Source organism: Haliotis cracherodii, unplaced genomic scaffold, assembly GCF_022045235.1.
Source record: "Haliotis cracherodii isolate W230 unplaced genomic scaffold, xgHalCrac1.p SCAF_22, whole genome shotgun sequence".
Taxonomy (NCBI): domain Eukaryota; kingdom Metazoa; phylum Mollusca; class Gastropoda; order Lepetellida; family Haliotidae; genus Haliotis; species Haliotis cracherodii.
In genome coordinates, this window is record NW_027266278.1 from 9,591,687 (window position 1) to 9,735,865 (window position 144,179).

Below are 144,179 nucleotides of genomic sequence, written 5' to 3' on the forward strand. Positions count from 1 at the left end.
TGTTAGTATTGACCGACAGCCGGCTTACTACCTAAACGCCCCTATTGTTGGAATGGACTGATCCGTATAGTGATTACACATGGAGGTGTTGGTATTGTTTGTAAGACTATAAATGAAGTGTAATGTGGATTATATTACAAGACGATGTTGTAGTTCATATAACAGTAATATGCTGTCTGACTAGCATTTATTAGTTTAACGACAGAAAATATTTACAAGGCCCCTTAGTTTCCATGACCCCTTGAGCTGACCCCATTGTTAGGTGTACAGCACGTAGGCGCTTGTAATCTCGATGTTGCTAACAGATAGTATAAGAATATATACTCCAACAAATTCATCATATTAAACAATTCTTTAGCCAAATAATGCTTTTAAGACAACCTCAAATCGTCACAATGAAAAAAGGCGGAAATTGTTATAAAACATCCTTGTGTATATATTTGCAAAAAATATTGCAATACGTCCCAAATGATGTGAGCAACCCATTTGCTAATCTCAGTCTTCTCATCACATTATAAAGTCATATGCGAGGAGATTTACTTTAATGATTATGTATAGCTGTCGTAACGGGCCAGTATCTAAATTCCCAGCTAGTGCAGATATTTATAGGCCAAAGCATGCTGAACAATAATACTCCGACCCTGCATAATGTTATACCAAACGCTACACTACTCTCATATAGTTCCATACTATCACCAACACTCCCCAAACATGCGATATATTTAGCTGGAAGAGTCTTGTGGACAGTTGCAGAATCGCACGTTAAGTATCCTACATTGGTGTGTTTCTCCAATATGGCGGACAGGGTTTACTGATGTGACGAACGAATGGGAAGCGCACTGCAGTCAATGATGTTTGGGAGAATCGCTTCTCAGTTTACGCTGTAATAGATACAATGTCTTATCGTTTATTAGAGTCATCGAAGTAGTCAAGAAAAGTATATGATATATTTATGAAAGCGCTGCAGCCTTGCTGAATTCTTTTATACACAGTGACATTCTTTTGATGATATCTAAACAGTAGAGGTGTGCTAGCTATATCGGGGACGTATTTGGTAATTATGCATGCATACTGTAGCATAAGGTCATTACAGTGTGTTAACAGTCACAGTATTCACAAATAGACAGCGAATAAAACGATTTCGAGGGAATATACATCAGGTCTTGTATAGATTCGTGTTTAAAGCATTGAAGGAACAGAGAGGTCTTAAATCGGTGCAGACAATTCGGTCAATAATTTCTCCCGACTGGGCCGCGGCCATGCGAGGAACAGCTAAAAGCAAGCTACAGTCTGGGTTTTGAAATGTTCAGCATGACAAATGTGTTGTTCTACTAAAACACATCTGAAATCATTCAACTGTCCTTAAATAAACTTTGTTCTCAAGTTCATCTTCTCTCGTTAGCGGCGCCATTGCGACAACACGTTCTTGCATGTACGCCAGTCGCCTCGCAGCACGCGGCACGTGCTCTCGTGGTGTTAGATATTAATACATACAGACACGTTTAAGTCCGTATGGGTGAAATGGAGAATTATACCTTAACCTTTCCTATGGAACTGGTGATTAAATGCATTACGTAATCTGTAGTCAATGACGCAAACCGAAGTCAATTTGGTCTTGACATCCAGCCGTATGAATTAATGTTTTCATGCAATCATCAACTTTGTATCAGCGTCCAATGATTGATATACTTTACATACCATGTCAGTGTTTAGAGGTGAGATATATATCATTAGGGAAGCGACATATGGCAGATAATTCTGACGATGCACCATTAGCATATATTTTATACGTATTATATACATCCATACGTTTAAACCTATATACCTGTCTTATTGACCACAGATATATATGACTATCTGTTTAATTCCATTCAAATTTACAACCTTCCGAAAATGAAACGAAATCCAGATTTATTATGATAATCAATAAATCCATCTACGAATAAATATGACGTCACAGGTATATCACATCTCTTAAATCCGCATTCTCTGCGACCTTTTCTCTTGTGTTTATCCTTGAGCATAAACACTCTTTTTATTTCCAGGGAACAATGAAAGCCATAAGCCAACTATGCAATATTTGCATCATTTTGAAAATCCATTACATGTGCAAGATGTTTTTGTCAGAAACGATTTTCAAGGTGTTCAGTTGCCTCGTCCACTATGTCGCTTCACGTAGGCTAGTTTTAGAAAATATCCACTCAATACCATGCAGTTAGCCAAGCTATCCTCAAACATCACGTAATATTTTGTGATTTCTCCTCACCCATTCGTGCAGTGTCAGAAAGCGTGACGGGTCACGTGTCTTAGAGACACGCATGGATGACGTCAGAGAGAGAGAGAGAGTACAAGTTTGATCAGTGCAATGCCTTTGGCACTCTCGTGTCGGCAGTTGATCAATATTATAGGTACATTATTGTAACAAATGAGAACAATCTTTATTTATATGCAGCAGATATACAAAAGGGTAATTCGTTGTTCTAAAAGATAATTCAAAAGTCTAAATCGTAGTAGGAGTGAGTTAATATTTAACGTCACATCGGCAATATTTCAGCCATATATCGTGACGAGTTTAATCGTAGATCTCATTGTCTCTTATAATGCCAAACTACAACAAATTACCCAAAAATGCATGGATAATTTTTTACATTGTCAATACTTAATTGGGTTGTATATATATGCACTACCTTTGTTGTTTAACGCCGGAGTCAATAATTAAGTCCGGGTCAGACAAACATGTGGTTGATATTATGAACAACGATCTACGCCGATAATACCCAATTAAGGAAGTCACCGAGCCTAACCACCCGATACACTGTGTCGCCGCGTAAGACAAGTATATAGGTCGCTGGGAACCTGTTCATAACCCAGATACCCCACGGGCGTTTGTTTACCTGCTGGGGTATAAATTATATACCTGTAATTAAGGAATGTGTGTTCTAGGAATTTAGAAATAATTTCATAACGATAATAAAACAATGTTTTGTTTGTTGCTCAACGCCGCACTCAACAATATCTCAGCTGCATGACAGCGGTCTGTAAATAATCGAGTCTGGACCAGACAATCCAGTGATTGATATATGAGCATCGATCTACTCAATTGAGATAGGATGACATGCATGTATCAACCAAGTCAGCGAGCCCAACCACCCGATCCCGTTAGTCGCCTAATGTAATGTAATGTAATGTAATGTAATGTAATAGTGAGGAGCAGCCATAATAAACTGAGTAACTATAGGTAACCGAGTGGTTGATAGCACGAGCAACAACCCATGCCGTCTAGGTACAATGACGCACTATCACCAAGGCCGCTGAGTGAGTATGGAATCTGCACCGGATTGACAACGGATTCCTGTTGCAAAAGTTTTTTTTGAGATATGTACCGCTGGAAATTAGTTAAAAGCCAGTTATATATTCTCATATGAAATAAATATTTTAAACACACTATATTAAGTTTATGACCAAATACGTGAAACTCCGCATACCAATTGGTCTTCAGCAACCCTTGCTTGTCGTAAAAGGTGACTATATGCTTGTCGCAATAGTCGACTAACGGGATCGGGTGGTCAGACTCGCTGACTTTGTTGATGCATGTCATCGTATCCCAGTTACGTGGATCGATGGCCATGATCAGTGGATTGTCTGGTCCAGACTGGTTATTTACAGACCGTTGTCATATAGCTGGAATATTGCGGAGTGCAGCGTTAAACAACAAGCAAACAAACAAACGATGAAATACATACAGACAGAGACCAACCTCCATTATCTTATGGCATGTTTTGTTACTGTTCCATTGTAATAGTTATTGGTCCCAATTGCGTGGATCGATGCTCATGATGTCAATCACATGATTGTCTGGTCCAGACTCGATTGCTAAGTGCGGCGTTAAACAACAAACAAACACCTTCTATTTCCTAGTTTGCATCAAGGGGAACAGTTGACCCAGTCGTCTAAGGCGCAAGTTGCTGTGCAGAAGTGCCAGAAACCTATAGTCATGGGTTCGAATCCCAGATTCGCCCGAATATATCTCTATGTTTGTCAGCACCATACCCGTGCTCCTGGGTTTCACCGAAGTGGTAAACGTCTGAGACCTGCATCAATTCGGACTTTCCTCCCACATTAAGCTGACACAACGCGATATAACTGTAATACACTCTCACTCATACACACAAACAATAGTTTCAAGTCGATATAACTATACTAAAATCTTCAATCAATGACCCATATTATAATGTGATTTATTGTTTGATAATCTATTTAAAATTTGATAATCTCAATAAGGTCACGAATGTGAAATAAGCCTGCTTTGTCAAAGAATATGTAAACTAATTGTATTTATCTTGTTGATGGTATGAACATAGGTTTCTTCTCTTACAAAAAAACTTGAAAAAGAAGTGTTTCAACGAAGTGGTAAACGTCTAAGACCTGCATCACTTCGGGCTTTCCTCCAACATCAAGTTAACACACCGTGATATAACTGTAATCATGACGCTACCCCTACCAAACTTATCCACCTCCTGTACTCAGTTTCCGGCGTAACGTTCTCCCCGACGTCTGTAGACCCGTGCTCTTCCATCCCCACGACGAAGGAGAAATCCAGACATCTCTCCATCGCAGTTGAGGCCATACTCTGTGTTGACGATGTTGTCGACTCAATATGACGCGTCGAACAGGACACCTTGCTCTTAGACCTGCTGCTAGACGGTTTCGTACGGTCTGGTCAGATACTGGGTATTTAGGATGCGGTTGAGGTGGCTGTGGTCGTCCTTTCACGTAGGTGGCGCAGTGGGATGTAGCCATCTTGGGCGGATGTGGCTACGCTTGGTCGTCCTGACTATGGCCGATCACGTGGTTAGCCATGCTATTGAAACCAATTCCATAGCCCTGTAATGGTGCTGTCTGCTACATTGAAATCCCTGTCTACAGCTGATCGGGATTCCCTGCCTGCAAGCGGCATATGACGTTGTTTCCTTGCACTTCCGTTAATCTTGGCATGTTGTTGAACTGTCACTGTTCGATTGACGCAGATGCCAGGCAATCAAAATCCTGCACTTTAATACCGTTCATAGTGCTGCTGCACATGCAGTACGTGCAGCCCCATGGCCCTTTTCGTAATGCACTGGGTGCATTGTTTTCCGAATCGTGCGTGTTTCCCGACTAATGGTTTGCATGTCCTTGTTGTGAATCCGGGGAATTTGTCACCGACACTATAACACATTAAACCTCTTCATTTTGTCCTACTTGGTCCGCTAAGTTATTCCCATTCATCTGGGGCGCCGCGTTCGTTGGGCAGAGTTGAGTCCCTTTGACGTGCAAGGAGCCGTTTTATTTGGGAGTTGCGTTGTAACGTTCATGGTTGTTATGTTATAAAGAGTGAAGAGTGGAAATAACGGGCTGCATTATCTTTGGAAGACCTAATTATCTTTAACTCGTTTAGAGTGTTCTCACACACGATCCTCATCCAACATATCGGCAGTGAACACCTCACACACGATTCCTCATCCAACATATCGGCAGTGAACACCTCACACACGATCCTCATCCAACAAATCGGCAGTGAACATCCCACACACGATCCTCATCCAACATATCGGCAGTGAACATCCCACACACGATCCTCATCCAACATATCGGCAGTGAACACCTCACACACGATCCTCATCCGACATATCGGCAGTGAACACCTCACAGACTATCCTCATCCGACATATCGGCAGTGAACACCCCACACACGATCCTCATCCGACATATCGGCAGTGAACACCCCACACACGATCCTCATCCGACATATCGACAGTGAACACCTCACACACGATCCTCATCCAACATATCGGCAGTTAACACCTCACACACGATCCTCATCCGACATATCGACAGTGATCACCTCACACACGATCCTCATCCGACATATCGGCAGTGAACAACTCACACACACGGACCCGTGAAGATCTGGGGTAGAATAGGTCTTCAGCAACCCATTCTTGCCGTAAAAGGCAACTATGCTTGTCGTAAGAGGCAACTAACGGGATCGGGTGGTCAGGCTCGCTGACATGGTTGAAGCATGTCATCGTATCCCAATCACTGGATTGTCTGGTCCAGACTCGATTATTTAAAGACCGGCATCATATAGCTATAATAACCAACCAAACAACCAACCTCACACACATGCACGACCCTCGTCCAACACACCGTCAGTGAACACTTCACGCACACGACTGCAGTTGCCCACGTATGGAGCACGCCAAATGTTCCAGTTAAATCAGCTTTCGCTGGAATTGCCATGAATACCTTCCACTTTACACTGAGTGAGTATAGTTTTACGCCGCTTTTAGCAATATTCAAGCAATATCACGGCGGGGGGACCCTAGAAATGGGCTTCACACATTGTACCCATGTCGGGAATCGACCCGGGGTCTTCGGCGTGACGAGCCAACGCTTTAACCACTAGGCTACCCGACCGCCCCTCGACTTTACAGCGAAGTTTATTATGCAAACCTTGTGAAATACACTCAACCGCAAAGGAAACGCAAGATCTATAAAGATACGTATATTTTCAAATACTTGTGAACAAAATACCGAACAGGCGAGAATATAAAGTTTTTACACAGATCATGAACACAGTGTTGACAATGTTAATTGGCATTTTCAATTCAGGGCAACGCCACGTACCCCGAAATTTGTAGGTTGAAAGTCAGTTTCCCGTATTCCCCTCCACGAACGTTAATGATGACGAAACATTTTCTGTGCATCGAGAGCTCTAGGCAGTTCAACGGACAAATACTAGTAAATGATCCTCAGCAATTATGTCCGACAAGCCAAACATCATTGAACTACGTTCAGGAATAAATTTGTCACATTACAAAGTATTTCGCTCCTTAGTCAGATTTAAAATCAGACAAATCAGTTTATTAGCTCTACTTAATTTAAAAGGATAGAAAATGACTACATTATATGTATGTTTACGTTAACTTGTGGCGTGTTCCATGAGACAACATAACTTGACAATTCCGAAATTATCTCTCTTTGCGAACGAAGATTAGTGTCACTTTTAAATTTTGAAAAGAATTATGGATCTAGATGGATAAAAAATAATTTCATCATCTAAATACTTATAGCTTGATATTGCTTGGTTAATTCGTGAAATATATTGGATACATAAATAAAATCTTGCTTGTGGGTGCGCTGCTTCCTGAACAATTTTTGTTTTGAGTGTTTCCACGTATAATGTTGGTGTTTACACTAATAAAAATTTGACTTTTGACATAAACACAAACATATACAGTATACATCACTTAATATCAGACTTGAACACGCATGTTAAATGCTGAACGCATATGCTGTTCGATCAAAGGTCTCGTCATTGTCATTAAGAATAACGTCCCTTACTTTCGTCCTTGACTTTGTACGCGATGTGTTTATATCATAAAGTTCTGCGCGGTCACGAGAGGACCATTTGAAGGGAAAATAGTGAAGTATCTTTTGGCACATTATTTCCATTCTAATAGCGAAAGTGTGGTAACACTATACTTATTGATTATAACATTTTTTGGCTTTGAAAAATGCTATTGAATGACACACGAATGCTTTTTGTGCTCGGTTAGTCATGGCATCTTTTATCATAAGAACAACACGTCTGCATGTAGGACATATGTAGGATTGTACAGAATTTCACTCAAATATGTGCGTGTTAAACAATGTGACCTGACAATGTGATCATGAATTCCCTGTGACTTATATATATGTTGTTGTTATTGTCAGCAGCTGGGAAATCACAGTGACGTCATTGGGAAACACCCCGCTTTTTCAATCTCTAACACAAATGAGTTCTCTGTCAGAGTTACGATAGGTATCGTAGCTCTGAACGATCTGCGACAGGTTAACGATAGTTTCGAAAATCTATCTTATCTTAACCTTAAGATATCTTATCTTTGAACGTAAGTTGTTAAGATTTATCTTAGCTAAGATCGTTTCGAAACTCTATAGGCCCTGCATGGGCTCTAGGCAGTTGAGACCGCCTCCGTGGTCTAGTGGTAGAGTGTCCGCCCGGAGAGCGGAAGGTCCGGAGTTCGATCCCCGACCGCGTCATACCAAAAGACGTTCAAAGATGGTACTTGTTGTTATATTGTCTGGAGCTCGGCATTAAGAGGCTAAAACAAGGACTGGTCGGCTCGGAATCAGTATACTGTGTCTGAGTGGGGTATTCATGTTAAACTGCGGCATGGTATCTCAGTGAGCTAGCATTATAAATCGGTATCAGTCCGGACTAGTACAAGCAGCCACATACACACACGTGCATGCACGTCGCTATATAAGTGCAATAATTTTGGACGCGATTTCACCTCACCTCTAGGCAGTTGATGTTTGGTTATTTATTTGTTGTTAAACGCCGCGCTCAGCAATATTCCAACTATATGACGGCGGTCTGTAAATAAGCGAGTCTGGACCAGACAGTCCAGTGACTGACATCATGAGCATCGATCTACGCTATTGGGATCGATGAAGGCAGTTGATGAAGGCCATGGGGATCTCGGCCCATATGTGTAAAAAACTGCACTCAATTCCGCAGCGGTTGTCGGCCTTGGTTGGAGATCATTGTGACGTCTTTTGATCTCGACAAGCAACATTCGTCACCACTCGCCCCTTTCCGTAACCTGCACTATTCGGCTTGTCCCGGAATAACACGAGTTTGTCACGAATGGACAAGCAAGTTTGCTATCGGACTCAAATCCCGACTGAGGGCAGGCTAAGGGATGGTGATGATGTTATGCTGCAGTGGGATGTCTATAGTGGCTCTAGCTCTGTGGGAACGAGCGTTGTCATGTTGGAATGTACAGCGTTGGTGATGGGCGAAAGGGGGAAAGACGTAAGGTCTGAGGACGTGGTCACTGTTGCGCTGTTGCGCTGTGACACCATTACCCCTGCGTGGACCAATACTTTGGAAGACCACATGTCAAATTCGTTGGTTCAGCCCAATATCGCCACACACCATGATGTTTGGTACTCCCCATGTGTGTGGGTTTCCTTCCAGGACACAAGCGTCTGCAAATTGTCCAACACGTCTGCGCTGCATTCACCCGCCGAAGTCACACAACAACTTTCATCAGAAAAGATGGCGTTCCTCTGTTGCTGATGACAGAGTTGCGTCCCCTGGACATGCCAGAACCCTAAGACTGTGGGTTCGAATCCCGGTTCGCCCCGATAATGTTTCTAGGTTTGTCAGCACCATACCCGTACTCGTGGGTTTCATCGAAGTGGTAAACGTCTGAGACCTGCATCACTTCGGGCTTTCCTCCCACATTAAGCTGCCACGCCGGGATATAACAGGAAACCTACACACACACCCACTCTGGCTGAACCCAACACGCATCGATGGTCACAAATCGCTCAACAAAATTAGCTGGATCTGTTTCAAATCAAAACAACGTAAGTTATGCCAAGAGAGCATGAACATTTTACGTTGCTGATCAGCAGTAGGAAGTTATTGAAACCAGCGTGATGAAACCTTTGTCATGTCCAATCTTCCGCTAAACAAAGATCCGAGGACATCCCATTACGGGTCACGACAGGACAACTTTTCACGCGACCAGTCAGAGCGCAGCTTACCTGATCATGTAAATGATTATCGGAATGTGTTTTCTAATCATGCAACCTCGAAAAATTTAAAAATGAGGTATTTCGAACAACAGTTACGGGCTTTTTGACTAAGTCCATACAGTCTAGGCCATTCCAGAAGATTGTTTTGTTCAGTTTTCAAATTTTTAATCGAGAATTTGTCAAAATATGTTTCGAAGTGTAGTCGGCAGTTTAAAACTAGTGCCGTAAGACACAAGTAAGCTGTCTTCTGATTGGCAAAGGACGACTTTTTGTCAGTGATTCCATTGGTCGGTCAAAGTTCGCGAAAGGACAATCTGCCGTGACCCGCAAAGAGATGTCCTAAGATCTTTGTTCAGCGGCAGCGAGAACTAAGATTTTTTTTCTTTCTGAGATTGTGTCATGCCAACTTCGTTTCTCAGAATGTTCTCAGTTCTCTCGTGAGAGATGCTTACTGAGAGATGCTGAATCGACGAGGATCCATAATCATTATTATCATATCATGCATTTTAGCAACATTTGGCTGTGTGGTGGTTGTTGAAGGTCTTCCCGATCTTAGATCATCTTCGGGGCTCTCTCTTCCCATCTAGAAACTCCACTGGGGACCGCCTCCGTGGTCTAATGGTAGAGCGTCCGCCCGGAGAGCGGAAGGTCCGGGGTTCGATCCGAGGCCGCGTCATACCAAAAGACGTTAAAAGATGGTACTTGTTGTTACCCTGCCTGCACTAGGTATTAAGGGGATACAACAAGGACTGGTCGGCTCGGAGTCAGTATACTGAACAGTAGGGTTTTCATGTTTAACTGCGGCATGGTATCTCAGTGAAACCCAATTTCACCTCACCTCCAGTACCCACGTCTTTACAGTGGCAAAGGAATGAGCATCATCCCATGAAGCTCACATTATGGTTGCATGGATTTTCATCAACAGAGGTGAGGTGAGGGGAAATGGGGTTTAACGTCGCGTCCAAGATTATGGCACTTGTATAGCGACGTGCATGCACGCGTATGTGTGTATGTGGCTGCTTGTACTAGTCCGGACTGATGCCGATTTATAGTGCTAGCACACTGAGATACCATGCCGCAGTTTAACACGAATGCCCGACTCAGACACAGTATACTGACTCCGAGCCGACCAGTCCTTGTTTTAGCCCCTTAATGCCGAGCGCCAGACAGGGTAACAACAAGTACCATTTTTAAACGTCTTTTGGTATGACGCGGCTGGGGATCGAAACCCGGACCTTCAGCTCTCCGGGCGGACGCTCTACCATTAGACCACGGAGGCGGTTTCATCAACAGAGAATACCTAGTCACTTTGATGCTGCCTGGTGGTGTATTTGGTACCAATGCAGCCTGTAAACATTGAGTAGTTGAGGGCGAACCACCCATTACTTCGTAGTTAGGCTCATTGTCCATTCACTCTCACACTCCACGTAGCGTTGACATTCACATCACCCACAATGTTGTTTCACACTCCACACAGCTCATCTCCACACAGCGTTGACACTCACAATCCACACAGCGTTGGCACTTACTCCACGCAGCGTTGACACTGACGCTCCACACAGCGTTGGTTCTTACTCAACACAGTGTTGGTTCTCACGCTCCACACAGCGTTGAAGCTCAGTATCCATACAGTGTTGACGCTCACTCTCCATACAGTGTTGACGCTCACTCTCCACACAGTGTTGGTTCTCACTCTCCACACAGCGTTGACGCTCATTCTCTACGCACCGTTAACGCTCACACTCTACACAGCGTTAACGCTCATTCTCCACACAGCGTTCAGGCTCACACTCCACACAGGGTTAACGCTCATTCTCCAAACAGTGTTGGTTCTCACTCTCCACACAGCTTTGACGCTTGTACTCTACGCAGCGTTAACGCTCACACTCCACACAGCGTTAACGCTCATTCTCCACACAGCGTTCACGCTCACACCCCACACAGGGCTTACGCTCATTCTCCACACAGCGTTCACGCTCACACTCCACACAGTGTTAACGCTCACACTCCACACAGCGTTCACGCTCACGCTCCACACAGTGTTGACATTCACACTCCAGGTTCTATAATCAAACATGTATTTCCAAAGAAGGCGAAATTCGAAGGGCGGTCCAGTCGTTTTCTAATGTTCCGTAATTCATCGAAAAGAGTTGCACCCCTTACACGTACTTGGGTACGCTGGTCGTCGGTTTGAATACCAAGGTTTAAAACCCGGTCGTCTTACGCGGGTGGCCCAGTCGTCTAAGGCGCCGCGATTCGTTGTGCAGAGTTGCGTCCCTTGGACACGCCAGAAACCTATGATTGTGGGTTCGAATCCCGGTTCGCCCCGATTAAGGTTCTAGGTTTGTCAGCACCATACCCGTGCTCGTGGGTTTCACCGAAGTGGTAAACGTCTGAGTCTGCATCACTTCGGTCTTTCTTCCAACATTAATTTAAAACGCCGCGATATAACTTGAATCACTTGCTTTTACCCATGAGGTTTATGACATCTGTAACAAAATGTGATGAAATTGACATTGTATGTATATTTTACAGGCGCTTCAAACACTCATAATCACCTTGCATTGATATAACAGAATACATTCGTTCAGTGAATGTACCATATGCCGTTATCTAAAAAATAAGGGAAACGTCTTTCGGGCATCTGTGCGTCACTTGATAATCCCGAGCGTCAGTAATTTTATTAGCTTATAAAATAAAATAGTTTTTAAATTTCACGCGTCATTTGAAGGGGACACTTCCTTAGTACTGGCGCGGTAATGACGAGTTAAAGTTGTGCCAATGTGGTATTCAAAGTGGATAAAAAATTTCTTCATCCTCGATCAATTCGTTTTCAATGAAATCAGATAAAAAAAACCCACAGAAAGTTACCAACTGTAAGATCTCATCACAATTGAGAAAAAAACCATGCCACAACAAACTCATAATCAGCCTCGAGTTTATATTTACAACAACGCAGTCACAACAACGCAGGCAGCTATTTCAACGACTTATTTAATGTGGGTTTATTAAGTAATTCTTGATCTAAAACGTTATCCAAATGATACTTAAATTAAGACATTACAGACTTTAAGTATATTTCAGCATGCCATTTGAATAACTTGTATCTAACACAAAGCCAATTTCCCCCCGAATCATTAAACATTTAATCAAAGGACCTACGTGATGTTATCTATGGTAACTAATAACTGTTGCTATGATATGTTAAGGCTGAATTTTCACGCAGTGGTTGCAGTGCTTCAGCGAATAGGTCAAAGGGAGACAACTCGGTCCGACCCTCAGCACAATGGGCATTCGTGACCAACTCGTGTTATTCCGGGACAAGCCGAATTGAGACTTTTGTCCCATTCGTGACCAACTCGTGTAATTCCGGGACAAGCCGAATAGCGAGTCTTCTTGTAGGTTACGGAAAGGGGCGAGTGGTGACGAATGGCCTCATTCGTGACCAACTCGTGTAATTCCGGGACAAGCCGAATAGGGACTAGCCATTCTAGACTTGAGTTAGACTCCCATTTCAATTCTATTCTCTTGGGTCAGGGAGAGACCAGTGAAGCAGGGGACCGAGTCGGTAGTGGGGCAGCACTGTGAGGGGAGCGAGCGGTCTCTAGTCTGCTGGCTTTAGTTAGTTTGCTGAATGTTAAAGATAACTTAGGTCAAGTAGAATTTCAGGCTTGGAGGTGTCCTCGTATGTTGTCACTATTTCAGTTGTATCCCTGACACATTCCATTGTGCTCGTCCAAGCTCATTAAACTCAGTTCACGTGAAGATCTGGGGAATGCGGTGGCCCATAAGAGACATGGAGTCTGTTTTTCAACATTTTGATATTTCACTTATTTTTATCACTACCTTTTGCAAATTAACATAATTTGTCATACAAAAATGTGATAAATCATGTATAAAAACAAACGAAAACATGGAAAATGTAACTAAAATGAAAATACCGAAAACTATTTCCACCGTGGTGAAAACTATTTCCACCGCGGCGGAAATAGTTTTCTGTATTTTCAATTTAGTTTTTGACATTTTCGCTTTTGTTTTTGACATTTTTGTTTTTGTTTTTGACATTTTCATTTTAGTTTTTGACATTTTCGCTTCACTTTTCAGCGATTCAGTATCTTCTTTATACATGGTTTATCACATGTTTGTATGACAAATCGTGTTAATTTGCAAAAGGTTACGATAACAGTAAGTAAAATATCAAAATATTGAAAAACAGACTCCATGTCCCTTATGGGCCACCGTAGGAGTAGAATAGGTCTTCAGCAACCCATGCTTGCCGCAAAAGGCGACTATGCTTGTCGTAAAAAGCGACTAACGGGATCGTGTGGTCAGGCTCGCTGACTTGGTTGATGCATGTCATCGTATCCAAATTGCGTGGATCGATACTCATGATATCATTCACTGGTGTCTGGTCCATTCACTGGATTGTCTGGTCCAGACTCGATTATTTACAGACTGGTATATAGCTGGTATATTGCTCATGCAGCGATAAACAACCAAACCAACAAACCCAGATTCTCGCCTCTGATAGACAAAGTCCTAGTTATACATAAATGACGAATATCCCATAAATCTGCAGCCATACAAAGAAACTTGTTCGATGTCACGTGTCTTTCTAACATTACAACGGCGGGTTTTGATTTGTTTATTTGTTGTTGTTTTCTTTGTTGGGGAGAAGGGGTGTGCGTGATATTATGACTCGTGATCGTTTCTCAACTGATGACTAAGCTGTTTGTTTCAGGTGTATCACATAGGTGTCAGTCTGATTGGTCGACTGAGACACGTGACAGCTATGTTCATGATGTCCATGTTGGGGTTCGATCATTATTTATTGTAGAGCAGGATGCGGGGCACGATGGCAGGTGTGCGATACAGGGATGACATTCTGGATGTGTACGTGAGTCCGTAGGCTGGTGCAATCGGACCGGACCTCATCCTCACCTGCCAGGGCCGTCGATGCCTACTTAGACCGTTTTCGACATGTCGTGACCCCAGACCTCATCCTCACCGTGCCAGGGCCGTCGATGCCTACTTAGACCGTTTTCGACATGTCGTGACCCCAGACCTCATCCTCACCGTGCCAGGGCCGTCGATGCCTACTTAGACCGTTTTCGACATGTCGTGACCCTAGACCTCATCCTCACCGTGCCAGGACGGTCGATGCCTACTTAGACCATTTTCGACATGTCGTGACCCCAGACCTCATCCTCACCGTGCCAGGGCCGTCGATGCCTACTTAGACCATTTTCGACATGTCGTGACCCCAGACCTCATCCTCACCGCGCCAGGACGGTCGATGCCTACTTAGACCGTTTTCGACATGTCGTGACCCCAGACCTCATCCTCACCGTGCCAGGACGGTCGATGCCTACTTAGACCGTTTTCGACATGTCGTGACACCAGACCTCATCCTCACCGTGCCAGGACGGTCGATGCCTACTTAGACCATTTTCGACATGTCGTGACCCCAAACCTCATCCTCACCGTGCAAGGGCCGTCGATGCCTACTTATATTAGACCGTTTTCGACATGTCGTGACGCCAGACCTCATCCCTATCGAACACACTGTGTGGCAAAGTGGACTTTTGTTCATGAAACAATACTGTCTTTTTCAACAGATGCACACAATTTGACGTATTACTTAGCATACTTTGAGTTAAGAAATAAAGTTTTCTCTAACCCCATGTGTCGTGTAAAAATATACAGTTTTTCCCTGAACTATTGAAGTTAAAGCATCGAGTACGCTTGCGGTGCTTTACGTTACAGTAAACTACGGTTATAGCGAAGACACTTATAACGAACTGACGGATATAACGAACTAACTTTTTAGTCCCGACTATTTGCTGTAGTTATGCTGTATATATGCTTATAACGAACTACGGTTATAACGAACTAAAAATAGTAGTCCCTTTGAGTTCGTTTTAACCGTAGTTAACTACATAATAGTTTAAGGCAAAACTATACTGTATTACACAAGCGTCATCGTACTTTAACTATAATAGTTCAGGGCAAAACTACACATTATTACACTACACATGGGGGTAGACACCACCTTTTACTTTTTGAAGATGCCGAATTTAAGATTAACCTTATGTTTTATTGGAGATGGGGTTAAAATCAAGAATGCCCGCCTCGGACAACTTTGTGGCTGCCGTTGCACAGACACTGTGGTTTGAATATGTTTTGGAACATAGGGCGCCTTTGGTATTTAAACGAAGCAGCTTAGAAAGGTATATAACAAAAGATGGTGTCATTACCCCAGAGCAACGATAATATCGCCTGTGCAGCAACGTATATCAATTTTTTAATTTAAAAAAAAAAATGTTTTTTCCCACTCGCCACCGCATTGCATGAAAACAAATGTCGCAAAGAGTGCCCAGGCTATAATAAGTTTATAACACTTGGGTTGCGCACCGCTCAACACTTAAAAAACCCTAACAAGTCAGTAAAATATAATCAACTTCAAAATGACGTCACCATTCAAAACAACGACATGGCTTGGCTTGAACCACGTCGACCCAACTTCTGCATCGAATAAATGAGTTTGATTTCCGCACTGGTCTTTCTCACCCGAGGTTGTCTCCCTTGGAGTACCAACGCACATTACAGGAAACGCGCGAGCTGTTGACAAACAAAACGAGCATTTTTCGATCCTACATGATTTCACATAGATACATAGATGTGGGAAAGTGACTAACATTATATTTAGTGTTGTAATGAATGTAACAGGTTGTTAAAAGTGAATTCAATGTTGAATAAAGGCCCACAATTTGAATAAACGACATATATACACAGTTACGAAACAAATTCACGTCCAATGTTCAAAAGGAAACAAGATGATGAGCTAGATCACGGAAAAGAATATTTGACAAAATATTTTCTTTTTACAAACAAAGAAACATCATGGTGCAATACCAGCCTGAGATCGATCAGCAATATATTTTTGCAACATTCAGCGATTTATTCTAAATATAGTAACTGACGGTAAACAGTGCATAAAACCTGTCTTTGTTCGTGTCATGAAGACGAGGCTGTGGTTGAATGTATATAAGTAACATTGACAGCGTTTGGGTTCAGTCTGAGCGAGAACGCCAGTTTGTCGACATCTCAACATAGAACTAAGTTTGCAACGTCTCAACAACGACGATGGCCGAGTCTGCGCTTTCATTCGACAGGTAGAAACGTGTTTGACTTAAGTTTGACACTTCCCAATGTACAGTGTTGTGTTTACATGAAAACATGTATGGCCATGTATTCCTAATAGTATTAATGTAGTCGAGCGAGGGAGCGTTCATTCATGCATTGGATAAAGGTGTCAAGATAGAATTATGTTTATTGATTGGCAATAAAGAGATTGGTTCCGTCGTGTTAATGATTCGATTACTTAGCAATATTCCAACTATATAACGGCGGTCTGGACCAGACAATCCAGTGATCGATATCATATTGCTGAGGACCAATTTCAACCCGGAAGCTCCACGGGACTCAATTATCCAGTCGTATTGAGACGACAGCAGGAAACATGGGTACTCATTCGTAAAATATAACATAGTCCCTGAGATTTTTATGAAATAAATGTCAAATTAAAAAAAAAAAAAAATTTCCCCAAAATATTCATTAATTCTTGAAATGAATTGTAAGGTTAAAATTATTGTATTTCAATAAAAATTATATCTGTTGATAGCGACAGTAAAGGAGTTATTTTATAACATTTTACTCATTTCTGATCGACGGAATAACCACCGGCCCCACCATCCCTCACTGATTTTCATTTTTTGGCTTCATAATTATATTTTTTGGAGTCGGCTAATTCGTACATCAAGATTTTAAAAAGTCTGGCCTAAGGCATAATTAGATAACGTTTGAGGTATATTCCATAGGTGACCTAATTTAGGTTGCATAGCAAAATATAAATGTTTCCCGGGAAAACGTATCTCCCAAGTGAAATAAGGTGGTAAGGATAGTTTGCAACTAGGCAGACATTGAACTCTGAACTTTGATACAAACGCACATGTTGCATATAAACAAATATTTTTTAATATGCTTTTGGATTTAAAGTGACGCGAGTCCCAAGAAACATTTACTTTTTAGCTTTGTGTAATTTTGAAATACATCTGTTTGATTTCAGCGAAGCGACGAAAAAGGAACTGGCAACCAAAGGCTACGCTGTCGTTCCTGACGTTTTGACTGGAAAGGAATGCGATGAGCTAATTGGACGATACAAATTATGGCTTGGGACATTTCAAGATGGAGACTTCCCAAACAGACGAAAATCAATTTTACACCAATACCGGATTGGACACTTTGGTGCCACGTGGTCTGCGAGGTTGAAGGTCAAACCTGTGTTCGCCTCGATCTGGGATACGGAGAAGCTCCTAACAAGTTTTGATGGGGTTGCTATATCAAAGCCCCCCGAGGAAACAAACGGAGACTTTGATGCGGGCTCGTCTTGGCTTCATTGCGACCAGAAGCCGTCTAGAAAAGGTCTCCATTGCTACCAGGGGGCGCTGTATCTGGAAGAAGTGACAGATATGGACCACTGCCTAAGAGTCCTGTCACACTCGCACCGATACCACGAGGAGTTTTTCAGACATTTTGCCAGCGCTCGGAAAAAGAGCTTGAAGTCCGAGTTTTACAAGCTCACGAAAGCTCAAACTGAGTGGTATCACAAACGGAAGTGCGAAGCTGTCAAAATTTCAGTCCCAAAAGGCGGAATTGTGCTTTGGGACTCAAGAACTATCCACGATAGCGTCCCACCAGTTCATGGGCGTCCAAATGACGACAGGTGGCGCTGGGTGGTGTTCGTGTGCATGACGCCAGCTCAGTGGGCAACCGATGAAGACAAACAAAAACGTGCATGTGCCTATAATAACCTTCAGATGACCAACCACTGGCCGTCTCAGGACACAATGTTGTTTAAGAACAGGCAGAAGAAGCATAATGGAGACCCAATGAATTGTGTTGACGCCATGCCACAAGATGGCGCTACCTTCACTGCTCGCCGATTGGCTGCTGTTGAGGAGTACGATTTTGAAGATGGCCAATCAAATGGCCCCGGCTGGGAGCCCGTATGGGACCACCAGATGACCTGATGGGATATTTCATTGATCGTGGACTTGTTTGAACAAGGAGCCTATACCATATGCATTGGAATTTGAGGCATCGTCTTTATTTGATTGGACTAACCAGTTATTGTTTGTTCATAAAATTTTGAGTCAGCAGTAACAGTGGTGTTGTAAATGATCCTATATTAAAACAGATCATTCATACATATTTGTATTGAGACGAAAGGCTCGGTCGGCTATGTTGTCTGACTTGTATCAACTATAGACATATAAAATGTTATATGACATGTCATGACAGATTAACTATATACATATGAAGTGTTATATATAACTTGTCACGACAGATCAATTGTAGACATATGTTATATGACATGTCATGACAGATTAACTATAGATACATGTCATTTGACTTGCCATGGCAGATTAACTGTAGACATATGTTATATGACAGACCATGACAGATCAACTGTAGACATATGTTATATGACAGACCATGACAGATCAACTGTAGACATATGTTATATGACAGACCATGACAGACTAACTGTAGACATATGTTATATGACTTGTCATGGCAGATTAAATGTAGACATATGTTATATAACTTGCCATGACATATTAATTGTAGACATATGTTACATAACTTGTCATGACAGATTAACTATAGACACATGTTACATGATGTGTCATGACAGATTAACTGTAGACATATGTTATATGACATGCCATGAGAGATTAACGACAGATATATAAAATGTTATATGACGTGTTCACCCGATGTTTCGAGAGGCGTTACTCATTTACCGGGCCTCGAAATATCGAGTGATACACTCGTAATTCAACAATCACGTGTTGTATGTTCCCGTATTTAACGCCAACAGTATATAATGGTTATCTTGCTCTTATTTTATATACACACCGCTTCACATATACAAACTGATGTATTTGGTTTATTTGTTGTACTCTTCCTAAATAAAGAGTATCCTATGAATGTGTTGATCCTTCTTAATCCAATGACCTGCAGATTTCGGGTTCAGTACCGGAAGCTGGTCGTATCAGCTGAGTAACGAGGACGGTCACAATGTCTACCCCTCTCACAACCTCCTTACTGAGGCGGGGGCGGGTACCAGTCTGATAACCTCCCTATTGAGACAGGGGTGTGTACCCCCTGACAACCTCCTTACTGAGGCGGGGGCGGGTACCCCTCACACATCCTCATTACTGAGGCGGGGGTGGGTACCAGTCTGATAACCTCCCCATTGAGACAGGGGTGATTACCCCTTTCACAACCTCCCTCCTGAGGCGGGGGTGGGTACCCCTCTCATAACCCCCTTACTGAGGCGGGGGTGGGTACCAGTCTGATAACCTCCCCATTGAGACAGGGGTGATTACCCCTTTCACAACCTCCCTCCTGAGGCGGGGGTGGGTACCCCTCTCACAACCTCCTTACTGAGGCGGGGTGGATACTCCTCTCACAACAAGCATAGTCGCCTTTTAGGGAAAGCATGGGCCGCTGAAGACCTATTCTACCCCGGATCTTCACGGGCCTATTAAATGTGTGCTCTGGTGTCTCTAAAGGAGACCACTTGCCCCCGTCTGTAAAGGAGACCACTTGCCCCCGTTTGTAAAGGAGACCACTTGCCCCCCGTCTGTAAAGGAGACCACTTGCCCGCCCCCCCCCCCCCCCGTCTGCTGTAAATGAGACCACTTGCCCCCGTCTGTAAAGGAGACCACTTTCCCCGTCTGTGAAGGAGACCACTTGCCCCCGTCTGTAAAGGAGACCACTTGCCCCCTTCACCAATCCGTGTCACGTTGTATACGATTGAGTGAGTCTGTTGTAGCCAAATGTAGCAATGTGACTCGATTCATGCACACCGCCGGCGTTAAAAAAACCCCACTACGTATGTTTACTACATTATCGATATTTGATAAACAACTGACATTGTAACCGAGAAAGGAAGCCACGTGTTGTGTCACGCTATGGAATGTCAATATGTCTGACACACATACATACATCCACTACGAGCCGGTGCAGGGTTGCGAGTGTTCAAATATTTGTTTACGCGTGTGTTGCGTTCGAGTGACACGTTCACCTGTTCCTGTTTTCATACGAACGATGATACCTTTGCCATACTGGAACAAGGGCTATGGGTCACAGAGACAGACGCTTGAGATGAGTCGAGATGTTTCTCTGAGCATAATAAAGATGACGAGATAACCTATCTGACCTCAGCCAACATGACCCGGGAAGATCCGGGTTAGAATAGGTCTTCAGCAACCAATGCTTGTCGTAAAAAGCGACAATGCTTGTCGTATGAGGCGACTAACGGGATGGGCTGGTCAGGATACTTGACTTGGTTGATGCATGTCATTGTATCCCAGCTGCGTAGATCGATGCTCATGATGTCAATCACTGGATTGTCTGGTCCTGACTAGTTTCTTTACAGACCGCCGTCATAGAGCTGGAACATTGCTGAGTGCGGCGTAAAACAACAAACAAAACAAACAACAGTTAATTCAGACTCGAGTTGTGTAGTATGAATTAACGTGATTGGACGTTTGTTTGATACACTCCTATATAAGGGGGCACGAGTGCCCAGTCGTCTAAGGCGCCGCGATTCGCTGTGCAGAGTTGCGTCCCTTCGGCACGCCAGGAACCTATGATTGTGGTTTCGAATCCGGGTTCGATTATGTTTCTAGGTTTGTCAGCACCATACCCGTGCTCATCGGTTTCACCGAAGTGGTAAACGTCTGAGACCTGCATCACTTCGGGCTTTCCTCCCACATTATAACTGGAATACTGTTAAAAGCGGCGTTAAACCCAACTCATCCACTTACTCACTCATTCCCCGTGTGCTTAATTACCTGTGTGCTATGTGTTATTCTCACTGTACATCTGGCTTCATTCAATCAACTCTATGCTACTTGTTATCTATTACCTGTTGTCAATGTTGATCTGCTGCTTATCACAACATGTATACCTCTCATCATTTGATTGTTGTCACTCCAGTTTGATAACGGTGTAAGAATCTACATGGAAACGTCCTATATGCAATAACCAGAAGTAGTTATCCATAAAGTTGCACGTTTTCTTATAAATATCTTTTTCAACTATAATTTTCAAAATTTACATAATTCTAACATATATCCATTGACGCGCGTAAGCTATCTTCACGTCAGCCGTGTGTACGCATATTTACCTCAGCTCCTCACAGCGATACTCTGTTCCTTACCGAGATCATGACAAATGTTGTAATGGGTGAGTGAGTGACTTGGGTTTAACGCCGCTTTTAACAGTTATCCAGTTATATCGCGGCGTGTCAGCTTAATGTGGGAGGAAAGCCCGAAGTGATGCAGGTCTCAGACGTTTACCACTTCGGTGAAACCCACATGGTGCTGACAAACCTAGAAACATAATCGGGGCGAACCGGGATTCTTCATTGGTTTCTAGGGACGCAACTCTGCACAGCGAATCGCGGCGCCTTAGACGACTGGGGTGAGTGAGTGAGTTTGGTTTTACGCCGCTTTTAGCAATAAGGGTTCGAATAAAGCTCGCCCCGATTATGTGTCTAGGTTTGTCAGCACCATACCCGTGCTCGTGGGTTTCAACGAAGTGGTAAACGTCTGAGACCTGCATCACTTCGGGCTTTCCTCCCATATTAAGCTGACACGCCGTGATAACGTACACCATTCAAGGCGGTGTTAAACCTTACTCACTTACTCATTCATTCACTCACAGTATTAATGGAACATGCAATTTCATTAAAATCCGAGCTTTGTTTAGCAGTAGCGACAACTAAGATCTTATTTTAATGAGATCGTGGAACGTATTACTTTAATATGTATTCGACCACGAATCTGTCTTACGTTTAAAATCTCAACCTCACTGCTGAAAGTTGCGGTTTATAAACCACTATAACATTTGCCCGAACACAACCAATTGTTGATCGTCTGCTTTGAATGGGTTCCCGTGAGAGCTGCGACTCAATAGTAGACTGGGCACTGTCTATAGATAAAGTCGCACAACCTATGTTATTTATATCATTGTGGGTAGATTTCATCCAATTGTGCAATACAGTCCTGACAGTAAAAAGCCGCGAAGGGGCAGCTTGGAAGCGCCTTTTTCATCGGATGTGGACAGCAGAAGTCATTTTCAACAATTAACTGTCGACGAGCAGACGACACCTGAACTATTTGATATGGCGACGGAGGGTGAGATGCACGACCTTACCGGTATCGACAGGTTGGTAGTCTACACTATTGCTTCAGACACTGGCTGAGAAAAAGCGAGCGAGAGATTAAGCATCACATTTTTTAAATTGAAATTGCGTTTCTTTTGCGGTTCAGTATAATGGTGTTTTTGAGGTTGAGGAGGGGAGACTGAAAGGGTTGAGTCTAACCGTGATGGACTGTGTTTGTGGAGCTGGTTGCTTAATCCCATGGGAGGTTCACACACATGTGCCAACGATCCAACGAGGCTGGAGTGCCTGGATCCCACTGGGATAGAAGACTCCCTCCTGCTGGTGTATATTGTCATCCACGGTAGTGCAATGTGCATAATGCTTGCTGGACAGTTCTTTCTTCAAGTTTGGGGGCGGTCGGGTAGCCTAGTGGTTAAAGCGTTTGCTCGTCACGCCGAAGACCCGGGTTCGATTCCCGACATGGATACAATGTGTGAAGCCCATTTCTGGTGTCCCCCGTCGTGATATTGCTGGAATATTGCTGGAATATTGCTAAAAGTGGCGTAAAACCATACTCACTTACTTTGAGAGAGGGGTCCCAAAATATCAAAATCTTCTGTCACAGTCAGTGTGTGTGCGTGCGTGCGCGCTCGCGTGTGTGTGTGGAATCCTACGCACAAGGTACATGTACTCTGTGCAAGTTATTGCGGCGCTATATACACCAGGGCAATTTCTTCACCTAATATTAGATGGTTCTCATAAACTGTACGAATAGTAAACTGTCAGGTATATTGGAGAAGCTAGAAAAGAGAGATTATATAATAATTTTCTAACTGTCCTATATAGATGAATATAATTTCTTACTGAGTTGTAACAGACATCAAGTATTGTGACGTTTGTACATACTGTTAAAAGTTTATAAATATCCAACAATCCGCAAATTTGATATGCTTATGCTCTCATACAACATCTCTGCAACCAACTTGTATGGGTACAGTAAACTACGGTTATAACGAACACAAAGGGACCACTAATTTTAGTTCGTAATAACCGTAGTTCGTTATAAGCATAAATGCAGCATATCTACAACAAATGGCCGGGACTAAAATTAAGTACGTTATATCGGTCAGTTCGTAATGAGCGTGTTCGTTATAAACGTAGTTTACTGTATGTATGTATGTATGTATGTATGTATGTATGTGAGACAGCCTTCATTATAACATACTTTCTCACTCCGTACTTCTCAATGTGCAACTACTACTGACCTATGTCAAAGTTCTTCAGCTCAAATTAGACCTAGACGTATCTGCTTGGACGTCTACCGGGTGTTGATAACTAAGATTGGATACAGCCAACCACTTCGCTGACCATTGCAACACGAATAGAAAACACTCATTTCAGTCCTTATTCCAAAACGATTTCCCCGGTTTGAATTAAACAGACTAAACTTTTCATACAGGGGCGAAAACAGAACTAAGAGGAAGTTGAAGATCACCCGATTTAGTCATAATTATAGGTAATCTGTCATGACATGACATGACATGACATGACACATGTCATGACAGATCAACTGTAGTCATATGAACAATTCGGGTGTTCCTTAACTTCTTTTGAGTAGGATATATTGATACTCTATTCACAATAAAATGAAAGTTTTAAAATTTAGCAAATACAATGAAATCATTTCTAATTTCCCACTGAAATAAATAGGAAAAGATGCGTGGGTTTTCGTCTAAGGCGCCGCGATTCGCTGTGCAGAGTTGCGTCCCTTGGGCACGCCAGAAACCTATGATTGTGGGTTCGAATCCCGGTTCGCCCCGATTATGTTTCTAGGTTTGTCAGCACCATACCCGTGCTCGTGGGTTTCACCGAAGTGGTAAACGTCTGAGACCTGCATCACTTGGGGCTTTCCTCGCTGACACGCCGTGATATGACTGGAATACTGTTAAAAGCGGCGTTAAACCCAACTCACTCACTCACTCCTAATCCATGTGTTATATATATCTTCAGGGAATCAGTTATGCACGAGCTGGAGGACAAAGGGTATGCTGTGATACCGAACGTTTGCAGTGCGCAGGACTGTGACACGTATATATCCCAGTACCGCGATTGGCTGTCCCAGTTTGAGGAAGATGATTGGCCGTTTCAAGTTGAATCAGTAATACAGAGTTATGATATTGGACATTTTGCAAATACCTGGAATTGCCGATTAAAAGCAAAGCCAGTTTACGCTAAAATTTGGGAGACCGAGAAGCTCCTCACAAGTTTCGAAGGTGTATCTATTTCATTTCCCCCTGAAACTGAAAGATTCGGTATTTATGACTACGGCAAAGATTGGTTCCTTGCTGACCAATCGCCACAAAGAGCTGGTCTCCATGGTTACCAGGGAGCAATGTTTTTGGAAGAGGCGTCAGAAACGGACTATTGCTTCCGGGTCCTGCCGGGGTCACATAAACATTTCGAGGCTTACTATGAAGAATTTGAAGACAATGCAAGGAAGAGCTCCAGAAACCAATTTAATAAATTAGGCGACGATGAAAAAGCTTGGTTCAAAGAAAAAGGATGCGTCGCCACAAAGGTTCCCGTCCCCAAAGGAGGGATGGTTGTTTGGGATTCCCGAACAGTGTACGATAATTGCAGACCAGTAAAAGGCCGTCCTAATTCCAACAGGTGGCGCTTTGTGGTTCTTGTATCCATGGCGCCTGCGCAATGGGCTAAACCGGATGACAAGACAGACAGACAAAAAGGCTTACAAGAAAATGATGACGACAGACCATTTTCCGTCACAAGGAATCAAACTGTTTGAAGCCTCTCATCCTCCACATTTCAGCGACATTATATCTCCTATTGGCGAAAGTCTTCCGGAAGTTGCCACGACAAAGGAGGCGTTGCTGTTGTCTGGAGTGGAGGAGTACGACTTCGACGACGGTGAACCTAACGGACCTTCCTGGCAGCCTGTCTGGAAGTAGAGCACCGGCCTCTGATGCACACCGGACGCATACACTACCGCTCAAAAATAACTACCACATCATAAGGACAGTTTCGATGTAACAATAGTTTGGTATAGTCTTCGAAAAAAGGGGAAGGTATTTTAGAGCATTTGTTTTCATATCAAGTGTTTGTAATCTAGAACTACTATGTACAAGTAATTATGAAATATATAATTCATCTAAGGACACTATACCTTTAGCTGTGTTATACAAGGGGATTCCGATCGGGAAATACAAATCATCTGTAACGGTTTTTCGTTATTTCATGACGGACTGACTCTTTGAGTGAGTGAGTATGTTGGGTTCGATGCCGTTTGGGATGAAGATCCGGGTTAGAATAGGTCTTCAGCAACCCAAGCTTGCCGTAAAAAGTGACTATGCTTGTCGTAAGAGGCGACTAACGAGATCGGGTGGTCAGGCTCGCTGACTTGGTTGATGCATATCATCGTATCCCAATTGCGTGGATCGATGCTCATGATGTCAATCACTGGATTGTCTGGTCCAGCCTCGATTATTTACAGACCGCCGTCATACAGCTGGTATATTGCTGAGTGCGGCGTTAAACAACAAACAACAAACAACCAAGATTGGGTTCCGGGAATTGTACCGGTTCGTAGAATAGAACTCCGTAGATCCGTATACATGTACGTCGCACCTAGAGCTTCAACTCTGTCCACATCCAGTCTTAAAATATATCCAGGGATCTCTGATGAAACTCTTTCGTTTCAACCCCATTACATCACCTTACATAACCAAAACCGTAAGAAAACAGAAAGTATCTTTGAAACCCATAGTGTCACGAACCAACATTGTGAAAGTAAAATAACATATTATATAACTTCTTCGGTAAACACTGCTCATGCAGATGTCAGGCCGCTATCGTCTCCAACGGTCACATAGGAGTTATTGAAGAGTATATATCATTCACCCTTTCAGTGGGACTTTAATAAAGACAGCATGTAGGTTCGCGCATAGAGTGAGTGAGTGAGTGCGTGCGTGCGTGCGTGCGTGCGTGAGTGAGTGAGTGAGTGAGTGAGTATTTTGTAGACAAAAATGCGCATGCGTATATCCATGGTATCAGAGATTGCACTCGGAGCATTTGTGATCGAACCTAGATAGTACCGCAAACAAATTGTTAAAATGTTCGGCTCAATTGTTTTTTATCCTATTTATTTTAAGCTGACTTTCAAATCAAAATTAATTAGCATATTAGTCAAAGGTTTGTCAACATGTGTTCGATACCCCGCATCAGAATAGTGGATGCTCCAAATGGCATGGCTGGCTATTTATTTGACACAGTCTGTTTAAATTGTTTTCACTTATTTTGACGTTTTTTCTACATTATTTTTAAAAATTATTTTAACAGCATCCGTGTATTTTGCAACATGATATGTGTTTAGGGATGGGGATTTATCTCCATAAATATACATGACTAATAACTTAGCATCGTCATGTTAAAAATAGAAAGCGGATATAAGCCAAAGGGTGCGTGTTGTGCGATGCGTTTCGTGTTTCTGTTTTTGAACGGGCACATGAAGCCAGTCGTGCAAACGACATAAACTCAAGTCATAAATAGGTGAATGTTGTTTTAACACGCAATATTCCATTTATATCATGACAGCCTGTAAATAAACGAGTGAGTGAGTGAGTTGGTTTTAACGCCGATTTTAACAGTATTCCAGTTATATCACGGCGTGTCAGCTTAATGTGGGAGGAAAGCCCGAAGTGATGCAGGTCTCAGACGTTTACCACTTCGGTGAAGCCCACGAGCAAGGGTATGGTGCTGACAAACCTAGAAACATAATCGGGGTGAACCGGCATTGGAACCCACAATCATAGATTTCTGGCGTGCCCAAGGGACGCAGCACTGCACAGCGTATCGCGGCGCCTTAGACGACTGGGCCACCCGTGTCCCCGTAAATAAACGAGTCTTGACCAGGCAAACATATATAAGTAAGAGGATCCGTTCTGCCTCGGTATCTCACAGAAATTTAAAAATATCATTCTCATTCTTGGCGCGTATGCCTTCAGAGTGAGTGTGAGTGAGTGAGTTTGATTTTATACCGCTTTAGCAATATTCCAGCAATATCACGGCGGGGGACACCAGAAATGGGCTTCACACGTTTTACCCATGTCGGGAATCGAACCCGGCGTGACGAGCGAACGCATTAAACACTAGGTTACCCCACCGCTTCTGTGACTTCAGAAATTATAGAAGATAAAGTCTGTTATCTAATTGAAAGTTTCAAAACAACACCAACGTTAATCTGATTAGTAGATATGATTAATATACTCGGTATGTTTTGGTGTTTATTTTTAATTTCGGTAACTCTACATCAACACAAAGTTCTGTTGTACCCGCTTCCTCAAACTAACTTCAAGAACACAGTAAGCCGGTTAAAAGAACACGTTAGTAGAACATACACCACACATTCGCTCGAACACACCTTGGATGAGTATTTCCTATTTTTATCCAAATGGAAACTCCAACTATTAGCGATGTGTCAGCGAATACCGGAGCAACCCATTTCAGCATACAGTCCTAGATATAACCTTTACAAGTTTCTGATTGCTCTGAAGTCATTGGAATACGTTGTCACGTTTAAAGATAACGAGTCACGATAACTTACATTCTGGAGAGAGCAGACGACACGTCAGGCATGGCTGCTAATATGAAAGGAGGGGCGTGTTTTGACAGGTACGTTCAGATTGATACACACAGACTCGTCTACAATTCAAATGATATTTATTGATATATTTTCGACCAAATTATCAGGTACATCCCGCGTGTATATTCCACACACAAGAAGTATTAATCGCCAATGCTTGTGTCATGAATCCTCGCAATTCCTCCGTTCTTCCGACCCCTACCACTCAGATCCCCCCCCCACCCCCCAGAACGACCAACGTTGTATGTCTTCCCCCCAGACCGACCAACCTCGTCAGTCCCCCCCCCGACCGAACAACCTCGTGTGTCCTCCCCCCCCCCCCCACCCCCGACTGACGAACCCCGCTATCCTCCCCCCCGGACCGACCAACGACGTCTGTTCTCCGCCCCCCCCCCCCCCGACCGACCAACGTCGTCTGACCCCCCCGACCAACGTCGTCTGACCCCCCACGACCGACCAACGTCGTCTGACACCCCCCCCCCCCCCCCCCCCCCCCGACCGACCAACGTCGTCTGAACCCCCCCGACCGACCAACGTTGTCTGTCCTCCCCCTCCCCCCCAGACCGACCAACGTCGTCTGTTCCCCTCCCCCCCGAGAGAGAGAGAGAAAGAGAGAGAGATAGATTCCCTACCTGTGATAATGTAGAAGAGTTTAGGAACATATATTTATATATTTATAATGTATGTGAAGTGGTCGAGATCGTCTCTTTAATAATAAGTTTTGCTTCTCTCTCGTCAGGGGTGCAGTTATGCGAGATCTGGAGGAGAAAGGGTATGCCGTGATACCGGATGTCTGCAGTGCGCAGGACAGTGACGTCTACATATCCCAGTTCCGTGATTGGCTATCTCAGTTTAAAGAGGGCGAATTCCCGTTCCAGAGCCAGTCTATAATCCAAGGGTATGATGTTGGTCATTTCGAAAACACCTGGAACTGCCGCTTTAAAGCCAAACCAGTTTTTGCTAAAGTCTGGGAGACTGAGAAGCTCCTAACAAGCTTTGACGCTGTAGCCATATCTGCCCCCCCGGAAAACCAAGAAACTGGTGTTTATGATATCGGGAAAGAATGGCTTCATCTTGACCAACCGGCAGAAAGAATTGGTCTCCATGGTTACCAAGGCGCTCTGTATTTGGAGGAGGCGACAGAAACTGACTACTGCTTCAGGGTTTTGTCGGGATCACATAAACATTTCAACGCTTTCTTTGAAGAATTTGAAGCCTCTGCACAAAAGAGCAACAAAAATAAGTTCTATGTATTAACGAAAGACGACAAATCTTGGTTCCGAGGAAAGGGCTGCGTTACCACAAAGGTTCCTGTTCCGAAAGGAGGGATGGTCCTTTGGGATTCTCGGACAGTGCATGACAATTGCAGACCCGAGAAAGGCCGCCCCAATTCCGACAGGTGGCGCTTTGTGGTGTTCGTGTGCATGACGCCGGCCAAGTGGGCTCGGCCGGAAGATGTTCCTGACAAGAAGAAGGCTTACACACATATGATGATGACTGGACATTGGCCATCTCAAGGAATCAACATTTTTGAGAAGTCTGATCACAGTAAAATCAAGTCTCCGATCGGCGACAGTCTTCCGGAAGTTGCTACGACAAAGGAGGCGAAGTTGTTGTCTGGTGTGGAGGAGTACGACTTTGACGACGGTGAACCTAACGGACCTTCCTGGGAACCTATTTGGAAGAAGAAGACTAGTCTTGGTTAACCATGACGCACATCAACTCTACGGCACAGAAATAACTACCCCATTACGCACCGAGTAATAATAGAAGAGGTATACTATTCTTCTCATGCAAACTTACATTTTGTATATGGACCAAATCGTGAGTGAGTGAGTGAGTGAGTGAGTGAGTGAGTGAGCCATGTAAAAGGAGATAAATCGCAGAACAACAGTGCTTTAGACTGCAAGGTCGTCAGCTCACAGACCACCGAAACAATAACCCTCCAGTCCTCAGATCAAATGGCTTTTAGTACCTGCCCATAATTTTCACCCGGGTCAATCCCGAGAAGAAATCATGCATGATTTGTAAAGTGAACATACTTTATTGTCCGGAAAAAAACACACATGAACATTAAACAACGAACAACTGACTTCCAATGTCTCGTGAATCAGCTAGTTTACCCAAATATGGGCATTCGTAGTAGCCTCGTTAATCCGCACTCAAGTAGACCCGAACTAATCACCCTCCAGGAAATTGCACATTTCACCTGTATACAGTATGACGTGATTCTTTTTGTGTTTTCGTTTATCCAGACTATTTGTTGAAGCTAAGGTGAGACAAGCGACCTATCGTGCACAGGAAGACAAACGTATAACCGTCTTGTGTATTGGTCACAATATGACATTATGTTAAGACGCAAAATCATTTGAACTAGGAATATATTAACCAGGGCACTGTTCCGCAAGGCGACCATAGCGCCGAGATGATCGTAAATCCCGTACTTTATACACCTACGACTGTCGTTGCGCTACAATCGCTTTGTGGAATGGGGCCCTTCATATTGGACAGGACGCAATCATTGTTTCCGATATGGGTTTAAATAAGAAAATTACAACAAATCCGTTTTCCATCTACCCTGGTGTGTTCCGAATTTTTAAAAAACCCTCTCGGAACAAAGTCTCTATCTTATTATTTAGCAATGTTTCACTTATTTGTATTGTATTTTGTTTGCGTGCGTCTTCAAGGTTATTTGAGACATCGTTTACATGTTATGATAAAACAATGGTATGTATTATGTTCCTAGGTTTGTTGGTTTCACTTAAGTGGTAAACGTCTGAGACCTGCATCACTTCGGGCTTTCCTCCCATAATAAGCTGACACGCCGCGATATAACTGGAATACTGTTAAAAGCGGCGTCAAACCCAACTCACTCACTCACTCATTACGGCATGACACATTTGTCACCATCTCGGCAAGGAACAGAGTATCGCTGTGAGGAGCTGAGGTAAATATGCGTACACACGGCTGACGTGAAGATAGCTTACGCGCGTCAATGGATATATGTAAGAATTATGTAAATTTGAAAATTGTAGTTGAAACAAGATATTTATAAGAAAACGTGCAACTTTATGGATAACTACTTCTGTTATTGTATATAGCGACGTGTCGATATAGATTTTTACACCGTTATCAAACTGGAGTGACAACAACCAAATGATGAGAAGTACACATGTTGTGATAAGCAGCAGATTAACATTGACAACAGGTAATAGATAACAGGTAGCATACAGTTGATTATATGAAGCCAGATGTACAATAAGAATAACAAATAGCACACAGGTAATGAAGCACACGGGGAATGAGTGAGTGGATGAGTTGGGTTTAACGCCGCTTTTGAACAGTATTCCAGTTATATCGCGGCGTGTCAGCTAAATGTGGGAGGAAAGCCCGAAGTGATGCAGGTCTCAGACGTTTACCACTTCGGTGAAACCCACGAGCACGGGTATGGTGCTGACAAACCGAGAAACATATTCGAAACCACAATCATAGGTCTCTGGCGTGCGCCCAATAGGGCCCAATTCTGCATAGCGAATCGCGGCGCCTTAGACGACTGGGCCACCCGTGTCCCCTCGTAAATAGAGAACCTGGAAACGTTTATAACGTACTAAGAGTATGTATGAAACTATTAATTAGCAGTTATACTTGATAAGGGAAGGCTGCTATTTCGCATGTTCATGTGGCGTACAGTCCACTGTTGTTTTCCATATTTATACGCGCGTTTTTTTTAGTTTATGTCACAAATATTTCATAATGGAATTTTCATTTCTGAGGTAATGTAATTATTGCTCTATAATTTCATCATATTATCGAGCCGATTTTAAACGTTGCCATCTGATTGGCTAATACTCACGCATCCTGCGTAATTAACAAAGATCATATATGGTTATGACAGGCCCCTGTAAAGATCCGGGTTAGAAGTGGTCTTCTGCACCCCATGCTTGTCGTAAGAAACGACGGACGGGATCGTGTAGTCAGGCTTACTGACTTGATTGATGCATGTCACCGTATCCCAGATTCGTAGATCGATGCTCATGCTAGCAATCACTGGAATGTCTGGCCCAGACTCGATTATTTACAGACCGCCGCTTGTCGATTATGGGGTGCGGCGTAAAACACCAAACAAACAAACCTATGGCAGTTGCAATCGTCTTAGCACTACGATCACTCAGTGGAACGGGGTCGAGGTCATACACTTATTTGTCTTTTTATATTCGTTTCTTACTAAATTATGCGCCTATCTGGTTAATGCAATCTAACAATGTGTTGTACATACCATCTGTACCACTCAAGATGGTTGTTTAAACTAGTTTTGAACCTAACGGTAGACCGGAGAGCTCAAATATTGCGTCAAGAACATGGTAGCTACCGAACAACCATCAAAACAATCGCTCGAACACAACAAATCGGATCAAGAATGGCTATCTTTATCACCTGCTCTCGTGAGATGTCGGCGGCTTGTGCAACAACCCTCCACGATAAATACAGAACAGTCTAGAGGTTTCGTATCTGTATAAAACGGATGGACTCAACGAGCAGACGACACTTTGCGTTCTCGTGCGAGCAGACGACACATTAATCATGGCGAAACGTGACGTACCTGGACTTTCGTGTTTTGACAGGTGAGCTTATATTCAAGCACAACTGCATTTCTATGTTACAGTAAACTACGGTTATAACGAACTCAAAGGGACTACTTTTTTTAGTTCGTTATAACCGTAGTTCGTTATAAGCATATATACAGCATAACCACAGCAAATAGTCGGGACTAAAAAGTAAGTTCGTTATATCCGTCAGTTCGTTATAAGCGTGTTCGTTATAACCGTAGTTTACTGTACATTCATTTAGTCAGTGTTAACTGATAATCGGGTATTATTGACTTCAGCAATTTACAAAACGCCTGCATATTTGACTTATTTTGCAAAGGGACTAAAAACTCTAATACTGATTTTACACACTGACTGTTACACATATAAGCTCATGCCGAGTAGTTACTGTTTAAGACCTTCATCACTTCTTGTTTTCCTCCGTCATCAAGATGACAGGTCGTGATCTACCCGAATGCTGTTCTCAGGCGTCGAAAGCCATTATGCCTCTTTATAATTTATTCAGGAACAATAGTCGTGTATCTTTTTTCACAGCATGTACTATTTTTGAAGGCAAAATTATGCCTATACTTTTGTATGGTTCTGAAATATGGGGTGCTAAGTATTACGCTGCAATTGAAAAAGTTCACACTTCATATTTCAAATGTTTTCTAGGTGTTGGTAAGTTTACCTCAAATAAGGCAATCCTTGGTGAAACAGGCCGTAGTAATACTAGAATTTTTGTAGCCAGCCAATTAAGGGTAATTAAGTATCGGGTTTAAGCTACTTAGAATGATGCCTGATAGATACACATATCAATGTTACAAAATGTTGTCTCAAAGTCTGGATAACACGACATATAATTCGAATTCGAGTCAACCTGGGAATGGTCCACAGCAACCCAAAATGGTCGTACAAGGCGTCTTTGTGTATTGGGTGGTCAGGCTCAGTGATTTGGTTGAGTGCGCGTCATCGCACCCTGACGATGTGGATGGTTGGTTTGTCTTGACTCGGTGTTTTACAGACTGTCGTCATATAGATGGAAAAATGAAGCGGTAAGATACTAGAAAGCTCTCACTGTATGTGTTGTTACAAAGTTACAAAATTAGGGTTAGGTTATGAACACGCACGCACGCTCGCACGCACACGCACACACACACACACACGCCAAATTACTTATAAAGTCACGCACACAATCATACACAAACACGTAGACACCCACACACCCACCCCACACCATACCACGCACACACGCACAAGTACACGCACACACGCACACACGCACGCACACACACACACACACAGCATACGTACATTATACCCACACACACATACACACACACACACGCACACACGTACACCCCCCCCCCCCCCCCCCCCCCCCCCCCCACACACACACACACAAACACACACACAGGGGTGCACTTATCCTCACCGACACATTAACAGCTTGTAGAAGGCCACATAAGACAAATCATGATGTGTATAATTTTGTATCCTCGAGTCATGTCTCAGTCCGGCTGTTTTTGGTTAAGTATGTTAAAACAACCAAAAGTTGCTATGAAAATTATCTTAAAGTAAAAATGTTATGTGTTAATTATTTTAGTCGTTGTATAAAGTATTAGTGCAGGCTGTAGTATATGGATACCCGATAGCATGTTCTGACATCACAGGATGAAAACGGCAGCCACAACTGGGTAACGCATGTTCGTGTTCTGCTATAAGAACCCGGATTTACGTATGTTTGGATCGAAAAGGAGCGTGGCAGCATTTCAAAGTTTATCGATGTTTTAAGCAAAGATGTAGACATAGAGATTCAGAATTGGCATGCTAAAATTATTTCTTCATCATTTCTAAACCATATTTCTACATATAAGTATGTACTCAAACCAGAGAAATATTATGGAGTTATGTCCAAACAAAGATCTCATCGGCATATTATATAAATTTCGATGTTTGAGCCCTGTTGGGTATTCAACACTTTCGATACAATGACAAAGCAAATACTGATTTACTTAAGTGCAAGAAATGGAATCATAATACAATTGAAGATGAATACCATTTCCTTTTAGTTTGTCCATTTTACATGGAAAACAGAAAGCTCTACATCCCAAGCTTCTATTACCAGTATCCATAACGAGCAACATTAAATCAACTGATAGCAACAAAAACTATAAAGCTACTCTGACCACCCAATCCCGTTAGTCGCCTCTTACAACAAGCATAGTCGCCTTTTACGGCAAACATGGGTTGCTGAAGACCTATTCTAAGCCGAATCTTTACGAGTTGTAAAGAAATCTGCCTGTATAATGTATCATACATATTCTATTGAGATAGTATAACAGTTGTCCAACCTACCCATGTGCTTAAGTTAACCTCAATACACTAAGATGCCTCGTACGACCATTTTAGGTTGCTGTTGACCATTTGTAACCCGGAATTCCCACGTTGACTCGAATTCGAATTATTGGCCATGCGGCCTTTGATACCGAATAAACTTCTTCTTAAAATAAAAAATAATATACCACTGCCATCTAGTCTAATATTGTTTGAAGAAATATTGAGAAAAACACATTCGTATGTGATCTGATTGGTTCTGCGTTGGTTTGGTTATTAAACATGTTATTTAATCATTATTATATCCTTGTTGATCTTTATATATCAATTCCCAGATTAGATACGAGTACATGGTCTGCAGACCAAGGGAGATAACAAGCTACAATACATACGCTCAAAATAATAGGACGAAGTCACTTGAGGTGCATAAATCTACACTTATCTAACTAAAGTAACGCCACGGCGTCATAATTCTTTTGGATAGGCTATATTCGTGCATTTAAAAAAAACTTTATCCGATATACAATACTGCGACATTGAGAAGTTAGCAGCAAGTACTCAAGCAATGACAACCAGCCACCCAGGTCACGAGATGGATGCTCGTGTCTCCCACGTTTAGTCGACGCTAAAGACACTGAGGCTCTCTACCCTGAAAGGTGAGGTGAGGTGAAATGGGGTTTAACGTCGCGTCCAAGATTATTGCACTTATTTAGCGTCGTGTGTGTGTGTGTGGCTGCTTGTATTAGTCCGGACTGATGCCGATTTATAGTGCTAGCAGACTGAGATACCATGCCGCAGTTTAACATGGATACCCAACTCAGACACAGTATACTGACTCCGAGCCGACCAGTCCTTGTTTTAGCCCCTTAATGCCGAGCGCCAGACAGCGTAACAACGAGTACCATCTTTTAACGTCTTTAGGTATGACGCGGCCGGGGATCGAACCCCAGGCCCTCCGCTCTCCGGGCGGACGCTCTACCACTGGACCACGGAGGCGGTCTCTACCCTGAAAGAAGGGATAGGGTTACAAAAAGCCTTGTAGTGACACCCAGCTCACCTCAATCCTTGTCATGTTGGTAATTAAATAGGCCGGGATATAGCGACAACCAAACCGGACAAGACTGACCGACTAACGCGAATGAGCCAAATTTGAAAGAGCAATACATTATTTACATATATCTCATTATATACGGTTGATGACTCTTGCATTTGTTTGGTCTTGACAGTAACACATTTCATTTTTGTCTTCATCACCAGAGACTCAGTTATGAAAGATCTTGAGGAGAAAGGGTATGCCGTGATACCGGATGTTTGCAGTGCGCAGGACTGTGACGTGTACATATCCCAGTACCGTGATTGGCTGTGCCAGTTCGAGGAGGATGATGGGCCATCTCACCTGCACTCAGTCGTTCAGGGATATGATATTGGTCATTTCGAAAACACCTGGAACTGCCGCTTTAAAGCCAAACCAGTTTTTGCTAAAGTCTGGGAGACTGAGAAGCTCCTAACAAGCTTTGACGGTGTAGCCATATCTTTCCCACCGGAAACTGAAAAATTCGGAATTTATGATACCGGGAAAGCATGGTTACACGTTGACCAACCGGCAGAAAGAATTGGTCTCCATGGTTACCAAGGCGCTCTGTATTTGGAGGAGGCGACCGAAACTGACTTTTGCTTTAGGGTTTTGTCGGGATCGCATAAATATTTCAACGCTTTCTTTGAAGAATTCGAGGACTCCGCCAGGAAGAGCAACAGAATCGATTATTATAGATTAAATGAAGACGACAAATCTTGGTTCCGAGGAAAGGGCTGCGTTACCACAAAGGTTCCTGTTCCGAAAGGAGGGATGGTCCTTTGGGATTCTCGGACAGTGCATGACAACTGCAGACCGGAGAAAGGCCGCCCCAATTCCGACAGATGGCGCTTTGTGGTGTTCGTGTGCATGACGCCGGCCAAGTGGGCTCGGGCCGATGATGTTCCCTCAAAACTCAGAGCTTACAAACATATGATGATGACATCACACTGGCCATCTCAAGGAATCAACATTTTTGACAAGTGCGATCCTTTCAATCATCGTGAAATTAAGTCTCCGATCGGCGACAGTCTTCCGGAAGTTGCTACCACAAAGGAGGCGAAGTTGTTGTCTGGTGTGATGGAGTACGACTTTGACGACGGTGAACCGAACGGGCCTTCTTGGGAACCTGTTTGGAATGAGAATACCAGCTTCTATTAGACATGAAATTTGTTCCAGAATTGACTGAAAAAACAACAACATAACAATTACAAAAAAATTGTTTTCTGACCATGCTGGACATGTGCTTTGAAAATATAATATAGGCCTTTGTCATATAGGCCTTATGTGTAAACTATAGGCCTTGCGTCTAAAGGTCTGTGTTACATAGATGTGTATGGGCCTCTGTTAAATAGACCTTGTGTGTTTACAGCTATGTTATATAGACCTTAAGTGTATATGCCTATGTTGCATAGGCTTTGTGTCAAAAGGCCTGTGTTAATATGCCTTGTGTGTATAGGCCTTTGGTATGAAGACCTTATGTGTATACAGCTGTGTTACATAAACCTTATGTATATATATATCTCCCTTTCTTTCTTTCTCTCTCTCTCTCTTTTTTCTCTCTCTCTCTCTCTCTCTCTCTCTCTCTCTCTCTCTCTCTCTCTATATATATATATATATATATATATTTATTTAGAAATTCTCCAAATAATCACGCGACTCGAAGTGGTCATTTCCATGTTTCAGTTTTATCTTCAGAAGTCGACACAGAAGACATTTCTATGGCAAGCCATTCTATTGATAATCAATATTTATTCAAACTGTAGTATACAATACTATTGCAATCGTTATTTATTAGAACAGAGCTAAACTTTATTTACACTCAGGCCGGGATAATCGGCATACGAGGTACAAATTTACAAACAGTATATACTTAAGATGGCGGGATGTTTTACGTGGAAGATTTTAGTTTTCATGATGACATAACCGAATGTACAGATTGCTTTTATATCGATATTTTGTTTGGAATTAAAGAGTTATTTAAATTTAAGCATATTTTGGTTTTTAACCTATGAAATTTGAACGCATATTTTCCGTTGGTGTTTCTAAAAGGACAGAAAAATGTAATAGAATTCATCACCAACATCCCTCATGTCGCAGTGTTTACACGTTCGTTCATTGACATGGTACCCGTGAAGATCGGGAGTAGAGAAGATCTTCAGCAACCCATGCTTGCTGTAAAAGGGGACTAACGGGATCGGGTAGTCAGGCTCGCTGACTTGGTTGACGCATGTAATCGTATCCCAATAGCGTGGATCGATGCTCATTATGTCAATAGATGCACTTTTCTTTTCGATATTGATAGTAATCTTAATTCTTATTTACATTAAACAAATCGATATTTGTGTTGCATATACTTTATATGTACAAAGAGGTGAAATTCACTATTATCGAAATCGATATTATTAGTAATCTTAAATCTTATTGACATTAAACAAATCGATATTGATAAACCTTAGAACAATTGATATATATTCACAAAGTAGCATTAATATTCAATAAACGGTTTCAAACCTTCCAGATAAATGAATTTCGAGTGTGCAGAAACACGACCTGAGACTCTTTGTTTCCATGGCAACGTATGCAACATACGTAATGCGAACGCCACAAGATTGTCTCACTTCAAGTTAGTGTTCGCTTTACGGAGATTATTTAATATTTCTATGATCTAAACACGCGTGGTTTGGTTTGGTTTATTTGTTGTTTAACGCAGCACTAAGGCCGCAATATTCCACTTATATGACGGCGGTTTGTAAATAATCGAGTCTGGATCAGACAATCCAGTGATTGACATCATAAGCATCGATCCACACAATTGAGGTGAAATGGGGTTTAACGTCGCGTCCAAGATTATTGCACTTATATAGCGACGTGCATGCACGTGTATGTGTGTGTCTGTGTGTGTGGCTGCTTGTACTAGTCAGGGCTGATGCTGATTTATAGTGCTAATACACTGAGATACCATGCCTCAGTTTAACATGAATTCCCCACTCAGACACAGTATACTGACTCCGAGCCGACCAGTCCTTGTTTTAGCCCCTTAATGCCGAGCACCAGACAGGCTAACAACAAGTACCACCTTTAACGTCGTTTGGTAAGACGCGGCCACACAATTGGGATCGATGACCTGCATCAACCAAGTCACCTGACCACCCGATCCCGTTTGTCGACTCTTACGACAAGCCTAGTCGCCTTTTAAGGCAAACATGGGTTGCTGAAGACCTATTCTACCCATCTTTACGAGTTTATACGCGTGGAGATTCTAGTGTAGAATAGGTCCCCAGTAGCTTATGCTTGTCGTAATGGTCATCTAAATGGGTCTACTGGTCATGCTCGGTGGCTTGGTCAGTTGCATGTCACCGTGTCCCAATGGGCGTGGACGGTTGCTCATTCTTTCTGTCACTCGTTTGTCCAAACTCCAAATTATTTACAGGCTGCCGTCAATTAGCTGGAGTCTTGCTGTCTGGTGTTAAGGGCGTGTATCATTGAATAATATCATGCATATAACCATTTAATTTCATTTATTATATAATACACGAAACTCTTCGTAATTTGACGAACATGTACTATTTTGGACGTCTGTGTACGTCCCGTGGAAGTACGTCATCATGACGTATCATGTACTTTTGACGTTTTTTGTCCTCGTGACGTATCATGTCTTCTTGACGTATTGTGTCCTCGACGTATTATATCTTCGTGATTTATTGTTTCCTCGTGACGTATCTTGTCCTCATAACGTATTGTTTCCTCATGACGTATCATGTCCTCATAACGTATTGTGCCCTCGTAACGTCTCATGTCCCCATGGCGTATCACGTCCTCTTGACGTATTATGTCCCCGTCACGTATCATGTCCTCTTGGCGTATTGTGTCCTCGTCACGTAGCATGTTCTATTGACGTATTATGTCCTTGTTAGGTCCTTGTTATGTTCTCGCCACGTATTGTTTCCTCGACACGTATCATGTTCTATTGACGTATTATGTCCTCGTGACGCATATGTCCTTTTGACGTATTGTACCTTTGTGGCGTATCATGTCCTCTTGACGTATTATGTCCTTGTGAGGTATTATGTCCTCTTAACGTATTGTGTCTACGTGACGTATCATGTCCCCTTGACGTATTATGTCCTCGTCGCGCAATTTGTCCTCTTGACGTAATGTGTCTTCGTGACGTATCATGTCCTCTTGACGTATTATGTCCTCTTGACGTATTGTGTCTTCGTGACGTATAATGGCTTCTAGATGAATCGTGTCCCATGACCTGTTGTGTCCTCTTGACGTTAATGTCGCTATGTGGCTGAAATAATGCCGATGCGACTTTAAATTTCAAATTTTAACTCACTCACTCTTGACGGTTCATGCCCTCTTATCATGTACTCGTGACGCACCATGTACTCTTGACGTATTTTGTCATCGTGTCATATTATGCCATCTCGATTTATAATGTCCTCGTGACGTGTTATATGTTCTGGACGTACCACGCTGCTGGTACTTGTGCAGACTTTAGCAGGTTTCAAAGTTGTAGCCCTCTGAGATACCACGCAGCAGTTTAACACGAATACCCATTTCAGACACATCATGCCGACTCCAAGTCTTTGTTTTATCCTTAAAGTCGAGCGCATATTTTATCGTCTTTTAACGACAGAACCACTGACCTTCCGCGTCGCCGGGCAGACACTCGGCCACGGCGAAGGCTGTGTGAAACGTCAAAGGGGGCGGTTGGTGGAGTAGCCTCACGTCACACTGAAGACATTAGACTTGCACAAATCTCAAAGGGAAAAATATTAATTTACCTCATAATTTAAAGATTATATAAATAATAAGAACAAGTGGCCCCCATAAAATACTGGCATCCTGTACCGTCCGCTTATCTAGACTTGCCTATTTTAAGGATATAATATCTGTACACACATGGACTTATCATTCAGTGCAGCCTTGGAGCAAGGCTATGAAGACACGTATATGATTGCTACCATAATTACAATGCGTGAAGCTCATTTTTGGGGTCACCGCCCGTCATATGACTGGCATATTACTAAAAGTCGCGCCAAACAGTTTAATGTTATCAAAATACAAATAAACTGACACAACTCATCAATAATGATAATATACTACGCCACATTCACACTCAAAAGGGGGGCACGGGTGGCCCAGTCGTCTAAGGCGCCGCGATTCGCTGTGCAGAGTTGCGTCCCTTGGGCATGCCAGAAACCTATGATTGTTGGTTCGAATCCCGGTTCGCCCCGATTATGTTTCTAGGTTTGTCAGCACCATACCCGTGCTCTTGGGTTTCACCGAAGTGGTAAACGTCTGAGACCTGCATCATTTCGGGCTTTCCTCCCACATTAAGCTGACACTCCGCGATATAACTGGAATACTGTTAAAAGCGGCGTTAAACCCAACTCACTCACACTCAAAAGCATCTTCAAAGAGCTACATTATTACCCCAGTCAATGGATCAGTGTGATTTTCATTCTCCGCTTCCTGGGGAATATAATATTATGAGGCATTGTGAAGACGTCCTCTTTTTGACCCCAGGGTTCAGTGAGTGAGTGAGTGAGTGAGTTAGTGTGTTGGGTTTAACGCCGCTTTTAACATTATTCCTGTTATATCACGGCGTGTCAGCTTAATGTGGGAGGAAAGCCCGAAGTGATGAAGGTTTCTGGCGTGCCCCCCCAGGGTTCAGGGTTCAGATGACACTGTAAGAGTTGGTCATATTATGAAATACACCGTTCTATTTCAAGAACTACTGTGAGCATTTATGGACCTGCAACATTGCTTCCCAAGCAGGTTTAACCTCAAGATTAGATAAGATTTTATATAAGGATTTTGACCTTTCCAGAGTAGGCCGCACCTACGAAATTCGTCCCTTATCGCTCCTTTCCGTAACCTGTATGCACAAGAAGGCAGTCGGTTTATCGGAATAAGGCGAGTGGTAACGTATGGATCCGAGTCGTCATGCGGCTTGTTCCGTGATGACACGAATAGTCACGAACACTACGGAAAATATAACGTCATGATTTTCTACATTCGTCACCACTCGCCCCTTTCCGTAACCTGCAGGAAGACTCGCCACTCTATCGATTAGTGTTATGTGCGACAATACGACAAACCAATCAGAATGCGCGTATGATTTTAAGTTCTTTGTTAAAAAATCCCTCAGAAAATAATATTTGATTTTACATGTGTCTTGCATCTAAAAATATACCTAAGAGACAGTTAAATGTGTTCAAACATACTGTATAAGTCCGCATGTCCAGATCTGCTTTAAGTTGTATCTAAAATATATATAATATACGGGGAAATATGCGTGAACCATTACACAACGAGTTGACAATTGTTTTAGGTATGCCCGTTTGCGCAAAGACGGAACCCGGTTGCAAAAATGGCCACGAGAGGGGCACGAGTCGCTATTCGGCTTGTCCCGGAATAACACGAGTTGGTCACTAATCCATTTTCTAACATGCAAGTCTATATTACTTATCAGTGTACGATAACATGTGTGAAATCAAATTCTTTCCACCCGAAGTAAGATATACGTATAAAGTTTTGGAATCTCATTAAAATCAGATCTTAGTTTTCGCTTCCGCTAAACAAAGATCTGAGTACATCCCATTCCGGGTCACGTCAGAACGACCTCTCGCGAATTTTGACTGACAAGAAATCGACATTAGCCAATCAGAAGGCAGCTTTCTCGAGCTTTACGACACTAGTTTCAAACTGGCAACTACGCTTCGAAACATATTTTGACGTGTTCTCGATTAAAATTTTTAAGACTGATAAGAAGAACATTCTGGAATGACTTTTAGATGGCCTAGATTGTATGGATATAATAAAAAAAAACCGTAACTGTCGTCCGGAATACCCCGTGTTAGTGAGTGAGTGAGTATGGTTTTACGCCGCTTTTAGCAATATTCCAGCAATATCACGGCGGGGGACACCAGAAATGGGCTTCACACATTGTACCCATGTCGGGAATCGAACCCGAGTCTTTGGCGTGACGAGCGAATGTTTTAACCACCAGGCTACCCGACCGCCCCTACCCCGTGTTAAATATTTCGTGGTTGCATGATTAGAAAACACATTCCGATTGTCTTTTTCATGATCTGGTAAGCGACGCTCTGGTTGGTCGGATGAAAGGTCGTTCTGACGTGACCCGTAATGGGATGTCCTCAGATCTTTGTTTAGCGATAGCGAGAACTAAGATATGATTTTAATGAGATTGAAAGTTTTGTAACGCCATTATTTGTGAAACTGTTATATGACTTTTGCGTTCTTATCGAGCTCAGCATCGCTCGTAGTGAAAAGGCGACACAAGTTGGGTTGGGTGGGCAAACTCGGCAAACTCGGTGGATTGTGTAGCATCAGTTTGGTTGGTTATTGGTATGACGCGGCCAGGGATCGAACCACCGACCTTCCAATCTCGGGAAATCCCCGACGGCATTGGATGATGCTCATAATATCAATCACTGGTTTGTCTAGCCATATAGCCCCGAGTCAAATCGGTCACTGATGGGTCCACATGTGTACCATGAAACGTTTTGAAAGCTTTACCCTGGCCTTGAATGTTGTAACTTTGAAGCAAGAGTCGTTTGATGATGATGATGATGATGATGATGATATAATAATAATAATAATAATAATAATAATAATAATAATAATAATAATAATAATAATAATTTAAAAGGCCTTTTTGGTGGGAATAACCAAGTTTAATACCTTTAAAGCGAATGAGTTTGTATGTTTTTTTAAAGCAATATTCCAAAAATATCATGACATTAGAAGGTTTCACACATTGCACCTATGTTGGGAATCAAACCCCGGGCCTACGGCGTGACGAGCGAACGCTTTGACCGCTCGGTTATCCAACCGTCCCAATATCTGTTTGAAGTGTACTCCGAAAAATATATGTCATGCCTAACATATTTGTACTGACAACACAACGTAGATAACATCTATTCTGGTTCATTTATCAGATAAAAAGACAACTTTATTTGTTCATGAATGATTAGATTTATTTTTAACTTGGCTATATTTTTAGAATAATGTTATTCTTTGTCTAAATCTTGATTTCAATATTACTACCTCGGAAACCTCTCAAAATACAAATTGGAATATGTTTTAATGTGTAGAATATCAACGAATGAAAAAATGTAGACGTGAAGTTTTAGGTAGGTTGGTTGTACTTACGTACGTCTGTCACACCGTCATATCTCCTGCTAAGAGATTTGAGCTGTTATCTTCAATTAAACGAGTCCATTGCCCAGCTGGCGTATCTGAGGCCTGAAAGAAGCCATTTAACCTAGCCACTGTCCACGAGACAAACATCGAGTAACACAAGGCATCAAACTTTTCCTGGGGGCACGGGTCGCCCAGTCGTCTTAGGCGCCGCAATTTGCTGTGCAGAGATGCGTCCCTTGGGGTTACGCGAACTCACTCATACTTTTCCTCCCGGCAAACCATCGTCAGAAAGTCAGTATCATGTTTCTTGTCAGTGCAAACTGTCGAGCACCTCACGTACAAGTCAGTTGTCACACAGGTGGAAGTATAAATGAAAGAATCCCACAGATAGTTAAAGAAAAGTTTATTACAAAATGAAAATGAACAAAAACAAAATAAAATTTACATAATACCCACTTCTAATTTTTAGTGGTCTAGTGGTAGAGCGTCCGCCCGGAGAGCGGAAGGTTCGGGGTTCGATCCCCGGCCGCGTCATACCAAAAGACGTTATAAGATGGTACTTGTTGTTACCCTGTCTGGCGCTCGGCATTAAGGGGCTAAAACAAGGACTGGTCGGCTCGTAGTCAGTATACTGTGTGTCAGTGGGGTATTCATGTTAAACTGCGGCATGGTATCTCAGTGAGCTAGCGCTATAAATCGGCATCAGTCCGGACTAGCACAAGCAGCCACACACACACACACACACACACACACACACACACACACACACACACATACATACACGTGCATGCACGTCGCTATATAAGTGCAATAATCTTGGAAGCGACGTTAAACCCAATTTCACCTCACCTCACCTAATTTTTAATCCTATGACTTCTCCTGTACTAATACTGAACTAATACTAATGCTACTATTACACTACATCTAACATACCGCACTCCTTATACTACCCCCCACTCTCTACTACTAATACTAAGACACCACTAATACTATCCACTAACCTACACACTAACCTCCACTCTGAAACTACTAATTACACAGTACGTATCTACACATACAAATACAATAGATTATACAATTAACGTAAGAGACGACTAACGGGATCGGGTGGTCAGGCTCGCTGACTTTTTTATGCATGTCATCGATCCCAATTGCGTGGATCGATGCTTATGATATTAATCACTGGATTGTCTAGTCCAGACTCGATTATTTACAGACCGCCATCATATAGCTGGAATATTGCTGAGTGCGGCGTTACACAACAAACCAGCCAACCAACCATTATACAGTTCAGGTATCGCAGCATAATTTATTGATTTTTTCCACAAAAACCTGTTTGGCTTCAGTGTGACCAACTGGACATCTTATAACCAATGACTACGGCTACTATAACGTATGGTTTCAGTAGAGATTCCTTATGATTACAGAAATTGTTTTTATCGCTTGTATTTAGGATGCAGTCCTCCTTCAGGATATCATGAACTCGATCTGTGTTCACGAATGCAATTTCTATTGAAAAATAGAATGATTAATTTATTTAAATCATTAAGAAATATTCTGTAAAGTTTGGGGCCATTTTCTTCAGAATCCACATCCATGCAGTATTTCATCATGTAGCGCAAAAAATGCAACACTCTTTTGGTAACTGATTCTGAAATCGCGTAAAACATAATTTAAACATAGTACACAAAACATTTAACGAAAGACATAACAGAAATTATCAACATCAGCCAGCCAGCATAGATCGGGCGTCAACAGAAATGCTTCCAATTGTGTCAACCAACATTCCAGTTGTGAAAACCGGGGGCACGGGTCTAAGGCGCCGCGATTCGCTGTGCAGAGTTGCGTCCCTTGGGCATGCCACAAACCTATGATTGTTGGTTCGAATCCCGGTTCGCCCCGAATATGTTTCTAGGTTTGTCAGCACCATACCCGTGCTCGTGGGTTTCACCGAAGTGGTAAACGTCTGAGACCTGCATCACTTTGGGCTTTCCTCTCACATTAAGCTGACACGCCGTGATATGACTGGACTACTGTTCAAAGCGGCGTTAAACCCAACTCACTCACTCAGTTGTGAAAACCACTCAAGCCTTCTGCATGACAGTTAGGACATAAGAGAAAATATATCATCCACCTCATAGTCTTACATGGTGTCGCCCTTTTTGGATGTCCAGAGAAATAAGGATGTACTGACCAAATAATAGACGTTGGCATCGAACCAACTGCCAACGGCACATGACGTGAAATTAAATATTTTCATAATTTTGCATAATGCTTAAAAGTTCAAAATCATATGTATATATTTTTATGTTAGTGCAGGTTACCTACAACAATGTTCATATCTATAGCAATAAGACAAACCTTTGACAAGAAAAAACAAATCAGGTAATATATATATCCTTGTTCGGGGCTCTATATTTCCTATTATTCCCGCCAGCATGTATTAACAATGTGCACGCGATTGATAAATACTAGTTCAGGACCTAACAAAATTATGAAGAGCCGTGTACCATGCATTGTAAATGTCAGCTCACGACGGAGCTTGGCGCACGTGCAACGGCGGCAGAGAACTCATTCCTCGTGCATCACGCAAGGGCGACTCACGCAGTGTAAATACAGTCGACAAATAGTTCTGGTTTATTTTTCAAATATTTCCCACAACAGAATATTTTGTCAAAGTGTAAATGTAGGGATGAGTTTTTAAGTAGAAGAATATCCTCGTAACTCCATAATCCTTAAAAATAATGATGTAAATTCCACTACTTGTCGCTGCGAAAACTCATCATACCTCTTGGAGGGGGCACGGATGGCCCAGTCGTCTAAGGCTCCGCGATTTGCTGTGCAGAGTTGCGTCCCTTGGGCACACCACAAACCTATGATTGTGCGTTCGAATCCCGGTTCGCCCCGATTATGTTTCTAGGTTTGTCAGCACCATACCCGTGCTCGTGGATTTCACCGAAGTGGTAAACGTCTGAGACCTGCATCCCTTCGGGCTTTCCTCCCACATTAAGCTGACACGCCGCGATATAACTGGAATACTGTTAAAAGCGGCGTTAAACCCAACTCATTCACTCATTCCTTTTGGGAATATGCTCTTGGACATCCTAACATCTTAACATCATAACACCAATAAAAGACGTATTAACCTTCTCTAGATTTGAATTACAATAAATATGCCAGCTCCATACCTTATAAGATAATAACATACAATAAGATTGACAGTACTTTGCTCTCAAAAGCCTTGAAGAAAACATGTTATGGCATAAGTTTAAGTCTCGTTAAACTGTAAAATACCGAATAATGCCCGCTTGGGTTGCCAAATAGCACTATCAAAATGCTTTTTTCAAGACATATTTCTTAATATTACCCTTTCCAAATTTAGATACGACAAAAAAAAACCCAATCTGTCTAGATTAACACGAACATTATATTTCCAGTATTCTTGCAATGCATTTATGAGTAATTCACATTACATTGTCAGAAATTAGAACATCATAATCTGCAAAAACAAATGAAAACGATGGGTTAAGTAGGGATGGAACCAAATGCCCGGATTTCAAGAAGTTTCAGTTTCATTTTCCTGCACGAACACCATCTCATCCAAGATGTTTAATTATAGGAACGTGTTGCAGAACGTTGACTTTCCAGCTCATGATGTGAATTCCACTACTTGTAGCTACCAAGACTCACCATACCGCTGTCAACCTGTAGGTCATATATCACAGGTGACTTCTCTATTGCTGACATTAACAACCTTCAACAGTTATTCAATTATGGTCCAAAATATCGCTCAGCCTATCAGTTGGGTTGACAACATTTTTAGATGTGAAGCTATTCCCTTCTACATAAAACTTTCTCACAAAAGCAATTTCTATTGCTTGTATGTCTTCAATAAACCGTTGAAAATATATATTCTTCATACCAATTTACAGTTATTAAATTATGTTCCAAAATATAGTGCTCAGCCTTCTATCGGTTTGGATGACAACATTTTTAGATGTGAAGCTATTCCCTTCTACATAAAACTTCTCACAAAAGCAATTTCTATTGCTTGTATGTCTTCAATAAACCGTTGAAAATATATATTCTTCATACCAATTTACAGTTATTAAATTATGTTCCAAAATATCGTGCTCAGCCTTCTATCGGTTTGGATGACAACATTTTTAGATGTGAAGCTATTCCCTTCTACACTAAACTTTCTCACAAAAGCAATTTCTATTGCTTGTATGTCTTCAATAAACCGTTGAAAATATATATTCTTCATACCAATTTGTAAACCATTCTGTGGGAACATTCAACAGTCTGTCTTCTCACGTCCCTAGGTCGCCAATGTCATTCATCCACTTACTGATATAAGGACATTTGATTTCTTATCACACCTAATTTCGAGTCGATCCCAGTTTCTGTGTGGGTCGTGCCAGGTCGTCATTGAGAGACACATTCTTTTGCCCAGGGCAACCGTTTCAGAGACTGGTTCTTGTTTATCAGTCTGGAAATATGCTTCTGAACTATGTCTTTTGTAAGTACCTGTTTGAAGAATTATTGGTATATTGATGATCTTGATATTGAAGAGGTACAGAGAGATGTGTTGTTTCTTATTAAGGTGTCTTTTTCTAATATTTTCTCATATTTCGTAACATATGTTTTAATATTCTTGTGTTTATATACTGTATACTGTGGCTGTCTTGGTAGTGATGGACTTAGTTAAACGTTAAGACTCTATATCTCTCACATGTATCTTATTGCATATTTTTTATTATCATATATGTCGCCACAGGTGTTTTCTAATTTTAATGAATTCTTATACTTGAATGCAATTAAATTATATGATAGGCATTACTTAGAACTTAATGGATGACAAAGAAGACACAATTTATGGATAACAACTTCTTTAATTACTGTAAAAGCAACGTTTCGGTATAGATCCTTATACCGTTGCCAAGCAACCTTGGGATCTATACCGTCGCTTTAAATGTAATTAACGAAGTTGTTATCCATAAATTGTGTCTACTTTGAACGAATTGTAATCGTATTGTGTGCATGAAATATTTCAAGGAATCCCTTTTCATTCAATAGGAAATACTTGAGGATATTAAATAATGCATTAAATAAGTCATCATCATCATGATCGTCATCAGCAGCACCATCATCATCAATATTTGTCATCATCAATATTTGTCATCATCATCATCATTGAAAAATGTCTTCTTATAGCGTTAGTGGGCCTCTTCGGCTGTGTCCATCATGGTGTCGCTCAACTTACAAACACGACAGGTGAGTTTCAGTTCTTACTGCATCCTTCCTCTTAAGATGCATCTTCTCACGCCTATATCTTCTCATCCACACCCGTGAAGCTTCGGGGTAGAATTGGTCTTCAGCAACACACGCGACTGATGGGATCGGGTGGTCAGGCTCGCTGACTTGGTTGATGCATGTCATTGTAGATCGATGCTCATGAAGTCAATCATTGGATTGTCTGGTCCATACTCGATTATGTACAAATTGCTGCTATACACCTGGAGTGAGTGAGTATCGTTTTACGCCGCTTTTAGCAATATTCCATCAATATCACGGCGGGGGACACCAGAAATGGGCTTCACACAGTGTACCCATGTCGGGAATCGAACCTGGGTTTTCGGCGAGACGAGCGAACGCTATAACCACCAGGTTACCGCGCGCCCGCTATACAGCTGGAATATTGCGGAGTGCGGCGTTAAGCAACAGACATAATGATGTCTCAATAAAAAGAGATTCAGAGACTCTGGCACACGTGATGTCTTTATTTGTTTTGGTAGGTGAATCACAACAAGCTTGATGTAACGGAACATTGAGTCCTTTATCATTCTACACATCTGACTTTTACCGTCCTTAGTAGGAAGTAATGCAATACACCAGTACCTGTCTTTAAAACATTAAGTACGATTGGTTGTTGTGACAAATTTATTTGAATAAATTTACCATACCTTCATGTATGTTCGAAGTCAAACGCTGAAAATATACATGGGCGTGGTCCAAGCTTTGGTTTTATAACAAGGGAGACCCTGAACGAACATTGATTGGCTGAACATGAAACCATTTCATTGTTGTTTTCAAGATGAAACATTTTTGTTTAGCCCATCCAAACTAAACTCGAGTAATTGCAAGGTTGCGGTTAAAGCGTTCGCTCGTCACACCGAATGCACGGGTTCGATTTCCGACATGGGTACAATGTATGAAGCCCATTTCTGGTGTCCCCCGCCGTGATAGTGCTGGAATATTGCTAGAAACGGCGTAAAACCATACTCACTCACTGAAACACACAAATACATTTCCCAACCAACCAACCAAATCTTTTAGGAAATCGTTTTAAAATAGGTTTTCATGTTGTTTCTCCCCACAGCACCATCGACCCAAGTTCATTGTTTGAAGTGTGAACGAGTTGCAAGCCCTGACGACTGTTTAACAAGTGTGCTGTGTTCTCCTGGCGAGGTAAGACCTATGCAGGTCCAAACTACAATGATTATTGCACCAAGATTATTGCACCTATATAGCGACGTGCATGCACGCGTGCGTGTGCACATAAATACCCCACTCAGACACAGTATACTGACTCCGAGCCGACCAGTCCTTGTTTTAGCCCCTTAAAGCCGAGCGCCAGACAGGGTAACAACAAGTACCATCTTTTAACGTCTTTTGGTATGACGCGGTCGGGGATCGAACCAAGGGCCTTCCGCTCTCCGGGCGAACGCTCTACCACTAGACCACGGAGGCGGTCAATGATGGTACAGACATACGTCCCTTACACATTGTGAAAAACATTTGAAAAGCTTTCTTATATCAATTACATGCACTCTTTAACATCCCATTTATATAACATCTCACGATACTTTCATACCAGGTTATGCATTTTATAGTATGTACTATGCATGCACAACTTAATACTTTCTTTTTCTCAAAGAAGACCTCGCATATTATATTAGTGACAGACAAACATAAAGGCTATGACATCATTTTACACATTATATGTTCCTCTTCCTAAATTTGCTTTTCTATTTCTGATAATTTATGGATTTTTGTATTACCCCATACATTCTGAAAATTATTTTTTTTATCATTCCCTGATTATGCATATTTTTTTAGTGACTATACTTGCGCTACATAATATATTTTCATACCAGATAATTGATACTGCATTAGTTGCAAGTACATACGTTACATACTAACCTCTCAGTCTAACTTATACATACTGTAATTTTGTGAATTACATAATTAAACTTTGAGGGTAAGGCATTTAGACAAGAAGTAGGCATCGCAATGGACACCAATTGTGCTCCCCTTCTTGTGGATCTGTTTCTTTATGCATATGAATCGGAATGTTTGCTCTGATTGGAAAAAATAAAACAAAGTAATTTGGCCAAACAGTTTAACTTAAGCCTCAGTATATCGATGATCTGATACGTTCAATAACCATGAAACAGCCAGTTCCCGTCCACTGATTTACCCACCTGCACCAGACATCAAGGATGACGGCGAGACCGCTTCATCTGTTTCATATTTAGATCTATGCATAAATATTCAAAGTGACAAAACACTCTCCACTTAAGACTTAATGGCAAGAGGGATGACATTCCAAAACTTTCCCTTTTTGTCGAGCAATATTCCTTCAGCCCGAGCAATGTCAACATTTCATAACTCTTGCTCAGAAGCTGTTTGATCAAGGTTTTTTTTAAGGTGAATAATTGACTTGCCTTTGTATGTGTTTATGACGGGTGCCATCGTTTGGGCAGGATACGCTCTCTTTTTCGCGAACACCTGGTGTCTTCACCATTTGATAGTGATTCATAAACACATGCTCATGATATAGTCGGAATTGTACAACCGAATCTGCTTTATGCAGAGATTTATTATGAATATGGAAAGGGTTTTGTTGCTTTTATTTAAATACATTACATAATACCTACTCATGGCACTTTAGCTACGTTCAATCTTCTCATACGAAACAATATTTAAATTCTTCTGAATTCACATGATTCCTTCTCTGACCCAAACATGTATGTGACTATATATGTACTGGTATACACGACATATTTCTTGGTTCATACACAGAACAGAATATACTAATCACAACAGATTATACATGTTGTATTGTGCCTCGCATAATGGTATCTATTTATTTTCATTTCCAACTAAATCCCACTAGTTCATAATAAATCTCTGCATAAAGCCTTGGGTTTAACGCCACTTTTAACAGTATTCCAGTTATATCGCGGCGTGTCAGCTTAAAGTGGGAGGAAACCCCGAAGTGATGCAGGTCTCAGACGTTTACCACTTCGGTGAAACCCATGAGCACGGGTATGGTGCTGACAAACCTAGAAACATAATCAGAGCGAACCGGGATTCGAACTCACAATCAAAGGTTTCTGGCGTGTCCAAGGGACGCAACTCTGCACAGCGAATCGCGGCGCCTTAGACGCCCGGGCCACCCGTGCCCCCAACCATTGTATAAACTGACTGTCGCGATACAAATACATCTCGAATACTCGTATTACTCGCTCATGATGATGTTTACTTTAATTACTGTCCTTTTTCTTCTTCAGATATGCATGACCGAACAGTATGTCACATCTAACGGGTTTGTTTTCTTTGACCTCGGCTGTAAACTAGCGCCGGTACGTTTATATTTAATTTCAAACCTCAAATTAAATACTGTTTTGGGTAAAGCAACAAGATCATCGGTTTCTGGCACACCTAAGGGACGTAACTCTGCACGGCGAATTGTGGCACCTACGACTGTGGGTCACTATGAAGTAGTACAACTCTATCGCCAGAAAAACAACAACAGAATCGAGCCACGATGACACACAATCAGCCATGTCATTCATACAAAGAGCATCTAACTCTAACCCACTCAGACACCGAGGCTTCCACAGCAGAACACGTTATCCAAATATAACATTGGGTACAACCATGTCATAGATTGAAATTCCCAATGTATACCTGGGACAAAGATTCCCCACACAGATGCAAACAGGAGTTTCACAAGTTTGGAACCATGTCAATTCATATCATCCCCTGTATGGTGAAGGGGGGTAGCTTGGGTAGCTTGATAGCTTGATAACAGTGTTAGAACCTAAACCGAAACGTCGCTCTTAATTGTAATAAAGAAGTTGTTCATCCATAAATTCTTATCCTTACTTAGTACTCCAACTTCTAAATGCCTATCAAAGAAGTTATTTAAGCATTATTTATTCCTGCAACCCTGCATTCCGGCTAGGTTATTTTGTATAAAAAGTTTAATTCAATGAAGACTGGGGTAAGAAATGAACTTGCAACCAGATGAAATGTTGTAAATTTGTGCCGAAAAAAGCAAATTTATTGATTTTCAAAGATAAGATATCTAAGATACCCATCAGCATCTAGACATTAAGCGAGATAATTGCTATTAAATTCTAAAAGTTATAAATAAAACCATAATGAAACCATGTAGAATTATTCTTTTAGTGCTGACAAAACGCAAGTCCAGCTCTTGGATAAAATATCGCTGACTTAAGACCTTTTCAAATGACAATCAAACTTATGAAAACATCAGCTGAGAAGTGTAGTTTCTTTTGCTTCTCAGTGTAGCCTTGCATCTTCAGATCTGTTCAGCGGCCGGGTTCACCGTCAGTGCTGCAGAGATACAACAGAGACTAGCAGGACAGTCTCAGACAACTGGTCAGACCCAAACAGGGAGGAGGAAGCGACAGAACGTTGCAGTCCACGCCTGTGAGGAGTGCTGTGAAGACGACTTCTGCAACAACTACCTCTGTGGTGGCCATGGTGAGTTGACCTCGACCTTGCAGTATTGCCAAGGTTACCACAACGACAATAAGCCACCAAGTTAGATACTGACCAACTGCCTCTAAAGACTTGAAGCTACCTACTGAGACGCTGACCAAACGGGGAAAAAACCCCAAAAACCCCAAACTGTAATTCACGTTTAAAAGGGAATCCCCACAAGGCGTCTGCAGGTTCGTTTCGCATTTGCTTTAAAACAGTGTATTTTGCTAAGCCTTCTTGGCCTCGGTTTAATGTCCTGAAGTTATTTTATGTGCATGCTTCTTAAATACGACCCTATCATATCAAGGCTGGATTTAATGGGACCTTTGTCCATTTCAGGACAGTAAACTACGGTTATAGCGAACACGCTTATAACGAACAGACGGATATAACGAACTTACTTATTTGGTCTGACTATTTGCTGTAGTTATTCTGTATATATGCTTATAACGAACTATGGTTATAACGAACTCGTGGGGATTACTTATTTGAGTTCGTTATAACCGTAGTTCGTTATAAGCATATATACAGAATAACTACAGCAAATAGGTGGGACCAAATAAGTAAGTCCGTTATATCCGTCGGTTCGTTATAAGCGCGTTCGCTATAACCGTTGTTTACTGTAAATAAAAGCTACCAAACCCTCTTCATATTCATAAGAAATCTCTGTCAAAAACAGAGTCGATTGTACGATTCCAACTATATCATGAGCGTGTGTTTATGAATCATCAAATAGTGCTGACACCAGGTGTTCGCGAAAAGGTGAGCGTGTGACTGTAACTCCTGTTTGTGTGTTTGAGGCCATGGTATAAGTGGTTCTTTTCTGCTCAAGTTTTATATAACAAAAACATAACACGTGTTCGTGCCTGATTGCAGCGCGCTGCTTTGAAGTTTGTTTGTTTGTTGTTTTTTTGTTTAACGCGCACTCAGCATTATTCCAGCTATATGGCGGAGGACTGTAAATAATTGAATCTGGACCAGACAATCCAGTAATTGACATTATGATCATCGATGCTTGGAAGTGGTTTGGTGAACATAAGGTTGATGCTCCATAGTTTCCTATTCCCAGAAACTCAACTGTTGAAGTGTGCTGCCTGTGTCGACATGATGAACATGACCAACTGTGATACAGTAGCTGTCTGTCAGCCCCACGAGGTAACTTGTGTGTTTGTTCCCTACTTTTACACCCTTCCCTTTAACACCCTGCTTATTCCACGATGACTTGTAAATAGGAGCTATTGAACCCAATCAGAAAACCCATTCCATTAAGTCACCTTACAACAAGCATATGTTGCTTACGATCAATACAATCACCATGGGGTACAAGATCCCAGGCGATTTTCTGGGCACAAGGTAACTTGTTTGTGTGTTCGCTGTTTAGCACCCTGCTTATTCCACGATGTCTTGTAAATAGGAGCTATAAAAAGACCCAATCAGAAAACCCATTCCATTAAGTCACCTTAGAACAAGCATATGTTGCTTACGATCAATACAATCACCATGGGGTACAAGATCCCAGCCGATTTTCTGGGCACCAGGTAACTTCTGTGTTTGGTCCATATTTAACACCCTACTTATTCCACGATGACTTGTAAATAGGAGCTATTGAACCCAATCAGAAAACCCATTCCATTTAGTCACCTTACAACAAGCATATGTTGCTTACGATCAATACAATCGCCATGGGGTACAAGATCCCAGCCGATTTTCTTTTAAAGTTGTTTATGAAATAACACGTGGAACCTATAGCATCGCCATTGCAATGGTATGATGACATTCGCAAAGACTAAAGGCTCCAAGTAATCTCAGTACGGAATCTAGTGTAATCTGCCTTTTGTTCCTCAACACCAAGAAAAGTTATGTCTCACCTGTGCTTACTCTACAGGTCTGCTTCATCGAAGAAAGAGTCACAGACACGTTTGAGCTTCTTTATAACGGCGGCTGTGAAAGACAGAGGGTCAGTTTCAGTATCAGTCTGATTGTTTTTGTAACTATGCAGAAGAGTGAGTAAGTTGGTTGGGTTAACGCTACCTTGAAACGTATTCCATTTATATCACAGTGTGTCAGCTTTATGTGGGAGGAAAGCCCGAAGTGATGCAGGTCTCAGACGTTTACCGCTTCGGTAAAACCCACGAGCACGGGTATGGTATTGACAGACCTAAAAACATAATCGGGGCGAACCGGGATTCGAACCCACAACTATGCAGCAGATTCGGTTGCTTATGGCGATGGACACTGTTGGACAGTTGTGCTGAGCAAGAAGTTAGCACAACAGACATGCCTACACATTAACATGCACTTCACAGCTGTGACCGAGGAACGATTGCATTTACCTCAAAGAATCTTGTCAAGGGGATATACAGATCAGCATATAGGCTTCACAATGGAGCGAGTGAGTGAGTGAGTTGGATTTAACGCCGCTTTTAACAGTATTCCAGTTATATCACGGCGTGTCAGCTTAATGTGGGAGGAAAGCCCGAAGTGATGCAGGTCTCAGACGTTTACCACTTCGATGAAACCCACGAGCACGGGTATGGTGCTGACAAACCCAGAAACATAATCGGAGCGAACCGGGATTCGAACCTACGATCATAGGTTTCCGGAGTGTTCACAATGGATGGATATATAAACGTTATTAAAGTACCGTGAGTTTGAGATGTGAGATGAGTGGAGTGGTATATTATGGTTCAGTCCAGTCTTGTGACTCAAAGCATGGGTCCTGATGAACACAATCACACAATCAGACAATCAGACAATATACATAACATATTGCTGGTGTACAAATGAGTCAGAATGCGCTTCGCCTTCAGCAATGTGACATATTGCTGGTTTACCAATGAGTCAGAATGCGCTTCCCCTTCAGAAATGTGACATATTACTGGTGTACAAATCAGTCCGAAAGTGCTTCGTCTTCAGCAATGTGACATATTGCTGGCGCACAAAACAGTCAGAATGCGCTTCGCTTTCAGCAATGTGACATATTGCTGGTGTACAAACCAGTCGGAATGTGCTTCCTTGTTGTAAGAGGCGACTAACGGGATCGGATGGTCAGGCTCGCTGAAGCGGTTGATACATGTCATCGTATCCCAATTGCGTTGATCGATGCTCATGATGACAATCACTGGATTTTCTGGTCCAGAGTCGATTATTTACAGACCGACGTCATATAGCTGCAATTTTGCTGAGTGCGACGTTAAACAACAAACAAACAAACAAACAAAGAATGTTCTTCCTCTTCATTAGTGCGACATGTTGATGACGTACTAATCAGTCAGAGTGTGCTTCCTCTTCAGCAATGCGAGACATTCAAGGAAAACAGACAACACACCGGTGGCGCCATGTTCGACCCCTGCTTCAACTGCTGCAACAGTAGCTTCTGTAATGTCATCTGCCCTACAGGTAAACATACAAACGCTTGCTTCCTTTGTACACAGTTAATTTGAATGCTAATTCACACTTGTAAGAAGTGGAGAGTGAGGGTGTTTTTACACCAACACTAGCAACGTTCTCGGCACGAGCAGGGGATGCCAAGAGGATGCAACCAATGTGAGGATTCGAACCTGGACCACTGTGATGAAGCAATGATTTGTCATCTAGGTTACACCACCACCACCACCGCCACCACGGAACGGCTATTCCCCAAAAGTCGAAACATTCATAAATCAATGTGAACAATATAAGTTTATATCTATGCATCTGTACGTCTATACATTAAACAAATGAACAGTTTGGTTACAATAGTTTCAATATATTAAATATACTTTGGTTTACTGGCTATCAGATATTCTCCCAACTTTACCTCCAACCACGCCTTCATCAACAATTACTTCAACCAGCACAATGACAACCACGCCTTCATCAACCATTACTTCAACCAGCACAATGACTACCACGCCTACTACTACGCCCACAACTGCACCTACAATGCCAACAACTACTCCATCCACTACCCCTACTGTCACAACTCAACAGACTAGGATGGTCCCGTCAACAGTCTGTCCAACATTCCCTCCTCTAAGCAATGTGAAGCCAGCTCAGATTCTGCACAACGCCCTCATCAACGTAGGTGAGTATCTCAACACACAATGGAAAGTATCGTACACCAGATTCTATGTGCACATGGGGGCACGGGTGGCCCAGTCGTCTAAGGCGTCGCGATTCGCTGTGCAGAACTGCATCCCTTGGGCACGCCAGAAACCTATGATTGTGGGTTCGAATCCCGGTTTGCCCCGATTATGTTTCTAGGTTTGTCAGCACCATACCCGTGCTCGTGGATTTCACCGAAATGGTAAACGTCTGAGACCTGCATTACTTCGGGCTTTCCACCCACATTTAGCTGACACACCGCGATATAACTGGAATACTGTTAAAAGCGGCGTTAAACCCAACTCACTCACTCACTTTGTGCACATCTTATTAAGGTTAATATTTGAAACATCATTTCGTCAGTTGAAAAGGTGAATAAACCCTGAATTCCCTACTCAAATATACATGTATGCTGTTGCAATAATTCTAAGGCATAGAGCAAGAGACTCTCATTTTCATTTTGGAGTATTTATTTCTGAAATATCCTGTTTCTCTCATCTCCTGACGGGGAAAACGATACATTTTCACTTGTAGATAATAATAATATGTTGTGGACGTAATTATATCTCATTTCACCCGTCAGTCCTATCTAATTCATACATTTCATTTTGTCGGGCTAAATACCTGGCTGTCTTCAATTTGCCCCTTGTTTTGTCCATTCTTTCACCTATCAGTGCTAATTACACCCCCCCCCCCCCCCCATTTCCGTTTGCTAAGCGTCCATTACCAATTACTTATCTATGATAACTTTGGTTGGCTTCCATTGTCTATTGCTAATCAGCTAGTATCAGCGCCAATCATCTGTTGGCTTCCATTGTCTATTGCTAATAACAATCAGCGCCAATCATCTGTTGGCTTCCTTTGTTAGCTTCTACCATTTGTTACTTTCCACCTTTTGCTATCTTATTAATTTTGTTGTCCTTACATGTACATATATATTCTCTCTGCCTCATGACATTCATTCACCGGATGAAGGAGTAAGCATATACTCCGAAACGTTGTGTTCCTCATAATAAAGAAGTTGACATCCATATATTCTTTTCCTTATGGGTATCACTTCTAAATGCCTTTCAAAGACCTATTTTGTCTTGTTGTCTACTGGAAAATTATTTTTTAGTTTGTGTACGGGCCAGACACTTACGATAAATGGAGACAATTTGCGGGGAGGTATCTTGTATGACAATAGTTCCGTCAAAGTGTTATTTTCACTGCAGTGAAATATCAAGTGTTATTTTCACTGCAGTGAAATATCAAGTGTTATTTTCACTGCAATGAAGATATCAAGTGTTATGTTCACTGCAATGAAGATATCAAGTGTTATGTTCACTGCAGTGAAATATCAAGTGTTTTGTTCACTGCAGTGAAATATCAAGTGTTTTGTTCACTGCAGTGAAATATCAAGTGTTATTTTCACTGCAATGAAGATATCAAGTGTTATGTTCACTGCAGTGAAGATATCAAGTGTTATGTTCACTGCAGTGAAAATATTAAGTGTTATGTTCACTGCAGTGAAATATCAAGTGTTATTTTCACTGCAATGAAGAATCACTTTTCTCAACTCAGTCTTTCACTGAAGTATATAAGAAAGGTTTTCTTCATGATATGTTGTCACTCATCTCCTCTGACAGCACTAACTAAAAACCTTTGAAGAATAGCCGACCCATTCATTTTGATTCCAGGATGTGGTGGAAAAGATGACATTGTTTTCCTAGTGGATAGTTCAACGCATCTCCTCAACACTCAGGAACATGCCTTTGAGCTCTTCACAAAAGCATTTGCCGACTCTCTGCAAGTTGGCCCAGAGAAGGCCCGCATCGGCTATGCCTTCTATAACAGTAGGGTCCAGGAAGTGCTCCATCTGGACAAAGGGTCCAACCCAGAAATTGTTGACAAGGCTCTTTTGAATCAAGTCTACACAGGGACAACAAACCAAGACAAAGGATTTTTGGGTGCTGCAATGAACCACGTCCTAGGAGATATGTATTCAGGACGATACAGTCGGAGCGGTGCGAAGAAACATCTCGTCATCTTGACAGGGAATGCTATAGATGATATTGATCAGGCTGTGGCGGCTGCTGACAAAGCCAAGCTCCGGGGAATTGACGTGATTGTTGTTGCTGTTGGTGACACCAGGAACATTGAGCAGCAGCTGCACAAAATTCCTTCCAGTCCCGTCAGCCAGCATTTTCTGCATGTGAAAGATTTTGATAGTCTTCGTCCAGAGATAGAAAATTTGATCTTGAGCCATTGCAGAGGTAAGACCGATTTGTCGAGTTTGTTGTGCTTCAATCGGAAAAAGTAAACTTGTGAATCGTTCTTAGTTTTCACTACCTTACCAATCTCACTAAAGTCAGGTATTTACACTGATTTGATACTTTTCCTTCAAGATCTGACTAACACATCAGGGAAGTGACGTCAGGGGAACTTTCTCCCACACCAATCAGTGTAGAGGCTCTTGTTTCTTGATTAGATTGGATAATAATATTGTCGGAACAGAACATCTTGAAAACAAAAATAATGGCCCGAATCAAAGAAGAAAAACTGTGTAGTGCATATTTCACATGCGTCGTGTCTTCCTTCAATGATAAAACTATTTCATTAAACTCGGATTTCCTTTCTTCTCCTTGAAACAAACAGTACAATTTCCCCAGGCACTATAACGGGCCGGCAGATTGACAGTAAAGTCGAATCGTTTCAAAAGAAGCCATCTGACTGAGGAAATCCACACAACCCTCATTTTCATGGGCTTTTAATCTTGCTAAGCATTAGCCGGACGTGACTTTCTGTTTTCAGACCTTGATGGTATTGAATCGAAATAAATAATCAGGTTTTTCTTAGAAAGACACACAATAGCTCATGCATTGGATATTTGCATGGCTTGTGTTCTGTAATTTGTTGTATAGATCACCATGTGCTATATGATGGTGCCAGTCCCTTCGAGGCTCAATGGGAAACATACTCAAAGAGCACAGCATGTTGCACTGAACAACAAGTAGATAGCTCGTACATCAAATACCGTCTTGTTGTTATATTGTTTCTTGTTGTATGTTTGTTTTTGTGTTGAGGGACACAAATAGAAAATGAGAGTATTGACATTTTGTAGCAAAATGGGTATCATTGTGGGTTCGAATTCCGGTTCTCCCCGAATATGTTTACAGGTTTGTCAGCACCATACCCGTGATCGTGGGTTTCACCGAAGTGGTAAACGTCTGAGACCTGCATCACTTCGGGTTTTCGAATTCCTCCCACATTAAGCTGACACGCCGTGATATGACTGGAATACTTTTAAAAGTGGCGTTAAACACAACTCACTCACTCACTTAATTGCATCATATTGTCGGGTCGTAATAGTAAGTAAGAATATTGATTTTTGCAGCAAGTGGGCCACTGCCAACCATAGCTTCTGACCCTTGTGCTGGACCCAAACTCCTGAACTTTTTAGGTGAGTTCTAGTTATACAGGTACAATGTTCTGAAACATATCCCTAAACAATGCCCATGTACATACATCACAGAGATACACAGTTATCTAACTTCCATGAAAAGGGCCTGCATTGTCAACAGAATATTGAATGAAACCCAATTTCTGGTTTTTGCTTTATGTCAACGGGCTTCAGAATGTAATCAAGTCGTACTGAGTGCGGCGTTAAACAACAAACAAACAAACACATTACAATTGGATAGAGTCTTCTCCCTTTGTCCTTTTCAGGATGTGGAGCTCGGGAAGACATCACATTTATCTTGGACAGATCTGGTAGTATTCATTATGACGACTGGATTAAGATGAATCAGTTCCTTGATAAGCTAATTGGAAAGTTTGACGTGTCCCCTGATTCCTCAAGAATTGGCATGATGACATTCAACAATAAGCTGATGGAACTGATTCATTTCAAGGATTTCTCTAACAAGAGACGCCTGCTGAATGAAATCAACTCCAAACTGTCCAACCTGTATCCGACTGGTAGCACAATGACCCATCTCGCCCTGGAGAGGGCTCTGGAGTGGTATCGACACAGCAGCCGATCGGATGCCATCAAGGTTCGAACTCCTCATTCTGAGAAGCTTACAGAAGTCATTGACTTTCCATCATAATAAGTTAAACCAAAGTTACAATCACTCGTGGATAGAGACTGGCAGACAGTCAAACACGTCACAAGCATTTGTCAAATTCGTAGCCGTTCATACTTCTTGAGAATCAATTGAGATATATTTATGTTATATAGTTATCTACATTTTAACCGGGGACCCAGTCTTCTAGGCCGCCGCAATTCACTGTGCAAGGTTGCGTCCCTTGGGCACGCCAGAAATCAATGATTGTGGGTTCAACAGACAGTATGTCAGACAGTATGTATCTTTGCTCATTCAGTCAAACAGTGGCTGGGTGTGTAGATGTTGATTCTTCTGGACTTTGATGTTTGTTATTGTTGTCACTAAAAACATCGTTTATCACGTGCTAATGTTGACAAATCAATGATCATAAGTAAGCCTAGTCTTGAAGATAAACCTTAGAACAGCAGGTCATGGCCGCAAAGGGAGGCAACTCTGCACAGTGAATTGTGGGCTTTGGATCAGTGTTTATGTACCACACTGATGATATAGAAATTAGGTCTTGTCGAGTTATATTTAGGCATCAAAATGTTCATGTGTTTGAAAATCCGTACTGTCCGCATGGATACTGTACTGTACATGAATCAAACGACTAATTCTGTGTTGTATGTTGCTAAGGTCGTTGTCATCTTCACCGACGGTGGATCAGATTCAAAGTTCGAGACGTTAGCCTCAGCCTTGGAACTTCAGAGGCACAACGTGACGATCTTTGTTGTTGGAATTGGGCATGACGTCGACCTGAAGGAACAAATGATCCTAGCGTCAGACCCGGATGGCGAACACATGTTGAACGTGCAAAACTTCGATGGCCTCCTGCTTTATATGGAATATTTGGCAGCTGTACGATGTCGCGGTAAGAACTGACGGATAAATATTTATGAAAGATGATTTTCTTCCATTTTAATATAACTGAAATTTATACTGTGGCACTGTCTTATAAGCATCATCTTAGCCATTCATTGAATCGGGGGTACGGGTTGCCCAGTCGTCTAAGGCGCCGCGATTCGCTGTGCAGGGTTGCGTCCCTTGGGCACGCCAGAAACCTATGATCCTGGGTTCGAATCCCGATTCACCTCGATTATGTTTCTAGGTTTGTCAGCACCATACCCGTGCTCGTGGGTTTCACCGAAGTCGTAAACGTCTGATACCTGCATCACTTCGGGCTTTCCTCCCACATTAAGCTGACACGCCGTGATCACTTCGGTGAAACCCACGAGCACGGGTATGGTGCTGACAAACCTAGAAACATAATCGAGGTGAATCGGGATTCGAACCCAGGATCATAGGTTTCTGGCCTGCCCAAGGGATGCAACTCTGCAAAGCGAATCGCGGCGCCTTAGACGAATGGGCTCCATTATCACATAACAGCGTGTATGTTGTTCTCAGCACGTGGTACAAAATACCTCAGTTTGTCTTATGATATGTTCAGTGCTCGAACCCAACACTAATGTATAAAACGTTTCTCGACATGTTATTCTACCACTGTGCCATTTGTCGTGAAAATAAATCTTTTGGAACTTAATGTACATCACTTGTAAACTGGGTTAGAATAGGTTCTCAATGAGGGGCGACAACTGTGCTGGTTTGATGTAATGGATATTTTATTTCTCATGGTTTCAGGGTCGATTAGGTAGCATTGTGGTTAACGTGTTCGCTAGTCACGCCCAGGTCCCTGGTTCGATTCCGCCCCAAAAGAGTACAATGTGTGAAGCCCATTTCTGCTGTTCCTCGCCGTGATGTTGCTGGAATGTTGCCTATAATGGCGTGGGGCGGTCGGGTACTCTAGTGGTTAAAGCGTTCGCTCGTCACGCCGAAGACCCGGCTTCGATTCCCGACATGGGTACAATGTGTGAAGCCGATTTCTGGTGTCCCCCGCTGTGATATTCCTGGAATATTGCTAAAAGCGGCGTAAAACCATACTCACTCACTCACTATAATGGCGTAAAACCAGCTCCCTCACTCATTCACCCTCTCAGTCTAATGGTTTAAGACGCTGCTTTCATTGTCTCCATTATTTACGACCACTATCATATGGCTGTGACATTGCTGACTGCGGCGGAAAACAACTTTCATTCACACTGTTTGTGTTGTTCTTAACTATATTCTCCCTCTCCAGATCTTGCCAACAAATCTACGACGGCTGTGGCACCATCTTCTGCAACGCACAACCACATCAACACGGGGTGATTCTGTTTATATGTCGTTACTGTATATACACAATTCAATAAACAGTGTTACGAAAGCTGTTTTTTATTTATTTTATCTATATATAGATTTACTACTATGGAATACTAGAAGGGGCATTGTCGCGTTGTCGCCCTTCCAAAAGCAAACAAAAAGTGTCAAAATTAACCATCACCAAGGGACCGCCTCCGTGGTCTAGTGGCAGAGCGTCCGCCCGGAGAGCGGAAGGTCCGGGGTTCGATCCCCGACCGTGTCATACCAAAAGACGTTAAAAGATGGTACTTGTTGTTACCCTGTCTGGCCCTCGGCATTAAGGAGCTAAAACAAGGACTGGTCGGCTCGGAGTCAGTATAATGCGTCTGAGTGTGGTATTCATGTTAAACTTCGGCATGGTATCTCAGTGGGCTAGCATTATAAATCGGCATCAGTCCGGACTAGTACAAGCAGCCACACAAACACATACACGTACATGCACGTCACTTTATAAGTGCAATAATCTTGGACGCGACGTTAAACCCCATTTCACCTCACCTAACCTCATCGCCAAGGGGAGTATATATACGACCTTAGCTGCCTATGATGTGCTAGAAGGTTAACGACCACTTTGTCATATCATCCTACCGGGTACCCATTCGCTGCTGGCTGAAAGAGGCATATTTCGAACAAAGTCACTTGCCGGAAGAGACACAACATGGTACATGTGCTTCTGTTTGGGGCAGGACCGAAGCCCTAGAAACTCTCAGGAGCCAAGCATCCGAACACGGTCACCTATCTAAGTACTCCACGTGATTAACGTGACCTGTGGTTTGACGCCACTTTGTAAAAAAAATTCAGTTATTTCACAGCGTGTCAGCTTGATGTGGGAGGAAATCCCCATGTGATGCATGTGTATGGTGCTGGGATTCCAACACGCGATCACAGTTTTGTGGTACGTCTAGGTGACGCACAGCGAACTGCGCCGTCTAAATCAACAGGGCCGAACCTGCGTCATTTGAAAAAAAACCTATATTTGAACTAATTCTAAAGCAACGACGAACGATTTGTTTTCATTTTGAGAAAAGCACACCATATTGCCTCTGCTACCTCAGTTTTAGAAACATTGGAGCTAACAAACGACAACTGGAGTTTGAAAAGGAGTATGACCATTTCGGCGATTCGTAGATTAATTCAATTACTACGCATGCGCACCATTAATCGAAAAGGGCGACAACTTTGTCGTGCATGTTAACGCCTCCCCATACAAGAACAGGCAAATTTCAATCACTGGTTTATCTGGTTCAATTTTGTCACATAGTTGGTCTTCAGCAACCCATACTTGCCGCAAAAGGCGACTATGCTTGTCGTAACAGGCGAGGAACGGGGTCGGGCGGTCAGGCTCGCTGATTGGTTGATGCATAACATCGTATCCCAATTGCTCATGGTGTCAATCACTGGTGTATCTGGTTCAGACTCAATTATTTACAGACCGCCGTCAGATTGCTTGATTATTGCCGAGTGCAACGACAAAGCAAACATAAGTACTCTCACTCTGAAGCACATATTTAAGCACATTCATGTCAGTGGCGCTGAAGGTGTCGTTATTGTGTAGATTACTTCAGAATTATGGGTGAGTGAGTGAGTGAGTGAGTGTGTTAAACGCCGCTTTTAACAACAGTATTCTTGTTATATCGCGGTGTCTCAGCTTAATGTGGGAGGAAAGCCCGAAAAGATGCAGGTCTCAGACGTTTACCACTTCGGTGAAACCCACGAGCACGGGTATGGTGAAGATAAACCTAGAAACATATTCGTGGCGAACCAGGATTCGAACCCGGTTTCTGGCGTGCACGAAGGATGCAACTTTTCACAGCGAATCGAGGTGCCTTAGATGACTGGGCCCCTCAGAAATATGAACCCTGACAGAAATCACAATACATTATCTTTACCTGCCTTGTCGACCGCCTCCCTGGTCTAGTGGTAGAGCGTCCGCCCGGAGAGCGGAAGGTCCGGGGTTGGATCCCCGGCCGCGTCATACCAAAAGACGTTAAAAGATGGAACTTGTTGTTACCCTGTCTGGCGTTCGGTATTAAGGGGCTAAAACAAGGACTGCTCGGCTCGGAGTCAGTATACTGTGTCTGAGTGGGGTATTCATGTTAAACTGCGGCATGGTATCTCAGTGAGCTAGCACTATAAATCGGCATCAGTCCCGACTAGTTCAAGCAGCCACACAAACACACACACGTACATGCACGTCGCTATATAAGTGCAATAATCTTGGACGCGACGTTAAACCCCATTTCAACTCACCTCAGCTACCTGCCTTGTCACTTGGAAATAGGGTTGAGCCATGCAAAAAGCAAGGATTCGAATCAGTCTCATTAAAATCAGATCAGTTCACGGTACCGCTAAACAAAGATCTGAGGACATCCCATTACGGGTCACGTCAGACCGACCTTGCGCGAACTTTGAACGGCCAATCGAATGACCAATCAGTAGGCAGCTTTCTCGTGCTTTATGGCACTAATTTCAAATTGGCGACTACGCTTCGAAACATATTTTGACAAATTCTCGATTACAAATTTGAAACCAAAACAAAAGAACATTCTGGAATGGCAAATAGATGGTCCAGATTGTATGGATTCAGTTGTTAAACCCGTAACTATCGCTCGGAATACCCCGTGTTAAAGTTTTCGAGGTTGTATGATTAGAAATCACAATCCGACTGTCACTTTCATGATCTGGTAAGCGACGCTCTGATTGGTTTGATGAAAGGTCGTTCTGGCGTGACCCCGAATGGGATGTCTCCAGATCTTTGTTTAGCGGTAGCGAGAACTAAGGTCTGGTTTTAATGAGATTGGGATTCGAATCTGCGATCATTGGATCATGGCCCGTCTGCACAATGAAATACGGTGCCTTTGAAAGCCCTATGAGAGCGCATCAAGACATGGTCAAAATAGAAAGGTCAAATCAAGAACAATATTCAAAATATGGCAAAAACACCGAATATACTTATTCTTTTAGCGAACACCTGGTGTCATCACTGATTTTCAGTGATCCATTCATATAATGTTTACCACTAGTTTGCCATTTAGTCCCAATGGAATCTGTTTCGGCAGATAATCGAGAATAATTATTCTCTGGCTTTGGCGTTTCATATTCTACGATTTGGTTTAAGTGTACGTTTAACGACTTTATATTCTAGCATATGAAAATGAAACATTTATGACAATAATTCGAGTCCCATTTTTCAAAAAGACAAGATCGTGACAAAGCATGTCGTGACATGTGACCGGTTAAAAATGCTAACGTGCATGTATAGTTACTATGCATTTAAGTTCTTATCAACGCCCCATTTCAAGTCAGCCCCAGTCCCTATGTAGGCCATACCAGTTGGCAGAAGGAGAACATTTCGGCGCTTTGAAGCTACCAATCCTGAGACTGTTGCATGGTTTATGGAAAATGTTTCTAAAACTAGCTTTCTGTAAGTACGCTTAGACTGACTATCATTAAAATATATTCTAATATACACACTGTGTATATATACTAGTATACATATATTATTTACGCAATATTCTGAATGTAACCATCTGTTCTATTTATTAATGATTCCAGACATAAAAATGGTATATATTTGCAAAACTTATTTTAAAGAAGGAAGTAAATGTAAAAGGATAAAAGCAGTTAATGTGATGAATTATTTCATTCTCTCTCTGCCTCCAAATTTTGCTTCCAAAAATTTGAAAGGAGCAATGTGTGTGACATGCTTCATTCAACATAGGGGCGGTCGGGTAGCCTAGTGGTTAAAGCATTCGCTCGTCACGCCGAAGACCCGGGTTCGATTCCCGACATGGGTACAATGTGTGAAGCCCATTTCTGGTGTCCCCCGTCGTGATATTGCTGGAATATTGCTAAAAGCGGCGTAAAACCATACTCACTCACTCATTTACTCATTCAACATAATATTGGACATGTGTTTACAGAACTCTTTTCTCCTAGCGTTAGCTTCTCTCTGTGCTCAACATGGGGCTGGCGATGCCGCAAAAGCAACGGGTAGGTCAATATGTGTTTTATAATAAGTTAAACTAGAGATAACCACAAGCAGGTTAATATAACCAGCTGAACAGGTACATCAACAGCTAGGTGAATACATGTTTCATAATCTGTTAAACTAAGGTCAGCAACGTGTAGGGTCAATATGTGCTTCATGATCAGTTAAACTAGGGTTAGCAACAGGTGTGTCAATATATGCGTCATAATCAGTTTAACAAGGGATAGCAATGGATATGTCAATGTATGCTTCATAATCAGTGGAACAAGGGATAGCAATGGATAGTTCAATGTATGCTTCATAATCAGTTGAACTAAGGATAGCAATGGATAGTTCAATTTGTGCTTCATAATCAGTTGAACAAGGGATAGCAACAGGTGTGTAAATGTATGTTTTGTTATTAGTTGAACTAAGGATAGCAATGGATAGTTCAATTTGTGCTTCATAATCAGTTGAACAAGGGATAGCAATGGATAGTTCAATGTATGCTTCGTTATTAGTTGAACTAAGGATAGCAATGGATAGTTCAATGTGTGCTTCATAATCAGTTGAACAAGGGATAGCAATGGATAGTTTAATTTGTGCTTCATAATCAGTTGAACAAGGGATAGAAATGGATAGTTCAATGTATGCTTCATAATCAGTTGAACAAGGGATAGCAATGGTTATGTCTATATATGCTTCATAATCAGTTGAACAAGGGATAGCAATGGTTATGTCAATGTATGCTTCATAATCAGTTGAACAAGGGATAGCAATGGATAGGTCAATGTATGCTTCATAATCACGTGCTCGTGGGTTTCACCGAAGTGGTAAACGTCTGAGACCTGCATCACTTCGGGCTTTCCTCCCACATTAAGCTGACACACCGTAATAGAACTGGAATACTGTTAAAAGCGGCGTCAAACCCAACTCACTCACTCACAAGCAATGGACAGGTCAGTGTATGCTTCATAATCAGTTAAACAAGGCATAGCAATGAATAAGCCATATATTCATCCTCTAGGCATATATTCATTCACATTCTTCCCTGAAAAGACTTGGGGTAGACGGCCAATGTTCTTAAGGAGACCGTTGGATAGCATAATGGCATTGTTCTCAACATCATTGGCCAATCCTTGACGGGTACGGTGACGTTCAATGAGCTGGTCACCTATCATGACCACACGATCGTCACGATCGAATGACAAGCATTAATACAGGTGACCAGTCCTGTCCCATAAAAAAACAATGGCGGTGGGGTAGCCAAGTGGTTTAACACGTCCCTCACTGTGATATTTCTAGAAAACATTGCAGCGTAAAACCCAACTCACCGACTCACTAACCGTAGCATATAATACCTTTGGAGACCCCATCATTCCAATGGTTCACCGAACATTTAATACATGTTTTTTGTACAGTAAACTCCGGTTATAACGAACTCAAAGGGGCTACTAATTTTAGTTCGTTATAACCGTAGTTCGTTATAAGCATATATACAGCATAACTACAGCAAATAGTCGGGACCCAATAAGTAAGTTCGTTATATCCGTCAGTTCGTTATAAGCGTGTTCGTTATATCCGTAATTTACTGTATATTCAAAATAGCTATATGCATTGTGTCTGGAGAAAGCAGGGATCATTAAAAAGAATTGTAGCCTAGATTTTAATAATTCTGTCTCCTTTCTTGAAAACAATAAGCAAGTGTACGCTGGATACCCTGAAAAGATTGAGTTGTTAATAAAACATGTTGAACAAAAACATATTAAAACAGTAACCTTAATTGATCGTCCCCTTCCAAAAATAAACCGACTCCATTGTCTAGTGAATAGAGCGTCTTCCAAGAGAGCGAAAGATCGGTGGTTCGAGCCCTGGCCGCGTCATACCCAAAGGCGTTCAAAAACGGTCATTGTTTTTACCCTGCCTGGCGGTCAGTATTAGGTGGATAAAACAAAGACTGGTCACTGGGACACACACACACGCACGCACGTACGCACGCACGCACGCACGCACGCACGCACGCACGCACGCACGCACGCACGCACGCACACACACACACACACACACACACACTCACTCACTCACTCACTCACAATGCAATTGAGCATCCTCTTTATACTCCCACAGCGCCACCAGGACAGGTCCACTGCTTGCAGTGTGACAGGGTGGCGTATCCACGTGATTGTGCCACGAGCGTCGTGTGTCCCCCCGGTGAGGTAAGAACAGTCCTACAAGAACCGAATCAGGCATCTTACTAGAGTAAACTACGGTTATAACGAACTCAAAGGGACCACTTATTTTAGTTCGTAATAACCGTAGTTCGTTATAAGCACATATACAGCATGTATACCAAAATGGTCGGGACTAAAAAATGAATGTTCGTTACAAACGTGTTCGTTATAAACGTAGTTTACTGTATATTTAAAAAATAACATTCTAGTTATATGCTGTATTGTCACAAAGTATCATTACAGTGAACTACGTTTATAACGAACACGTTATAACGAACTGACGGATATAACGAACTTTTTTCACCGACCACCTGCTGTACATATGCTTATAACGAACCACGGTTATAACGAACTAAAATTAGTGTTCGTTATAGCCGTAGTTAAATATATTTAATACGAGAGACGGCTCGAGCGTATAAGTAAAGTTGGTACATGCGAACAATGTTACGATACATTCGCCATTCTGTAGGTTACGCATAAACACGTAAACCTTCCAGATAGAGGTTTGACTCGATCTAAGGTCATACTGTGGCGGTCAATAAGGTCACTGCGGGTGGATCATACCAGCTTGGGCACGGGTGGCCCTGTCGCCTAAGGCGCTGCAATCAACTGTGCAGAGTTGTGTCCCTTGGACACACAAGGGACCTATAATTATGCGTTTGAATCTCGGTTCGTCCCGATTATACTTCCAGGTTTGTCAGCACCATGAGTTTCACCAAAGTGGTAAACGTCTTAGACCTGCATCACTTCGGGCTCTTCAGTGACAAGCTGACTGGAATACTATTCAAAAGGCCTTAAACCAGCCTCACTCACTGTTACCAACTACATAATAGTTTCCCTTAGTTTCCAAGATCCCCTGGTGTGGGTTCGAATTCGCGGCTATGATTCTTATTTGTTTTCGCCCTGTGTTTCAACCATGGTGGTTAGCCTCTATGGGTGAGTGAGTTGGGTTTAACGCCGCTTTTAACAGTATTCCAGTTATATCACGGCGTGTCAGCTTAATGTGGGAGGAAAGCCCGAAGTGATGCAGGTCTCAGACGTCTCCACTTAGGTGAAACCCACGAGCACGGGTATGGTGCTGACAAACCTAGAAACATAATCGGGGCGAACCGGGATTCGAACCCACAATCATAGGTTTCTGGCGTGCCCAAGGTACGCAACTCTGCACAGCGAATCGCGGGGCCCTGGACGACTGGGCCACCCGTGCCCCCTTAACCTCTATGAGATGCATTACTGGGTGACTTCCTTTCTTCTAAAGATGACGGTCGTGATACAACAAGTCTAGAATACTATTATAAACCCGATTCACTCTCTCCGATGACATTGATACTTATATTTGTCATCATGTCCTCTCCAGATATGCATGTCAGAGCAGTATATCACATCAAACGGCTTGATGTTCTACGACATCGGCTGTAAACAGGCATCAGTGAGTGTCAGATGTATTTTCAAACTTTATGAAGACTTATAACTGTTATACAGATGTGTATGACGTGGTTTCAAAGAAATGTATCGCATATCCTCCAAAAGATGCCTCTGTGGTTTATAATGAACTTGGTAAAAAAAGAACTCGCAAACAAATGATTTTTTTTTAAATTTGTGCCGTGAAAAGCAATTTTTTATTTATAAGATAAAATATCTAAGATACCCATCAGCATCTTGGCATAATGAGAGATAATTAAAATTTTGTTTTCTAAAAGTTATACACAAATTTATATAAATAAGATAATAAAACTGTGTACAATTCTTTGAATGCTGACAAAACGCAAGTACAGTTCTTTCTTTGGATAATAGATCGCTGACTTAAGACCTTTTCAAATGACAATCAAACTTATGAAAAAATCAGCTGAGATGTGTAGTTTCTTTTGCTTCTCAGTGTAGACATGCATCTTCAGATCTGTTCAGCAGCCGGGTTCACCGTCAGTGCTGCAGAGATACAACAGAGACTAGCAGGACAGTCTCAGACAACTGGTCAGACCCAAATTGGGAGGAGGAGGCGACAGAACGTTGCAGTCCACGCCTGTGAGGAGTGCTGTGAAGACGACTTCTGCAACAACTACCTCTGTGGCGGCCATGGTGAGTTGACCTCGACCTTGCAGTATTGTCAAGGTAAACACAACGACAATAAGCCACCAACTTACATACTGACCAACTTCTTCTGTGGCGGCTGTGGTGTGTTGATCTCGACCTTGCAGTATTGCCAAGGTTAACACAACAACAATAAGCCACCAAGTTAGATACTGACCAACTTCTTCTGTGGCGGCTGTGGTGTGTTGACCTCGACCTTGCAGTATTGCCAAGGTTAACACAACAACGATAAGCCACCAAGTTAGATACTGACCAACTACCTCTGTTGCGGCTGTGGTGAGTTGACCTTGACCTTGCAGTATTGTCAAGGTTAACACAACGACAATAAGCCACCAAGTTAGATACTGAACTTCCTCTGTTTAGGCCATGGTGAGTTGACCTCGACCTTGCAGTATTGTCAAGGTTAACACAGATACTGACCAACTTCTTCTGTTGCGGCTGTGGTGTGTTGACCTCGACCTTGCAGTATTGTCAAGGTTAACACAACAACGATAAGCCACCAACTTATATACTGACTAACTACCTCTGTGGCGGCTGTGGTGAGTTGACCTTGACCTTGACCTTGCAGTATTGTTAAGGTTAACACAACGACAATAAGCCAACAAGTTAGATACTGACCAACTACCTCTGTTGCGGCTGTGGTGAGTTGACCTTGACCTTGACCTTGCAGTATTGTCAAGGTTAACACAACGACAATAAGCCACCAAGTTAGATACGGAACTTCCTGTGTTTAGGCCATGGTGAGTTGACCTTGACCTTGCAGTATTGCTAAGGTTAACACAAAGACAATACACCACCAAGTTATATACGGAACTTCCTTTGTGGAGGGCATGGTGAGTTGACCTCGACCTTGCAGTATTGCTAAGGTTAACACAAAGACAATACACCACCAAGTTAGATACTGAACTTCCTTTGTGGAGGCCATGGTGAGGTACTTCTAGGTCTTTGCAAGGCATTTAGAAGTGATACACATAAGGAAGAGAATTTATGGACGTCAACTTTTTATTATGAGGAACACAACGTTTCGGAGTATATGCTTACTTCTTTATCAGGGGAAGTTTATCATTTTTCTAGTTTACCTTTTGCACATGTATCCTAATTTTGAAAGTGATCGGGAAATGGTAAATATCATCCCAACCTTTTAAACATATTCCGTGAATCTGTCAAACAAAAGTGCCATGAAAATCTTCGACATGATGTTGTCCTCCGTCAGGACAATCCTCCATGTAGCAGTGGCTGCTGTAGTTGATGCTGAAACGAGCTACTGCTCCATCTTAGCTATGCACCAGGGTCCATTTACACACAGCGATCTTAGCGCTAAGACTACCGTAAGCCGATGTCAAAGTATGGGAGTTACGATCATCTTAGCGCTAAGATCACTATGTGCAAGTGGGCCCAGATCTGACCTCCCAGTCACTAACACATGTGTTCAAATTTGAAAAAAATAAAACACTTGCGTGGTCGTAGATTTAAAAAGTACCCGCACTTGCTTGTTGCTGTGGAGGGCCGATTGACAGACCAGAATAGATGGAACACGTGTATTAAACCGCGAGGGGACTATGTTGAACAGACCGCCTCCCTGGTCTAGTGGTAGAGCGTCCGCCATGAGAGCGGAAGGTCCAGGGTTCAATCCCAGGCCGCGTAATACCAAAAGACGTTAAAAGATGGAACTGGTTGTTACCCTGTCTGGCACATGGCCTTAAGGGTCTAAAACAAGGACTGGTCGGCTCGGAGTCAGTATACTGTGTCTGAGTGGGGTATTCATGTTAAATTGCGGCATGGTATCTCAGCGGGCTAGCACTATAAATCGACATTAGTCCGGGCTAGTACAAGCAGCCAGGCACGCACGCACGCACGCACGCACGCACGCACGCACGCACAAACACACGTGCATGCACGTCGCTATATAAGTGCTATAATCTTGGACCCAATTTCACCTCACCTCACCTATGTTAAACAAAACTACAGCTCACGACAATGATTCAGTGGTTTGTTTGTAAGTTTAAATAGTTTTCGATCTCCCTCGTCTGACTATCGCAGACTGGCAACAAATGGGCCACCATGTCCCTTAAAAGGTACACCTTGCTCTGTATTTTTAAAGTTTTTTCAACTAATGCCTTTTATAGTGGGACATAAAAATGATCAAATAATATGCAAACACTACGTTACAGAAATACAACATCTGAAGTGCGCTGGATGTGATGACATCAGGAACATGTCAGATTGTGACCGAATAAAAATATGTGACCTCCATGAGGTAAGTACAAAATATAAGGGCAGTTTAGAATATACTGCCTTGACATAATTGTTGGTATCTCGCATTCAGGGGCGACGGGGAGCGTAGTTGTTAAAGCGTTCTCTAGCAAAGCCGAAGGCCCGGGTTCGTTTCCTACATTGGTACAGCGTGTGAAGCCCATTTCTGGTGTCCCCGCCGTGATTTTGCTGGAAAATTGCTTTACACATTGTACCCATGTGGGGATTCGAACCCGGACCCTTGGCGTGACGACCAACGTTTTAACCACTAGGATACCCACCATTCCAGATACCCAGAAAGTTGTCTCTTTAGAAATATTGTTTGAGCATTTGGTGCCGTAGCTACACTATGTATATGTACACACTGCTGTAGTTACATTTAATCAACAATTAAGAGGAATAAGTCTGACAACTAGAATATTGTCGAGTGTAGCGTTGTAAGTGATGAGTGAGTTGGTTTAACGTCGCTTTGAAAGTATTCCAGTTATATCACTTTGTGTCTGCTATAATTGATGCAGGTCTTAGACGTTTACCACTTTGTCAGACCCATGAGCACAGGTATGCTGACTAACCTAGAAACATAATCGGGTCGAACCGGGATTCGAACAACGATCATAAGTGTGTGTGTGTGTGTGTGTGTGTGTGTGTGTGTGTGTGTGTGTGTGTGTGTGTGTGTGTGTGTGTGTGTGTGTGAGAGTGTGTGAGTGTGAGTGAGTGTGTGTGTGTGTGAGAGAGTGTGTGAGTGTGTGTGTGAGTGTGTGTGAGTGAGTGTGTGAGTGTGTGTGTGTGTGTGTGTGTGTGTGATGTAGTCTATTCTGTTGCTCTGGTACACCCGTGCGTTAAACGACTCAATGAGCTGACGTTTTGTTTGTTTGTCAGTTGTTTAACCTTGTTTGTGTGGCGTTAAACAACAAACAAACAAAAAACAAAACGTCAGCTCATACAAAAAACATATCCCAAACTGGATCAGTTTTGTTTATTTTTATCAAGCATTTGCATTACAGGTCTGCTACATTGAAGAAAAAATCACGGATCAGTTCGAGCTGGTCTACACCGCCGGGTGTGCGAGAGAGAAGGTTAGTTGGAATATTTGCTTTTATAGCTACGTGCAATATGACCAAGCAGCCGAAGGTTCCAACATACATCCTGCAGAGTTGCGGCCCTTAGTCGTACCAGGAGCTACTGTTCACGGTACGCCAGATTCCAGATTGTGATTCGCCTTCATTACGCATTCATAATAGGTTTGTCGGCACCTTACCGCTGGGGGTTTCACCAAATTGGTAAACGTCTTTCACCTGCCTCATGTCAGGCACCCCCACATACAGCTGACACGCCCTCGTGTACATGAGGGGGCACGGGTGGCCCAGTCGTCTAAGGCGTCCCTTGGGCACGCCAGAAACCTATGATTGTGGTTTCGAATCCCGGGTCTCCCCGATTATGTTTCTAGGTTTGAGCTCCATACCCGTGCTCGTGGGTTTCACCGAAGTGGTAAACGTCTGAGACCTGCATCTGAGAAGCTGACATGCCGTGATATAACTTAAATACTGTTAAAAGCGGCGTTAAACTCAACTCACTCACTCACTCATGTACATGAAAGGATGTACACAGTTGTTTCCAAACCAACTCATCAATTATCCCATTCCATTTTATCTTTTTTATATTTATGGACCAGTGAAGATCCGGGTTAGAATAGGTCTTCAGCAACACAGCCTTGCCTTAAAAGGCGACTATGCTTTTCTTTAGAGGCGACAAACGGGATCGGGTGGTCAGGGTCGCTGACTTGGTTGATGCATGCCATTGTATCCTAATTGCTTAAATCGATGCGCATGATGTCAATCACTGGATTGTCTGGCCCAGACTCGATTATTTACAGACCCCCGTCATATAGCTGGAATATTTCGTGCATCTTTGAATAACAACCAAACAACCAAACACATTTAACGATTATGAATATAATTGGATTAGTGAGTGAGTATGGTTTTACGCCGCTTTTAGCAATATTCCAGCAATATCACGGCGGGGGACACCAGAAATGGGCTACACACATTGTACCCATGTCGGGAATCGAACCCGGGTCTTCGGCGTGACGAGCGAACGCTTTAACCTCTAGGGGTACCCGACCGCCCCTTTAATTGAATTACTTTCTATAAAGCCAAGCTAAAGATTAAAAGCACAATTAATTGAAACTTAAACATTTGTAAAGCAGAGCTTTGTATAATTAGGGACAGGGGTTTGTCGTTTTTATTTGCATCTGTAAGTATAGAACCACCCATTGCATGGCACTGGTAAATCAGAATGGTTCCTTGCCAGTTACTGAGAAAGTACAAGCGACAGCTTGTAGCTGTACTTAAACTGTACCAGAAGACGCTTGTGTTTGTTTGTTTTATTTGAAATCTACATTTTTGATTTATGGATGAACAATTTATCGTTTCAGCAATGTGAGATCTTCAACAAACAACACACCGTGTATCATCCCTGCTTCCACTGCTGCAATACAAGTTTCTGTAATGTCATTTGTCCAACGGGTGAGTGATTGATTGAGTGAGTGAGTTGGGTTTGGCGCCGCTTTTAACAGTATTCCAGTTATATCACGGCGTGTCAGCTTAATGTGGGCGGAAAGCCCGAAGTCATGCAGGTCTCAGACGTTTACCACTTCGGTGAAACCCAGGAGCACGGGTGTGGTGCTGACAACCCTAGAAACATAACTGGCGCGAACCGGGATTCGAACCCACAATGATAGGTTTCTGGCGTGCCCACGGGACGCAACGCTGCACAGTGAATTGTGGCGCCTTAGACATACCCACAACACTCCTCCCAACCACATAAGTGGTAAATGAATGCGTTTTTAAACTTTCAGCAAAAATACAGCCATTGGCACGGGAACCCAACTAATATTATTATTAATATTATTATGATGATTATGATGATCCCAGCGCCCTAGAATAGTGGTGAAAAGGTCCTGTTAGAATGAACCAGCAGGAATACTATATCTTTTTATCCCTGCATCTATACGGAAATCACATGGCTTGTTTGTTTTATGTTTGAAGTTTAAAATAGTTTCAATATATAAAATATATGGTTTTGCTTCCAATCACTTCTCCATCAACTATTACCTCAACCACCACAACAACGAGCACAGTCGCACCTACAACGCCCACAACTGCGTCTAGAACGCCCACAACTGCCCCTACAACGCCCACAACTGCGTCAGCAACGCCCACAACTGCGTCAACAACGCCCACAACTGCGTCAACAACGCCCACAACTGCGTCAGCAACGCCCACAACTGCGTCAACAACGCCCAAAGCTACACCTACAACGCCCACGACAACATCGACTCCAACCACTTCCCCTACTATCACAACTACACAGACTACGATGATCCCACCAACAATCTGTCCAACATTTCCTCCTCTATCCAATGTGAAGGCAACTCAAGTTCTGAACAACACCCTCATCAACGTAGGTAAGTATTGTAAGATACTTGGGCATGAGTACCTGGATGCCTGGTCTTACATATATCACGGACAATAGATCAAAAAAAAAAAAAAAAAGGAAAAAATATCAGAAGATGTTGACCTTTTCGTGGTGGTTTTAAGGGGACATTTATACCCAATAACAAACGTGGAACAAAGAACAGGAACTGGATATCAGAAACGATGCCGAATTTGAATTAGTGGGGTATATTGTTTTATGGTTTTTTTGTTTTTGTTTTACGACGCACTCAGCAATATTCCAGCTATATGACGGCGGTCTGTAAATAATCGAGTCTCAACGAGGTCACACAGCGTGACCCCCGGATCCGCATCGTGGTCAGTTGTCACACCAAGCTTTGCAATGGGTATCTTGCTGCCCCATAATCTTCATGGGGAAAATGTGGACAATCACAGTTGATACTTTCATTTTGTCGGCAGATTCGGGTTATGACAGGTCTTCAACAACCCATGTAATGATTGCCCTAAAAGGGCGTAACGGGTTCGCAGTCGACTAACGGGATCGGGTCGTCATGCTCGCTGACCCAATTGCGTAGATCTATGCTAATGATGTCAATCACTGGATTGTGTCGTCCAGATTACATATTCCGGGTCGTACCATGGATGGACCTCTGTGTTAAAACCACACGCATGGCGATGACGGTAATAAAATGATCGAGCAGCCCCATCATGTCGCTTAAGATACTGAGTTTGTGCCAAAGCTGGGAATCCAATCACAATGTGTTTGACAGTCTTATTAAATTCATTACATAATCTACATTTCATATTCACATTCTGAAGCAAAATCACACATTGACGGTTTCGAGTTGGACGTGACTGGTCCTGAGCCGCAAACAGAAAGCCTTCTGTTCCACTTTTCAGGCCAGACGATTTCATCCAAGGGAAATATTCAGCAGGATTGCTGATCTTCTCAACACACTGTACATACACTCGATGCAGTGGTCGTTCAGAAAGCCTCTTCTCGAAAAACTGAGTCTGGGCCGATTTGATACGGCACTTCGCCACTATAGCTGGAACATTGCTGAGAGCGGCGTTAAACAAGCCATTTCGTCTGTATGAGTTAAACCAGTTGATTGTCATACAATCGACGCCATGATGTAACTGGAATACTGTTAAAAGCGGCGTTAAACCCAACTCACTCACTCACTCATACAATCGAAAACTGATTCGCCTGCTGGAAGCTCTTTTCTTTAGTATGCTGCAAAACAAAGATGTTTTAGGCATATTGCTCCGGACTCATTTTAAAAAAAATAAAATTTCAGTTACTAGTATTTAAAAAGTTCCATATATGATATATTGTCAGTTTCTGAAGCACTAACCACTCCACCTTTGCGTTTATCTATCCATTTTTTAATCAGCGGTCTGGTAACCAGGAATGACAGACTTACTTTCGTCAACCAAATTTGTTATATGCTGATCGCCTCCGTGGTCTAGTGGATAAAACATCTGCCCGTAGTGCGGAAGGCCGGTGGTTCGATCCCCGACCACAGTATTCAAAAATAGACTGAAAGATGGTCGACCCTACTTGTTGTTACCCTGTCTGGCGGTCGCCATTAAGGCGCTTAAACAAGAACCGGTGGACTCGGAGTCAGGATACCGTGTCTGTGTGGGGTATCCATGTTAAACTGCGGCAAGGTATCCCAGACGGCTAGCACTAAAAAACTGGTACAAGTTCGGACTACTACAAGAAGACACTCACACACGCACGCATGCGCGCACGCACGCTCACGCGCATGCGCGTTGTTATATTAAGTTCCATTATCCTGAACGCGATGTTTAACCCGATTTCAACTCATCTTTTTACCAAATCGTATGCGTACTTATTGACTTAATGGAGCTCTACCACTAATATTATTGATTATTAACCCTCTGTTGAAGAATATCTGCACCAACAATTCCTTTCTCTCCAGGATGTGGTGGAAAAGATGACATTGTATTCCTAGTGGACGCATCCAGACATGTCGACGAGGATGATGAACATGTCTTTGAGCTTTTCACAAAAGCATTTGCCGACTCTCTGCAAGTTGGTCCAGAGAAGGCCCGCATCGGCTATGCCTTCTATAACAGTAGGGTCCAGGAAGTGCTTCATCTGGACAAAGGGTCCGATCCAGAAACTGTAGACATGACCCTTTTGGGACTTGCCCGTTCATCGAGTGTGGACCAAGACAAAGGACTTTTGGGTGCTGCAATGAACCACGTCCTAGGAGATATGTATTCAGGACGATACAGTCGGAGCGGTGCGAAGAAACATCTCGTCATCTTGACAGAGAATGCTATAGATGATATTGATCAGGCTGTGGCGGCTGCTGACGAAGCCAAGCTCCGAGGAGTTGACGTGGTTGTTGTTGCTGTTGGTGACATCGGGAACATTGAGCAGCAGCTGCAAAAAATTCCTTCCAGTCCCGTCAGCCAGCATTTTCTGCATGTAAAACATTTCGATGGTCTTCGTCCAGAGATAGAAAATTTGATCTTGAGCCACTGCAGAGGTAAGACCTGGGAAAAAAACGAGGTTTCGATTTTAATTCTTGTTGAGAATGTCAAAGGGATACATGGAGAGGATTAGACATTTCATTGTCTGCGGGGGCCTCTGATCTTCCTGAAATAGGGTGCCTCAGGTTTTAGACAAGGAAAATAAATGTTCAATTGATATACTGAATATCCTGAAAAAAGTGTTGTGAAAAATAACATTGATCGCCTCATACATTTATACAGAGAAAAATAGTGACCACACACTATAGTGTCTCCAACAAAGAGTCCCACTCCGGTCCTTGTTTGCCGTATTGTTGTGTCACAATAGGCAATAAAACTGAATAGTTCTTAGTAGGACCTTTGGACAGCCTCCGTGGTCTAGTGGTAGAGCGTCCGCCCGGAGAGCGGAAGGTCCGGGGTTCGATCCCCGACCGCGTCATACCAATAGACGTTAAAAGATGGTACTTGCTGTTACCCTGTCTGGCGCTCGGCATCAAGGGGCTAAAACAAGGACTGGTCGGCTCGGAGTCAGTATACTGTGTCTGAGTGGGGTATTCATGTTAAACAGCAGCATGGTATCTCAGTGAGTTAGCACTATAAATTGGCATCAGTCCGGACTAGTACAAGCAGCCACACAAACACACACACGTACATGCACGTCGCTATATAAGTGCAATAATCTTGGACGCGACGTTAAATCCCATTTCACCTCACCCAATGGGACCTCTGTCACAAATGCGTGTTAAAACCAGTGACATCTGAATGCATTTTCTGCCCATGGGACGCAACTCAGCACAGTGAATCGCGGCGCCTTAGACGACTGGGCCACCCGTGCCCCCGTAAGGCATTTAGAAGTGATACACCAAAGGAAGAACATTTATTTCTTTACTATGAGGAACCTCCATACATTCTCTCCCCTAACATATACCTCCATGATACATTCATACCTTGATGGCATCAGGGGGCGCGATTCGATGTGCCCCTTTTTGCGTCCCTTGGGCATGCCAGAAACCTATCATTGTGGGTTCGAATCCCGTTTCGCCCCGATTATGTTTCTAGGTTTGTCAGCACCATACCCGTGATCGTGGGTTTCACCGAAGTGGTAAACATCTGAGACCTGCATCACTTCGGGTTTTCCTCCCACATTAAGCTGACACGCCATGATATAACTATAATACTGTTAAAAGCGGCGTTAAACCCAACTCACTCACTCACTTAATTGCATCATATTGTCGGGTCCAAATGGTAAGTAAGAATATTGATATTTTCCAGCAAGTGGACCACTGCCAACCATAGCCTCTGACCCTTGTGCAGGACCCAAACTCCTGAACTTTTTAGGTAAGCATTATTTAGGCAGGTACAATGTTCCTGAATATAGATGCCGAAGACCCGAGTTCGATGACCGACATGGGTACAATGAGTGCAGCCAATTTCTGGTGTACGCCGCCGTAATATTGCTCGAATATTGATAAAAGCGACGTAAAACAATACTCACTCGCAGGATATATTCAATCTTTAACGTTGCACTTGAAATTAAAGATATTCTTCCTCAGCATCATGTACACACTGCAATTGGGCCCGTGAAGATCCGGGGTAGAAATGTTCTTCAGCAACCCATGCTTGCCGTAATAGGCGACTATGTTTGTCGTAAGAGGCGACAAACAGGATCGGGTGGTCAGGTTCGCTGGCTTGGTTGATGTATGTCATCGTATCCTAACTGCGTGAATCGATGCTCATGTTGTCAATCACTGGAATGTCTGGTCCAGACTTGATTACTTACAGACCGCCGTCATATAGCTGGAATATTGCTAAGTGCGGCTTTAAACAACAAACAAACAAACACATTACAATTGGATAGAGTCTCCTCCCTTTGTCCTTTACAGGATGTGGAGCTCGGGAAGACATCACATTTATCTTGGACAGATCTGGTAGTATTCATTATGACGACTGGATTAAGATGAATCAGTTCCTTGATAAACTTATTGGAAAGTTTGACGTGTCCCCTGATTCTTCAAGAATTGGCATGATGATATTCAACACTAAGCTGCAGGAACTGATTCATTTCAAGGATTTCTCTGACAAGAGACGCCTGCTGAATGAAATGGACTCCAAACTGTCCTCCGTGCAAACAGATGGCGGCACAAAGACCCATCTCGCCCTGGAAAGGGCCCTTCAGTGGTATCAACATGGTAGCCGATCGGATGCCATCAAGGTTCGAACTCCTCATTCTGAGAAGCTTACAGTTTGTTTGTTTTCTGTTGTTTAACGCCCCACTCAGCAATATTCCAGCTATATGCTGGCAGTCTGTAAATAATCGAGTCTGGACAAGACAATCCAGTGATTGAAATCATGAGCATTGATCCACGCAATTGGGATACGATGACATGCATAAACCAACTCAAGATTGACCACCGGATTCCGTTCGTGGCCTCTTACGACAGACAGACAAACACGTCACAAGCATTTGCGATAAATTCGTAACTGTTCATGTCTCTTATTTGGGTTCAAGACAAACTATTCCAGTTATAGCATCGCATCTCAGTGGAAGGCTAAGTGATGCAGGTCGTTAACGTTGGCCGATTTCCGGAAACCCACGAGCACGGGTATGATGCCGATAAAGCAAGGACCAAAATACGTGAGAATTTTGGATTCGAACTAAGGATCTGCTGCGCCTCATTACATTCGGTATATGTACATACATTTAGAATGCTTCACTGTTTGTTTGCTTTGGTTTTTTTTGTTTTTTTTTATTGTTTAACGCCGCACTCAGCAATATTCACTCAATGACGGCGGTCTGTAAAAGTCTGGACCGGCAATCCAGAGACGGACATCATGAGCATCGATCCACGCTATTGGGATACGATGACGTGCATCAACCAAGTCAGCGAGCCTGACCACCCGATCCCATTAGTCGCCTCTTACGACAAGCATAGTCGCCTTTTACGGCAATCATGGGTTGCTGAAGACCTTGTCTAACCCGGATCTTCACAGGTTGTTTGCGTTTATGAAGGTAAAGACTTTAAGATCGCTGTACACACTGAGTCAATCCTTACCCGGGGTTAACTTGTGTACCTCCTTAAACGCCAAAATAACAGTCGAACACAAATCAGTGACATCATTCAGCGCAATAATGCATCACAAGCCCCGCCCTAATACATCACAACCAATCAGGAAACAGTTGTTCGTTGGTAGGCGTGGTCTTATTTTCGATTTATGGAAACTTCCAAGCTTTGTTAGCCAATCAAATATCAGGAATCACTTGCAATTTATTTACCAACAGATGATTTGGGGGTTTGTCTGGTTGTCAGGCTGCTACTCTTATATGACATGTTTTACAATGGAGGATAGGTGCGAATTGCTGTAATTCTGTCAAACCATAGATCACATGAATAATCGGAATTAAACCTAAGATCAGCAGATCCTGCCAGCTAAGGGATGCAACTATGCACAGTAAGTTGTGGTCGTTAAGAACAATGTGTATGTACCATTCAAAGGATGTCTATTGTAACTTGTCTAGTTGTTTTTAGGCAAAACATGTTCAGCTGAAATGTTTTAGTGCCTTTCCATGTCTTTGAATTACCGTTCTGCCCTCATACCCCCAGGGGGGCGGTCAGGTAGCCTAGTGGTTAAAGCGTTCGCTCGTCACGCCGAAGACCCGGGTTCGATTCCCGACATGGGTACAATGTGTGAAGCCCATTTCTGGTGACCCCCGCCGTGATATTGCTGGAATATTGCTAAAAGCGGCGTAAAACCATACTCACTCACTCACTCACTCATACCCCCAGGCATCATGAATCAAATGACTAATTCTGTGTTGTATGTTGCTAAGGTCGTTGTCATCTTCACCGACGGTGGATCAGATTCAAAGTACGAGACGTTAGCCTCAGCCTTGGAACTTCAGAGGCACAACGTGACCATTTTTGTTGTTGGAATTGGACATGACGTCGACCTGAAGGAACAAATGATCCTAGCCTCAGACCCGGATAGTGAACACATGTTGAACGTGAAGAACGTTGATGGTCTCCTGCTTTATATGGAATATTTGGCAGCTGTACGATGTCGCGGTAAGAACTGAAGGATAATTGTTTAAACAAAAATCTTCCATTTTTTTAAAACTTACATTTACACTGTGACAATGTCATATTTGAAAATAATGATCATGTTTGCGATTCATTTAAGACATCTTTTTACACATAACATCACATACTATTTTGTCCTGAGTTATGTGTTTCCCTCATAATGAATGAAGTGAAGGATATGTTAGTTCCTTTCAGTAAAAAAACTGAAAAATGCGCTCGCGGAATTATTACAATATTAAATAATATTAAACATTATTTTAGTATTCTTCTTCCATGCTGCTTTCTGAATCTGTTTTTTCACCAATCTGATGGTTATTTGAAGTTTAGTGAGTGGGTTGGGTTTAACGCCGCTTCTAACAGTATTCCAGACATATCGCGGCGTGTCAGCTTAATGTGGGAGGAAAGCCCGAAGTCATGCAGGTCTCAGACGTTTACCACTTCGGTGAAATCCACGAGCACGGGTGTGGTGCTGACAACCCTAGAAACATAATCGGGGCGAACCGGGTTTCGAACCCACAATCATAGGTTTCTGGCGTGTCCAAGGGACGCAACTCTGCACAGCGAATCGCAGCGCCTTAGACGACTGGGCTACCCGTGCCCTATTTGAAGTTTAGAAGTACACCTGTATTATCATGTATCAATAGTGTTGTTCCTACTTTGAAGATTGAGTATTGTAATTGCGTGTGGTGGACTTTCCATGGTTCCTCTAAGAATTTGAACATGTTGCTGTAGTTAAACATCTGTTGTATAGTTCGGTCACATATCTTCAGTTAAAAGCTGTTATAAGTAGGTACCAGGGTAGAATGTTTCCGGATAAGAAAATAGGTCCCCGGGAACCTTTGCTTGTGAGATGCGCTATAATGGATCGGGGGTTAATTGGTCGATGTCGTGTTAACATATTCCGGCGGCGTGGGCGCTTGCTCATAATATCAATCACTGAATTGTCTGGTCCAGACTCGGTTATTTACAGGACGGGGTTATAAAGCTGGAATATTGCTGAGTGCGGCTTTAAACAACAAACGCACACATATGTAAAAGTTATCATTCCTCTTCAGATCTCTCCAACAAATTTACAACGACTGTGACACCATCTTCTACGACCACCAACCACAACAGCAACCACGGGCGGTAAGGACGTGGCATGACGTCTACACCTCAAAAGCACATTCTTTGACTGCCAGATGCTTCCAGTACTCAATAAACATTATCCAGTACTCAATAAACATTATCCAGTACTCAATAAACATTATCATGAAGGATTTGTTCATGTGTTTCCTGCAGATAAACGTGTGTGTATTAAAGAGAACATATTAATGTCTAGAAACGAACGGTTTTTTTTTCCGAGGTTGAGAGTCTCTAATCATTGGTAATATAAAACATGACCCAGTTTTTATCTGCTACTCTTGGGTGTATGCCATCTCTACAGAACATGGTGCCACGTCGCTGTAGCTCACCTGGGCCCACTTGCACAAAATGATCTTAGCGCTAAGACTATCGTAAGCCTATGTTTATGTATGGGAGTTACGATCATCTTAGCGCTAAGATCGCTTTGTGCAAGACGTCCCTTGACCACCGAGTCTGGGTATAGCAAATCGAAAGATCCAGGCCAACGGATAGGACCAGAATCACCAAGGTGACACGTCGTAATCACATCCTTTTTTTTTAATTTACAGGGCTTATTATTTCCACTGCCAAATTGGAAACCCTTGGCGCTGGTTTATGTCTTTGCAAGATGTTCGAAATGTTTTGATTCTAAGATCTTCCACATGTTAAAATCCTTTAACGTAGATTAAAACATGTTTAGATTTCGTCACCCAACTAGTGCATCATCGACACTACAACGCCCCGTGAAAGGATTAGGTTAATCCATTTTCTACATAAAGTAACGATTCTACACAAAGCTACTACTAAACCAGAATAACTACCATGAAGTTAAATAAAAACGAAAAGAAAATCCATGTTTATGAGAAATTTCTACAAAAACAGAGCCTATTGTACGACTCCCACTAGTGCATGAGCATGTGTTTAGAAATCACTATCAAATAGCGATGATACGAAACTAACTAAAGATCGGGTAGAATAGCATCGGTTTGCTGAAGACCTATTTTACCCCGGATCTTCACGGGTCTCTCGTCATACAGTCTTGTGGAGAGCTTGTTGTCAATCTGAATACTTATGCACAGATCTAACTATTGAAACAGATAAGGTTGTTTTACTGCTCTACTATTTCTAGGTCGAGGGTCAAGTGGGTCAGTCAGTGGATGGAATTGGCTATTTGACCATAACGGAACAATATAAGATCATTGATATTTCTGAAGCTTAAGTTCAACTTCTTGTCCAAATTATCTCCTTTGGTGAATGTCAATAGTGATGCCTTCTTCTTGCCTAAATGTCTTCCCCACTAATTTCACAGAGATATTTGTTAATATTTCAGATGACATTTGCTTTCATTTTTGACAAACTGTCCTGAACCGTTGAAATTCGAAATGTAACTATATCTATGGTCACCACGTACAGTGACAAAGTCCGAAGGAAAGAGGTTGGTTGGTTTGATGTTTAACGCCGAGCTCAGCAATATTACAGCTATATGACGGCGGTCTGTTAATAATCGAGTCTGGACCAGACAATCCAGTGCATCATGAGCATCGATCCACGCAATTGGGATCGAGGACATGCATCAACCAAGTCAGCGAGCCTGACCACCGATCCCGTTAGTCGCCTCTTACGACAAGCATAGTCACCTTTTACGGCAAGCATGGGTTGCTGAAGACCTATTCTACCCGGACCTAATACACAACAAAACATAGGTATATAGACAGAAGGTATATTCGCGGTCATTGACATCGGATATCTTTTAAGGATAAAAATTGAAAGATGTCTAAATAATCCAAACAATCCTCAAAATTCAAGCGAAAATCGTTTGAAACGTTTTTATCTGCAGCCAATCTTTTCAAGAGACATTAGTATCACTCGCTTCGTTGTTCAATCACACACACACCGCTTATGTATACTTTAGGTATTATAGACTGCCTCTAGTGGTAGAGCGTCCGCCCGGAGAGCGGAAGGTCCGGGGGTCGATCCCCGGCCGCGTCATACCAAAAGACGTTAAAAGATGGTACTTGTTGTTACCCTGTCTGGCGCTCGGCATTAAGGGGCTAAAACAAGGTTTGGTCGGCTCGGAGTCAGTATACTGTGTCTGTGTGGGGTATTCATGTTAAACTGCGGCATGGTATCTCAATGAGCTAGCACTATAAATCGGCATTAGTCCGGACTACTACAAGCAGCCACACAAACACACGTGCATGCACGTCGCTATATAAGTGCAATAAACCCAATTTCACCTCACAAGACAGTCCAGTGATTGACATCATGAGCATCGATGAATGAATATGTAATCACATAAATTAAAGCATTTGATAATGCAGGGTAAAATATTTACAATGAATACCCTTTAAAACATCAAAACGAAATCACCTTTGCAATGAAAACATTTTGTCATTCAGAAATCAATTATCTATATTGTGACGAAATTACTGTTACTTAAGTACTGACGGAAAAAAGCAGCTTTTTAAGCTTCATTTAATAAATACGAAAAATAGGTCTATGAAAATAGTATAAATCAAAATAACGCAAATCTACTTAATCTAAACTATCCCTACTGACAAACTGATTAGTAAAAAATAGGTAATTTTACAAGTAAAATGATGATTAACTTCGAAAAATAGTCGTGTTTTGTCGTGCATATCTGAAACGGACTATAACCTAAGGTAATCATTACCTAACACATGTCCTAGGGTGATGACCGTGCGTTCTCACAGGTGCAAATGTCACCTGAGTTTGGGGTGGTCTCAAAATATTGTTGGTATTTTACTTCATTCATATATGCGCTGACGGGGTAGCAATTAAGATGCATGTACAGTAAACTACGGTTATAACGAACTCAAGGGGACTACTATTTTTAGTTCGTTATAACCGTAGTTAATTATAAGCATATATACAGCATAACTACAGCAATAGTCGGGACTAAAAAGTAAGTTCGTTATATCCGTCAGTTCGTTATAAGCGTGTTCGTTATAACCGGAGTTAACGGTATGTGCATAATGTTTGCTTGGAGACATGGTGGAATAGTTAAAAGCTGTTTCTGAAAGGGGGTGAATATTGGGAGACTGGGGTTTTGAATCAAGAAGTATTTGTTGTTCTACAGATGGTTTCTTTAACCAGCATGTGACCCTGCTGGTGACGTATCTGAATCTGTACTTTGTCCCGAGCGTGAGATAACTGGCGCTACAAGGCCGTGATGTACGCCGTCGCGTTGGCCCAGTCGTCTAAGACGCCGCGATTCGCTGTGCAGAGTTGCGTCCCTTTGGCACGCCAGAAACCTATGATTGTGGGTTCGAATCCCGTTTCGCCCCGATTATGTTTCTAGTTTTGTCAGCACCATGCCCGTGCTCGTAGGTTTAACCGAAGTGGTAAACGTCTGAGACCTGCATCACTTCGGGCTTTCCTCCCACATTAAGCTGACACGCCGCGATATAACTGGAATACTGTTAAAAGCGGCGTTAAACGCAACTCACCCACTCACTCACTGTGGATGTCTGACTTGCCGTTGCAATCGTTTTATACCCTTACCCGCACGCGCATTTGCAGTTGTCCGTGGTGCACGTGTTTTTCACATTTCGCGTGTTATCTCGCAAACATGTAACAGACGATTAACATTTTCTGCATACACTATTGTTGTATTTAGGTTATGTGTTTTAGATAGACTTAATCGACATTTTTTTTATACTTTGTCTGAAATTTATATTTTCAGTTCGTAAAGTTTCTTTTGGACGTCAGTTTATTAACTGTCGTTATCCATGACAATGGCGCTGGGGCTGTTTAGATTGGGCGGTAGCTGTTGTTCCAACCAGTCTTTGAACACATCACCATTCATTTTCTAATGATAATCAATTGTTTTCTTTTTCGCCTTGAAAACTACCTCACATCCATAAAAAAGCCACTGATCAAGGGTTCCGGCATGAAAAACAATGGCACGATTACCTTTTCCTGATGATAACATGGGTGCTTTTCTCCAATCGGACGGTAGCCACATGTAATCAGTGGAATCATTCTTATTAACCCAAATTTTATCAAGGGCAATGATCTGCTACAGTCCTAAATGGTGCGGAGATAATGTGAACTGTGAATATTTTCCACTGAAAACTGTTCGGTCAACGCTACGTCCAATGTATCGATACCCCATGGAGAGCAATAATTAATTTATTTTTTTAATTTCCCCCCGAATTAATTAAGCTTGTACACTGTCCGCCAAATCACGCCTTTATCAAAGCTGTCTCATATCCGTTTTGGTTTTGAGACGACCCCTACTTTGCTTGTTCTATTTATCATACCGTATACTTGGTGTAAAAGCTTCGGCAGTTCGGTAATAACCCTATCTAAACTCATAAATGTTTTCCTTCCGTCTTTCTCAAGTGTAAAGAACTTGTACACATCTCCTACGTCAGATTCCGTGTCGTGTACCATGGCTAAGGCTCTGCAAGTCTAATGCAACATACATTATGGGAACATCGTGACGAAACAAATTCAGCGTCATTTTGTTATTTTCTAAGATGCACATCTTGAATTTTCTTGAATTTACTTTTTTTTGTTTTGGTGTGGGTTAGATGTTTTACGAAGACTATATTATTAAGATATATTGGAGTCTAGTGCGCATATCTCTACAGTCCGTTTCAGACTTCCTTCATTGAACAATAAATCTAAACTTACTGTTTTCGTTCGAATTTTTCTTCTGTAAAATTGTCGATAGGACTCCTTGTGGCTCAGTACTTCAACCGCTGGTAGCTTGAACAGCAGTGACTTGATATTTCAACAGCAGCAGTCACTAATACATTCGCTCTTGTTATAACGGTAAAAAAAAATTCTTGCATTTCCACAGTACCGTTACTCACAACTTTTACCAGTTTTCACCATATTTTCTTAAACAATGAATCTTAAACTATATCAGGTGTTTTTTCAAGATACCAAATACTTGCAGATAAAATTACAATTTCAAGATAATTTTAACAAGCAAGGATTGGCTGACCTCTTGTGTGATAGTTTATCTACGGGTATTTGTAATTTAAGGTAAAGAACGGCTCAAATGGTATGCCTTCAAGCTATGACCTACATGTAAGTGACACAAAGGCGCTGGAAAATGGATAAGAGTTTGATATTTTGTAAGTACAGTAACTTTTTGTTACCTTACAGATATATGAAATCTGTCAGTTTTGAAGTTATGGAACATCTGCTTCAGTCAATGACACATACTTTTACAGATAAATGTTTTCGATTTCAACTTTATGCATGGCATTGAAGCGATGGTAGGCACTGGGCAATAAATGTTAGACAGTAACGTGTTTGCCTTTGTCGTACAAATTGATTACATGATACGTGCACACTTTGCCTCAGCAATGTTAGGGACGGTCGGATCGCCTAGTGGTTAAAGCGTTCGCTCGTCACGCCGAAGACCCGGGTTCGAGTCCCGACAAGGGTCCGATGTGTGAAGCCCATTTCTGGTGTCCCCCGCTGTGATATTGCTGGAATATTGCTAAAAGCGGCGTAAAACTATACTCACTCACTCACTCACTCGGCAATATTAGGGACGGTCGAGTCGCCTAGAGGTTAAAGCGTTCGCGCGTCACGCCGAAGACCCGGGTTCGATTCCCGACATGGGTCCGATGTGTGAAGCCCATTTCTAGTGTCCCCCGCCGTGATATTGCTGGAATATTGCAAAAAAAACGGCGTAAAACCATACTCACTCACTGAACAATGTTTTATTGCAATAATTCAGGTGTATATATATATATATATATTCTATTTATATGCACAAAAAAGTCCTGCAGAATCTTGGTCAGATTTATGTGAAATCACTTGCTTATCGTCCAAGTCCTAACCCCAAGTTCACGCCTCCGTGGTCTAGTGGTAGAGCGTCTGCCCGGAGAGCGGAAGTTCGGGGGTTCGATTCCCGTCCGCGTCATACCAAAAGGCGTTAAAAGATGGTACTTGTTGTTACCCTGTCTGGCGCTCGTCATTAAGGGGTTAAACAGACCACCCGATCCCGTTAGTCGCCTGTTACGACAAACATGGTTTGCTGAAGACCTGTTCTAACCCAGGTGTTTACGGTTGACAAAATGTACAGGTTCCACTTCCTGCGTGAGTGAGTGAGTGGGTATGGTTTTACGCTGCTTTTAGCAATATTCCAGCAATATCACGGCGTGGGACACCATAAATGGGCTTCACACATTGTACTCATGTCGGGAATCGAACCCAGGTCTTCGGCGTGACGAGCGAACGTACGTGTGTAGACGTACGTAGACGTTCCGGTTAGAATAAATGCCCTTAAAAGGCGTTTCAAGGGAAAGTACCTTTAGGCTCGGTGATTGGCTGATCGTGTTTCATCGTACCATCAGGCTCGGTGATTGGCTGATCGTATTTCACCGTACCATCATGCTCGGTGATTGGCTGATCGTGTTTCATCGTACCATCATGCTCGGTGATTGGCTGATCGTGTTTCATCGTACCATCAGGCTCGGTGATTGGCTGATCGTGTTTCATCGTACCATCAGGCTCGGCGATTGGCAGATCGTGTTTCACCGTACCTTCAGTCTCGATGATTGGCTGTTCGTGTTTCACCGTACCTTCATGCTCGGTGATTTGCTGATCGTGTTTCACCGTACCTTCATGCTCGGTGATTGGCTGATCGTGTTTCATCGTACCATCATGCTCGGTGATTGGCTGATCGTGTTTCATCGTACCATCAGGCTCTGCGATTGGCTGATCGTTGCTTATAATATCAATCACTGTCCTGTTAGATATATCCTACGATAAAGTAAACCCCAGGGCCCACTTGCACAAAGCGATCTTAGCGCTGAGACGATCGTAACTCCCATGCTTTAACATAGGCTTACGGTAGTCTTAGCGCTAAGATCGCTTTGTGCAAGATGACCCTGGAGTTACGTCAAAACGAGCTGACGTCATGACACTGTTCAAATTACAAACATTACATAAGAACCCCCGTGCTTTAGCTGTAAAATGTCAGGGTAAAACTATACAGGGGTGGAGCACATGAATAACAAAACTACCGTATTCGACGTAATAAACGCCCAGGGCGTTCCTCAAAATTAAAAATAGGGGGCTCTTATAGGAATATGATTTTGGTGAGAGAAACAAACAGAGTTGAAAGATCGAAAACTTCGTGGTGTATGCTGACAGTCTGAAATGATACAAAAGAAAGGTATGTACTTATCAAACACAACAAATGTATTTTCAAGAATTCAATGGCCCATAATTAAGGGTGCATAAAACATACGAGTGCGTATTAAACACGAATAAATAAGTCTTGTGTACATTGATCAATCGGAAGGGGTGCTAATTGGGATTGTTCACTAGCCAATATATTAGCAAATATCGCCGTGGGCGCTTTTTACGTCGAATACGGTATATACTGAAATATATTTTGAGTTAAAATTATATGTCAGCATGGATTTCTGCTTCAGTTGCTGTGGCATTTGTGGGATGTGCTCAGTTTGCTGCTGGTAAGTGCATATTTACAAATGAAAAAGTGATAGGATAAATCAGACAAATGAATTAATATGGAACGTCCAGTAAAACTGATGAGTGTTTGCACTTATTGACAAATGCTTTTCATAATCATTTTGTGAAACGAACGAAAGTCTGAAAAAAGGCGAAAGAGAGTCAAATCCCGCAATCCTGGGCATGTAATACATTTCACTACAAGTATTTTTGTCTCACTCAGCATGTCAATATGAATATCGTATTCAGCTTAATTATGTCGACATGCATATCTATTAATTATTGATTTAATAATTAACGCCAGGTCATCTTCAGTGTGTTTCTTTAGTGTGTTTCATTGTGCTAGCCAGGCGGTAGTCATTGAAATAATAGGTCTTCAGCAACCCATGCTTGCCGTAAAAGACTATTCTTGCCGTAAGAGGCAAATGACGGGACCGAGTAGTCTAGCTCGCTTACTTGGTTGACCGCCTCCGTGGTCTAGTGGTAGAGCGTCCGCCTGGAGAGCGGAAGGTACGGGGTTCGATCCCCGACCACGTCATACCAAAAGACGTTAAAAGATGGTACTTGTTGTTACCCTGTCTGGCGCTCGGCATTAAGGGGCTAAAACAAGGACTGGTCGGCTCGGAGTCAGTATACTGTGTTTGAGTGGGGTATTCATGTTAAACAGCGGCATGGTATCTCAGTGAGCTAGCACTATAAATCGGCATCAGTCCGGACTAGTACAAACATACACACGTACATGCACGTCGCTATATAAGTACAATAATCTTGGACGCGACGTTAAACCCCATTTCACCTCACCTCACCTAATCGGAGTTAATACTTCAAACTTCAGTTAACCGACGACCCTTTAACTCACAGACTTAGCGCCTTCACTGGATCACTGGATTGTCTGGTCCAGACTTGGATTATTTACAGACCGCCGTCTTACAGCTGGAATATTGCTGAGTGCGGCGTAAAACATCAAACAAACAAAACAAATAAACATTGAAATATATGACCTGAGAAATTGTCAGTGACGTGTAACAGCTGGCTAGTATGCGTACAAACAAGGTATATCCTTTTCCCTGAAACAATGATGCGTGATTAATATTATGAAATACAACATTTAATTATAACATGATGTATCCATTGACATGAATAAATAGAATAACATAAATATATACTATGCGTAAAACCAACGAAACTATTTGTAGGACTACATTATGAATTTGAATAAAGACAAAATTTGACATATGAAACATTCGGCTAAGGCCATCAATTGGACACGCATGGCGTCGTGTATCTACTATTCAGACATACTGTCACAGAGTGACTTAACTGCACTCTGGACAACGCAATGTTAAAGAATTGTAGCTTCTGAACAACAACCCTTTTTGTACAGTATCGTTTAGGAAATCTGAACTATTTTAACATGATGTAATCCATGCGTAACGGCGGTCAGTTGAACCATTGTCTAACACAGCATTTCACATTATGACATTTATAGCCTTAATCCATTTTCCCCAGGCCTTGTCTGTAATCACATCCATAAGCCCCATGTCAAGGGCAACGTTATTGTCTCTTTGTCTGTCTATTGTTGTCCAATAGTGTATATATAGGTTTACATCTTTACTGTTAGTCAGTCTGGTATTCCGACGGCACCTGTATGTACAGCCGCGAGTAGGATACGCCTGCTTGCTGGACTTCACTTGTACTTGTTGAGTTGGAATCTCCGCTCGACATATTTCTAATTGTATTTTGTTTTATTGCCGACTAAAAATTTTTTGGACTCAACGTATTCTTCGTCTTCAATCTGAGCTAATTTCCCCGTCAACACATGCGCGTTGACAACACTAATGATTACCTGGTATTTGTGACGGTGCCACCGGTGGGGCAGGATACGCTAACCTTTCACCAACACCTGGTTTCATATCTATTTGATAGTGAATCATAAACCCATGTTCATGGTATAGTCGGAATGAATATCGACTCTGCTTTATGCAGCCATTTCTATTGGATATGGAAAGGGTTTTGTGGCTTTATTTACCAGGTAGCCGCGTTCGCTGCCTGGAGTGCAGTAGAATGACAAAGCCCGAGGACTGCAAGAAGGATGTGCTATGCGACGAGATCGAGGTGAGACGAATATATGAATTAATTAAACAACATATTTGACGATAAAATATCCAGAATTAAGGAAACAATGCTACATGGCCACTAAATGTTTCTCTTAAATAGATTGTAATCAATAGGTTCTTTTTATAAGTTCTGGTCGTCATGTCATGCTCTATTTTGTTAGATTCTATATACACGTGTCCACTCCAGTGCTGTTCAATTTGTTCAGAGAACGTCTTATTTCATACGTATGTGTATGTGTAGACACTAAGTATACCACTCCAAAGAAGTTACAGAAAACACAATAGTTTCATATGACATATGATATATAATTACAAAAATCTACCAACACTTGTTTCAGATCTGTCATACTGAAAAGTACATCACAGATCTGGGGCACATCCTGTACGACACTGGCTGCAAACTTACTTCCGTGAGTATCATGACGTCACATTAAGAAACACGACCATTGCCTATCAATACTGTCCCAGCGTTAAGCCTGCTACCCAACCCCATTATAACAGATTCGGCCAAGAAGGCCAGACACCATTGTTTTGCGCCTAATCACCATCCAATAGCTTCTTATTCCGTACCCGTTGAAAGAGGTGTTGCAGTATTCATGTGCACTTGTCTGCGTTTGTGAAAATGTATAAAATGTCCAATCTCAAGTAGATATTCAGTTAGTCTGGCATTTCTGCATCTTCCCGAGGATAGAGAGTTAACTGACTTTAAAAGTCCAGTTTCCACCCTTGCCGAACTAGGCTGGTATTATGGAGTTACATTTTGGCTGGACTAATGGTCTATGCAGTCTAATTAAAATCGCCCAACGGAATCGAAATCTTTTCATGTTTTTAATCAAGGTGCTCACGTGATTTGATGCACTACCCGTTTTATCAAAATATAGACCTTGATTATCGATCAGATCGTCTTGTATGGAGCAAATGCAAGTGATACGAGAGGTGGAATCTGATTGGTCCATAGGAGAGGCATAGAAGGGACATAACTCGTAATAGCCACTGGTGGCGCTACGATAGAGCCCAGGAATTCCAGCCTAGTTCGGCAAGGGTGGAAAGAAACTGGACTTTTAAAGTCAGTTAACTCCCTTGCCTTGGGAAGATGGTATTCCTACTGTGTGTGTATGGGCGATCGCGAGCAGGATGTGCTGCTCGGAGGAAACACACGGTTGAGCTGAGACTCCACTCATCGGTGTGTCAATACTACCTCAACGATAACTTATGCAAAGCATATTACTACCATTGCTAGGGCTGCGTCGACTTTCCGGTAACCGATGAGTTGGTTGGGTCTTCACGCTGCTTTGAACATTAATTTAGTTACATCACGGCGTTTGAATTTCTTTGTGGGAGGAAATCCCAAGAGACCAAGATATATAAAAGACAGGTACCGCTTTATCGAAACAGTCCTGTGCTGACAAACCAAATATCATGAATTGACCAGGGCAGTTCGGAGATTCGAACTCACAGTCAGCGCATCCTTGCACAGTTAAGTAAGACAACTCCTCTCGGTGATTTTCAGGGCCCAAGACCACTAGACCAACGGGCCCTTAACCCGCATAGGTCTTGTATGTAATGACTTTTCTTGAAGCCAATCAAACTAGCGAGGCTTGAGCTTTTGTGGAAAGGACCAATCTTATTAAAGTCAGATCTTAGTTCACGCTACCGCTAAACAAAGATCTGAGGACATCCAACCACCTGGCTGTGTGATCCCTGTGACATTTGTGTACATTTATATTGCCGAAATGTCACTTTTGGCCATTTTGGCTAAGAAAAGGACAAATAATTTTGGGGATAAATCAAATAAATTATCAGAGTAACGTGGGATTTCTTAATGTATACTCTCCAAGAAAAGAAACGCAAAGCTAAAAGATTAAACCGTTGATGGGTTTATTTCAAAGCATGAGAATGAACAACTGTTTTGTGAAACATGATTTTGTTGTTGTTGTTTAACGCCGCATTCAGCAATATTCCAACTATATGACGGCAGTTGAGTCTGGACCAGACAATCCAAATCATGAGCATCGATCCACGCAATTGGGATCGATGACATGGATCAACCAAGCCACCGAGCCTGACCACCCGATCCCGTTAGTCACCCTTTTACGACATGCATAGTCGCCTTTTACGGCAAGCATGGGTTGCTGAACACCCATTCTACCCCGAATCTTCACGGGTACTTTGAAGCATGAAATTTCACACAATTGGAGTAACACAGTTTGTGTATATGATGTTCAAGGTTTCATAACACACGGATGTCGTGCAGATGGTGACGTCAGTGGGGACGTCAAGTTCAATATCTGTAATGACCACATGTGCTTGCATAACTGCACGGCAACGTCTAGGCATTGTCTGTATTACTCTCTGAATTCTGGCCTGGGGGATCTTTCTCCATTCCTCCTGCAGTGTTCAAGCCAGGTCATGACATGTTGCAGGTTGTGGGTGACGTTGGTTGGTTGCTTGGTTTCTGGTCGAACGCCGCACTCAGCAATATTCCAGCTATATGACGGGCGTCTGGACCAGACAATCCAGTGATTACTATAATGAGCATCGATTGAGATCGATGGCATGCATTAACAGAGTCAGCGAGCCTGACCATCCCTTCCCGTTAGTTGCCTCTTACGACAAGCATAGTCGCCTCTTACTGGAAGCATAGGTTGCTGCAGACCTATTCTACCCCGGATCTTCACTTTGGTTGACGCTGTCGTAGACGTCGGACGAGTTCATCCCAAAGATGTTCAATTGAATTCAAATCTGGCGATCTGGATGGCCAAGAAAGCACATTTACAATGTTATTGGTTAGAAAGGATCCCCAGACGCGAGCCGTGTGCGGCCTGGCGTTATCATGTTGGAAAATCTAACGCTGGACGTCAGTGGCAGGAAGAAGGTGCGAAACGTTCGTTTACACGCCTGTACACAAGAACTCGGCCATCACGTCTTGGTAAGAGAAAACGTGATTCATCACAAAACCATATTCGTCTCCAATGCCGCAGATTCTAGAACGCGTTGATGGTGGCGATGACGTCGAAAGACGTGGCCAAAGTAAGGTCTCCTGGCTCTCAATCCAACCTGGCGAAGGAGATTCCGTAGTCTTGGCGGATATCCTTCGTAGTCCTAGCACGTTGGCAGCTGTGTGTTTGGCCGTGACAGTCCGATCACGGAAATGCAGCACCCGGATGTACCGATCTTGGGCAGGTGGAGTGACTCGTGGTCGGTCGGAACGTGGACGGTCATTGGTTGACTCAGAATGCTGAAATCGTACGAGACATGAAATGGTACTCTGGTTGTCCACTGATGTCTGACACTTTCTACCCTTGAAGTCGGCCTATGGCGATATTGTGTTGCACATTCAAGTCGTGGCAAAGTTAAGTTCGCTCAAAATTGCTAAACCATTTAAAAATATTGTGGACAGATGTTTTCTTTTTATAACCAGGTAGAGTCTTTGCGTTTTTTCTCCATAATTTGAATATTTGAAACGCTAAAGGTGGCGTTTGGGCGACATGTTTTAGAAATTTGTGAACAACACACCCTCAGTGTAAATTTCAAACCAAATGGCACAATTACCAATACCAAATAATCACACCCGTAGATGTAGATCATCTTTGGCGTATTTCCACACTTTTTAAGCCATTTTGGTGAAATAAACAATTTACATTTTAATGCAGTCGGTCATGCGTTTCTTGTTTTGGAGAGTATATATGGATTTGAGGTGAGGTGAGGTGAAATTGGGTTTAAACGTCGCGTCCAAGATTATTGCACGTGCATGTACGTGTATGTGTTTGTGTGGCTGCTTGTACTATTCCGGACTGATGCCGATTTATAGTGCTAGCTCACTGATATACTATGACGCAGTTTAACATGAATACCCCACTCAGACACAGTATACTGACTCCGAGCCGACCAGTCCTTGTTTTAGCCCCTTAATGCCGAGCGACAGACAGGGTAACGTCTTTAGCGTCTTTTGGTATGACGCGGCCTTGGATCGAACCCCGGACCTTCCGCTCTCCGGGCGGACGCTCAACCACTAGACCACGGAGGCGGTCATATATGGATTTGAAATGTAGTTTTACGCGTATAATACTCAGACGGTAAATACAACCGTGTTAGAATTCGGATATTTAAAAGCATCGCTGGATAATATGTAAGACCACTCTCCAACTCTGAACCCAACTTCTCCTTCAGTCGTGTGCTGCATTGGGGTACAAAAGACCTCATGACGCATTCCAGCCTAACCTGGCCCTCACAGGCCGCAAGCGGCAGAACATTGCAGCTCATGTGTGTGAACAGTGTTGTGATACAGATCTGTGCAACATGCACCTGTGTGGGGGAAAAGGTAAGATACATTAAATCAGTACACCAAACAAACAAGAGCCTTTGACGTCACACTCAGCAACCGTACACAACACTAACCAGACCTTTGATGTCACACTCAACAACAGTACATCACACTAACAAGAGCCTTTGACGTCACACTCAACAACAGTACATAACACTAACCAGAGCCTTTGACGTCACACTCAACATCAGTATATAACACTAACCAGAGCCTTTGACGTCACACTCAACAACAGTACATAACACTAACCAGACCTTTGATGTCACACTCAACAACAGTACATCACACTAACCAGAGCCTTTGACGTCACACTCAACAACAGTACATCACACTAACAAGAGCCTTTGACGTCACACTCAACAACAGTACATAACACTCACCAGAGCCTTTGACGTCACACTCGACAACAGTACATAACACTAACCAGAGCCTTTGACGTCACACTCAACAACAGTACATAACACTAACCAGAGCCTTTTATGTCACACTCAACAACAGTAGATAACACTAACAAGAGCCTTTGACGTCACACTCAATAACAGTACATAACACTAAACAGAGCCTTTGACGTCACACTCGACAACAGTACATAACACTAACCAGAGCCTTTGACATCACACTCGACAACAGTACATAACACTAAACAGAGCCTTTGACGTCACACTCAACAACAGTACATAACAATTACCAGAGCCTTTGACATCACTTTTAATGGATTAAGGCGACACTCCAATGAAGCGTAGTTTGAGGTAAGGACACTCCAATGAGCATGGATAAGCATGGATTTTCAGATACCTGTTGGACACTGTACAGGAATACAGGTAAATTACAATAATATGATTATCGTTATGTAATGAATATCAACTTCAACGAGGGACATATTAGCATCCAAATCTCCTTCTTTAATTCCACTTTGGGATGCAGGGCATTCATGTTTTAAGAGGCGACCGCATGGATCTAGAATTCAGACTCTGCGATTTGGTCACAGAAATCACTGGCTCGTCTGGACCGAACTCGATTCTTTACAGACTGACCCAATTAAGCTGGAATATTGCTGAGACAACAACACCAACCAAACATTTTTACTGCAAATTGTAAAAATAGTTTCAGATCTTGGGTTTGAAGGCCTTTTTTAAAAGTAAATACTTCTCTAACAATTTATGGCTATTAGATTTTAAGAAAATATTTTTTTTTTTTCAATTTCCACCAGATACAGGGAAACTGGAATGTGCAACGTGTGTTGGTCTGCAGAACATGTCCTACTGTACGCAATTAGACTTCTGTGAACCAGACGAGGTATACTGCCATTTAATACTGAAGCTAAACGACCCGTGAAGATCCGGGGTAGAATAGGTCTTCAGTTACCAATTGCGTGGATCGATGCTCATGATGTCAATCACTGGATTGTCAGGCCCAGACTCGGTTATATACAGGCCGCACGTCATATAGCTGGAATATTGCTGAGTGCGGCGTTAAACAAACAAACAAACAAACAAACAAACAAACTCTTTTTAAAATATTGATGTGTCGATAGGATCATCTCTGATCATGAGTCGAGGTCCATTGACCTGACACTACTGCACCGCCAGATGTCGTTTATCTTCATTGGGAAATACGTTTCATAGGATGACATCAATATTGTTAAAATAATCCTGGGGCCGGGATTAATGGATGCTTGCAAATAGGGTAAAAAATCGTCCCTACGGGGGCGAGAAATGTGTATAATGTTATTCTGATATATTGTTATCCTTCAATGCAGATTTATCAGTTATTTCCTTTCATGTTTTTATCACAGGTCTGCTTTATCGAAAAAAAGTTAACAGACACCTTTGAACAACTGTATGACGCGGGCTGTGTCAAAAAGTCGGTATGATCACTTCATTCAGTCTGACATCTAAAACTTTGTTTCTGATTTGTTTGAACTTCTTTTAGCTACACTTGTGTGTTTATTAATGGTATAAATTCTAAACTTGCACGAAAAAGGAAGCGAAAAGGGCTACATTCAACAGTTGTCACAAATATAATTTCCCAAATTTGACATTTCAACACAGCAAATATTATCTTGTCCTTTATACCAGAAGACTCGTGAAGATCCGGGTCAGAATAGTTCTTCAGTAACCCATACTTGCCGTAGAAGGCGACTGTGCTTGTCGTAAGAGGCGAGTAACGGGATCGGGTGTAGAGGCCTAGATTTAAGACATATAAATCCAGCAATATATACTTCAGCAATGCGATGCCAAACACAATTCCAAGCGACAGTATGACAACGTGGTGGACCTGTGCTTTAACTGCTGCAACACGTCATCCTGCAACTACGAGTGCCACAGAGGTAAGGCAGCATGGGCGAAACCTAACAAGTGACTGAGTTGGGTTTAACACCGCTTGAACAATTTCAAATTTGGAATGTCCTCCGCTTGTCTGCCATGACACTTTTTGAAAGCTTTGCTGAGGCGTTATGAGCAAAAGTCGTATGAAGCTCTTTGAAAGTTTCGAAAAAGAGCATGATCGATTGTGCCTCATAGGTTGTGAAATGAAAACACCAAAGGCTGGAGTTGTAGGAATATTGCTCGACATGAAGGGAAAGTTGACTTTTGGAAAGTTGAAGTTATCCCTCTTGTCATACAGTCTTGTGGAGAGTTTTTTAACACACTGAATTTTTGTGCATGGATCTAAATATGAAACAGATGAGGCGTCTCACTGGTCTCCTTTATTTCTAGTTCAGGTGGGTAAATGAGTGGAAGGGAATCTGATGGCTATTGAACGATATCAGGTCATCGATACACCTGAAGATTGATCAAATTTCTTGGGCAAAATAACCTTGTCCTTCAGACCAGAGATTGTTATTGATATTTGAGACCTCTGGACAACCAATCAGAATCGAATAAGTTCCGAATTCAAGGTAGAATACAGCTTTCAGTAGGGATTCATTTGACACTCCACACAATATGTCAGCACAGGAGATGACAAGTTACAAAACAATGCAGAGTTGCCTCCCATAGTTGTACCAGGATCCGCTGATTCGCCAAAGATTACAATGCATTGTTGTCAGCACCAGCATCAGGACACAAACGTTTAAACATCTACGCCAAGCGTCACTTTGGACTTTCGTTCGGGCTGACAAAACGTAAGATATATTTTGTTAAACCACTCACTAAGTTAGACAGACTATTTTCGCCAGAAAGTTCTTTTCACAGTTTGTGTTGATTTCAAGCGCCAGAAAACCTAATATGCACGGTTTTTTTTAAGATCGGTGGTGACCATCGATGCTCAACTCTGAACGTTTGGGGGGCACGGGTGGCCCAGTCGTCTAAGGCGCCGCGATTCGCTGTGGAGACTTACGCCCCTTGGACACGCCTGAAACCTATGATTGTGGGTTCGAATCCCGGTTCGCCCCGGTTATGTTTCTAGGTTTGTCAGCACCATGCCCGTGCTCGTGGGTTTCACCGAAGTGGTAAACGTCTGAGACCTGCATCACTTCGGGCTTTACTCCCACATTAAGCTGTCACGCCGTGATAGTACTGGAATAATGTTAAAAGCGGCGTTAAACCCAACTCACTCACTAATTCATTGAACGTTAGTACAGGTGACTAGCCAAAGAAGAACCCTAAACAGACCTAAAGTTTCAAAACATTTCAACGTGGAAAACAACATGAGAATATGTTAAAGTATACTAAAGTACTCAACTTAATAGGGATACTTTTATCTATGATAATAACAAATATAGGCATATGCAAATAGTGATATGTCAGTATCCCTTTAAAACACTGTGCAGTATATGACGTATAACGGTATTGCAAAGTAAATTAAAAACCTCGTTAAAGTGATATTCCACTGAAAATTAACAGTAATTGTATTTATAAACCTACCGGCCGTTTGTGTAACTCGATATGGAGTTTTTGAAATTGTGGTAACACCTCGCAGGAGAGCTTACAATCACTGTAAACCCTTGATAGAACAAAAGCTACGAACAGCCTCCAAGACGCACGTGCAGATTTCGTGCCATTGCGAGACGCACGTGCAGATTTCGCACCGTTGCGAAACCCACGTGCTGAGGTCACCGGTTTCATTGAACCTAGTTCACGACTGCAGGCGATATTTCATCTCCGATACAGGTTATACATTTGAGAGTTTTTATTACAGTTATTTAATTAAAAACGTTGTCTGTGCGATGAGTCGGGTTATCAGTTGGACAAACCATGTCTCCTTGAGATTACTAGAGATTGTAAACCCTCACATTTGGAAACGTCCGGAGGGGGCCTACTAGCTAATACAGTCTCTAAAAAAAAAAAAGTACTCACGGAAATGAAAAAAAACTGGTTTTTTTTTCAATTTAAAAATCGACACAAAGTGTTACGTAGCTGTAAATACGAAATAACAAAAAGAACTAGTCTGGATTTGCTTGTTTGATCTCAGTGAACAATACAAAATGTACTTTACAGGAGGTAATTTGTCGGCACTTTCAACATTCAAAAATAAAACTAAGTCCGAATTGACATAGCAGAAACAGACTATAGGCATTATGCACCTGTTCTCACCTGTCGTCAAGGTGTCATAGGTCATGGACATTCACCTTGATCTGCTTACACCTGGTTATGCCCTGTTTCACAATAGTCTGTTTTATTCACATTTTTACACACTTTTACGTGTAAAAAGGCATAAAAACATTTGATCCGCTGTATTTGTGCCACGGCCCAATTAGTACTAATTTAGTTGTTTGAATATTTACATATTTTGTATATTAACTGCAATAATTTAAGATCTGAGGTCGAAAAACATTTTTTTTTTTATTTCCGTTAGGACTTTAGTAATCCCTCGGAGACATGGTTTCTCCTACACGAAATGCAGCTACATGAAAATCAAGCTTAAGATACACTACACGTTTGTATGTAGCAGGAGGTTGAAGAGCGAGTTGATTAGTTGTCGGATGACGATAGCAGCGGATAGACTGGACCAGATTGTGACGAGTGCCAGGGTATGGGCCAGCTTGTTGTTGTTGTTGTTTGTTGTTTAACGCCGCACTCAGCAATATTCCAGCTGTGCTCAATAAATTGGACTTTCGCAAATATCGATAGTCCAATCAGAGAACGTTTCATAAAATCAACATTCGGGTTCCGAAAAAAAGGCTTCTGCCATAGCTTGCCGAATTTGCGCTGAAGTTCTTTCAACAATATGGCGAAGACCAAACCATTTATTGTCACCAGGGTCAATTAGTATCTGACAGCACTCTCTCTTAAAATCACGTTAAAGGGGAGATCGGGCCTGCTAAGAAAGCTCCTGCCCAAAGAATCGGCGTTTGCCGATTAAAGACTGTTCCTTGGTGCTTCCTCCATGGACCCAAAAATCGTATTAAGTGTCCATGCTTCCTCATATCAACAGCGGGGTTTCTAAAATGCTTGAATCGTCAGACAACACTTTTTGCCCCAATGTTATCTTGCGAATCCATAAAAATCAATCGTGCGTCTCTTTAAACAATTTGTTTTAACAAGTCAATCATCCGGCCTATTCAGTAGGTGTTAAAGAACTACTCCCACCACAAGCAGTCTCAAATTTGAGCCCTTAAACCTGACAACCCAAGCAGCATCATTGTGTTGTAGACGGTATCATATCTGTGGCTCTATGACTGATCTACCATTAATACCCGACTGCCTATCTCTGGAAACACTCCTGTGTCTGGTCAGAGTCGCTGTCAAAGACCTCTAGTCCCATAGACTTCATCTGTGTGTTGGCCTTTGTGTTCAAGTCCTCCCAAGGACTAAGTCCCCTCCCCCACCCTTAGTGGTCAAGGCTGACCTGTTGGAGAATCTGCGTCTGGGTCGACCACTCTCGTAGACCCTGGCTCTCACACTTGCCGGTTTCTTGAACTTTAAGTTCTACAGAAGATGGTGGCTCCTTGATTTGGGCTATATTTATGTGGGATCCAGTCAGGCGCTTCTCTTCAGCGAGTAGCCCTTCCTTTCCCCTATCCTATTGGACCGCCTCCGTGGTCTAGTGGTAGAGCGTCCGCCCGGAGAGCGGAAGGTCCTGAGTTCGATCCCTGGCCGCGTCATACCAAAAGATGGTACTTATTATCACCCTGTCTGGCGCTCGGGGCTAAAACAAGGCCTGGTCGGCTCGGAGTCAGTATACTGTGTCTGAGTGGGGTATTCATGTTAAACTGCGGCATGGTATCTCAGTGTGCTAGCACTATACATCGGCATCAGTCCGGACTAGTACAAGCAGCCACACGCGCACACACGTGCATGCACGTCGCTATATAAGTGCAATAATCTTGGACGCGACGTCAAACCCCATTTAACCTCACTTCACCCTAACCATCTCTGGCCGACAGCCTTGGGATACAGCCCCCTACGACTCATCTTCCGTCTCACGGACATCTATTTGTCTTTTTCAACAGTGCGTTGCCTTGTCGAGTTAAAAAGAATTGTAGTTTATTTGTGACAAATTTCGGGAAGTCTTTCACATTTGACCAGTTTTAACTCACATTATAAACCTTTCATGACGTTAAACTACTGTGTGATTAGGTTCTTTAACATGGCGAAACACTGCAAATGTATTTGTTAACCAGGAAACCAACATGATTTCGTCAGAATGCCCCTGCCAAGGTTTTACAGTGGAATTTTAAAGACTGGCCTTTTGATATGAATCTGATGTATGTTTTTAATTGGTGTTTTGTAATCCACTGTTTTCCCACTGATGATACCAGGTACTCGCGAAAAGGTGATCGTATCCTGTCCTACCGATGGCATCCATCACAAACACATGCAAAGGAAAGTCACTTGTTCAACTGACAAAAACACTGGAACACATCAGAATTGTATCGGACATCATTTTAGTCGCTGGCGGGTGCCTATGGTGAAGCAGTTAACACTATTAAACAGTTCGCCTTGTCGCAGACACTTCTATCGCTATCAGTGATGCATAAGCACATTTCAGTGATATAGTGAATAAAAAAATGGTTATATCGCTTCTATGTACCGATAGTCAACCACCCCAAGAAAATCCAGATTATGAATCTTTGAAATCCTGAATCCTGAATACTGTAAATATAGGAAAAATGCGTTGGAAACCTTACAGTGCTAACATGTTTCAAAATGCCAAGTTACCGTTAATGATTACCAACAGTACATACAGGCCATCTGTCAGCAGGGCACTAATAACACCACCTATAGAAATTCTCGAAATTTACCATAACTGAGTATTATTTTCAAATGTACCACATATATATTTTGCAGACAATACAGGCTTCGTAAAGGTGTCCGGAAAGTGATTCCTGAGTGTGTCGTGGCTAACATACGACTATGTTAGTCCCGACTATGACCAGACCTGACTATACTGTTTTCCAAGAAGTGACAGAATCGCTGACATAAAATGAATGCCGTTAACCTGTTACTGAAAGACTCTCAAAGACTCCTGTCAGACTGTGGGAATCTGAGATTATTTTAGTGATAATAAAATTATCATCACATGCCCAATGAGAAGCAGCCTCATCCCTCGATTTATTTGACCACCTTGACACATTAACTTAAACGTTGTTAGTTATGAAACGGCAACCTGCATATGTCATTGCCTCTAGAAATGGTATACACCGGACCAACATCCATCTTCCCGAGGCAAGAGAGTTAACTGACTATAAAAGTCCAGTTTCCACCCTTGCCGAGCTAGGCTGGTATTACGGAGTTAGATTTTGGCTGGACTAATGAGTCTATGCATAGTCCAATCAAACGCGCGGATCGAAATCGAAATCCGGTTCGTAAACTTCCATGCAGATTTCGGTCGATTGCAGGATTTGCACAGCATTTGCACCGCGAACTCGTTGTCAACATATATTTTTAATCAAACTGCTCACGTGATTTTATTCACTTCGCGATGTAAGACCCGTTTTCTCACAATATAAATCTTGATTGTCGATCAGATCATCTTGACTGGGCGCCGCCATTTTGTTTAAAGCAAATGCAAGAGGTGGAATCTGATTGGTCCATAGCAGAGGCATAGAAGGGACGTAACTCGTAACAGCCACTAGTGGTGCTACGATCGATCCCGGGAATTCCAGCCTAGTTTGGACTTTTAAAGTCAATTAACTCCCTTGCCTCGGGAAGATGGAATTTTAAAGTCAGTTAACTCCCTTGCCTCGGGAGGATGACCAACAGCATAATTCAACTCCTTCAACAGGGCTGCTAAGATCGCATATTTATCACCTGATGTGTAGATTTCGCAGAAGGACGAAGCCAACAGACAAGGGTCATATACGACTAAATATGGAAATATAAAAGGTCAGGTAGGTACTACTTTCTGTGTTTACAAACAAACATTGAGTCTTCAGCTCAATGCAACACATGTTTCATTTTGTCCCTGTGTGGAGATATGACTGCATTTCGCCTCGCTATAACAGGCCAGGTAGACCCTAAACAAACGTGACGTCTCATAGACTAGAGTAGCTTCCCTTTGATAAAGGGGGAGTACCCCAGCGGGCGGATGATGGATTACCGCTAAAGGCCAGTATATGTGTAGGATGTTCCTATACACCACTTTTTTGTGATGAAATATATATTAAATCGGAAATTCCATGAACCCTTGTAATGTTTAGGAACGGTTCGTGATAGATGAGGGTTGTTTTTTGGACGAGACATTAACATTATGTGAGAAAGAGGTTATCACGCTTTAGTGGTTTGGGTGGTAAATATTCTGTCTTCAGAATAAACACACATACCAAATACACAAGCGTGATATCCGCTATGTATGTATATACCAATATATGTCACACAGCATGGCCTATCCTTGGACAGGGGGGTCGGGTAGCCTAGTGGTTAGAGCGTTCGTTCGTCACGCCAAAACCCGGGTTCGATTCCCGACATCGGTACAATGTGTGAAGCTCATTTCTGGTGTCCTCCACCGTGATATTGCTGGAATATTGCTAAAAGCGGCGTAAAACCATACACACTCACTCACTATCCGTGGGCAACACCAGCTACTCTCCAGTTCTAGTTGCTAGTCCGGTACAAGGAGAGTAGTGGTTATGTCTAACATTGCGGTGTATTATTACAACAAAAAATCTATGTCTGAATGTCAAGTCAAAAAACAGCATCGAAAAGGTTCCCATGCGAATTCAACCCGTGAAGATCCGGGGTAGAATAGGTCTTCAGCAACCCATGCTTGTCGTAAAAGGTGACTGTGCTTGTCGTAAGAGGCGACTAACGGGATCGGGTGGTCAGGCTCGCTGACTTGGTTGATGCATGTCATCGATCCCAATTGCGTGGATCGATGCTCATGATATTAACCACTGGATTGTCTGGTCCAGACTCGATTATTTACAGACCGGAATATAAGCTGGAATATTGCTGAGTGCGGCGTTAAACAACAAACCAACCAACCATGCGAATTCAAATTTTATTCACACAGCTGTTGATATGGATATGATTACTGATGCTAATCTTTATCCCAAACCAGAGTATCACCAGTAGCTCCTGTTCGTCCGTGACATAACGTGTGATGAGTGAGTAATGCTATACTAGCGACCTTGTATTTATGATATACTACGTTCCACAATGTATTTTCAAACTCTGAACACATCATCATTTGGTTTATCCTATTAGATGTCCACATAGTTATATTTCCTAATATAAGACAGATACGCGATTTATCGCAAAAAACAATGATGAACGAGGCGTGCTTTATTTGGCGATAAAACATTGTTCTATCATGGCGTCATTTCTGGAGATTCGAACATGCATCGCAACTTGATGAAGTCGTAAATTGGACGACGTTCATTTGAGAGGGAAGTTTCTAGTGTGTTGCTCTCCATAGATGTAGCTAGGCAACGTAGATAATCGCAATAGCCATATGATCGCATCCAAACGTTGGAGCGATATGACAATCGGTATTGGGAGAAAAAATACAGACAATCCACGTTTGGATATCTGGGAAATACCAGACTTAACCCCCCTGTTCATAAAATGGACATGTCCGAGTTTGCCGAGTTTTGATGCTATTCAGGGAGTGATCATTATTTAAACAAGGGTAAAATTTTTTAACATTTGTACATTTTTTATCCATAAAAAGGCTGGTCATGAATGGGATGTCTCATATGAGAAGAAAGCGACTTTTGGTCGTTGTTTATCGTACAATAAAACACTGCAGGAGAATAAACCACTTGGGGCTTAGTCATGGCAGACATTCTGATAAATTTATAAAATATGGCACGCAGCATGATGTGCGATACTATTCCATACTATGACTTGTACAGGGAGTTCCCTAGCCTCCATACTGGCACTTATTTTCATGGACCGCCTCCGTGGTCTAGTGGTAGACCGTCCGCCCGGAGAGCGGAAGGTCCGGGGTTCGATCCCCGGCCGCGTCATACCAAAAGACGTTAAAAGATGGTACTTGTTGTTACACTGTCTGGCGCATTAAGGGGCTAAAACAAGGACTGGTCGGCTCGGAGTCAGTATACTGTGTCTGAGCGGGGTATTTATGTTAAACTGCGGCATGGTATCTCAATGAGCTAGCACTATAAATCGGCATCAGTCCGGACTAGTACAAGCAGCCACATACACACGTGCATGCACGTCGCTATATAAGTGCCAATTTCACCTCACCTTACTTTAATGGGTCCAGTGATCATGCTTGATGACTTGGTTGACAGGATGACGTTGTACCACGTCATGTGGATCATTGCACATCATGAAACTGACCCCTGGATTGTCTTTTCAAGATGCGATTGTTTACATGCTGCTGTCCTTTGACAGGGATATTGCTTGGTGACGCGTTAGACAACAGAAGGGAGCTATTATTCACATTGTGCTACCGGAATATTAGGACAAAATTACCTTTTTCATCGCTGATTTTCAGTGAACCATTATATGATTTTCATCAGTGTTTTGGCTTTTATACCAAATGAAATATATTTCGGCAGATAATTGAGATTATTTTCTGGCTTTAACTTGATATTGTTTGATAGGCATTACAAGAAGTTGACGGATGACAAAGTAGCGATAATTTATAGATAACAAGTTCTTTATTTACTGTAAGGGCGACGTTTCGGTATAGATCTGCTTTTTCTGGCTTTAACGTTTTGAATCTTCATCAGTGATTTCAGCATCATCATCATATTTGTTTTCATCAGTCGGTAAAGCTTACAAGATCTACATCAGAGAGTCAAGGCCAATTTGTTCCATTCCTGGATACGTATATCGTTTATATTGTGTCCCCAATTCAACTTCAGGTATTCTATTTTTAAGGAACTGTGATCTATCATGGTGTAATTTGCTAATGAGTGTTGTGCACAGACTATAACCTGGTGAATGACACCCACCATCTCCGGTCACTTGAACAGGTGAACCTGTACTGATGTCACAGAAATTGATGTTTTGCTTTCCAGAATTCCTCATGAAAAGGCTGAAAATAATTGTTTAGATGCCAACCAATTTTCAATCTCATTAAAATCAGATCCCAGTTCAAGCTGGCGCTAAACAAAGATATGAGGACATCCCATTACGGGTCACGTCAGAACGACATTTCATCCGACCAATCAGAGCGTCGCTGACCAGATCATGAAAGTGATCCTGAAAATTTAACACGGGGTTTTCCGAACGACAGTTACGGGCTATGGTTCTATCCATACAAGCAAGGCCATCTATTAGCCATTCCAGAAGGTTCTTTTGTTCAGTTTTAATATTTGTAATCAAGATTATGTCAAAATATGTTTCGAAGTCGCAAGTTTGAAACTGGTGTCGAAAAGCTCGCGAAAGCTGTCTTGGATAATGTCAGTCATTCCATTGGTCGGTCAAAGTTCGCGAAAGGTCGGTCTGGCATGCCCTGAAACGGGATATCCTCAGATCTATGTTTAGCGATAGCGATAACTAAGATCTGATTTTAAAGAGATTGACCAACTTTAAATTAATCAATGAAGCAACATCAGGAACATGCCTATAGGTTTGATTCGTGTATGAAAAGCTTGTCAAAAAACGAATCAAATGTTGCATGAAGACTTTGCTCATCCTGTGTAGAATCGGATTGAACATTCTACTGATGTAGACTGCACAGCTGGAGAAGCAGTGATGCTGACCCGATGTTTCGGTGTGGTAAGTATAATCAGAACACGCCATACTATCACCATCAGCAGCTGGAGAAGGAAACACGTGATGGCTCGTGTGGCTACACTCAAGGCACCACTCATCAGTTTGAGTGAGTGAGTGAGTTTGGTTTAACGCCGCTTTTAACAGTATTTCAGTTATATCGCGGTGTGTCAGCTTAATGTGGGAGGAAAGCCCGAAGTGATGCAGGTCTCAGACGTTTACCACTTCGGTGAAACCCACGAGCACGGGTATGGTGCTGACAAACCAAGAAACATAATCGGGACGAACCGGGATTCGAACCCACAATCATAGGTTCTGGCGTGCCTAAGGGACGCAACTCTGCACAGCGAATCGCAGCGCCTTAGAGGACTGGGCCACCCGTGTCCCCCATCAGTTTGAATACATATGATCCGCTGAAATGTACAAAGGGACAATCTCTGTTTTCAGGTCTTTGAAAGGCATTTAGAAGTAATACACATAAGGAAGAGAACTTATGGATGTCAACTTCTTTATTATTAGGAGCACAACGTTTTGGAGTATATGCTTACTCCATTTCACAGTCTGAAGCATAATTACTTTGTCAAACATTTCCGGGAACAATTAATTTTTGGCAATAAAATTGCAGGAATTTGTTGTGATCAATTTCTGATACAGACAAAAAGGTTAGCAGAGCAATAGTAAACCGTCCTTGTGCCACCCTTGCCCCAAACATCTACCTTGTGTCACCCTTGCCCCAAACATCTACCTTGTGTCACCATTGCCCCAAACATCTACCCTGTGTCACCCTTGCCCCAAACATCTACCCTGTGTCACCATTGCCCCAAACATCTACCCTGTGTCACCATTGCCCCAAACATCTACCCTGTGTCACCCTTGCCCCAAACATCTACCTTGTGTCACCATTGCCCCAAACATCTACCCTGTGTCACCATTGCCCCAAACATCTACCTTGTGTCACCCTTGCCCCAAACATCTACCTTGTGTCACCCTTGCCCCAAACATCTACCCTGTGTCTCCCTTGCCCCAAACATCTACCTTGTGTCACCATTGCCCCAAACATCTACCCTGTGTCACCCTTGCCCCAAACATCTACCTTGTGTCACCCTTGCCCCAAACATCTACCTTGTGTCACCCTTGCCCCCAACATCTTCCCTGTGTCACCCTTGCCCCCAACATCTACCCTGTGTCACCCTTGCCCCAAACATCTACCTTGTGTCACCCTTGCCCCCAACATCTTCCCTGTGTCACCCTTGCCCCAAGCATCTACCTTGTGTCAACCTTGCCCCAAACATCTACCTTCTGTCACCCTTGCCCCAAACATCTACCTTGTGTCACCCTTGCCCCACACATCTACCTTGTGTCACCCTTGCCACAAGCATCTACCCTGTGTCACCCCTGCCCCAAGCATCTACCTTGTGTCACCCTTGCCCAAAACATCTACCCTGTGTCTGATGTGGAAGTTGTTGACGTCCAGTCATTGCCAATGTTATGAAGCCACCGATCAGCGATCATCTTCTTTCCTGGATATTTAGAGGCCTTTGGAATATGACATATGATTCCCCTCGGCCGGATCTTCGGAACTCCCCAACCTTGGTATGGCGGCATGTTCAAAACGCAGAGTATCAGCTAAACATCAATGGCAAACGCCATGATCTTCGATTTGAAAACTTCCGGTAGTGTGTCGCTGACCTCACAATTTCTCGCGAGACCGAAGCATGGCCGGCTCCATGGAATGAACGCAAAATCAGATTGTCATCTTTAGTGACTTCTTTCTTTTATATAAGAATATATTTTTTAAAGTAAATTTGAAAAATATGATGTGTTATTACTTAAAAAACGATGAAAAACTAGTTTCGGAGTGGAATATCCCTTTAACGTGAGTGAGTGTGTGAGTTAATATTTAACGTCACATCGGCATCCCTTTAACGAATTCCATAAGACGATAATCTATTGTTCAGGCAGAATAATATCAGCGCTCTTAAACTGACTGACAGAATGTGCAAAGTGTTCAGACCCACCGAAATGCGACCGATTATTTTCACCGGTGATTGGCAACATTGAATGTCACAAAGGCTAGGCAACATGTTCCATAACTTACCAGTGAGTGAGTGGGTGAGTGAGTGAGTGAGTGAGTGAGTTGGGTTTAATGCCGCTTTGAACACCATAACTCAGATACGCCAAGGCCTACCATCAAACACTTAATCTCGTGGTAACGTGTGAAGCTCTGCATTGAAAACCTTTGTGTTTCTATTTCAGGTTCTATCTTGTCCGGTAGATTTGTTGTACAATCTCACATTAGTAGTCACGCGTTGAATGTTGAGGGGCGGTCGGGTAGCCTAGTGGTTAAAGCGTTCGCTCGTCACGCCGAAGACCCGGGTTCGATTCCCGACATGGGTACATAGTGTGAAGCCCATATCTGGTGTCCCCCGCCGTGATATTGCTGGACTATTGCTAAAAGCGGCGTAAAACCATACTCACTCACTTGAATGTTGCAGGTCAGCATATTGTACAGACATGTGTTGTCCGAATTAAGAAACAAAACAAAATCCAAAGAATATAAGCTTCCGTCAAATCATCTCTTCTAATCAGAGGTTGTTATTATGATTTGAAACCTTTGAATCTGGTCTCTGAATGACCCATCAGAATCGATATTAAGAATTCAGCTTGACGGTTAATGTATGAGACTGGGTTTCGGTGAGGTATGGTTTAATATTCACCAAGGATATGTATCTGATCATTGCAGCTCCAACACCAACGGTAACAACTCCCACTACTATTACTAATACGCCGACTACAACAACAACTACTACTTCTACTACTACACCAACTACTACTACGCCTACTACTACACCAACTACTACTACGCCCACTACCACACCAACTACTACTACGCCAACTACCACACCAACTACTACTACGCCTACTACTACACCAACTACTACTACGCCCACTACCACACCAACTACTACTACTACGCCCACTACCACACCAACGACTACTACGCCCACTACTACACCAACTACTGCGCCAACAACTCCTACGTCTTCTACTACAACTACAACATCTACTACTACAACAGCGCCTTTGCCGTCATCCATCTGCCCAACGTTCCCACCAATGGCCACAAAACAACCCCCCAAGAGCTTGAGCAACGTCCTTGCTTCAATTGGTAAGAAGACACATTGAACATACTTTATGAGCCTATGCTAAGAGCAGGCACTTAGATCATACACTAACAGCACACACTAAGAACATATACAAAGGGCATTTATTAGGAGCATCTACTTAGAAGATAGACTATAGGTACACACTTATAGCATAATTATGCCTCATACGCTGACAATATGCTAAGAGTAATAACTATGTACATATACTAAGATTATATACAAAGGGCATATATTAGGAGCATCTACTTAGAAGACAGACTAAAGGTACACACTTATAGCATAATTATACCTCATACACTGACAATATGCTAAGAGTAATAACTGTGTACATATACTAAGATTATATACAAAGAACATACATTAAAAGAATTATACTAAGAGCATATGCTAAGGATATACGTTAAGAGCAGATACTAAGATAATGTACTACGGGTACACACCAAAATACATAGAACAAGTACTTTGAATGTACTAAGAGCATACATTAAGAGAATATACTCTTACTCTACCAGTATATATTACGGGCACCTACTAACGGTGTGCACTATGAACAGATACTAAGTACATACGCTTAGACCATATTCTAAGAACACCCGCTAAGATCAGATAATAAGGACATACACTAAGAGCATCCGCTAAAAGCAGACACTAAGAACATAACCCAAGAACATACAGTGAGAACAGATACTAACAACTGACTTATTTAAAGTGTAGATACTAAGAGCATATACTAAGTGTCTAAGAGTAGATACTAAGAGCATATACTAAGTGTCTAAGAGTAGATACTAAGAGCATAAACTAAGTATCTAAGATTAGATACTAAGAGCATATACTAAGTGTCTAAGAATAGAAACTAAGAGCATATACTAAGTGTCTGAGAATAGATACTAAGAGCATATACTAAGTATCTAAGAGTAGATACTCAGAGCATATACTAAGTGTCTAACAGTAGATACTAAGAGCATATACTAAGTGTCTAAGAGTAGATACTAAGAGCATATACTAAGTGTCTGAGAATATATACTAAGAGCATATACTAAGTGTCTGAGAATAGATACTAAGAGCATATACTAAGTGCCTGAGAATAGATACTAAGAGCATATACTCAGTGTCTAAGAGTAGATACTAAGAGCACATACAAAGAGTCTAAGAGTAGATACTAAGAGCATATTCTAAGTGTCTAAGAGTAGATACTAAGGGCATATACTAAGTGTCTAAGAGTAGATACTCAGAGCATATACTAAGTGTCTAAGAGTAGATACTAAGAGCATATACTAAGTGTCTAAGAGTAGATACTAAGAGCATATACTAAGTGTCTAAGAGTAGATACTAAGAGCATATACTAAGTGTCTAAGAGTAAATACTAAGAGCATATACTAAGTGTCTAAGAGTAGATACTAAGAGCATATACTAAGTGTCTGAGAATAGATACTAAGGGCATATACTAAGTGTCTGAGAATAGATACTAAGGGCATATACTAAGTGTCTAAGAGTAGATACTAAGGGCATATTCTAAGTGTCTGAGAATAGATACTAAGGGCATATACTAAGTGTCTGAGAATAGATACTAAGGGCATATACTAAGTGTCTGAGAATAGATACTAAGAGCATATACTAAGTGTCTAAGAGTAGATACTAAGAGCATATACTAAGTGCCTGAGAATAGATACTAAGAGCATATACTTAGTGTCTAAGAGTAGATACTAAGAGCACATACAAAGTGTCTAAGAGTAGATACTAAGAGCATGTACTAAGTGTCTGAGAATAGATACTAAGAGCATATACTAAGTGTCTAATAGTAGATACTAAGAGCATATACTAAGTGTCTAATAGTAGATACTAAGAGAATATACTAAGTGTCTAAGAGTAGATACTAAGAGCATATACTAAGTGTCTAAGAGTAGATACTAAGAGCATATTCTAAGTGTCTGAGAATAGATACTAAGGGCATATACTAAGTGTCTGAGAATAGATACTTAGGGCATATACTAAGTGTCTAAGAGTTGATACTAAGGGCATATACTAAGTGTCTGAGAATAGATACTAAGGGCATATATTAAGTGTCTAAGAATAGATACTAAGGGCATATACTAAGTGTCTGAGAATAGATACTAAGAGTATATACTAAGTGTCTGGGAATAGATACTAAGGGCATATACTAAGTGTCTGAGAATAGATACTAAGGGCATATACTAAGTGTCTAAGAATAGATACTAAGGGCATATACTAAGTGTCTGAGAATAGATACTAAGGGCATATACTAAGTGTTTAAGAGTTGATACTAAGGGCATATACTAAGTGTCTAAGAGTAGATACTAAGAGCATATACTAAGTGTCTAAGAGTAGATACTAAGAGCATATTCTAAGTGTCTGAGAATAGATACTAAGGGCATATACTAAGTGTCTGAGAATAGATACTAAGGGCATATACTAAGTATCTAAGAGTAGATACTAAGGGGCATACACTAAGAACAGATACTAACAACTAGGAACATATAAATATATACACGAAGAGCAAACACTAAGAGCATCTACTAGGACCATATGATAAGAGAATATACCAAGAGCATACAGTAAGATTAAATACTAAGAACATCTACTTGGACCATATGATAAGAGTATATACCAAGAGCATACAGTAAGATTAAATACTAAGAACATCTACTTGGACCATATAATAGGAGTATATACCAAGAGCATACAGTAAGATTAAATACTAAGAACATCTACTTGGACCATATAATAGGAGTATATACCAAGAGCATACAGTAAGATTAAATACTAAGAACATCTACTTGGACCATATAATAGGAGTATATACCAAGAGCATACAGTAAGATTAAATACTAAGAACATCTACTTGGACCATATAATAAGAATATATACCAAGAGCATACAGTAAGATTAAATACTAAGAACATCTATTTGGACCATATAATAGGAGTATATACCAAGAGCATACAGTAAGATTAAATACTAAGAACATCTACTTGGACCATATAATAGGAGTATATACCAAGAGCATACAGTAAGATTAAATACTAAGAACATCTACTTGGACCATATAATAGGAGTATATACCAAGAGCATACAGTAAGATTAAATACTAAGAACATCTACTTGGACCATATAATAAGAATATATACCAAGAGCATACAGTGAGATTAAATACTGAGGGCATCTACTTTGACCATATAATAAGAATATATACCAAGAGCATACAGTGAGATTAAATACTAAGAGATTCACTATGACCACATAACAAGTGTATATACCAAGAACATAAAGAAAGATTAAATGCTAAGAGCATCCGCCTGGAACATATACTAAGAACATACACTGAGGAGATACATGTTTAGCATACACTAAACACAGATACCAAAACCAATCAGTATAAGCATATACTAAGAGTATGTACAAGGAACATATACTAAGAGTATGTACAAGGAACACATACTAAGAGTATGTACAAGGAACATCTACTAAGAGTATGTACAAGGAGCATATAGTAAGAGTATGTACAAGGAACATATACTAAGAGTATGTACAAGGAACATATAGTAAGAGTATGTACAAGGAACATATACTAAGAGTATGTACAAGGAACATATAGTAAGAGTATTACAAGGAACATATAGTAAGAGTATATACAAGGAACATGTTCTAAGAGTATGCACAAGGAACATATACTAAGAGTATGTACAAGGAACATATTCTAAGAGTATGTACAAGGAACATATACTAAGAGTATGTACAAGGAACATATACTAAGAGTATGTACAAGGAACATATTCTAAGATTATGTACAAGGAACATATAGTAAGAGTATGTACAAGGAACATATACTAAGAGTATGTACAAGGAACATATAGTAAGAGTATGTACAAGGAACATATAGTAAGAGTATGTACAAGGAACATATACTAAGAGTATGTACAAGGAACATATAGTAAGAGTATTACAAGGAACATATAGTAAGAGTATGTACAAGGAACATATACTAAGAGTATGTACAAGGAACATATTCTAAGAGTATGTACAAGGAACATATAGTAAGAGTATGTACGAGGAACATATTCTAAGAGTATGTACAAGGAACATATACTAAGAGTATGTACAAGGAACATATAGTAAGAGTATGTACAAGGAGCATATACTAAGAGTATGTACAAGGAACATATTCTAGAGTATGTACAAGGAACATATTCTAAGAGTATGTACAAGGAAAATATAGTAAGAGTATGTACAAGGAACATATACTAAGAGTATGTACAAGGAACATATTCTAAGAGTATGTACAAGGAACATATAGTAAGAGTATGTACAAGGAACATATACTAAGAGTACATACAAGGAACATATTCTAAGAGTATGTACAAGGAACATATAGTAAGAGTATATACAAGGAACATATAGTAAGAGTATGTACAAGGAACATATACTAAGAGTATGTACAAGGAACATATAGTAAGAGTATGTACAAGGAGCATATACTAAGAGTATGTACAAGGAACATATTCTAGAGTATGTACAAGGAACATATTCTAAGAGTATGTACAAGGAAAATATAGTAAGAGTATGTACAAGGAACATATACTAAGAGTATGTACAAGGAACATATTCTAAGAGTATGTACAAGGAACATATAGTAAGAGTATATACAAGGAACATATAGTAAGAGTATGTACAAGGAACATATACTAAGAGTATGTGGAAGGAACTTATACTAAGAGTATGTACAAGGAACATGTACTAAGAGTATATACAAGGAACATATAGTAAGAGTATGTACAAGGAACATATACTAAGAGTATGTACAAGGAACATATACTTAGAGTATGTACAAGGAACATATTCTAAGAGTATGTACAAGGAACATATACTTAGAGTATGTACAAGGAACATATTCTAAGAGCTTGTACAAGGAACATATTCTAAGACTATGTACAAGGAACATATAGTAAGATTATGTACAAGGAACATATAGTAAGAGTATGTACAAGGAACATATTCTAAGAGTATGTACAAGGAACATATACTAAGAGTATGTACAAGGAACATATTCTAAGAGTATGTACAAGGAACATATAGTAAGAGTATGTACAAGGAACATATTCTAAGAGTATGTACAAGGAACATATAGTAAGAGTATGTACAAGGAACATATTCTAAAAGTATGTACAATGAACATATAGTAAGAATATGTACAAGGAACATATTCTAAGAGTATGTACAAGGAACATATACTAAGAGTATGTACAAGGAACATATACTTAGAGTATGTACAAGGAACATATTCTAAGAGTATGTACAAGGAACACATAGTAAGAGTATGTACAAGGAACATATTCTAAGAGTATGTACAAGGAACATATACTAAGAGTATGTACAAGGAACATATACTAAGAGTATGTACAAGGAACATATTCTAAGAGTATGTACAAGGAACACATACTAAGAGTATGTACAAGGAGCATATACTAAGAGTATGTACGAGGAACATATAGTAAGAGTATGTACAAGGAACATATACTAAGAGTATGTACAAGGAACAGATACTAAGAGTATGTACAAGGAAAATATAGTAAGAGTATGTACAAGGAACATATAGTAAGAGTATGTACGAGGAACATATTCTAAGAGTATGTACAAGGAACATATTCTAAGAGTATTACAAGGAACATATAGTAAGAGTATGTGCAAGGAACATATACTAAGAGTATGTACAAGGAACATATTCTAAGAGTATGTACAAGGAACATATACTAAGAGTATGTACAAGGAACATATAGTAAGAGTATGTACAAGGAACATATTCTAAGAGTATATACAAGGAACATATTCTAAGAGTATGTACAAGGAACATATACTAAGAGTATGTACAAGGAACATATACTAAGAGTATGTACAAGGAACTTATACTAAGAGTATGTACAAGGAACATATACTAAGAGTATATACAAGGAACATATTCTAAGAGTATGTACAAGGAACATATACTAAGAGTATGTACAAGGAACATATACTAAGAGTATGTACAAGGAACTTATACTAAGAGTATGTACAAGGAACATATACTAAGATTATGTACAAGGAACATATTCTAAGAGTATGTACAAGGAACATATACTAAGAGTATGTACAAGGAACATATACTAAGAGTATGTACGAGGAACATATTCTAAGAGTATGTACGAGGAACATCTACTAAGAGTATGTACAAGGAACATATACTTAGAGTATGTACAAGGAACATATTCTAAGAGTATGTACGAGGAACATATTCTAAGAGTATATACAAGGAACATATACTAAGAGTATGTACGAGGAACATATTCTAAGAGTATGTACAAGGAACACATACTAAGAGTATGTACAAGGAGCATATACTAAGAGTATGTACGAGGAACATATAGTAAGAGTATGTACAAGGAACATATACTAAGAGTATATACAAGGAACATATACTAAGAGTACATACAAGGAACATATACTTAGAGTATGTACAAGGAACATATAGTAAGAGTATATACAAGGAACATATAGTAAGAGTATGTACAAGGAACATATTCTAAGAGTATGTACAAGGAACATATACTAAGAGTATATACAAGGAACATATACTTAGAGTATGTACAAGGAACATATAGTAAGAGTATATACAAGGAACATATAGTAAGAGTATGTACAAGGAACATATTCTAAGAGTATGTACAAGGAACATATAGTAAGAGTATGTACAAGGAACATATACTAAGAGTATATACAAGGAACATATACTAAGAGTATGTACAAGGAGCATATACTAAGAGTATGTACAAGGAACATATACTAAGAGTATATACAAGGAACATATACTAAGAGCATACACCAAGAGCTGATACTAAGAGCACATTCGAAGATCATGTTCTACCTGTGAGACGTTTCAGAATTAAATTATGGTGGGGTGTTGATGTGAAGATTGCATTTTTACGTGACTACGGCATCTAAACGTAAGTTCGTATTCGTATGCTGGGCTGGGTTTAACTCCAGTGCAATCTATGTGCAGGAATGTGCATTTTTTATGTGAAAAACTGAGAACGAATTAACCCTTTACAAACTAGTTGTTACACAGCCAGAATGTCCTGTGGTTGAAAACTGAGACCATTTTTCTTCTTTTCAGTTTGGGACATGTAATTTTATAAGATAAATCTCCCAAACATTAACACCCCTACCACACACCCTACGTACGCCCTCCGATTACCGATACACTAACGGCCAGCTATGGAATCGTAGAAGGGACATTGTCGCGATAGTGTCCCTTCTAAGATTCCATAGACGACCGCCCATCAAAATATCAAATGGTAAGACTTACTTATCTGTTCGGGGGCACGGGTGGCCCACGGGTGGTGCAGAGTTGCGTCCCTTGGGCACGCCAGAAACCTATGATAGTGGGTTCGAATCCCGGTTCGCCCCAATTATGTTTCTAGGTTTGTCAGCACCATACCCGTGCTCGTGGGTTTCACCGAAGCGGTAAACGTCTGAGACCTGCATCACTTTGGGCTTTCCTCCCACATTAAGCTGACATGCCGTGATGTGACTGGAATACTGTTAAAAGCGGCGTTAAACCCAACTCACTCACTCACTCAATTATCTGTTCAAAGGATGCAGTGGCATGAATGAAGTTGTCCTCCTCGTGGATGATTCGCAAGCTGTCACGGATGAGGATGAGCACCACTTTGAGATGTTTGCCCGGGTGTTTGCCGCCACACTAGATATTGGTCCGAATAGGACCCGGATGGGGTATACGTACTATGGAGAAACATCCAGGGACATTATTAATCTCCATAGAGGCGATGACCGTGATTACATCAACGCTCACATGGCTTACGCCGAACGGAAATATGGAACCGCAGCAGGTGACGCCAAACTTGGGAATGCACTCCTGCGTGTCAATCGAGTCGTGTTTTCAAAACGACACGAAAGACCAGGCGCCAAGAAGTACCTGGTGATATTGTCTGAGAGCAATGTATACCACATGGATATGGCAATAGCAGAAGCAAAACAATTAAAGGATAGAGGAATAGAAATCATCTTTATTGGAATTGGGGATTTTAGAGGTTTAACCAGAGACCTTGAGAAAGTGGTGACAAGTCCACACCAGTCTCACCTGATCACCGTGGATTCTGTAGAAGACCTCGGGTATTCGCTTGAGGATATTTTCGTGAGTCGCTGTTGGGGTGAGTGAGTAAGTAAACGTTAAGGCGCCTTTACCAAAATATTACACGTCAGATCATGGACATACATCTTCTCATACATCATACAAAACTTCTCACTGAGCATAACAAATTTTACTGATCGGATAGTTCTTTCTAATTGTTTCATTATTCTCGCGAAAAGGCCCCAAACAACGTGCCGTCATATGAACGAATTCTCACAAAATTTGGGAATGACGTCGTCATTTGGTCATGACGTCACAATCGAGTAAATGTGAGGTTCCAACAAAAGGGGTGTGTTGCAAACAGCCGATCGCTTGCAAGCGATGTAATAACCTTCGCCTTATAATAACCGTCAGTCGCTTGCAATCGCCCCAATCGCTGGCCGAGGTCGCTTCGTTCTCAAACCAAAACAGCGGGTGACTGAAGTTTCTAAATAACCCCATGGTCTTGTGTTTGGAGCGTATGTCCATCATGTCTGTCTCACAGCTTTATTACCAACATTTGGGTTGATAATAACGTTAGACCTGATGCCATATATGGTAGGTGTTATTCGATGCTAGTTCCAAATACAATTTCCGAGTCTCAGGAGTTAAAAAAAAGAATATTGTGTCTCTCTCTCCCCCCCCCCCCCCCCCCCCCCCCCCCCCCCACCCCTTCACCCACACCCAACACATACACCCGCGTCCTCCCTCCCCAATCTTTCAGTGCATCCTTTGAAGGTAGAATAGGTCTTCAGCAACATACTTGCCGTAAAAGGTGACTGTGCTTGTCGTAAGAGGCGACTAACGGGATCGGGTGATCAGGCTCGCTCACTTGGTTCATACATGTCATCGATCCCAATTGCGTGGATCGATGCTCATGCTGTCAATCACTGGATTGTCTGGTCCAGAATCGATTATTTACAGACCGCCGTCATGTAGCTGGAATATTGCTGAGTGCGGCGTTAAACAACAAGCAAACAAATAAAACATCCTTTGAATAATTATGTTTGGGTAAAATTTGAGGTGAACTTATTGAAATAATAATGGTGATTCCAGGACACACTCCAACCGTGGCTCCAGATCCCTGCGCCGGACCCAAGCTTCTCAACTATCTCGGTAAACAGTCGGTAGTTCACGAGTAAAGTCTATAGGTTCTATAAAGACTATACTACTCAAAAGAAGTTAAAGAACACTTGAGTCTTTCATATATTATAAGACTTCTTTTAAGTATAATATGTACGTGGTGATGACTTACCAGAACAAATCGTTAAGTTATTATTTTCAAAATTCAAAATCATATTTCTTTTTCTTTCGTTAGCAAAGTATCATAATGTAAATCATATTTCGTTTTTGGTAAGTATTAATTCATATTTCATTTCTTTTGCATTCCAAATTTAAGTTTACTCATTATAATATGCCAAGGGGCATAACTGCTTTGTTAAACATCTGACTGATGTTTGATGAACACCGACGTGTGTTTCAACGGCTGCATGTGTTGACCGGGTACATGCAGGAGGCTCAAATCACTCCCCAGGCTCAGACAAATCTAGAGTTATTTGAGCCGAGGCTCAGATGACTCCCCTTAAGCCCACACGACTTCCCCGTCGTAGGCTCAGATAACTCCCCAGGCTCAAATGACACCCCCCATTTGTTTTGAAGAATACAAATTCTTGAGCCTGATACTCAAGAATCGGATATAGAACAGGGGGAGTAGTTTGAGCCTGATACTCAAGAATTGGATATAGAACAGGGGGAGTAGTTTGAGCCTGATACTCAAGAATCGGATATAGAACAGTGGGAGTAGTGTGAGCTTGATACTCAAGAATCGGATATAGAACAGGGGGGGGGTAGTTTGAGCCTGATACTCAAGAATCGGATATAGAACAGGGGGAGTAGTTTGAGCCTGATACTCAAGAATCGGATATAGAACAAGGGGGGTAGTTTGAGCCTGATACTCAAGAATCGGATATAGAACAGGGGGTGTAGTTTGAGCCTGATACTCAAGAATCGGATATAAAACAGGGGGAGTAGTTTGAGCCTGTTATCAATGAATCAGATATAGAATAGAGGGTGTACACATGTAGTTTGAGCCTGATACTCAAGAATCGGATATAGAACAGGGGGAGTAGTTTGAGCCTGTTATCAACGAAACAGATATAGAATAGAGAGTGTAGTTTGAGCCTGATACTCAAGAATCGGATATAGAATTAGGGGAACAGTTTGAGCCTGATACTCAAGAATTGGATGTAGGACATGGGGAGTTTTCTGAAAATATATTATAGCTTAAGAAAAGTATAGTGATTTAAGAGAGGCACCTTGAGTTTTTCCAAATAAAGTTAAATATAAAACTATAATAAAATAACTGGTACTAAAACATCTGAAACACAATATTGGGGATCGTTCTTAACCTGACGTTTCAGAAAAGAAAATGAGGAAGAGGGGTAGAAACCTTTATAATACAAGATATATTTGATCTTTTCTGTAATCATTTTAATTCAAAACAAGGGGAGTTATTTGGGCCCAGGAGGGGAGTTAGCTGAGCCCAGAAGGACTGTTTTGAGCCTGGCTAGGGGAGTCATGTGAGCCTAGCCCCATATGTCTCCAGAGTCATTTGAGCCTAGGCCCATATGACTCCATTGTCTTTTGAGCCTCGGCCCATATGACTCCAGAGTCATTTGAGCCTAGCCCCATATGTCTCCAGAGTCTTTTGAGACTAGTCCCATATGACTCCAGAGTCAATTGAGCATCGGCCCATATGACTCCAGAGTCATTTGAGCCTCGGCCCATATGACACCAGAGTCATTTGAGCCTAGGCCCATATGACTCCAGAGTCTTTTGAGCCTAGCCCCATATGTCTCCAGAGTCATTTGAGCCTCGGCCCATATGTCTCCAGAGTCTTTTGAGCCTCGGCCCATATGACACCAGAGTCATTTGAGCCTAGGCCCATATGACTCCAGAGTCATTTGAGCCTAGGCCCATATAGGGGGTAAATTTAGGGTCATATTTAGGGGGAGCCTACTACACCGGCCAGCAACATAGCCAGAGACGGTTTTCCTTTCTAAAGTCAGTCAGTCATGGAATCTTTGTAAAGGGTACAGGGACGTTTCGTAACGCGGCCGCTCATCTATCCAGCAGTTGACGTTCCATGTGCCAGTCGTTGCATGGTTTGGTGTTAGACGAGTTTTGGTGGTGATGACATTGTCTGTAAAGACCGCTCCTGCTTCGAATTCCGACAACACTTTCCCTTACATTACCCTGTGTCGCACAGACTGCTGATGTCCAATACGTTTACTGTGAGAAGTATAACAGTATACAATAGCCTTACATTAAGCATTGGAAACCTCACGCTGCGCGTTCAGTTCCAGATTCAAAGGGCACGGGTGGCCCAGTCGTCTAAGGCCTCGCGATTCGCTGTGCAGAGTTGCGTCCCTTGGGCACGCCAGAAACCTATGATTGTGGGTTCGAATCCCGGTTCGCCCTCATTATGCCCCATATGCGTGCTCGTGGGTTTCATCGAAGTGGTAAAAGTCTGAGACCTGCATCACTTCGGGCTTTCCTCACACATTACGCCTTGATATAACTGGAATACTGTTAAAAGCGGCGTTAAACCCAACTCACTCACTCAGTTCCAAATTCAATTAAGCGCGGTTGAATCTACAGGTAACCTAGCTCTACATTGAAAACACGGTATGTTTATCTCCTAAATGACGTCGTATTTCAAGAACGTTTTCGCGGTGTTTACGGTTACCAGCAACTTGTAGAGTTGCAACTTATTCACTAGACAGAGAGTGTTTCATTTACGCAAAGGTGACATCGGACCCATATGCATGTACAGAGCATTTGAGTGAGTGAGTATGGTTTAACGCCCCTTTTAGCAATATTCCGGCAACATCACGCGGGGGACACCAGAAATGTGCTTCACACATTGTACCCATGTCGGTAATCGAACCGGGTCTTCGGCGTGACGAGCGAACGCTTTAACCACTAGGCTACCCGACCGCCCCCGTCAGTCACTTGACAGGAGCGCTGTGAGTATAGACATAAAATTGATATTGTATTCATACATGGCATAGATGAAAAAAAAGGACTTTATTTTAAGTTTATATATAAATGGAACATCTTTTTTTCAATGCAAAGGATACAATTTTTGTAAACTTCAGATAACAGTATCTGCCCATGGTGACTCTTGGTGTGAAGGGGGCACGGGTGGCCCAGTCGTCTAAGGCGCCGCGATTCGCTGTGCAGAGTTGCGTCCCTTAGGCACGCCAGAAACCTATAATTGTGGGTTCGAATCCCGGATCGCCCCGATTATGTTTCTAGGTTTGTCAGCATCATACCCGTGCTCGTGGGTTTCACCGAAGTGGTAAATGTCTGAGACCTGCATCACTTCGGGCTTTCCTCCCACATTAAGCTGATATGCCGTGATATAACTGGAATACTGTTAAAAGCGGCGTTAAACCCAACTCACTCACTCACTCTTGGTGTGAATTTCTTTGTGCCAAGGTTGTGGAGCCAAAGAAGACATTGTATTGATCCTGGACCATTCTGGCAGCATCACCGATCCTGGCTGGAAGAAGATGGCGGAGTTCACCCACAAGTTGGTGGACCACTTCAACGTGTCCCAAGGCACCACAAGAATTGGATTGATGATCTTTAACAACGAACAGAAGCCGCTCATCCAGCTTGGAAACTCGCTTAGCAAAGCCGATCTGTTGAATGAAATTGATGCAAAGTTAGGCCGTGTCCGTGTGGAGGGCGACACTTTTACCAATCTTGCCTTGGACCGAACTTTACATTGGTTTCGTAATGAACGAAGACAGGACGCCATGAAGGTAAAAAAACATTATGTGATCCTGACTCCCATACCTTAACATAGGTGAGGTGAGGTGAGGTGAGGTGAGGTGAGGTGAGGTGAAATGTGGTTTAACGTCGCGTCCAAGATTATTGCACTTATATAGCGACGTGCATGTACGTGTATGTGTTTGTGTGGCTGCTTGTACTAGTCCGGACTGATGCCGATTTATAGTGCTAGCTCACTGGGATACCATGCCGCAGTTTAACATAAATACCCCACTCGGACACAGTATACTGACTCCGAGCCGACCAGTCCTTGTTTTAGCCCCTTAATGCCGAGCGCCAGACAGGGTAACAACAAGTACCATCTTTTAACGTCTTTTGGTATGACGGAGCCGGGTATCGAACCCAAGACCTTCCGCTCTCCGGGCGGACGCTCTACCACTAGACCACGGAGGCGGTCCACTTTAACATAGGCTTACGATAGTGTTGGCGCTAAGATCGCTTTGTTCAAGTGCGACCAGGGTGCCGTTGTACAAAGCGATCTAGCGCTATGACTGTCGTAGGCCCATGTTTAAGTATGGGAGTTACGATACCCTTAGCGTTAAGATTTGTTTGTTTGTTTGTTGTTTTACGCAATATTCCAGCTATACGACGGCGGTCTTTAAATAATCGAGTCTGGGCCAGACAATCCAGTGATTGATATCATGACCATCGATCCACGCAATTGGAATACGATAACATGCATTAACCAAGTCAGTGAGCCTGACCACCCGATCCGGTTAATCGCTTCTTACGACAAGCATGGGTTGCTGAAGAACTAACCTGGATCTTCAAGGGCCCTGATGTAGGATGGCCAACTGTTGTAGTAAGAAAGTTTACTCGCCACGCCGACCCAAGGGGCTGCATGATGGGTTCCATCACCTTACTCTTGATGTAAAAATGAGTATCGGCTGGTCACAATGGATGATAGATTATGTGTCTCATGGTGCGAAGAATTCTAATGTAACGTGATCATCATCATTGAGATTCCATTACAAATCAATGAGTAAACCCGATCTCGTTTTCTGAAATCACAGCGGGGAGACTGCACATGGCCCGTTATGGGGGGTTATGGGGGGTCGGGGTTGGGGCTAGGATCTTCAGCTACAAATGCAAAACCAATATTTTTTTATCAAAAACTATGAGACTGACTATATTTTTTTACAAAATAACTAACGGCCGAAAGAAACTTTACCATAGTTTAAAATCACTCTAGTTTAAAAACCACAAAAGATATATGCATGAAGTAAAATGTATTGAGAATATCTAAATCCCAACGAAATCCACATTTAAAATGACAGTCATAAAGTCTCCGAAACTGGCATGACAGTCGTCCAAATTGAGGTGGGGTAGCAACAAGAAGTTTCAACGTATATGACAAAGGTCGCTTACATGTATAATCATTGACACATCACATGAATAGCGTGTATGGCCACCCTCTGCTACAAGACAAGTACAAACTCTCCGGCCCACAGAAAAAGTCAACCGTCTGATGATGTCACGTGGGATACGTCGCCATTCTTCTTGGAGTGTCTGGATCAGTTCTTGTCGGTTGGCTGGAGGAAGTGATCGTTGTCGACCACGACGATCCATGACATCCCAGCGGACCTTTATTGGGGAGGCCACGGCAACACGTTGACGATGTTGGCTGCAATGAAGTTCTGTACGATTCGGGCTGTATGGGGTCTTGCGTTGTCATGGTGATAAAGGATACCACGTGGCAGCTGTTGTAGAAATAGTAGAACGAAGAATGTCTTCCATGTAACGCTGAGCTGTCAAATGTCCTTTAACGATGATCAGTGGTGATCTCACCTGTCTACATTCCTCCCTACACCATACTGTACGACCTTCTGAACGCAACATGCCGTCGTTCGTTCTCCCATTAGGCGGTAAACACCTTGTCTTCCATCAGCTCTGAACAGACAGAACAGGCTTTCGTCAGAGAAGACGACCCTCTGCCTGTCACGTCGCGGACAACGACGTACAGTTCGGGCCTATCTCAATATCTGACGACGATACTGCGCTGTCAATAACTGTTCTCTGTAAGCCCTAATTCCTTGAGGGGCGGTGGGGTAGCCGAGTGGTTAAAGTATTTGCTCGTCACGCTGAAGACCCGGATTCAATTCCCCGCATGGCTAAAATGTGTAAAACCTATTTCTGGTGTCCCCCGCCGTGAAATTACTGGAATATTGCTAAAAGAGGCGTAAAACCATACTCACTCTCCCATTCCCTAATTCTTTGAGCCCTGAGTCGCCCATCTTCCCGAGGTAGGCGTGTCCACTAGCCTATATCAGAGACTAGTTTCTATTCTTGCCACATCAAGGCCACTTTTCTTGACTCCACACTTGTGTCATCTCGCGTAGATCACAAGTTGATCCCCTTGTAATGAAAACGCGATATCCAACCAGATCGCTGTTCTTATCTCGTATAGCTTCCCAGAAGATTGCAACTACCAAAGCGTCGACTAAGCCGATAAGTCAACGAAACCATTCGCGACTCAAAAACATAGGCAATCGTTGGGGGCTTTAAAAGATGAAAAATACATATTCTAGCGGTAAATCAATTTCATACGAAGGTGTACCAGTCGTGGATGTTGATTTTGTGAAACGTTATCTGATTGGACTATTGATTATATGCGGTAGTCCAATCATATTTAACACAGGAAAGTGGGCTTCATGTGGCAAGGATGGAAACAAGACGCTCTTCCCTCGGGAAGATGTGAGTCGCATGGCCACTGTTTGTCGACTAACCATATGCCTTCAGGCATTCGTTCTTGATGACGTCATTGTCAGGAATCGATTACAGAGATGCATAGTACGCAAGTGCCGGTCTTCATTGGGCATAGTTACCCTGGGTTTTGGCATGTCTGATGTCTGCCCGGTCTGTCTGTAACGTTGCATCAGGTAGTTACAGCAACACGGGACAACCACAAGTTCTGTATCTTATTTCTTGTGGCTGACATATCAATCGGTCGGTGACAAAGGGTTGTAAAATATAAAACAAACTGAAACTCATCCGATTAGATATGCCGAATATATCATCCTGTTTCTGTTGGTGTGAACTACATCTAAAACGAGCCAGAGTTACTCTATATCTTAAAAAAGTTTATCTTTACGATTCCGAACAGAAGGAAAGTTTATAACGAGGATAATACAGTAAACTACGTTTAAAACGAACTAACGGATATAACTAACATATTTTTGGTCCCGACCATTTGCTGTTCATACATGTATATATGGCCATAAGGAACTACATTTATATCGAACTAAAATCAGTGGTCCCTTTGAGTTCGTTATAACCGTAGTTAACTTTTTTTGAATTGGTGATTGTGATGGTGGAACCCATCATGCAAATCTTGCGTTTATAGAGCCTTTAACGCGAAATACAAATTCTACAAAGTAAAGGCTGCTGTATAATGTACAGTATATTACCTCCATATATATGTATTGCCAAACCCCGGAGAAGAGGAAATATTCGTACTTTGAAGCCCAATTAACTTCACCATTTTCTGCTGCATAAAACCTCATATTAAATCACTTTCACATATCTTCTAGCAAGCATTGAAAAGTACCGCACCAATACTTTATACATGCGTTTATAAGGAACACGCTTATCACGAACATATTGTTTGGTCCCGGCCATTGTTGTCTATATGGTGTATGTATGCTTATATCGAACTACGGTTATAACAAACTAAAATTAGGGACCCCTTTGAGTTCGTTATAACCGTAGTTTCCTGTAAACATAGAGAGGATTTCTCCTCTTGAGATGGAATTTCCTCTTAAAACGTCACTGTGAATATGCATGTCTTTCACGTTTCAGGTGGCGATCATCTTCACCGATGGCGGTTCTCACAAGAAATTTGAAACGTTCTCCACTGCCATGGACCTTCATCGTGACAACGTCACCGTATTTGTTGTCGGAATCGGCACCGAGATTGACCTTTACGAGCAGATGATACTGGCCTCTGACCCGGATGCAGAACACATGCTGAACGTGCAGGATTACCATAACCTCATTCGGTACCTTGATTACCTGATTGCAGTCAGGTGCAGAGGTGAGTCAGTGGTGGGTGGGATGAGTGAGTGAGTGAGTGAGTTAGTGAGTCTGGGGGATGAGTGAGTGAGTTAGTATGGGGGAGGAGTGAGTGAGTGAAAGAGTTGGTCTTGGTGAGTGAATGAGTGAGTGTTTGGGATGAGTGAGTGAGTGAGTCGGCATGGAGGGGGTGAGTGAGTGAGTGAATGAGTGGGTGAGTGGGTCTGGGGGGATGTGTGAGTGCGTGAGTCGGGGGATGAGTGAGTGAGTGAGTGAGTGGGTCGGGGGGATGAGTGAACGGGTGAGTGAGTGTTTGTTTATTTGTTGTTTAACGCCGCTCTCAGCAATATCCCAGCTATATGACGGCGGTCTGTAATAATGCCTGGTCCATACTCGATTATAGCTGGAATAATATGCGGCGTTAAACAACAAACAAACAAACACATTTACACCAAAAACATGTCATCATCACAGCGTAGCCTAGATTTGAGTGAGTGAGAGTGAGAGTGAGTGGTGAGTGAGTGAGTGAGTGAGTGAGTTAGTATGGGGAGGAGTAAGTGAGTGAAAGAGTTGTGTGAGATTTGAGTGAGTGAGTGTGAGAGTGAGAGTGAGTGAGTGGTGGGTGGGAGTGAGTGATTGATTGATTGATTGAGTGAGTGAGTGAGTGAGTGAGTGAGTGAGTGAGTGAGTGAGTGAGTGAGTGGTGGGTGGGTGGGATGGGTGGGTGAGTGAGTGAGTGAGTGACGGAGTGAGCATTCAGCAATATCCCAGCTATATGACGGCGGTCTGTAATAATGTCTGGTCCATACTCGATTATAGCTGGAATAATATGCGGCGTTAAACAACAAACAAACAAACACATTTATACCGAAAACATGTCATCATCACAGCGTAGCCCTGATTGCAAACTTGACAAGCTAGAAAACCACATTTTTTTTAACCATTTGCTGTGTATTTAAGATACTGCAACTTTGACAGGCGAGTCAAAACATACAAGGCTGAGATGGGGATTCATTGTAAGAATCCATCACAAACAACTTATGCTTGTCGCGACGGCTAAATGGATCGAGTAATAGGGCTCTGTTTTCAAAACAGAAATCACTGGTTTGTCTGGCCCAGACTCCATGATACACATGACGCCAACACATAACTGTAAAACTGTTGAGTGCGGCGATGTCAGCAAACAGACAAACAAACAACTCTATTTGCATCTCTCGACTTTGACTTTCTTGTCAGATATGGCCATATCAACTACCCCTGTCCATCCATCTACAACAATCAGACGAACCTGATCAGTAATCAAGACGGCGTTGAAAGACCAGTACCTATTGTGAAATGGCATGGCTTGAATAAAAAATGTACGTTAGAAGCTACCCGTTTTATATATCGGAATTTGAATTAGAAGAAGAGTGTTCCTCACACAAAGATAGGTTTCGTTTTTGATTGCACGGTAGTACGTCAGAAGCTAAACCTTTGAATTTATAGTCTGAGTCACACACCGTGGAGATTCTGGGGCCGAATGGGTTCTCGGTATGCTGACAATGAAGATAGGGTGGACCCAATTTGTCAAATGGTGGATTGTTTGTCAGCGTTTCCCGATGGTGTGGGATGGTCACTTGGCTGTAAACCAGTGGTATCTCTGGTCACTCACTCACTTACATTGAGTGAGTGAGTGAGTATGGTTTTACGTCGCTTTTAGCAATATTCCAGCAGTATCATAGCGGGGGAACCAGAAATGGGCTTCACACAATATATCCATGTGGGGAATCGAACCCGGGTCTGCAGCGAGAGGAGCAAACGCTGTGACCACTCGGCTACCCGCCATCCTTAACTCTTCGATAGACAGTGCGAGTACATGATGATATTCTTGAAGCCACACAGTCTACAGTTCTATATACAACTGACGCCAACACTCACTAACCAGTGGTCAATAGTGTGAGCATCCGTTGCACCGAATGTCTGGTTGCAGTTTGTTCATCAACTAGTGTACATTACAAGGTGTAACATCAAGGTTATGCTGTGAAAAACACATGTAGTCATTGGTTCAAAACAAAAAAATGTGTTTAGCCTGACGGGTATATGTGACGTCAGAGTGAGGAAATTACTTGTACACAGCATATAACATGTAGATAACGCGACAAAACCCCTTCCATATCCAATAGAAATCTCTGCATAAAGCAGAGTCGTTTGTACAATTCCGAGCATGTGTTTATGAATCACATTCATATAGTAATGATACCAGGTGTTCGCCGAAAAGGTGAGCGTGTCTTGCCCACCGGTGGCACCCGTCACAAACACATGCAAAGGCAAGTCAATTGTTCACCTAAAAACAACCCCATGGGAACATAAGGTACAAGTCAAAATAGGGAATTGCATCGGACATAATTTTTGTCACTGATGCGTCAAATTTGGAATTGTCCTCCACATGTCTACCATAAAACGTTTTGAAAGCTTTACTGAGGCCCTGATTGTTCCAACCTTGATCAAATAACTTCTGAGCAAATGTTAAATTTAGGATTACATGTTTTAAATAAAGTACAAATAGTTGTACTTTTTCGGGATTCGAACCCAAACTCTCAGAATGAGGCGCCTGATCACCACCACAGCAAAATCACCCACTCAGCCACCGAGGCTTCCACAAAAAAATGTAAGCTCGACGACTGTTAGTCCAGATCGCGTACTTTGTGTACCCCTCTGATAATTGTATCTTGGCTCGGCTCCAATAACTATGAATACGAAAGTTTGAATGAATGAGAAATTTGACCGTTTTCTAAAAGGCATTGTGTATTCATTGCTTTCGGCTATAGGGACCGTGCAAAGTTACAGTAATCAAAGTACGTGATCTGCACTGCCAGTCGTATTGGTTTTAAAGCTAGATTGTAATAATAGAGGGTCCCTTTGTTATGATTTGTTTTCGTTCGCGAACACCTTCTTTCATCACTGATTTTCAGCGATCCATTCATATATCATTCAGACGTAATCTTACACCCAGTGGAAGCTGTTTCGCCGGATAATCAATCATAGTTTGTGTACCCCTCTTAAAGCCATTGGGTGCGGTCGGGTAGCCTAGTGGTTAAAGCGTTCGCTCGTCACGCCGAAGACCCGGGTTCGATTCCCGACATGGGTACAATGTGTGAAGCCCATTTCTGGTGTCCCCCGTCGTGATATTGACGGAATATTGCTAAAAGGGGCGTAAAACCTTACTTACTCACTCAAATGCTCTGTACATGCATATGGGGCCGATGTCACCTTTGTGTCGTGGTTAAAGCGTTCGCTCGTCACGCCGAAGGCCCGGGTTCGATTCCCGACATGGGTACAATGTGTGAAGCCCATTTCTGGTGTCCCCCGCGTGATATTGCCGAAATATTGCTAAAGGCGGCGTAAAACCATACTCACTCACTCACTTAAAGCCATTGTGTATTCAGGATAGTGTTTCATAGTAATTCATAAACACAAGCTTACGATATAGTCGGACTCTGCTTTTATCAGACATTTCTCAAGATTATGGAAGGGATTTTATCGTCTTTGATTATGTTAAAGTGGAACAAGTTTAATGGTTTCTCATGTCATGACAGAGAGCGGTGGGGCCACGTGAAAGGCGCCGCGATTCCCTGTGTACAGTTGCGTCCCTTGGGCCCGCCAGAAACCTATGCCTTTGGGTTCAAATCCCGGTTCGCCCCGATTATGTTTCAAGGTTTGTCAGCCCCATACCCGTGCTCGTGGGTTTCACCGAAGTGGTAAACGTCTGAGACCTGCATCACTTCGGGCTTTCCTCCCACATTAAGCTGACACGCCGCGATATAACTGGAATATTGTTAAAAGCGGCGTTAAACCCAACCCACTCACTTATATCATGACATGTCAAAAGAGATTAATATCCTCGTTGGATTAAGGCCCGAATTGATACAGGTTGTTGGCAATCATCGCTTCACTGAAACCCAAGTACCCGACTATGGTGGATTCTCAACATGAACCCCGTTTTCAAAATCGCATAGATGGTGACACGGTAAAAGCCCATAATACAAAGTAAATAATAAAACAACAATAGAAATAATTTGATAATTACATTTTATTGGGAATATTGCATAAGTAAGAATGTGGTATGGTAACGACAGAGCGTGTTTCTGGGTGTCGATATAACCTAGCACAGTTTCAAAATTTTAGAACATACGATCACTCAACAGACATGACCCGAGATAGATAAACAAAGAAATCTTTCATTTAACGGAATAGTTTTCTGTGAGTTCTTGCTTTGGATATTGTGAGTGTCAACATAGGGTCATATTTGGATTGTTGGGAAATTGTGGAAAAATGGAATCTATTGTTTGAAGTGGAATGGGGATTGGGTGTACACGCTGTGTGTGTAATGTTTTGAAGGGCTGCAGTGTGACGCGGCTGTTGCCCATTTACGTCCTTCCTAAAAAAATATATGTTTTATTTCTAATTATGGCATCAAACCTTCTCTCACTCACCATCCATCAAATTATGTGAGAATCTGACCTCCCCTAAATATAAGGAGTTTCCCGGGAACAACATTAGCGTGTTCTGTTCATTGCAAAATGACTTATTTCCAATATTGATAGTTTTGAAGAGGACCTTAAGTTACATCCAAGAGTATTTATTCTTACCATTAATTTCCAGCTCTTTTTTCTCGCGACATGCACACTACAACCATTCCTTAACCACGGGGTGGGTTCCAGACGGGTTTTAATTTGGGACCATTTGATTGGCCATTTTTAAAATCATAGTCCAAAACTCCAGCCAATCGCATCGCTTCCTCTGTTTTAGCCACTTCCGGCATAGCATCGATGCAATACATAGGCTGACCACTGTGCGACGGTTCTCTTACGCTTTCAACAATTTCGAGAGATTGCGATGACCAGTGAGTGGTCATTGACAGTTCATTGTAGGCCTTCCGCTTCAGGGCAATGTCCCCTGGGGCTGCCCAGATGGCAGGTGTCATGGAAACGAAGACCACGAAGCGCCATCTATCTGCATTTGGCCTGTTGACCACTGGCGGGACGTTGTCATGAATAAGCCTAGAGTCCCACAACAGCATCCCTCCCTTTGGGACTGCTACTTTCACTTCTTTGCATTTCTTTTTTCTGTACCAACCAACTTGGTTCGTTGCTAATTTGTAGAGATCGCTTTTAAGGCTCTTTGCTCGGGCTGGTTTGTAATGATCGAAAAAAGCATTATGATATTTGTGCGAATCTTTCAGTGCCCGGAAACAGAAGTCATTTTCGGTAGATTCTTCTAAGTATAGCGCCCCCTGGTAACAGTGGAGACCCTCACGTGACACCTTCTGCTCTACATGGAACCAGTTCTGACCGGAATCGAACACCTTGTCAGTTTCTTCTGGGGGGCGTGAGACAGCCATCCCATCAAAACTAGTTAGCAATTTGTCCGTCTTCCACAACGAAGAAAACACTGGTTTCACCTTTAGCCTTGCACACCACGTGGCTCCAAAGTGACCAATCCTATATTGATATATATTAGAACGTCTGTGATTTGGCCAATCAGGCTCTTCAAACTTTTCCAACCAACTTTTGTACTGGCCGATCAGTTCATCACATTCTTCTTGACTGATGACATCATTGATGACGCAATAGCCATTGTTTTCAAGTTCACTTCTGGATACTTGGCTAAAACGTAGAAGAAAAAGTATTTTAGAATTATATTTAAAACAACTTATTTACCAAACTGTCTCACTTGAAAGAGCAATATGAATCAGGAAACTTTTGTGTCATTTATTGCCCACCTGAATGCTCCCAAATGCATCTCGCATGTTGTATCCGGTGAGGAAACGAACCCGGGTTTTCAGTGTGACGAGCGAACAATTCAACCATTGGACTATCGATCGTCCCTGCTCAGTGATAGTAGGGCAAATTAGCCCCTCAAAGACCGACCCCTCAAAACGATGAGAGGTGACCATAGCCAAATCAACTCCATGTCCCTGAACAGGCTTCTAAATCACGAATATGCTTGATGATACACAAGCGTTTCTTTGTTTGTTGTTTAACGCCGCACTTAGCAATATTCCAGGTATATGTAAATAATCGTGTCTAAGCCACACAATCCAGTGGTTGACATCATGAGCATCGATCCACGCAATTGGGATACGATGACATGCATCAACCAAGTCAGCGAGTCTGACCACCCGATCCCGTTAGTCGCCTCTAACGACAAGCATAGTCGCCTTTTTCGGTAAGCATTGGCTGCTGAAGACATGTTCTAACCCGAATCTTCACGGGTCGATATACCAGCTCCAGTATATGAATATCGGTATTCATATGAAACGATGAATCAAAGCAAATACTGTAACGGAAATATTTCACTGCAACAGTTGATCTTGAAAAGTTCGATTAGAACCAAACTTTCATTCAAACACAGCACGCCTTGTGAGGCAAGGGTGTATATAAATGTTTTACAAGAATTGTCGTGGTATTCGTGAGTGTGTCGCGTCATGTTTTACCTTATTGTAGCCCCCGAGGGGGCAGCTGCCATTGCCATAGCTAGGTTCAAATAAACCTCTGAGGTTGTTATGACTGTTATCCACCGCCAATGAAGATATTTTCGTTCCTTGGGTCTTTTATACCCAAAAACGTATTCCGATTGCACAAACGCTTGAAATTGTTAGTCCTACCCGTGTTAAATACACATGTTAAGGGCCAGCTCGTCACTGCGATGACGCTTGAACATGTGTTTATAAAGCACTCCACTGACATCATCGTATTGTGAGTTTTTCATGCGTTGATTATACATTCCTCCCCTGTTATAAAAACCCACCGTGCCCCAACTCTGCGTATTCAAAGCCGTGGTTATTGCAACACCGCAAGAAATATGTCTGAGTGGCGAAGATCTATACATGCATCGTATTCAATGGTTAGCTGACATATTGAATGCCTCCTTCCGCGATCTGTTATCAACTATGTTGTTGATTATGAGTGACGTCACCAACAACACACACACGAGATTGCGATATTCAATGAAATCTCGCTCGTCCGAAGTCCCGGACATTGTGACAGTAAACATAGAGTAGTCTCCCTTTGTACACTCGCCAGGACAACACACAGTGATCGACGGGGGAGTCGGGGTTTCGGGATAATGATTTCGCCGTGCACTATAGTATGTAAATTGTCGAATTTCTCATAATTTATAAGACTTATATTAAAAATAGCTTAAATTATGAAGACGATAAGGGACTGAGTATTATTTTCCTTTACATATTATTTAAAAAAAATATCTTTCTCGTTTGTATTACTGTTGCGTTAATATTATATTTCTTACAGGGCGTGCGTGTCATCTGGGATTCTAAATGTATTATGTACAGTAAACTACGGTTATAACGAACTCAAAGGGACCACTTATTTTAGTTCGTTATAACGGTAGTTCGTTACAACCATATATACATCAAATGGCCGGGACTAAAAAATAAGTTCGTTATAACGGTCAGTTCGTTATAAGCGTGTTCGTTATAACCGTAGTTTACTGTATGTGAATAGATATAATCCGAATTGAACCTGTTAGATATGTTAAAGAAACAAGATCAGATAGAGTATGTCATGTATGCAAACAAAGCTATATACAGGATGATTACCATGTTGTACTTGTGTGTTATGCTTATGATAATCTCTAGAGATTGTATATATCCCCAAAACACAACTTATATCCAACATTACAAAAGTTACTATTGTCTTCAAAAATTCCAGAAATTGTTTAAAACCTTGCAACGTTTGTATATAAATCAATGCAACTAGGACAATCATTTGTATGAACAATGTGTATCAATGTACCAATGTATATATGCTGTTAATCTCTCAAAAAAATAAGACCCGTGAAGATTCCGGGGTAGAATAGGTCTTCAGCGACCCATGCTTGCCGTAAAGGGTGACTATGCTTGTCGTAAAAGGCGACTAACGGGATCGGGTGGTCAGGCTCGCTGACTTGGTTGATGCATGTCATCGATCCCAATTGCGTGGATCGATGCTCATGATATTAATCACTGGATTGTCTGGTCCAGACTCGATTATTTACAGACCGCCGTCATATAGCTGGAATATTGCTGAGTGCGGCGTTAAACAACAAACCAACCAACCAACTCAAGAAATTATGTAACTGTAGAAATGGCCTATGACCTCCACTTCTTTATGAAGAAAGATTGATTGATATGATCCATTTAAATACATATAAACTGCGGGGGAAAGAAAACACACACCCATATCTCTAAAAATTAAACAAACAAGAAATGGTTATTGGACGGTGATATATTTGATACAGGTATCACAGCTGTGTCTTGGGTACTTAAGTTATGTAGTGTTTCGGCGACAGTTTTCAGCCAAAGAACGTTTTGATAACGTTTGTAATTAATTTGCCAGATACAATTTTCAAGTGTGTATTTTTCTTTAGCCCGGCAGTTTATTTTCACAATGACCCTTTTGTATGAAATGTTTTAAATAAAGTACCTAACAGAGATTGTATCAGCGACAAGCTGCGCTAAAAAACTCACACGAACGTCTCTGACAGTTACAAATGATATATTTGGGATAACACTTTCTTAGTAACGTACAGATTCTCGTACTCTTGGGGGCTTGAGTCCCATCCGGGATTCGAACCCACACTGCCAGAGTGAGGCATTTAATCCCAGCACACAAAGTCAGCGATCTAACCCTCTCAGTCGCAGGGTTTGCGGAATCCTCGGTGGCTTAGTGGGTTAGATCGCTGAATTTGTGTGCTGGCGATGAGATGCTATTAGGTGCCATTGGTTACAACTGACCACTGTCTAAATGGCATTGTGTGTTCGCGTGTCAGAACAGCTTACCGGCGGTGTGATGCTGTTCACACTACTCTAGTCACGAATTGAACACAAACACATCGCCGATAACACAGGTTGCCACGTGAGGTGGTTCGGTATATTTAAATATGGATCAGTCGTATGCATTTATCTGTTTGGTTCTAAAATCCATTCCCGTATACTCCATAATACATGTCATCTGTTAGTGCTACACTATTCAGTATGAGGAACAAAGTACACTTAGTCAGATAAACATATTCAGTCACCATCTCCAAGTGCGTTATTCTTTGATTACCTGCGAGTTAGTCTTTGATTACCTGCGCGTTAGTCTTTGATTACCTGCGTGTTAATCTTTGATTACCTGCGTGTTAGTCTTTGATTACCTGCGAGTTTTTCTTTGATTGTCTGCGAGTTCGTCTTTGATTACCTGCGAGTTAGTCTTTGATTACCTTCGCGTTAGTCTTTGATTACCTGCGTGTTAGTCTTTGATTACCTGCGCGTTAGTCTTTGCTTACCTGCGCGTTAGTCTTTGATGAGGACACATTAAATATCCCCAGTCTCAGCTCTTCACACAGACAAACCTGGTCAGACAGAGTGAGTAAGTTGTTCAAGCCACATTCAGCAATATTCCAGCTGTATTAGGTCTACCTGTAAACAATCGAATCAGGGCCAGATAAACCAGTGGTCGACATCATGAGCAACGTCCAACACCACAGGTATACTATGACCACCCAATCTCCGTATTAGTCTGCTCCTTTGTTAGATATTTATCGCCACTGGGCAACATTCCAACCACATGACGGCCGTCTCTTAATGTGTGTGGTGTAAACTCAGTGTTATTTCATGAAGCGAACATAAAATGTTTCAGTTTCTCGTGTTAAGTTCATCTTAGGCAGTAAATAACTGACCTATGAAAACTATGATTGTCTTCAGGCAAGTTTTGTTTTGTTTGTTGTTTAACGCTGCACTTAGCAATATACCCGTTATATGACGGCGGTCTGTAGATAATCGAATCTGGACCAGACAATCCAGTGATTTACATCACGAGCATCGATACAACAATTTGAATACGGAATGCGTCAACCAAGCCAGCGGATCACCCGATCCCCTTAGACGCCTCTGACGACACGGGTTGCTGAAGACCAATTCTGACCCGGATCTTCGCGGGTCTCTTCGGGCAACTAGACCCATGTACACCTTGACCATTATACAGGAGTGCCAAATTTCGAGAAACAAATACATTTTCTTATCAAGTTGGAAAGCTGCCACACGCTTACATATAAGCAAGAATTACAGTCTGAACGTCATGGCGACCAATATTCCAAGACAATTTTGGTCCAGCCAATGAGAGGTCAGTGTTGAGCACTGTAAGAAACTCCACCATTGCCTGACGCTGGTTTACATATTTTTGACAGTACAGTACGTGATGATCCACATTTACAAGCTTATTGACACTGTGCAAGTTGAGGAAATATCTTTACTGAGAAAGTTGACGTAGGTACCAAGACCCAGCGCCTCACACGAAGTCTGGATAAATGAACCATTGCCTTTCTATTGTTTCTAGGCCCATTCCTGGTGCCCCCCGCTGTGATATTGCTGGAATATTGCTAAAGCGGCGTAAAACCATATTCACAAACTCCAATTGTTTCTAGATATTTTGAATTTATCATTAGGAGCCGCGATGCCACATGGCGTCCCTTTAAAGATGGTGCCCGTCGCTGTGGCCATGTTGCTTTAGCGTGAATACAGCTACCTATCAGTAGAGTACCTAGTTCTGTAGACTAACATCTAGTCTCTAAAATGAACATATCGTACAGAAAAAACAGTTGTTCAGTTATCTTAATTACAATATAATAAAAGGGAGCCCAGTGACTCTCTTTTTCTCTGATACTGCAGTAATCTAGACTTGCCAAACATTATAGACTTGCATGGGCTGTATTTGATATATATTTGTATCAGGGTCTGTAAGACAGACTACTAGTTCTGAAGAAGAAAGTGATAGTGTGTAATTACATTCCCACTCATCACCTCTCAAGCGTCCATCTTATAGTTGGTGTATTATTTTATTAAGCAATTAAAAATATTATCGTTTTGCTCATTTATCTTAGGGTCCATTCCAAACAGCGATCTTAGCGCTACGACTCATGTACTCGGATACGTGATAGCCCTAAGACCACTTAGTCCTACACCCTGACTATGGAATTTATATTTTTTAAGTATTTTTTTACTAAAAGCCTAGGCAAGTCTAGATTAAACTGAGCAAGTCTAGTTTGCTTGATGCCACATGTAAAAACAGCAGGAGAGGAAAGGAAAATTAATGTTTTCATTTTCATTTCATTCAGTCTTACCCTAAGACCACTTTGCGTGGCTCGTCCTGGCGATCAGCAATGCGTTAAAAAGTCAAATATTTAGGCATAATTTTTTGTTTAATAAATGATGGGCAGTGACTCTCCATGATAGAAAGTTTAATAAATTTTAAATAAACAGGTTTTCTTTTTCCTTGGTTTTATTTAGTATCATTGTCACAAATACACCTAACATTCGACCTTCCGATCCAGTTTCGTTTAGAAATTTATGTGAAAGAAGACACTTTAGCCGTTTAGATTATTGCCCAAT

At 42.1% G+C, this 144,179-nt stretch overlaps 7 protein-coding genes and 1 pseudogene across 7 annotated transcripts; 7 read left to right on the forward strand and 1 right to left on the reverse strand.

Moving 5' to 3' along the window:
- The first annotated feature begins 16,673 nt into the window (after nt 1-16,673).
- Nucleotides 16,674-18,848, forward strand: LOC139471330 (uncharacterized). Its single transcript, XM_071253649.1, has 2 exons — nt 16,674-16,769; nt 17,723-18,848. The coding sequence occupies exons 1-2, from the start codon at nt 16,741-16,743 to the stop codon at nt 18,684-18,686; spliced, it is 993 nt and encodes a 330-aa protein (XP_071109750.1). The 5' UTR covers nt 16,674-16,740; the 3' UTR covers nt 18,687-18,848.
- Nucleotides 18,849-22,716: 3,868 nt separating this feature from the next.
- On the forward strand, nt 22,717-26,029 carry LOC139471336 (uncharacterized; annotated as a pseudogene).
- Nucleotides 26,030-28,345: 2,316 nt separating this feature from the next.
- Nucleotides 28,346-31,064, forward strand: LOC139471259 (uncharacterized). The gene is made up of 2 exons (XM_071253556.1): nt 28,346-28,528; nt 29,239-31,064. Exons 1-2 carry the CDS (start codon nt 28,491-28,493, stop codon nt 30,203-30,205), a joined length of 1,005 nt encoding a protein of 334 aa, XP_071109657.1. The 5' UTR covers nt 28,346-28,490; the 3' UTR covers nt 30,206-31,064.
- Nucleotides 31,065-32,970: 1,906 nt separating this feature from the next.
- Nucleotides 32,971-38,012, forward strand: LOC139471256 (uncharacterized). Its single transcript, XM_071253552.1, has 2 exons — nt 32,971-33,121; nt 36,680-38,012. Exons 1-2 carry the CDS (start codon nt 33,081-33,083, stop codon nt 37,653-37,655), a joined length of 1,017 nt encoding a protein of 338 aa, XP_071109653.1. The 5' UTR covers nt 32,971-33,080; the 3' UTR covers nt 37,656-38,012.
- Nucleotides 38,013-49,175: 11,163 nt separating this feature from the next.
- LOC139471470 (vitrin-like) lies at nt 49,176-64,855 on the forward strand. The gene is made up of 14 exons (XM_071253831.1): nt 49,176-49,197; nt 49,893-49,952; nt 51,058-51,146; nt 53,255-53,326; nt 54,296-54,476; nt 55,546-55,631; nt 56,362-56,433; nt 57,770-57,875; nt 58,258-58,542; nt 60,242-60,817; nt 61,939-62,004; nt 62,271-62,599; nt 63,287-63,521; nt 64,785-64,855. Exons 1-14 carry the CDS (start codon nt 49,176-49,178, stop codon nt 64,853-64,855), a joined length of 2,250 nt encoding a protein of 749 aa, XP_071109932.1.
- A 3,358-nt stretch (nt 64,856-68,213) lies between these two features.
- Nucleotides 68,214-86,740, forward strand: LOC139471158 (vitrin-like). Its single transcript, XM_071253426.1, has 14 exons — nt 68,214-68,309; nt 68,825-68,878; nt 70,983-71,071; nt 72,444-72,515; nt 72,982-73,162; nt 75,346-75,431; nt 76,432-76,503; nt 77,862-77,952; nt 78,567-78,893; nt 80,832-81,407; nt 82,663-82,728; nt 83,274-83,602; nt 85,220-85,454; nt 86,525-86,740. Exons 1-14 carry the CDS (start codon nt 68,288-68,290, stop codon nt 86,599-86,601), a joined length of 2,277 nt encoding a protein of 758 aa, XP_071109527.1. The 5' UTR covers nt 68,214-68,287; the 3' UTR covers nt 86,602-86,740.
- Nucleotides 86,741-91,602: 4,862 nt separating this feature from the next.
- On the forward strand, nt 91,603-134,072 carry LOC139471247 (vitrin-like). The gene is made up of 14 exons (XM_071253545.1): nt 91,603-91,684; nt 94,004-94,042; nt 96,073-96,155; nt 96,496-96,567; nt 100,328-100,478; nt 101,692-101,777; nt 102,277-102,348; nt 102,708-102,810; nt 115,296-115,721; nt 123,363-123,938; nt 124,955-125,014; nt 128,402-128,730; nt 132,557-132,791; nt 134,006-134,072. Exons 1-14 carry the CDS (start codon nt 91,663-91,665, stop codon nt 134,059-134,061), a joined length of 2,310 nt encoding a protein of 769 aa, XP_071109646.1. The 5' UTR covers nt 91,603-91,662; the 3' UTR covers nt 134,062-134,072.
- A 2,777-nt stretch (nt 134,073-136,849) lies between these two features.
- LOC139471309 (uncharacterized) lies at nt 136,850-139,318 on the reverse strand. The gene is made up of 2 exons (XM_071253616.1): nt 139,245-139,318; nt 136,850-138,414 (listed from the first exon to the last, which is right to left on the reverse strand). The coding sequence occupies exons 1-2, from the start codon at nt 139,280-139,282 to the stop codon at nt 137,448-137,450; spliced, it is 1,005 nt and encodes a 334-aa protein (XP_071109717.1). The 5' UTR covers nt 139,283-139,318; the 3' UTR covers nt 136,850-137,447.
- Between the last annotated feature and the right edge of the window lie 4,861 nt (nt 139,319-144,179).

What these genes read in the sequence shown, in the direction of transcription:
- LOC139471330 (XM_071253649.1), top strand. Translation starts at nt 16,741, where the DNA reads ATGGCCGAGTCTGCGCTTTCATTCGACAG. An exon ending in TCTGCGCTTTCATTCGACAG is followed by an intron (nt 16,770 to 17,722) that starts GTAGAAACGTGT and finishes GTTTGATTTCAG; the next exon opens with CGAAGCGACGAAAAAGGAAC.
- LOC139471259 (XM_071253556.1), top strand. Translation starts at nt 28,491, where the DNA reads ATGGCTGCTAATATGAAAGGAGGGGCGTGTTTTGACAG. An exon ending in GGAGGGGCGTGTTTTGACAG is followed by an intron (nt 28,529 to 29,238) that starts GTACGTTCAGAT and finishes CTCTCTCGTCAG; the next exon opens with GGGTGCAGTTATGCGAGATC.
- LOC139471256 (XM_071253552.1), top strand. Translation starts at nt 33,081, where the DNA reads ATGGCGAAACGTGACGTACCTGGACTTTCGTGTTTTGACAG. An exon ending in GGACTTTCGTGTTTTGACAG is followed by an intron (nt 33,122 to 36,679) that starts GTGAGCTTATAT and finishes CTTCATCACCAG; the next exon opens with AGACTCAGTTATGAAAGATC.
- LOC139471470 (XM_071253831.1), top strand. Translation starts at nt 49,176, where the DNA reads ATGCTTCTGAACTATGTCTTTT. An exon ending in TCGGCTGTAAACTAGCGCCG is followed by an intron (nt 53,327 to 54,295) that starts GTACGTTTATAT and finishes TTGCATCTTCAG; the next exon opens with ATCTGTTCAGCGGCCGGGTT. An exon ending in CTGTCTGTCAGCCCCACGAG is followed by an intron (nt 55,632 to 56,361) that starts GTAACTTGTGTG and finishes CTTACTCTACAG; the next exon opens with GTCTGCTTCATCGAAGAAAG.
- LOC139471158 (XM_071253426.1), top strand. Translation starts at nt 68,288, where the DNA reads ATGTTTCTAAAACTAGCTTTCT. An exon ending in CCGGGTGTGCGAGAGAGAAG is followed by an intron (nt 76,504 to 77,861) that starts GTTAGTTGGAAT and finishes TTATCGTTTCAG; the next exon opens with CAATGTGAGATCTTCAACAA. An exon ending in GGCAGCTGTACGATGTCGCG is followed by an intron (nt 85,455 to 86,524) that starts GTAAGAACTGAA and finishes ATTCCTCTTCAG; the next exon opens with ATCTCTCCAACAAATTTACA.
- LOC139471247 (XM_071253545.1), top strand. Translation starts at nt 91,663, where the DNA reads ATGGATAAGAGTTTGATATTTT. An exon ending in GGATAAGAGTTTGATATTTT is followed by an intron (nt 91,685 to 94,003) that starts GTAAGTACAGTA and finishes TTTCTGCTTCAG; the next exon opens with TTGCTGTGGCATTTGTGGGA. An exon ending in CAACGTCCTTGCTTCAATTG is followed by an intron (nt 115,722 to 123,362) that starts GTAAGAAGACAC and finishes ATCTGTTCAAAG; the next exon opens with GATGCAGTGGCATGAATGAA.
- LOC139471309 (XM_071253616.1), bottom strand. Translation starts at nt 139,282, where the DNA reads ATGGCAATGGCAGCTGCCCCCTCGGGGGCTACAATAAG. An exon ending in CCCTCGGGGGCTACAATAAG is followed by an intron (nt 138,415 to 139,244) that starts GTAAAACATGAC and finishes TCTACGTTTTAG; the next exon opens with CCAAGTATCCAGAAGTGAAC.